Here is a 144,179-nt window from a genome sequence, read left to right on the forward strand (position 1 = left end):
TGCAAGGAGAAACTGGAGACTGGAAGCATGTTGTATATTGCTATGGGCAAAAGACTTGATTTTCCTGGAATTTCTTGGATGCTCAGACCCTGGTTAAGTTCCAGGGACAACAACTAGCACAGGGAACTGTTGTGTGTAGGTCAGATACCACCAGTTTCACTAAAGGTGTTGGTCTGTGCCCCAGCAGAATATTTGCAATTGTATTAGGACAGAAGCTGTTTACCATCCACTGATGAACTTTTATGTGTAAAACGTCCCTTTCAATTTGGGCTGAAGCAGACACTTGCTTTAATAGTTATATGAAAAAACCCTTAACTTTGCTTTGGGATATTTATAACCGAAACACGCAGAATTATTGCAGCATAAAATCTGCTTCACTGGGTCTTGGTGATATAAAAAAGGCAAAAAAAAAAAAAAATAGGAAGAAAAAGAAGGGTAATATAATAAAGAAAAAAAAGACAGATGAGTACACAGAACACACTTCAGATCTACAGCACTATATTGTCCCAGCATTGCCACCAATTCAATTTAAATCCTAAGGAAAAAGCTAATGCTATTGAAGCACTGCAAATTAACAACAGCCCTGGCCTTGTACATCACCCCTTCACAACAACCAGCCCATCAAACACCTTTGTGGCTCCACACAAAGACAGAGTGGAGGAAAAGTGAAATGGTTTCTCATCCTCTGCCCTGCCAGAGGCAAGTGCCAGCTCTCACTGTTGTAAACTGTAAGGCAAGGCAATCTGCAGTGCTATGGAAAGAAAACAAATACCACAGTAGCAGGCAGGCAGGCAGGCAGGCAGAATGAGACAGAGATATTTTTAATTGATGCTAGAGGAACATAAATAAATGAAGCTGGCATTAAGCAGCACAGCCCTTTTTCTCTCTCTGCCAGGTACCCATTTACCCGGGCTCATAACCAAAGGCCAACATGACATCAGAAGCCCTGTGGTGTTTTGCCTTTGGGCAACAGCCGGTAAAACTGGTTTCATCTGGCAGATGAGCATGTGAGCTGAGGTAATTGGTGTGTTCTTTTCTGCCTCAGATTCCTTATCTCATCCTGAATATTCCCATAACCTCCCTTTTTCCAGCCCCTTTTGTTTCTCAACAAAAAAAATATTTACATTGAAATGAACAGTGGGAGCCTCTAGATCGCATAGAGAGACAGAGTGCTGGTAACTTTGCAAACAAAGAGCAGTGCAGTGACAGCTGCAGGAAGGATAAGCTGGAAGGGGGGGCTTTTTTTACCGGGGCTGTTCCTGAACAGGAGGGGTTGGAACTGACAACATTTGATAGAGGAGCCTCACTCAAAACCAGCTGCCCTTCCATTTTTCTTTCACTCCTGAGGTGCGTTTGGATTCTTTTCCTGAGGTGTTTTGCAGCTGCAGAATAAAACCCAACTGAATGTGATCAGAGCACAATGTGGCAATCTTTCTACACACCAAGGCTGAAAACAACCGGGGCTGCCCATTCCTAGGGCTGTATTAGCAGTGCTTTGGCAGCACAGCCATCCCAGGCTATGCAGAGGTTGGGCAGACTTCCTGCAGGCATCCCTCACATCTCTGACTGCTTTGCTCACTTGAAGAGAGCAGGGTCACAGAATAAATCCTGCCAGCAAAACTGTATTTTCTAGCATATCACTGAATGTACATTACTGGTGGTTTTGTTGGATTGTCTGTGTGGATGAATGACTTCACCCAAAGCAGTTGTCATTTAGGGATGGCTGCAGCATGTCTGCAGGATACATGTGCTCAGAACACAACTGTGGGGCAGCACCATAGCCAGGTAATGTTTGACTGGGTAATCTGGGGGATTGGATGGAGATTTCTGGTTTGTTTGGAACATATGAACCTCTACAAGCTTCCCCTGGAAAGAAGTTGGAAGGCAAAAGAAGGTTTTCTCCTTCCTTCCCTTTAAATATACTACTGATATGTATAAATGTAGCTGAAGGACTGGGCACCATGCCTAGCAGGGACATGCTGGGGATAAGGTTCCAGGTAGGATGCTGCCTCCATCTCTGTAACTTAAGGAAATGTGGCCTGCTTTTCAGAAACATTGTTCTTTCTACTTATAGGTCCCTTTGGAGCTAAGAGATGCTGAAAGCATGGAGAAGCTTGGGAAATCTAGCAGTAGACAAACCCAGACACTTGGGTTTAGCCTCTCACATTTTGAATGTTCTCCCTCTTCTCCTATGGAAATCACTGGTGAAACTTCCCACTAAAGTGGAGATGGATCCCAGTCTGTTAATGCTGACATATTAAGGGGGATAAGAAAATGCAGAACATAAGATAGAAAAAAGAGCCTCCAACCTGCTAAACAAGGCTAAAACACAAATCCAGTGGTTATGTTAAACAGTCCAAATGAAAATTATCCAAATGTACAGGATTATAGAAGAAAGAAAACAGACAACTGGAAGGAGATGATGAAAAATGGGCTAAGGGAGGAGGAAGATATAAAAGGTGGGAAATTAATTGGAAAATCCACATGCAGATGAGAGAGAGGCCGAAGAAGATGTAGAAGGAGGATACAAGTGTAGGAAGGTTGGTGTGAAACACAGCTAGTTCTGGGTACAGGCACCGATAAGGGGGCTTTGACATCTGGCTCTGAGCCTCACAAATGACAGGAAGAAACACCTGGAGGAGTGTGGACACCTCCAGAGAGGCTGGAAAATGTCTGAGCTCTTTGTAGTCTCTGTGGAAAAAGACATAGGGGAAAATGGAGCAGGAAAGGAATGGAGGGGGGGTCCCTTGTCTGGCCCACTTTACCGGACATGCCCCAGAGATCAAGCCTGGACAGGTGCTGCAGGAGTTCCTGCTTTTCTCTGAGGGGCTTCAGGGTTTCTAGCAGGACTGAGAAGCCAAGGTCAGGGATGTGGTCCAAGCAGTGAGCAGGGCAAACCCAGGTGGCTCCTCCAGAACATCTCCCTACCCAGACACAAAAACCTCCCACCACATCCCTCTTTGCACCCCCCTGCTGCTCCCAGCCCACAGTCCAGCACTGCAGGGCTACCCAAGACCTGAGCAGGAAGCCAAAGGGCTGCAGCCTGTGCTGCTCTCCACCCCTACATGGCACACAGATATTTGGGAGCCTGAGGATGGAGGAGACTTCTGAGCTTGTCGAGGAGGGTGGCTCTTCCCTCAGATTCAGCCCCACAGTGACAGCACATGATGCTCCCTGTCTGCCAGGTTTTAAACCAGATCCACACAGACAAAACTGGGAGCGCTGTTTGACCTCTCCTACTATCCCTGTCCTCTCTCCTGCACTGAGAATGATTTGGCCAGGGTCTTAGCAGCAGAAGGACATGTCCCCCACTGCTTCTCCCTTTGGTGAAATACTAACCAGCACACCACTTCGGCAAGGAGACAAATGCCTCAGGTTCTGAAAACACATTTTGGACTTTTAAGAAGAGTGAAATGAGGCAGCTGCCCATTGTGGGCAATTTAGCTTAATGTGATATTGAATTCAGCTGTTTAATACACCCAGATGCTCCAGCAGTGAGTGTATAAAAAACCCCAACTTCAATAAATAATGAAGAATTTTTTTCTGTTTGCTTCCTTTTTTAATGAAAATGGCAAACTATTTGCTACTGTACATCTGCATCAGTTATTTAACATGACATCTTGCTGTAGTAATAATCCATCACCATCCAGTATTACATATGGATTCATAAAAGGGTTTATGCTTGTGTTGGCGCTTTTGCTGTCTGCCAAACTAATTATATACATTTTACAATAAATTATACATATTGAGCTGAGAACCTGCTGTGCTAATTGCTCACATTTTTGTAGGGGAAAAATGTGGTCATGGAGTGTTTTTATCATTTTGAGCATATTGAGAACATGGTAGAAGAAGACGCTATGTCTTCAGTTTTCAGAGCTGAAAAATCAATATTTAGCCCTACAATAAGTAAAACAAACAAAAAATCAGGAAGAGAGAACTTGGGGGAAGCTTTCTCTGGTGTATTCTTGCCCCTCTGTGTCTTCACTTGGTGAGGTAGGGAAATACAAACACAATTTCATTACTGTGGGTGTCCCATGAAATGAAGACTGAACTTCTACTGTACCAAAAGGTAAGGGCATCTGAAATGCCTCCAAAATCAGGACCCCACAAAGATGTGAAGGAGCTCTGCATCTGCCTTTCTTGAAGTTCTTTTTTTGCTCTTCAGCAACAGTGACATGTAATTATGAGATACAACTTCACTGTTCACAGAATTTCTGTGAGTAATACTTTAAATAGAGTTTATTGCATTAAGCCCAGCACTTGCACCCAACGGCTTTCAAGTCCCATTAGGACAGAATTCCCATTCTGCTCCCTACTGAAAAAAATGTTAAAGATGTCTCTTGATTGAAAAGAAAGAGAGACAGAATTGAATCTCCAGATAATATAACAATGGCACCAAGTAAAGAGGGCCACATCTCACACTTGAGGGAACTTTCACATCACAGTCAGTCCAGTCTTCTTGGAAATGACAGAAAACATAGAATGGTTGAAGTTGGAAGTGGTCTCTAGAGATCATCTTGTTCACCTGGCACAAGCAGGGCCACCTTGAGCCCATTGCCCAGGACTGTGTCCAGATGCCTTTTGATCTCCAGGGACCCAGAGGATTTGCCTGATGCTGGAACAGGGAGCTGGGCACCCAGAACCCCTGCTGGCAGCAGCACCTCTCCCAGCCCCAGCAGTGAGTACAGGCACTGCCCTGGGCTGCTGCACGGTTACAGCTGTAACACTTTTGGGTGGTTTCCCATCACTGGTGCTGCTCCTGCAGCTCTCACTCATGCAGCAAAGCCCCTTTAGCTGGGCAGGACACCGTCACAAAGGCTCTGTGGTCACTGGTGCCAAGCAGTCACCACATCTGCTGTGTGGACCACCAGCTGAAGCTGGACCAGAGCAGGCTGCTGAGACAAAAATAAAGCCAAACACTGAGGACAAGTAAACGCCCTAATTTTTAAAGACATGCATTGAAAGGGTTGGCTCATCTTGTATTGCAGCTGTTATCAGGCCAATAAGAAAAGCAAGGAATAAAAGCCAAAAACCAAAGACATGGCTAAATCTCTGAAGTTGAAAAAAAAAAGAGTACTTTTTAAATGAAGGCATATCAACTAAAAAAATCCCCAAAGATTAAGAATAATATTTGCTACAAATGTATAGAACATCCTGGTCCTCAAAACACTACGAGCCCATATCATGTCTTTGATGGAAGAGGTTAGAAAAAGACCCATAGCATATACAACAGGGAACAGGAAATCAGCATTTCCTAAACACTTTAAAAGTGTGCACTTTTTTACCCTAGAAAAACAAACTATATGCTGTTCTGATTGATTGATTATCTCAGCATTGCCCTTCAGGCTCAGTGGATATATTAACATTAAGCAGGTAAAGACTTAGGAATAATTTAAAATAGAGTTTACAGCAGCTGCAGATCTGACTGAATTCTGCTGTGAGATAGTGAAAAAGACAGAAATGCTCCATTAAATTAGAGCAAAAGACAGTTGAGTTTAAGTATGTTAGTGAGAAGAGGCTGAGACTCACTTTGGGCGTGAATTCTCTGCCAAGCTGGCACATGAACAACATGGTGCATTTGGTTTGGTCTCACAGAGAAGGTCCTTCCTCAGAGCCTGACATTCCTTCCCTCTCCAAAGAGCAATGGACGATTTTTCCCTTTCACCAAGGAGCAGATCTATCAGGAATGAACTTAGATGCATGAATCATGTTGAACCCACCAAGGTACATGCACTGCATTTGGTTTTCCTTAAACATTGTTTCTTTGTACTTCCTTGCTAGCCTTCAAAGTATGCCAAGTACTCTGCTCATGCAATATCTGGTTTCAGGCAAACCAGCATGGCAGTTTGCCTGAGCTGAGAAAATATGCTTGAACTCGGCATTCACAGGCGGCTTCAACATCCTAAGGAAAATGCTTTGTTATTGTAGCCTGAAAGTATGTCACAAACATGAATAGAATTATACACTTGCTCTCCCTCACCCTCAATCCTCTTTACCTGAGGAAAAAATTATACACTTCCAATTACAGGGCCAGTTAAAATCAATACAAAGGTAGGAGAAAACAGATCATTTTTCTTATGGAAGTAACTGTTTTCATTAATTTTTCATTAGTCCTGCTTTTGTGGTGCTATCCATCACTGAAGAAGCTGGTATGCAGTAGATTACATTTAGGTTATCTTACATGCTTCCAGGATTTAGTAGATATTGCCCGATAAAGCTGTGAGCTTTATGGCTTTGACTTACATCTATCAATAATGCATCAGAAGAGAATTTTTCTGCAGAACAGCTGTCCCTGATCCAAGCAGCTTTCTTCTGGAATAGCTGCACTGGTTACAGCAGAGATGATAGCACAGCTTTTACTCATCTAAAGGCTTCAACTGTGAGAAAGATGAGCGGATGCTTAAGGAGGAAGATAATCCATGAGGGTTTGAGCCCTAGTTTCCCACTGTTGTAATTTTTATTGTGGAGCATTTGAAGCTGGGAGCCAGTCGTGCCTTGCCCCATCTCAACAACCACACCTGGAAAACATTCCTGACATCCTGGCGTGCAGCAGGATTTTGTTGTGACCACTGTATGAACAAACAAAGCTCTTTCACAAACTGCACTGGTTCCTTCTCCCATTTTAATGCCTGAGTTCTGTGTTAAGGAACATAACCATAAACAAATGATAGTCCCTATTGAAGAGCTGAGACAGAGAAAGAAAATGAAGTAGACCATCAGTTGAATTCACTTAAAACATGTAAGGTAAAGGAAATTTTATTTCATTTAATTTTTTTTCTCTCACTTTGGAAGGAATTAGAAAAAGAAATCAAAAGGTGTGTCAAGCATAACATGGTTGTAATGCTAACATTTTAAGCTCATTCAGACATCCCATCTATTCTATGTGCTTGAATAGCTTCAAACTCTCAGCTTAAAAAAATAAATATGTCACAGTTCTCCTTGATTTCCAACTCCTTCTGTACTGCAAGAGGGCTTGTGGAAAAGGACAGCTAAGTGGGACTCCAGATGTGCAGTTTGAGACTCAAGTGAGTGACAGTCAAGCTTCTTCAGCCTCCCCAGCTGCAAGGTGAGTTTATTGCTGCCTTCTTCACTTAGAAGTAGAGAGATGCTTAATTGAAGCTCTGTACAATGCTTTGAAGAGACCAAGAATTGCATTAGGGCCAAAGTTATTACTCTTGAGCTGCCCAGGCACAGCCCCCAGCAGAAGAAAAACAAGCCTCCTGAGCTGGAGAAAGCAAGGGAAAAAAATGCACAGCTGCTTTTGGTTTTAATGTAAGCCACCCAGAACTGAAATATTTATTCAGAAGCTGCAGGGATTAGTGAAATTATGGCTCCAGATCTTCAGAACAAGCATCCGTGCTCTACTTGTTTTGCCTTTTGTTTTTGCAATTTCTTGGCAGTTAATCAAATGAAGTATCACACATCCACTGCTGAGCCTCACTGAGCCCTGTGGTTTGACCTGAAGTCAGAAAGAATGCAGTACATGAATTTAGGGGACTTCACCATATGCAGTTTTTGCTTTAAGTCAGTGTCACCCTGTCTTTTAGACTGCATCCTAATGGTAAGGAGGCAAGGCCAGCCATCCCATGCTTCACATTTTCCTCAGGAAAATTAATAACAGCACTGACAAGCTACATAACAGAAGCCACAAGACCATTTAGGGTTGTAGATGAGATCATTTATCAGTCCAAACTCCAGAGCACAGAGACAAATGTCCCTCTCTCCATCTCTCCTCAGACCAGCAAGGCAGAGCTGTGCTCTGAGGACCACAGGACAAGGATCAATGGGCTGGGCCATGGCACCAGCACTCCGTGCTCCCCAGGAAGCACAAATCCAGCCTGCTCATACTAGCAACAGCCTCTCCAGAGAGAACTCGTGTATATGGAGCTTCAATGAGGCTGAGAGAGAAGAGTCTCATCAACCCATACTTCCACTGACCTGCAGTGGAAAATATTGTATTTTTAGAAGCAACGGAGATGACATACTATTGCTGTGGATGCAATGGCACTGACAGCCCATGGCCACACTGCACCCCTTGGGCTTCTGACTGGGGTGTGAGGCAAGTTCACCATGAGTATGGAGGGCAGAAGATGGGATCTGGCCCATAATCTCCAACATCACCTGAATAGTGTTACACCCCTATTATTTTAGGGGCACAGGACTCCTATTAGGTCCCTAGTCAAAAAATATGAAAAACCCCCAAACAAATGAACAAAAAACCAAAACAAAACCCCAAAAACCAACCAAACAAAAAACCCCAAACAAACAAAAAAACTCCCAAAACAGATTCAAGGAAAAGTGGGCATTTCTCCATGTGTCAGATGACATTTCCATTTCTGGAGCCCTTACTTGTGCAAACAGAAGATGCTTCAGCAGGTGAGCACTAGGGTTTGCCCACAGCATCAATGTTAACATCCTGGTTACCAGATAGCTGAGCTAGCTCAGCTTACAAGAGGATGAACTTGTGTACCATGTGCCTGCATTTTTTTCTTTTTAAGAGGAGTTAGGGCTATGATTTTAGCAAATTCAGCCTCAAATAGAGGACCCCTTTGCTAAGTCAGTTTTGGGGTCTTCAAAAAAACAGATCAATGGGACAGCAGCCAAAGCCAACACTGGGACCTGGTGCAACATATTGATTTTTGGTGGTGGCGATCCCTCCAGACCCTCAAGAAATAATAAACCATTCAAACTGAAATCTGAGAAAAAGCAACTGGTCTACAGACCCTAAGGATATCTTGGTTTTACTTCCACTGTAAATAAACCTCAGGCAGCTTGAATGCCGACATACAAATACCAGTTGTCCAAAGAAATAATTCATAATATAGAATTCTGCAGTGAAGATATGACAGATGGAAATAAATGTTTTTATTTCTCTGAAAAACTGACCATTGGTCAATAAAAATGCTTTTCTCACCCCCCAAAATCCAACCCTTCCCCCCCCCAACTCATGCAATAGAAACATTAAAGAAAAATTCAATTGACAAGTCATTTGGATGTCAGTAAAAACCCTGTAATTAGTATAGAAATCAATTTTTAAAGCTTGCTGCAAAAAATTATGCTTATGAACAAAATGTTTGACTTCAAATTGAATTCAGTGCCTGTTCAGCATAAAGGAAAATAATTGAATGGGTGGCTCAGCTTTCATGTTTTTGGAGTTTACTAAGTTTTCCCCATTGGTTTTCATTATGCAGATTTTAGTGGGCATCATAAAACAATGTGTCAACTTGACTTGCTTGTGCCAGTCAAGCACTGAGATGATCAGCTTCCTTCTCTAGACATATGGCAACAGAGAGGAGAATCCTTCATTGGGCCAGAGTGCCTGGCTAGTACCTACCTGAAGACAGAATAAATTAGCAGCACCTATTTACCTGTGCTGCTTCTGGAAAGAGAGATTAACCCAGTGACAAAGCAGGACTTCACTTTCTCCAGCACAGAGTAAATTGGTTCAGTCTCCAATGGGACACTCAGTTCACCAAAGCATGCCAGGATCCATACTTACATTATGCAGTGTTTGGTACATTCAGGGGAAGAACTAAACCCTGGATCAATGGCTGTTGTAGAAATCCAGCATTCTCATTACCCTAAGAAAAGGTGAGGACCAAATTCCTCTGCCTGTGTCTCGCTGTGGGAAGGGGAGTTGGTGCCATCTGCAATCTCTGCACGTCTGCAGGAGTTCTCCTGGCAGCTGCTTAACCAACTTGCTGAAGTACCACGTTGGCAGCTACCACTCACTGCAGTTCTGCCTCTTGTTATTAAAAACATCAATGGCATAAAATGGAGTCAACACTTTCTAATAAAAAATTAGATCAATTTAGATGTCAAAATTGCTAACCTCCAAAGACAAGCTGACAGTAATCTGGTCCTTCTTGGTTCCCCCCACTCCCCCCACATTCCTGGAGAAATTGCTGATTTGTTTGTTGATCAGTTTTTCTAAAGAACATTTTAAAAACACATGGTTATAAACCTCAATTGCAAACAGGACTAATCTCTTTTGCTCTCTAAAAATCTACAGCCAGCTTATTCCTGCATACATTTTTCATCAGCCATTACTTTGAATATTCATGACCTCTTACTCCATGACCACATTGTAACTGCAGACATTTACATTCAGGGTCTCAGAGTTATTTTTGACTCCATCAACAACAAAAGCAGGATTGGTAAGAGGATGCCCAGCCAGCTGAGGACTTGGAAGGAGCACAGTGATATCTTTAAGGTCATTGACTTGGACAGGTACACGCTGAGCAAGCAAAACCACCGGCAGAGCACAACCTGCTGGCTCTGAGAGCCACATGTTGGAGAGCATCAGAGGCTGCAGGCAGTGTGGGCCCTGCCAGCACTGGGGGGACACCTTTGGGGCTGCTGATGCAGCAGGCTTGCAGGGCTTGCTTGCCAAGGAGCAGGGAAAGGAGCTGCACCCCTCCCAGCTCCAGCCTGCACAGCAGTCTCTGAAGAATCACATCACCTTGCACTGGGACCCATGGACTCTCAAACCCACAGGGACTGGCATCTTTTTGGACAACACAAATTTCATCACTCCCAACAGTTTGAAGATCTGTTAAAAATATTTATTTCCCTGGGTTTTAGCTTTCAACTTCTATTCAGACTAACAACCAAATTGTGGGCAGTAAGAGCAAGCATTTGTTTATTTTGTAAGAGGACTTCTTGCTGCTAATTGAAAACAAGCATTTTCAATGAGGCAGCTGTTTCAGTACTGTGAATAGACAGATCAGCATCACATTGAAGATCTAATAACCCACTAATGAACCTTAATTTTTAGAGGCCCCTCCCTCACCCATTTTCACACTTCAGTAATTCCAAACCATTGATATGTGATGCCAGTTATTTAAAGATGTCCTCAGACACATTTTAATAAAAACCAGAAAAAATGTAACGTTTTTTTTTTTTTTTGGTTAGACTATATTGGAAACCTTGTTACATGTATCTAACAGTTTCCCTTTTTCTTTCTTAAATAAATAGCAAAGTGTCACCAAAATGAATGGAATGCCAGCACCATTGCATTGATAGAAATTTCCACACCAGGATGAACACACATATTCTGTAACAGTGCAAAAAAGGAGACTTTGGAGGAAAGGTGGTGGTTGCTGGTGCATCAACCCGTGAGCAGTCTGTGCAGTGGCATTGGGATGTGGTGCCTCTGCAAAATCCTACAGGCCTGGAGCCCATGCCTGCAGAGGTGGCACAGAGAGACTCTGCAAGAGAGCAGCTGGCAGGGCTTCCAATGCAGAACGTGGAATTACTGCCTGCTACCCAGGGACACAGCCGATGGTAACACAAGGGGCTGGCCATGTCACTCTCTGACAGAACAACGGCTTGAAATGAGGGAAATGAGCAACCTGAAAACCAAACAGGCTGACTAACACTCAGCAGGGCAAGGGCTTGGAGAGTCAAAGCTGCCAACTCCTTAATCAAGAGGGAACGATGCAAGGATTCGCTGTTACACGGAAGGTTACAGAACAAGGTGTCATTTTTTCATGGGTTTCCCTGGGCTGAGCTGGTGTTATTTTGATGTCTGACCAACAGTTTCTCTTCCAGCTGGGACAGTGCTGAAGGAACAGCAGCCATGTGCACCACACCAGAATATTCCTCAACAGCCTCTGCTGCCTTAAACTCACTCCACCCTGTGCAGGCAGCTCTGCCTGCCCACTGCCTTGCCCCTCTACATGCTGGAGTGCAGTGCAATCCCCCTCTCTGCTTCTGTTGGCTTAAACCAGACCCTTGTTATTTTAAACAGGATTTTATTGTATTTAATACATTATAAAATTTGAAAAAATTGTAGGAAAGCAGCAGATTCAAACCAGAGCATCTCTACCAAATATTAATTATTCTGGCCCCCTTTGAAAAACACAAAACAAAACAACAAAAAAACTCATTCAAAAGAAAAGTTAACCTTTCACATCTGTGAGGGCTGACAAAAAGTGTGCGACTTCTGTACAAACTACATTTAAAATTTCAGCTTTCCAATGCAATGGATGGTCGTCTCCTGAACACCTGCCCATCCACCTCTAAAAAAGACAGACATAAACCTCCATATGCAAATAAAGTTGAGTCAAGGTGTGTACACATTAAAAAGTGGATGGCTGTTTGGCAATGAAAATGGGTGAAGAACAGTCCATGAACCCCCCCTGGCAATGGCTTGTACACCGTTAAGTGGGCCCGGGAAGGGCCTGGGACACTTAATGGCCATCACAGCACCAACCTCATCTACCACATTTTGTCATTGCATTTCCTACCCTTTGACATATACATACATATATATATGTACAGACATACATATACATACATATTTTTTTTATGTGTGTGTGTGTGTTTTCTTTTATACCTTGAGGTTATTATTATTATCACTACTATTCCAAGTGTTCCCATATGAATTCAGGTGTGGTCTCTATATTTGATATAAATGTGTCTTTTATTATTCAATTTTAGTTCCAGGACTTGTTTGGAGTCCAAACTGCACATGAAATGTCCCCCTTTTTGTTTTTCCTCTTTGTTTTCCTTTTTTTTTTTTTTTTTTTTGCATAAAGAAACATGTCCATTTTAGTCCAGAGGCTCTTGCTTTATTCGAATGACAGAGGGTGCACGAGATGTCCTTCTGAGTTCTCGTCTCAGTACGTATTCACTGAATTGGGAAGAGTCCACTCCACCTCCACATGAGCCAACAATCTCAAACCCTCTTTGCTGTAACCTCTCAAGTACCTGCAAAAAGAGGAAACAAACACCGATGTATAAGTAAATTAACAGATTATTTGCAGTGCAATGATAATAACTGCTGTTTTCAAATGGATTCAGTCATGGGGGAAAAAAGTGGTTACACAGCTTAACTGTACTGGATTGATTTCTGCTGACTATGGCCACTGAGCAGGGAAAAAAAAAATGAAGAAAAATTTATTTTATTTTTTTAGTACTGTCAATAAATCCAGTCTTCTTCTGCCCACAGAAACAGGACTAGAAAAACACATTCTCTGCTTTACAGAATTTACAACACAAAAGGGCAAATACATGATTGCACAGCAGATGCTGAGCAAACACCACAATGAAATGGTGACAGTGTAGATAACAACGGTCATAATTTCAGAAAACCTACCATGATATTTACTAGAGACTTAAAACCAACTCTTTGTTACTTCTATCATCATCTTCACCTGTTCTAGGCTTCCTTTGCCTCGTCTGTGAAGGTGATTTCCTGGGATTTACCAGGGTCAGCCTGCTAAACCCAAGGAAGGGGCTGATGCTCCTGGACCCCAGAGGATGTGGGACCCTCTATTCAGACATCACAAGGGCTGTGCTGGAATCTGGTGCCTACCATGGCTTCCCCAGCTGTTTCACCAGTTGTGAAATTGGCTTGCATGCATGCTGGGACAACACTGGCAAGCAGAATGGCAGAAGACTGCAAAGGACTAGGGCAGGGGAAGAAGCAAGCTGAGGTTTAAAAATGCTTCAAAGAAGACATGCCACATCTTTACATAAAATGCTTCAGGTTGGCAAATGTCTTTCCAAAGTACTTGAGCATGGCTAACTGCACAGCAGTCATATAAAAAAGGAAGGGATAGGAAAAGAGACCTGGAAACAGTGATCAAAACACATGTGATCTTTAGCTTTTAACAATAGATGCCAAAATCCCCTGCCCCTGCCCAGATGTGTCAGTGCGAGCCACTGGAAAAAAGAACATGAGAACTTGGGTCCTGAGAAAAAATGTGGTGGAAATAACTCTGGAAACTAGCTCAGCCTTGGACAATCCATTTGGTCTGTACCTCATCCTTCAGGTCTATTGGTAGTCCTTTCCTGTCTCCCATTTTTATTAGTACTGGGAGATACTTATATCCTCCCATTAACAATGTGGGATCATTACACAAGTCTGTACATATTTTGCCACTCTAACTCAGGTTTTTCACATCAGTAAATATGCTTTGTAATTCTTATTATTCTTATTTGTGCAACAAAAATGTAAGCCTCAGAATAAGTGACAAAGTGCTGAAGGACACAACTGCCTTGATAACTGTCATATGATATAGCTAAGCAGTCATCCTTGAAACTTCTTTTCAGCTGTAATCTGACATCCAAGGCTGTCCTAAATTTGCATTAATCTCGATGACAAACAATTTTGATGTTTCAGCATGACAGTCAAGGCCAGTAAGAGACAACTGTCCAAGCATAACATGGGTTAGATAGGTCTAGATAGGTCTCCCTGGAGCCTTGTGTTAAGTGCTAGCACAGGTGTAGTGCCTGGCCAGCCTTCAGTGTGCCTCAGTGCTTCATCTGGACGAAAAGAGGCTCAGGGGTGACCTTCTACAACTACCTGAAAAGAGGCTGTAGCAAGGTGGGTGTCAGGCTCTTCTACCAGGAAACCAGCAACAGGTCAAGAGGAAATGGCCTCAAGATGCACCAGGGGGCATTCAGGTTGGGTTGGACATCAGAAAGAATTTCTTCACCATGAGGGTGGTTCCGCATTGGAATGGACTACCCAGGGCAGTGGTGGAGTCACCATCCCTGGAAATATTCAAGAAATGACTGGATGTGGCACTTAGTGCTGTGGTTTAGTTGACGTGGTGGAAATTGATCAAAGGCTGAACTTGTTGATCTTGGAGATCTTTTCCGGCCTTAATGACTGTGATTCTCTACCTGGACAGTGGGACCTGGCAGATGAAAAGATGCCAAGCTCAGCTTGCAAGCCTGTTCTGTAAAAGAATTCACCCATGAGCCTGCAGCACTTAGGAGGTGTGTTTAAGTCAAACAGCATCAATTGTGCCATTGATGATTTCGCATGGGAAGTGCTGGCTATGCAGGATGTGTTAACTAGGGGCAGGCAGGTGTCTGAGGCTGGTTGCTTTTAACCAACAAAGGATAAAAACATAACACTAACTCTGCAGTTGATTATAATTATTCCAGGAATTACCTGCATTTGTCTCCCAGATTTTTTCTTATCCCTTATCCATTTCATAACATCTACTGATTTTAGACATTGCTACATTGCATCATAGAATACTTTGAGTTTAAAGGAACCTTTAAAAATCATCAAGTTCAACCCCTCTGCAATGAGGAGGGACATCTATAACTAAATCAGGCTGCTCAGAGCCCTGACCAGCCTGACCCTTGAATATTTCCATGGATGGGGCATCCACCACCTCTCTGGGCAATCTGTTCCAGTGTTTCACGACCCTCACTGAAAAATTTTCCTCCTTTTATCTAGTAAAAATCTACCCTATTTTAGTTTAAATCATTATCCCTTGTCCTATCAATTGGAACAGGTCTCTACTATGCTATAAAAAATCAGGAAAAAACACTGGAAGTGCAAGTGAAGGGTTTTCCCTATGATCACGGAAAATTCTAACACTACTGTAGTTTGTTTGCAAAGAGATTTGAATTGATACATAAATTAAATGGAGATACATGAATTAAGTGGATTAAATGGTGATACATTAATTAAATGGAGAAAGACAACTCGACACACAGAAGTTAAGTAACTTGCTTAAAGCCTCCAGCTGATTCTGCTCACCAAAACGCTCCAGTGACACGGAACAGGGTCAGCCCCTGGCACCTGGCCAGCAGCTCCCTTTCAAAAACTGCCCGTGTGACGTCCTACCTGAACTGAGTTGAGGTGGCAGTATCCGTTCAGCGGGAAGCGGATGACGTGTGTGGAGTCGTGGTTCCAGCCGGCGTTGACGGAGTTACACATCACATCCCCGATCTCCGGGAACACCTCCTCTATCAATGACTTATCTCCACTCAGCGTAATCCTCTCGCCGAGATCTGGGGCCACTCGCACCACCAGGCACTCGCAGGACTTTGAGAAGCGGCCGCTCTCCCGGTCCTGTTTCCACCGTTCCATCTCTCCTAGCATGGGCTGAAGCTGGAAATACTTTGCTTCTTCATATAACAAGCTGTAGTCCTGAAAGACACACACATTAAGAGAGGCATTGCTAATGTGGTGCTTAAGGTAGGTGGATATTCAGGCCGACACTGCTCTAGGTTTGGAACCCTTTGGACAGAGCTCCTCATGACTGTGTAGGAAGGTGTAATAAAGTAACAGTGCAAGCAAAAAATAACCATCAGCTCTCGGGGGTCTCTGTGGTCACAATGACCCCGAGATATGTTAGTCTCTTTGCCCAGCCTGGCAGCTGAAGAAGGAGTCAGGATTCTTCTGTTCTTGTTCTCAAGGTTGTTTATTATTTCTTATCTATAACACTCTTTCTCCGACCTGCTGAGGTCTGTCTGGCAGGTTGGGTTGAGGCACACTGACTGCCTTCAAAGGTGGTGTTCTCCTTTATACTAAAAACTACATGTCCATTACTTACAATAATTTCCCAATACCTATCACCTATGTTAGACAGTGTGTTTCTACTCTAAACCAATCTAAAAGTGTCAACATCACCCAGAAGATGGAGGCTAAGAAGAAGAAGGAAGAAGGACAAGGCACGCCCAAATCCCTCCATCTTGGCTTCTGAACCCACATTCTAAAAACTCAAAATTCTACATTTTCACCCTGTGATAAATTCACTAACACTCTATTCAAACTCTTGTGGCTTGCACATCTTCATACAAAGTTGGTAATTGTTTTTTCCAAGGGCTAAAATCGAAGGCACAGGTGTTTTTGACTCTGTGCCAAGGATTCCAAGCCCCCTGTCAGGGTTTCAAGTCCTCCAGGGCAGCCAGAGAAATTTCCCAGATTCCAACAATCAGCTACTTGGAACACAATGAGTATAGCAGCACTTGCAAAAGTAAGGCTATGCTTGCTCAACTCCCTTCTGCAAAAAAAAAAAAAAAAAAAAAAATCCCACTTTTCCCCATATTTCATCCCCACAGTGATGTCATATAATAATGATCTCATTGAACAGATGGAACAGAATTCAATCAGGATTCAGAAAATTCATCACTAGGATCCATTGTGTCTTACAGCAATACTAGCAGGCATTATAACAGGTATAAGAATGTAAATGAGGAAGCCTGCAATGTTTGTTAGTGTAAAATGATTCAGATATTTGCATAATGTTTGCACATATTAGTGCATTTTAAAAATTAAGTATTTTTTAATACTTCCCTATTTTGCCACTAGTACTGTTTACTACATCATCTCAAATGCCAGAGCAGAGGGAATACATTTATAGGCATAGCCACTGCAGAAGTAATTTAGAACTGATGATGTGGAGTCTGCCTACTGCCATTTTTTAAATTTAAAAAATGTTTTTAAAAAATCTTATTTTTCTAGGTGTAAGAGCATAAAACCATTTGGAAAATGTTTATACAGAGAAAAGAGATACATAAGAATTAGGGATGAGAGAGAAACAGAATGACAAGAGAAGCCTGGTAACAGTCAGTATGGTCCTGAATTTGAACTAGAAACCAAATATTTGATGAGGACACCTAAATCATGGTAAAAATACTAAATACTGCTTACATTTATTGTGTAACAAAAAAAGTAATGTAACACATATATTTCTAAGAAACAAGAAACACTGTTCATTTTAATCACTGGTTTTTTTTGTACCTTAAAGCATAACTGGGGAGGACACCCCTTTGAACATCACAGTTGGGTGAACTTGCCAGGAATTACATTTTTAATTTCAACACAGCTACAGTATATTTATGTGTTTAAAAAGCTCTACATATGTAATTTCTTAATATTGCATGAAAGGTGGCTTTTCCTTTTTCTGTATTTCTGATTACCTGCAGGAGAAGTGCCGAGAGCAGCACAAAGCCATGCTAAGGCTTCAAAAGAAGGAAGTGATGCTTATCTGTTTTCTCCAAACTCCACATTATTCAGGGAGATCTGCCCTTGTCGCTAGGGGAATAGCAAGGATGTGTCTACAGCAGATAATTCAAAGCTTGCTGAAATACAGCTCTTGAACTCAGCCTCACACCTGTTATGCCCAAATGCCTGAAAAACTGTCTCAGCTAGGAGGGGAAAAGGACTGAATACCAGACAGTCCTGCTGCTCCATCCCTGCCTCATCACCCATCACCTCTCCTGTCCAATCCCAACTGCTGCATTTCCTGCAGTGAACCAGGTGGTCATGAAGTGAAGGTAAGGATGTGTTCTGACTGAAGACCCCACATATATACCCTCATACCTACTAGCAGATAAACTGCATGGATTCTGAGGCTCTGCCTCTGTAAGCTTTGTCTAACATTGAAATACCACTAATTCAATTTGTTACTAAAAACTAAAAAAAAAAAAAAAAGCTAAAAAAAAAAAAAGCAGTCACTTTATTCAAGTTTAAATAATAAACATAGAACAATTCATTCCTGACTAAAACTCCAAAATTAAATTTGCAGTATGCATTCAAGAGTCTGAGGGAGAAAACAGTCTATGACTTAATGCCCAAATATTACCATGCGTGCAGTTTATTTTGTCAATATTGTGATTCACACACCATTTTCTGAATTTCAGTGTGGGAGTGGAAACTGGAGCTGCTGCAATCATTGGGGAAGCATAAAATTGGATGAAAGGACAAATAATCAGTAAAGCTCATGAGCAGTCAGTTGCAGATTGTCGCTTCTGTTTCCAAGAGTATGGTACAACATTTAATTTCCCTGGGTCAAATCTGGCAAGGTTGCTTTATTACCACTATAGCCAGGAGGGGAAAGTTTAATATTGATGCCACTCTAGGAAAGGAAGACACCACTTTAGCAACCCCATTCTTACTTTTGCCATGTACCTGAAATCAAACACCATACCCTGCAAGGCCACCTTCCCTATCCAGGCCTCTCTGACTACACACCAGATACTTGCTTTACCAAGGTGCATGCAAAACACCAAAGTCCCTTGAAATCTCACCTTGAAATCATCAGGAATGAGGAGTTTTGATGTCCTTAAGAAATTCAAGATATATCTGAACATCTGCCCATCTCTGTCGATGAAATAATGCTGCTTGAGACTGTCGAGGACAATGGGCTCCGTGCCATCGAAAAGCCGGCCAATTCTGGAGAGGAAAGAAGAGACAAGGAGCACGGTCAGACCAAGCTCTGCTCAAGAGCTGCTCAAACAGCCCAGCACCCTCCCATGCACACTTCACTGAAGCAGCTCTGTGGCTTTGTTTCATTAGAAAAGGGCTGGTTTCAAACCACTGTGTGAGCCACATATTTCCAGCATAGCCTCATTAAGTTCCAAGCAGCACAGCTGGGGAGGTGGAAGGGAAGAAGCCAGGCCAGCAGCCTCTCCCACTCACCTCACTGCCCCAATCTGTATCTCATAAGATGACAATGCCTCAATTATTTTGGACACCTCTTTTGATAGTCCCCTTCAGCACAGCCCATCCCCTCTAGATGCTCCAACGCCCTGAACTGACTCATTCTGTTTTATAGAGCACTTAGGAAACCTAATTTAGTTTGGATTGCATAGGGAACTTGATTTAGTTTGGATTTAGTTTGGAAACTGCACCTGGGGAATAGTTTGGCTTGGTTCTTTGCTTAGTTTTCACTTGTTTTTAAACTCAGGTCACTTTTTGGATACTATTTACTGCAACCAACATTAGGGCAGGCACAGCTAAGGTGAGGGGCAGCACATAGTGGTAATGTAAAGATGGGGGTGCAGAGTTGATAACATTTCAATGTGAGGTAATGCTTTAATGTAAAAGTTAAGTGCTTGTGGCAGGTATCAAGCAGAACAGTCAAATAATACAGAAAAATGTCTCAGCTTTTAGACAACACCCGCTGACCACCAGAACCACACAGCCACTTAGAGAGCCTCCTCTTGACAACAGGTCTTGCAACATCAACCACTGAGTACACATACATTTCTGCATGTGGGCCTCCCAAACCAGCTTTAGTTAGAGCAATAGGAAGGGCTGAAAAAGCCAAACAAAACCCTCAGAGTGACACCAAATAAATGTTTTGTTACTGCACTGGGGCATTTGCAAAACACTCCTGAGTCACTGGTGGTTTCCCAATGAAATGAGCAGGAGTGACTGGCAGGTCTGATTTTGTGTGCCTGTTCACATGTCTGTAGTACAATGTGGAAGCACTTTTTGTCAACAAACAGTCACAGCACACTGTTTTTGTTTTGTTTTAAAAGCAGTGAATAAACAAGAAACCCCCACTACCAGCAATAAAAAAAAGCCACCAAATACTCAGAGGTGATCAGCCCTCCTGGCTGCACAAAGCACCCCAGGCTGAGATGCCCCATCCAGTGGCCAGCAGAAGGGGATGTCCAGAAGGGATTCAAGAGGCAAAAGACAGAAGTGGCTCCCAAAGAGGGGGAGGCAGCAGGGCTTGCAGCAGGGCCTCAGGGAACTGCAGAGGGGCAGGGCTCCAGGCAACCATACACTGTGTTGCATCAACAGCCAAATATCCTCCCTTTGAAAATGGCACAGGCAGCCCAAATTGAGTTTGGAACAATGTCTGTGCCTGGAGCAGGTATATATATACGTTGTGAACAGAATACAAATCTCATCTATAGCTTCTCACCAGCTGGGAGGAGACCAGAAAACAAATAAAACTCCATTAACCCCAGCTGGCCATTTACAATTCTGTAATAAATGTATGAACCAATTCAAGTTGCATGAAATCTGTAACATATAACAAATTAAATATATTTTGCATCATGAGCAGGTACAGAACACTTTTTTTTCAAAGCCATCCCTTGAACTATTCGAGCTTTCTTCCTCAAAGACTTGTTACTGCCTGCCCTGCTGCTCAAAAGCTGCGACAGCCCATATAACACAGGCTCCTGTTCACGTGGTGTATGAGCCACATTTTATGTCTAATATGGAAGTACTCAGCATTTAGAATTAATTTTCCCCCATACTCAAGCATGTCATCTTCAAATTTATCACGGAATTCACACACAAAACATGTATTTGGCCAAGTCAGTCATTACTGAAATGTATAATTGTAATTGGTTTCTGCAGCATTTTCCTAGTTCTAAATTACTTATATAATTACATATTTTAAACCTCTAGGCTTTTTGTCTCCATTTTATTAATTGTTTAGAGAAGAGCAAGATAGTATCAGAGGACGGAGCCTTCAGACAAAACCATAATGCAGAGGAGAGTGCTCAGCCACTGGGAGTGCTACCTGGGACCTGAATGGCTTTGGGAATGGACTGGAAGTGTTAACAGAAAGCGCTGCCTCGGTGCTCTGCTGCTCTGCAGCAGCAACAGCAGCAGCAGCAGCAAAATCCCAGGAACTGCAAAGTCCCAACTCCCTCCTGACTCCCCTCCCAGGATCACTCTGCAATACACTTTCACATATTAAAACAGCTTTGGAAGGGTAGACCCCCAGCAGAGACTTCTGTAAAGAAAATTTTTTTTTTTCCTTTTCAGATGGAAAAATGTAGATTACAGCATCCTTCATGTGGCCTTCAAGGAAAAAACCTGAGGTACGATGGGATCCAAATCTGGTGACATGGTCCTGGTTCCTAATCTGCATTTGCTACATCCATCAGGAGAGGAGACTGGGCTATGCCAGGATCTAGGGAACAACCAGCATCCTCACCTTCCAGCATCCTCACCAGGAACTCTTGTGCTCCCAGGGCCACAGTGGGAAGCACTCTCTCATGCCTCCCCTGTCACCTCCTCGGTACAATACAACTTGATCACCATCCTTCCTGCCACCCAAAGCTTTGCTGGCACTCCTGCTGGGTCTCACTCTGGGATTATGCATGCTTAAGAGACACCAGTTTGCTAGCACAAGAAAGGACTGCTAAGTCATTGTAATTTCACTTCCCAAGAAAACCTGAAAAATGTTTTTCCCCATCTTCTTCTTGACAATGTTGGCTGATGACTGGCAAAGACACCTTTCTGTTTTAAATGACAAATACATAACAGCTGAATGGAGTTTCGAGACAGGAGAGCACTTTGAAGGAGGCTTGCAAAATAACATGATAATTATATGCAGAATTAGCCAAATATCAAGGGTAAAGGATAAGAAACTGTAGTCCATTTACAAGAAAATGTGCTTCTGAAATATTTAATTAAAACTAACAGGCGGGAATTTTCCATATATCAGGAAAATTAACGTCCCATGGGTTGAAAGTGTGACCTCCAATGGGTAATAATTAATGTCTGTGGCTTTATTCCTTTATTCATCATATTCCACTGTCAGAAATCGAATGCTTCAAGGGTTGAAAATATAACCAGTGGAAAACCCTGCTTCCATGTGAGAATTTGGTTTTACTTAAAGGACACAAACTAGGTATAGCTACAAGCCCTTGTTTACTGGAGAAAAAACAACAGGGAATGGAAAATATAATTGTTTTAATTCCATAAAATACTACAGAGATGGATGTTCCCACACATCAGCACTCCTGTAACAGCATTTCTATACCAAAAAGCTAGCACAGGAAGATGATTGCTTGTAGGATTTCTCAATTTCTTCAGAAAAAAGTCCTACTTGTCAAGCATAAAAATATACTGTCTGCAGCAGAACTGTATACATAGTGTGCTTATAGCCTTGATCTCTCGTTGTATAAATATTTAAATATACTATTATTATTATACACATAAAGAGAAAAGACTTCACTTTAGTATATTCTGCCTCAGCTGGAAATGTGGGAAAGCAGCAATAATTAGGAACAAGATGCCCAGTAGTAATTAAACGAGTCAATTATTGCAAAACTCTCTTAATGCCAAGAAAAAATGACAGAGTTCTACCAAGTGTTTTAGTGGCTTCACTGGACAGAGCTAAAATTCTTCATTTCTGTAATCAAAAGGATCCAATGAACATGGAAAAGCTGCAAGCCTTGATGTTTACAAACATGCAGAATATTACATTACTTTCAAACTAAGGTAAAAATAAACATTTCTCCTCTGAGAAAATACAGGTTTCTTATAATTGAATATATTCAGCATATAATTTCTTCTATTAACATCTTTATCAGAGGACACTACAAACTAACTGAAAATATTTTGCAATACACTACTTTCAACAGTTCTGAGCTGTCAGAGTTCTGTGCGCCCACGTCTTTCACAGAACAAGAAAAAGGGAGGAAAAGTGGTGAGAAGTCCTTTTTTTAACCCATCAGAGGGGGCTGTGCAGCAGGAGGAGCAGCAGTGGTGCCCTGGAACCTGCAACCCCACACTAATGGCAAGGCAAGTAACTGTCTGGATCTCACTGAGGGAGGATATTCAGCAGCTAGCAAAGAGCAAAATACTCATGAAAACACATTTCTTTCCCTCTAATGGTGAATCACATGACAAAGTAAATGTATTTTATTTGAAATCTTACTCATCTGGTTGGAGCCACTGCAGCAAAGAAGTTTGGTCCTTAAAAGTTAAGTGCAAGTTTTATTTTCACATCATTATATTTATGTGGCTAATGGGAATGCTTATTTAACACTCTGGAGTGTGAGGAGAGTGAGCTGTAACGAGCTTTTATTTTTTTTTCCTCTGCAACTTTTTAGTTCGAGCCATCCTTATTAATTTCTTTTCATTTTCTTTTACTGAGTGCTCAAAGGCAATTTGCATAAGAGTCCATTATAAATGAGATCTGTTTAATGGTATGCTCATCTCATGGCTATTTAATTTTACTTCCTCGTATGTCTAAATTATATAATTTTGCACTGTCCCCTAGCAGCTAATACAGTTGAAGTGGTGTCCATGCCAGTGAGAAATGTTATCCTACCCAAGTGGAGAATTATGAGTTCCTATTCTTTTTTTCCAGAGAACCACTTTGACAGTATCAACCTGCTTTTATTTTTTGAATAACTCACATAATTTGGATCCACAGAGACTGAATACATAGCAACCTTTATAATTCTGCATAACAAAAGTTGGCTCATAAACATAACAGAATACATTTGCAATTTTCAGGAACATATATTACGAAAACCACATTTTAACCAAATACCCTGTTGTAATCTCTTGCTCTCAGTGCTATTATAATTTGTTCTTATCTTTTTCTTCTTACATTTAATTTAAGGTTTCATGTCCATGAGTCTCAAGAATTTCTTGGCACATACAGTTCCTACATTATGAGAAGATGGATTAATACAAATAATTATAAAGCAAAGGTAACAGGGGAAAAATGCATTAAAACCTAAAAGCTCATTAAACCTTCTATAGAAAAAGTATTTATATAGGAGCCAAAATTACAGAGAAGAAGAATGTACGGGAAGAAGTATTTAAACACCAGTTCTTACAAGATGTTAAAAAAAAAAGTTACATGGCATTTTAAAGAGCCAGATAAATGCCAAATCCTGAGTAAAAGGATGTCAGACCTTTGTAGAAATATTTGCTAAAGATTAAGGAACTGAATCATTTACATGAAGAAGATTTCAAACATCTTAAGATTGCTACTTCAGCATGACAGTAAAAGAAAAGGTGGGGACAAGCTCAGAGGGCTCATAAGGCATTTAGAAGGAAGTGAGATAGACAAAAAATGGTGAATAATCTTAAAGGCAGAGCAAAGTATGCGAGGAGCAGATGGGAAGGATCTGAAATGATGAGTGACAGGGTATCATCAGGGAACACACTAGAGACAAAAAAACCCAAAAAAACCAAACAACTAAGAAAAAAGAGAGAAACATGGGATTTGCTACAACCTGCCTGATCAGAGGCAGCATCAGGAGCAGAGATGAAAGCCAATCAGACATATTACAAAATGAACTAATAGCTGCTGGATCTAATCCAGATGGACAAACTGACACATTAACTGGAAAAGTATGAATTGCACAACATGGTGTAGTCATGTTGCAGGAATGCTACTGACACGAGAGCAAACTACGTCTGTCTACGCCACAGATGAGCGTGGAGAATGAGAGACAGGTATGGAAATGACAGCGGAACAAACGTGGACACATGGGTCACTGCAAACACAGGGGTGCATTAAAAAATGGATGGCCAAGGATCCACAAGTCAGTAGAAACACCCTAACCTCTGTTTGCCCAAAATGGAAATTTTTCCAAAATAAACTAAAAGCTGAATTTTCCCTCCTAAAGAGGTGACCTAGCCACCTAGGAGTTTCACACCAGAACTAATGATTACACCATGAAATAGAGCTAATACAGCAACTCCCCTGGTGTACAGAACATACTGGTGGGCTGACAGTCACCCTGGTGGGTGTAGGGTGCCCGAATGTCCCACAGAAGTCAGTCCAAAAATGTAGCCTCTGTCACTGGCATCCCTCGGGATGTTCAAACCCTCATTCCCAAACCATGGAATCAGGACCATCATCTGCCCAGACACAAATGGCACTGGTAGAAATGCTGACATTTCAGAACAGAAAGGAGTAAATGGTTGGGATGGGATGTTGAGAGCTGTTGGCTCATGACCAGAGAACAGTATTTGCAGGTAGATGGAAACCATCTCCCACATTGCAAGATGGTAACAAGGGTGAGACCAGGAAAGCACTACCCCAGACCATGGATGGGCCAGGGAGTTTCTGTTTACCATATTCCTTCTCTCTCTGCTCTGGTGAACCAGGGAGATGCAGAACTGATAAGAGGAACAGGCCGAAACCCTAATCTGCATTTTTTCACACAAGGCTGGGCAGGTAAATGTTTTAAAAGCAATTTCAATACCGTGTCAGCCAAATCTCCCGGATCTTTAGGCTGCATTACAGGCTTCAGATGTGGTTGAGAGGGGTCTATCCACTGCTCACCAGTTGTTTTCCCACCCCAAACCAGGATCTTTATACCACAAACCCCATCACTTTTAAGAAAGTGAGGTTCCTCCATCTGACAGACGCTTCCCAAGACATGTACAGACCATTCACTTAAGAGCTGGACTTGATGATCCTTGTGGATCCATTCCAATTCAGAATATCCTGTGACTGAATACATCCCTGATCCTCACAGTTTTGCTTGCCTTCAGATACCAAACACACCTTCAAGTACTTTTGCTACCATACAGATACGTCTCCAGAAAACTTAAGCCTTGCAATCCCCAATTTGGGGGATTGCTTGTCTGTTTCTTCAGCCAAGCCACAGACTGGTGCCACAGCCCCTCTGTTCCTCTAGGACTTTGAGACACTTCTGGGAGCAGCCAGCACCCTGAGTGACCCACCTGCCAGATCTTGGAGACTCAGAGCAGGGCAGGAGGCTGCAGATGCCTGCCATCATCCCTCTCACCACAGGGGGCAATTCACTCAAGGTATTTGTGAGGACATCAGGCAATAAGGAGCTACACACATGGGCTTCCCTGTACACCCACAGACCATAGCCACAGCTTGAGCACCAGGATTTTAACCTTTTAAAATGCCATCTCTACTATTCTTTTTTTTCAGGCTTGTCCATGCACTGGATATAACGAAAAACAGTCTACAAGCCTTTAAGCCCCACATCTCCTACAGTGTTTGGTATCTTGCAAATAAGTCCTCAAACAACTTTCTAGTTTTCCAGAGCATATCAAAACCACTTTTCCTAAAATCACTTAAACCAATGAAATGTTAAATCAATTATTCATGCAAATACTTTTGCCATCTCTGTTTTTTGTAACCAAGTTTTCTTGGCAATGATAACATTTCACAGAAAAATTAACAAATACTCTCTTTGCTTGCCAAGATGATTTTACTAAGCTTGAATCCGATTTCATTGAGGTATGTTATTTGTTTTATCTTGAGGGAAGCTGCCTATTAAGTTAGTAGCAACCGTGTCCTTTTGCTTGCGATATGGTTATTACTGAGCTATCAGGAGTACCTTTAAGTTATTAGGGTGCAATGGCAAATTAAGTACTTTGCGTCATAATTAGCTAATAACTTTTGAATTATATTTTAATCATGTTTAAGATGGTCAGGTTGGCTGTGAGTGAAGATAATGGAGGATAGGAGCAGAACAGGAGTGTTTATCATTCAATACCAAAAGCCAGAAAGTAGGTAAACTGGTGGATGCACAACATCCCAAAGGCCATTATAATCTATATATTCAGAACACTGAGCTTTTCACAGGCAGCAATGTAAAAAAGTAGAACTTGTGTCTTAGGATCACATTTAAGTAAAAAGCAAAAAATATATCAGTTTCAACTCAGCCTCCTTTGAGCCTGTGAACTTTTTGTTTTTTAATAAAATGATGGTTAACAGTACCCATCCTCAAATCACTGTTGATAAACCTGTTCATGCAGACTCCATGAACAGAGGACACCGTTAAAGCAGCTTGGAAAAAACTACCAGAGCCATTTCCCTTTCAAAACTCATGATCAAGAAAAACCAAACAACCAACAAAAAACCTTCTCAGAATAGGGGAAATCCTTTGATGTATTCCTTTGTACATCAAGTTTGCCCCTCAGCTTTCATGAATTTCATTCAAACCACTACTAGTTCTCAGTATTTCCTCTGTATCCTTGAGAAGACTCAGCATCAAAATTCCACATACAAATCACTGGAAATCAGGAAGCACTCCAAGTTTCTCCATGAAATGCCTTAGAAAAGTAATGGCAGAACAAGTTCTGGATCCAAACCCAATAGAGATCCCACTACAGCATGTATATGCTTTGTAGAAACAGTAAGGGGTTGCTAATTCTGCCCCTTTCCAGGATGTTACTTTGAGAACCTGGCATCACTCTCACATGCCTGGAACCTCTTTCTGTATAAATTGCAAACATGGCAATGAAACCATAATGAATTAAGCTTTCCAAGATCTTCACAACTTTGACTACTTAGGCAGAAGTCACATCTATGTTGTTTTGTTAACTGCTGCCTTCTCTAAGAGAAAGGACAGTGCGTTTCCATAGACAAGACAAGAACACACTTGCCTTCCCCTTTGCAAGAGTTGCACAAGCTTCTTCTTCATTGCAGCCCATAAAAGCAGGAGACTGCACAATTAACCTCTGTGTGCTCTGTGGGGGATTCTACAGGAACTGCTTCCTGAGAGAGAGAAAGAGGCCACTACTGCATTAAAGCCCAAGTAAAAGCTTCCCATTAATGAATAAAATTCAGAGAGACAAAGCGCTTCTAAAACTTTTACATGTCTGTGTCTTAACTATGTTTGTGCCTGTGTCCCCAGAAAACACCACCCTCCAGAGCCCAGAATGAAGCAATGAAGTATTCCCAAACATCCTCACTTTTCTGCTTTCAATAAATACCCATGAAAGTCACACACAAACTTTGTAACATCCTTTGTAAGTGTGGTTCACGCAGAGAACAACAATTTGCTGCTGTTAGTTTGGGCAGCAGAAGCCTGTAAAACACATTACCAGGTCCCAGCCCTGCTGCTGAGCTAGGGCTTGGACTGTCAGAAGACAAATTTGCCAGGGAATGTGGAAAAGATGTTCAGTCTGATTTTTAAAATCCCTACACAAACAGACAAAGGAGAAAAAAATGCATGTACAAAGAACACTATTAAGGTAGTCAAAACAAGCTTCACAAGTTAAGGTACGTCAGATATTAGAGATGCTCCTGCAAGTCACATTTGCAAACCTCCCTTTGTGTGAAGGATTTCAGACTTTAGATTTTAATGATCCACTCTTTTCTCACAGCACCCTAACTTGGCACCTAAGCCAGGCAGAAGCCAGGGTTGTACAGCCTAGCAGGCTGTTGCCTATGGGACCCCTGCTTCATCTGCTGGAGCTCTAATGGATGAGGAAGGGACTGCAGGAAGGGAAAATGGGTAAGGTACATGGGGCCTGACCTAGAAAAAGGGACTCTGTCCAAGCATTTCCTCTGTGATGCTACCACTAAGCACACCTGCCCTAATTTTTAAGCTCGTTTGAGTGAAGCAAGAAGGGACCAGACTAAGGAACATTATGAAGAAAGCACACAAGAATGACTTCAGAACAGGACTCAAGTAACATGCAGAAAATACAGCCCAAGGGACACATGCTGAACAGAGGAGGAACAGGAGATGCTGATGACATGTTGAGTAAATAAGCAACACATCTCTCTGCACAGAGGCAGAGAAATGTATTGGAGATAATATTATTACACATATACTATGAAAACTGCAAAAGTTACCCTGGCTGCTCAAATAACATTCTTTTCCTATAAAGCTTACTTTAATTGCAATGAGAGAAGCTGCAAGGCTATCTACCCAATGGCACATTTATTATACTTCAAATATTAGTGCTTTCCCTTACTTAGCCCACCTGCTCAGAGATTCCTCTACCCAGACAGAAAGCAGTGCATTCAGAATAACACCCTAGATTACAAATTCCTCTAGAAGGGCAATCCATACAGCATAAAAGCGTACACAACAGAGGCAAGGAAGAGGGGGGTGTTATGAGCACAGAATTAAATATGGGAAACACAAGACCATACACTGCTCTTTTCTTGATTAACTCACATCCAGTACAATTACATTGCTGTGATTCCTCATGTGGACACACATAAGTGTCTACATAGAGAAACGTGTTTATACCCGTATAACTCATTCCCATACATTTCCATGTTTAATCACTTCCATGCTAGAGGTTGCAGTGATTTATGCACTTCAGTAACTAGAAAAATCACACCATTAACCAAATCAGCTCATACAGAACCTGCGTGCTAATCAGTTAAGAGGACAGGAAAGTCCACCTAAAACATCTTAGACAGTGGCTATGAGCAATAAATAATGCTTATTGCACAGATTAGAAATGCCAAAGCCACACCTGAACATTTTGCTGGTGGTGGGGTGATAAAAAAACACACAGATAACATTATTTCCATTGACAAACTTTACATATACAAAACAGTGGCTTTATTGTTTATTAAATTAGATGCTGCCATGGTGTAATCATCCCTGCAGCCATACCAAACCCAACAGTAGGTCAGATGCAATCCTGTGGAGGAGGTAGAGAGAGGAGAAAGGAAGAGAAGTGAGACACAGCACAGAAGCAATAGAGCCCCATAAACTAGTGGTGCAAGGAATAATTAATCTATGGATGTAAAAACAGATGCCGTAACTGTAGAAAGCAAAATCTGCAAAAATACCACATGACAAAAGTAAATGTTACAATATGGTTCCTTTAATAAACAACATCCAGGGTGTGATTCAGCTGCCTGTTGCCACTAGAGATACTCTAGGGCATCCCAAAGTGCTGGGTGATGGCACAGGGACACTACTGCAGGCTTGTGCCCCGCTGGAGCAGCCACAGAGTCCAAGCAGAAACTGCACAGGCGTCAGCTTCACATGTCAAGGTGAGTGTATCCCACTCACAAAAATGACCAGAAACTAACTGTACCAAATTAAACAAAATCTAACATTCTTCCTAAACACTCTTTTCAATTCTTAAAAAGTCAGGCTCTATTAAATAAAAAAATTACAAATTTATATGATATTAAGTTCAGAGCAAAAGTTTGTAGTGCTCCTAAATTGCACAGGAATTTGCAACATTTTCAGTTTAAGAGTTCTTTTACCCGGCAGGTCAGGTTACTCTCACACAGAGGAGCTGACTGGTCTGAGCTTCCTCCTGAGCTACAGCTTCACTACAGGAATACAGAGGAGTGACATCCAAAGTCACATTTAGGAGCCCTGCTTCCTAAATGCAGGCAGTCAGCCTCAAGTGTTTTAGCAGGGTGTTGAGGGGAGCTGACTGTAGAATCAGGCTACAGCCCAAGGACAGACAGAGACTGCTGTGGAGGGCAGCCCACCCACACGGGGCTCCACGCACACCTTGCGCACCACCGCAGCAGTGATGGTGCACCCCAAAGATTGCAACAGCTCTGTCACGCAGCGGCTGATAAATGCTGAATGCAGGTGGGAAATGATCTGTGGAGAAACACTCAAACAAGCTCAACTCCGTCAGTCTGGAGGATTTACAGCAGTGAGGAGATATGTCCTACACCCGTTGTGATCTTCCTGGTGGAAACCAGCACAACGCAATAGTGAAAATCTTCCTGGGGTGGTTCCAGGCTGCTAATAAACAAGAAAATGCCTATTAAGCTGAGCACTGCTTTGGAACTAATAGAAATATGCTGCTGATGAGGCAGACTACTGCTTGAGTTTGTAGGTTTTCATTATTGCATTCACTTAACTGTGAGGCTTTTCTCTAAAGAGAGGAAAATATAACTACACTTGGAACAATAGAAGCGAAAAAAGCACCATTTTCTAAGGGACTCTCCATACTGCATCTGCCCTTTTCTCCAGATGTTAGTAACACCACACAATCCTCATATAAATGAATTAAGTTGCAGCTTGCACTAATACTGGAAAAAAAAAAAAACTTCTCAAGACGCAACAGGGATATGTACACCAAAAGACAAGGATTTCCTTAACAACAAGAAGAAAAAACAGCTAAGAATTTACTGAGAAAAATAATGAATCGCAAACCTACAGTTTTTTAGGACAATGCAAGTTCTAATACAGGCATTTCTGGGGACAGAAAACTGTTCCAGAAAGTTCTCCTCTCCTCTGTTGAAAATCAAACATATTACAACCACCTTGCATTATTCCTTCCACTTGTGTACTTAGTTAATACCAATGCTTTTTGCTCTATATGTGAATGTAATAAAATTTTAATTTTGCAGAAATACAGGTGTCTTGGTAGAGTTCTGATTTTTTTTTCTTTCCTCTCCCCAAGGCATAGATATAAATTGTTTTCTGCTATCTTTACAGGAGATCTACGGAACCACGTTATCGAAAGTTGCAGAAGACTGAAAATAGTTTAGGGTAATCAAGAGCTGCACTGTTTCATCAAAGCCCCATCTCTCCAAAAGCCACTGGTGTTGCAAACAGTTTGGGGCTATAGTTTGATTTTGATTATTTTCCATTACCTTCCTAAAAACCTCCTCTTTTCGTGTCAGGCAGAAGCCAATTAGCACCATGAAAGGAAGAAGTCTGGAGAAAGATAATGTGTTAAAACGACCAACTTTGACTAGGAAGTCAGACCATCAAATTAAATATTGCTAACCACCCTATGCACAAGAGTCTGTATTTATTTGTTTTAACCTCACCGTCAATGATGGAAGCTGACAGCGCAGTTCTTGGCCCCTCACTTTTGCGCAGCTTTTCTTCCCTCAGTGTACACCACAAGACAACTACCCACAAGTAATGACAGGAGGCGAAATGGAAATGGGTTTCCCAGTTGTCCAGCAGAAGGCAGAACCTACTGGTGGTGCTCATGATGGGTTTTAACAGGAGGGAGAAGGCATCTGAGGTCAGGCTGGGCTCTTGTATCACCACTGATACTGCAGCAGCACAGTCAACAAGAGCAGCAAGACCACAGGGCTCATTTGCTTGCAGCTGCCCCTTGAATCAGATGCTTTCCCCAAGCCCTACTGCACAGCAGCTGTGCCCACTCCATCCCTGAATCCTGCAGCCCACCCAGAGCTCCAGCCACAGTGGGTGCAGGCACACAATCCATCTTTGCTGCCTCTAATTGCCACCAACATCTATCTGTGTGCTTTGATGTCAGAAGACCTCCGGCAGAGACCTGCCCCAGGGATTAATGCTGCAGTAAAGAACGAGTCTGCCACTCACACTGGTAACACAAAGGCAGCAACAGCTTTGCAGGGATCCCTGAGAAGTGTTTACAGAGAACTGAGCCTCACAACAGGATGACAAAAGGAAGGGGTATTTCTCCACTGTGCTTCAAGAGTTGGTGATCTTCAAGGAAAATCCTCTGCTAAACAAATACTGAGGGGCTCAGAAACGGCCAGCATGTGACTGTGGACAGCAGCTCAGGCTGCTTTGCAGGATTGAAGTCAGACACAACATGTTTGCTCCTCATGGTCTGTGAACGCAGGCAAAATTAAATTCCACATCTAACTTTGGGAGCACATCACTGGCTTATTATTTATTAGAAATAAAGACTCAGACATGACAATGAAGGAGCTTCACTTCAACTCTGAAGCAGGGAGAGCTGACAGCAACACTTTCTTGCTGGCTGAAGCATGTGGAGTCACTGTAGAGCAGGGGCATCAACTCCCTCCACACTACCTGCCCTTCCACTGCCAATATTTTGTTACTACGGCAGAATAATATTAGGACATCAGTGAGGAAAATAAACTCTCTGCTATAATGGATGTGCATTTAGTCAGCAACGTGCTACAACAAACTTGACCTTTATCAGGACTAGATGTCACTGACTGCTTTTTTGGGACATCACCCCATTTATTGTGTTCTGTCTACAGCCTTTGCAATTTCCAACCGATAAAACTTTCATCACCTTTCCCAATGGAAGCGCACTGCAAAGAAAAATATTCTGTCATGCAAGGTCAAGGGACAGAGCCCTTCCTGTGGTCCTTCACAGCAACAGAAAGGGGTATTGGAAGAAACACTCCCAGAAGAGCTGCAGATGAGTTGTCCCAAAGTGAAACAGCAGGGCACAGCCCAGCAGAGTTTCTGCAGGCTCAGGTTCAGGTTTGCAGAACAACATGACTCATTTTTCTTCTCTGAATAGGAACTGCACTGCCAACTTTACATTTTTAAACGGTACCAAACTATGTTTTCATCACTCCCAGGGCCATTCATGTTTATCAGGTTTCCAGGTTTTCATTAATAAACAAAAGGAAGAAGAGCTTATGACTCTGATTTAACTACTTTGCATTTTAATAGGAAATAATAAACCGACCCACATGGAAGCTACACACAATTGAAAGTTGCACCCAAACCAGTGCTTTATGCCTTGTAATGATAGCAGACAGCAGCAACTTCCAATAGCATCTTTTTCATCCTTCATTTTGTTGAGCCGACCCAAGAGAGTAGCATGAAACATACCTGATTAGGGCTTTTATTTCTACTTCCCAAGAGGGGAATTAAATGCTCACCTAGAATCAGACCTCTGTGGTCTGGAGAGCAGCATCCATTCAGCTGCACCATTAATCCAAAGTGGAAGTGGGGAAGTGCAATTGTAGCTCTGCTGATGAGTTTATCGAGGTTAGCTACTAAGCAAGGGAAGGCCAGTATGAGAGGCATGGCCCAAGGCCCAGCTTTATGAGACTGCAATATTAGAAACTGGGAAAATGAGAATGTCTGATGAAAAGTGGAGCCTCCAAATACGCTTTAGCTACAGAAAAGCAGCAGTTTTTCTCCTTTCCCTTTCCCACAAGCTCTTCCAAAGGGGAAATAAGCAGGCCGGTATCCTTCCTGCCACTGTTTTGACAACTTCAATCTGCTTAGAATAACATTTGTCACCACTTCCCTACTCATGCATCTCCTTTGCATCTCCAGCCATGGACACTAGGCTTTTCTCTGTGGCAGCACGATGGAGTCAGAGTGGCTCCCCATGGCATTACTGCAGCAGGGCTGGAAGCTGCCATGAGCAGAGCACCACCCTCATCAGGTTTTGAAAGGCCAGAGGGAAGATTATCACTCAGGGGAGCTCATACACAGGAGAAGCCAGTAAAGCAAAATTAAACCTTAATATTCTGCAAATGATAAGGACATTGTTATTGAAAATGTTAGCAAGGCATGAGAAAAACGTACTTAAAAGTCAGTCACTGGCACATCAGGAGTCAAATGTGCTGGGCAGCAAAATATTCAGAAAAAAAATAAGATGAATATAAATATAGCTTACATGTTTGAAAGTAAACATTAACTGCTTTTCACATGCTTTATGGCAACTTCAGTCCTGTGCAGCTGTAGACACAGCACTTGGAGAAAAAGCAAAACATCTCATTATTTCAAACAAACATGAGCAGTTTCATGTGACAAGCTCCAAGTATAAAATGAAAAAATATTCCTAAAACTCCCACATTATACTGCTAGTAAACTAGAATTTCATAGCAAAAGTGAATAAACAATAGCTTCTGAGGCTGGAGAAATTACCATCATGGTGATATCTAATCTCTCCCCAGAAGTCAAGAATTATGACTAAACCCTTCCAACATAGATATAGCCTGAAATTCTATGTCAGAAGTATGTCCAATTGCATTTGGCAATCCTTAGCCAAGAGAGAGGCTGACTATAATTGGATGAATATTTGAAGTGCTTCATTATTCATGTAGGAAGGCTAGGTAAAAAGTGTTTTGTAGTCCCAAGACACTGGAGGGTGTGTGTTATTGGGTAATAACCAATTAGGAATGTTGACAGCACTCTGCCTTTGGGATCACCCTGGCCAGCAAAGCACCTGGGTGTATGTTGTTGTGCAAAGGCACACACCCTCTGCCTACTGCTCAGTTTATTTAAGCTAGGCTTTCACCAAAGGAAATGGAGGACACCTCAAAGGATGTGTTTGACAGCTCAGTTACATTCAGAAATAGTGCTTCTTTGTTGTTCTGTCTTCCAAAAAAACCCACCTTTATTCAGTAGTATTTCTGAATTACTGATGCTACTGGTTATTGAAAACAAATTCCAGTTCTTCTGTTTTACTGCTCATAATCCAGCGAAAGAGCAATATTCTTACTGTTTCCAGTAAGGAAACACTGATGGCAAGAGATCAGCTCCTACCCCTGTAATCTGGTAAAAAAACTCCACTGTGCTGCTATAAATGCTTCAAACTCAGAACAACAGAAATCAATGATTTTCCTTTCATGCTAGCCTAAGAAAAACATATGAATCATTAGTAGAGACATGCAAAGATTTTTAAAACTTCAGCATTTAAAAACTAACAATCCTGACACTTGCTCACGAGAACCAGAAAACCAACACCAATTGAGGTAATGGTAGAGCAGTTCAACCCTATTACTACCTCCCACAACAAGGGTAGAAGGTAGTCATGGTACAAACACTGGTTTTTATTTGCTCCTTTATTATCTTTATCATTGTAATGAAAAAAAAAAAAACCCTGCAAATTTACGTTCTCATTGAAAGCAAAGACATTACTGTACAAGCCGCCCAACAGGACTTTCTTACCACAAAAGAAACACTCAAAACTTTTCCTGAAATATTTGCTTTTCAAACATGCAAAATTCAATATGTTATAAGGAGGAACATATCAGTTTTTCTGCAGCTCTCATTTTCTGGCTTGTATCACATTTAGCCTGTCCTGTGGCACTGAGAGTACTGCAGCATTTTCTCTGAAATCCCCCGAATGCCCCCTCACCCTCTCCCCCATGCATCACCAAGACGATGATGTTTTGATGAAGCATCAAGCACGGGCTCTCGAGATAATGGATTCAATGGGATACACTTAAAAGATCATTTTTCTCTTTTGTATTGACTGCTTGCACTGCTCTGAGACAGGAAGGGCTTTCATTTTTTATGTAAGCTGCAAGACCCCGAGGGTCCTCTAAACTGTTTAAGAGGGATCAATTTTCAGATGGGTAAAGGGGCCCAGCAGACCGTCACGGTTTGGAGCACCTTCTTCCCCTCCTATCACTGACAAGTTTGGGCAAACCTAAAACCAGCTCCCAGCTGAGCCACTCTGGCATGGCAGAGCTTCCCACTGTTTGGGATTTGTGGTTAGCGCTCCAACAGAACCATAATTTATAGTGTGCATGGAACAAAATAGGAAAAAAATTTTCACAGAAGCAAAATAATCACAGGGGCTGAGGGAGATAAACAGCAATAGAGCTGCTAAGCAAAGCAGTGCTTGGCACTGGCACAGGGGCAGGAAACCATTGCCCCATGACACGGGTTTAATGCAGTGACATTGCTGCAATTACACCCAGGCAACCTAACAAAACAAATTTATTGTACGGCACAAAATATTTCCAATTCAACATTGCAACATTTATTTTTTAATTGCAGAACAAAGAACAACTTTTGGGGTGTGGAAGGACATAATCCATCATTTGCTCTGAAGTGACACACTTATGGCAAATGCTGTATATTATAACTTTCTATGCCACAATAAGCAACTACAAGCAATTTCTTAGGCAAGGAATGCAAAGGGTTTGGGTGTGGTTCTGTGAGATACTGCTTATCCCTCCATCTCCCTCTGTGTCAGCAGGGAGCCAAAGGCAAGCCACATGTTGCTGCACTGGGACTTCAATCACTCCTGTTTTGCATGTGTCACACAGCTTGTGACAGCCTTTCACCTGCAACACGCCTCATGTGGAAAGAGTTTTTACCGTTCAAATATGGCCTGAACGAGAACTTAAATACAATTTTTAATTAAAAGGAATGAGATGTTAATAGGTCACTTAAAGAACAATTATGTCTACCGTTTGATTGACAAGCTTCTCACATTTTATCAAGAAAACCCCATTGTGGTCTAGGAGGTAGAATTTATCTTTCTAAATTGCTGAACTGCAGAAGCGTATCCCATTGCATTTAACACTGCTTTGTGCAACTATCTCACCTTCTGAATAAAACCCTTTCACCTTTCTGTCACTCTCCCCCTTTACCTCTTTTAATCCTTTGCAAACAGAAAGTTTTTGATTCACAGAAGCTGAATTGCCAGTGTTGCTCTCCATCACCGAATGCCTGTTCTGCAAAATGCAGCAGTGTGAAGAAATTGCAAAGATAGGTCTTTAGTAATTAGCTTGGGTACCAGCCGTGGCACAGCTGAGTTTGCTGGAAGCAGGAAAAACGAGTCCAGGTGGAGCGTCGCGCTGGATTGCTTTGAGCACCGGAGCTACCCAAGTGTCTGCACACACGCTGCTGCACGGAGGAAGGGCTGGATGGCAAAGTGACTGTGAGCCCACTGCTCTCCTAAAGGCATGTCCCTGCAAAGCAGTCCACAAGTAGCAGCTACAAGCTCAGCTTATAATGCTTTCAAATGGTTACAGAAGCCCGTTGGTTCTCAGAAGCAGAAAGTGCCTTGAAACTGCCTAGAAAAGTGCCCACATTTTCTGCAGAGAGCTGCAACTGTGCTGGAAGAGTCCTACAGACCCAAGCTAATGTACACATTAGGGCTAGAAACAATGTATTTGATTACTGATTTAAAGAATCAGTGAAAGGAATCAATGTGAATGAGTCTCAGAGACATCCCTGAACTGATGTCACTAAGAGCAAAAGCAGTATCTGAGATATCCTTAAAACATGCTGGCTGCTTACCTACTCTAAGACAGCTCACTATTAACAAGAGCCAGAAAACCATACACATGTGGGGGGAAAAGGACAAGCAAGCCAGCAGTGTGCTTTGATCAGGTCAGGTAAAGATCACTTGTGACCTCTGTGAGCTCTGACTCCTTCCAACAGAGATAGAAAAGTGTGTACGAAAAGGAAATGAAGATAATGCAATGAGGGATTTTACTTGACAGAAGTAGGGCCAATGCTCAGAGCAGAACAGGGACAGAAAAAAAGATACTGAAAGGCAAGAGTCAAAGAGACATCAACATCTTGCATGGTGTAGACAAAGGCAAAAAAAAAGAGTTGAGAACAAAAGACAAAAGGAGAATAAAGCTTGCCAGATGACACTTGTCTGGTTATGATATTTGAATAAACTGCAGACTGGTTAAGTTAGAAGAAAAGTTCACATAACAGGAACTGGTGACATTCCCTTGGCCAACACAGCATTTGTGCCTTATTTGCATTTAAATGACTGCAGATAACCATTGAGTCCTGAGCAATTTTCACCATTTCCTATGCTACCTCTGCAGATACATCCCCAAATGGCAAGCATACTTGTATACATGAAACCCAGCCAGAAGGCTGATCATCACCAGAAAGAAGTAAGCCAGAAGTTGGAATCTATATCCTAAAGCTTCAAACACACCCAAGAGGTGGCCGGGTGTTGACGGCAAAACTGGAAGCCAAATGTGTTAGCTTCTGCAATTATGTATGTACTAGATGCCAATTTGCTTAGCAACTGTATTGCAATTTATGAAAGACCAATGAAGTACAAACGGTTTATGTGGGAGCAGAATGAAAACCTTGTGCTAACACACGCCTTGCCATCAGGAACCTCTGTAAGTACAGCAAAAGGCAAAACAAACCACTGAACCTCATGACTATGGTTCAAACCTGGGTCCTAAGAGAAGTGACCAATAAGCAGAATACTTCTGTGCCACCTCAGTTCCTAATTTTTTCTTATTAGGTCAGTGAGACCCAGAGACTCAGAATATTGTTTTATCTTCCCAGGTATTGGTCAGGCAGAGTGAGAAATACTGCTTGGGTGCCTTCAGTCTAGCTTATGAAACCATGCTATTGGGCAGAAAAATACAAAAGTTGTAAGGTTCCCATCCACAAATTTCCATCCGCCAAGGATTCCAAGCAGCCTTTGCAATCAAATGATTTCTCAAAGCACAGGCCCTTAAACTAGTTATTGACAACCTCCCCTCTGCTGGACTTACAGGCGGATCCAACCCCTACAAACCCACATAAGCCAACTGGCAAAGGAATCCCTACGCTGATTATATGGCTATGGATTTTCTTCTTTCCCCTCAAGAAAAAATGATTGTTACTTCTGAGGATTACTAGCCTCAGAAATAAGGAGCTGAAGTCTTTAGCTTTCTAACACTGCTGAACGTAGACACTTATTCCTCTGAACATATTTCCTTATTCACTGTCATAGCCAGGCAGCCAGAACAAGCACGTAATGAACCCCTGTAGCATCAAGTCTGCACATCTACTTTCCCTGGCTCTGCATATATGCAAAGAGCTCTCCAACAAGCCACTATCTTGATTTTACTGTCATTTTACAGATTTGAATGCAAAAGCATCGAACAAGTACAGGACACCGCTTTTTACCCTCCAAATAAATACACATAAGCCCATTTTTACAGACATTTAGAACAGGAAGACAGATATCAATTTGTGCCCTTTCCAGTGATGACTCACCACCAGTTACTGACCACATGATGTGAGAACCTGCTAAGCTGAGGGTGCCATTTCTTTCACCAGTCACCAGTCACAAGCAACAGCAGCAACTTGCTGACCTTGCAAATTAAACATATTACAGGACTACAATTTGAAAAATATTTACTTCTACTGAGGCAACAGTGATGACTGACCTGTGGTGATCATTAATTGAGGCAAAATGAGGTCAATATATACACTAAATTCAATATACATACCTAGAGCTACAATTAATCTTGGTTCAGTCAGGACCAGAAAATACCCCTCCAAGCTCTTTATTGACAGATGTGTGTTGCAAGAGAGCTCTCTTTAAAATATCAGTTGTGCGAATTCTCTGAATTTCTTTAAATAGGCATGAACCATAGTATCATTCGCAGCTCTGTTTCCATTTTCTGTCCAAGTCTGTGTATGTGGTTACACCAACCAATACAACTGCACTGCCTGACTGTGTTCAGTCTGGTCTTCATGAATCAACAGTTAATTTTTTATTAATACATGTTACTGATGATACCAACATCATCAACCTCTATCTCAGTCACTCGATCTATAAATATTTATGCTTAGAGATAGTAATCTTCTACACTTTCAATCATCATCCCAAAGCACTCTACAAATTGCTTTTTTGTTAACCTTCATAGGAAGCAAGTGAAGCTCAAAGTTAAATCAGTTATCTTGGGTCACAGAACAGGTCAGTGAGAGTCAATGTATTTCCCTATCCCAAGCCCTCACTCTTCCTTGCCACAAGACCATGCAGCAATCAAATGATGAAATATAAAAGGTGAATAACGAGATGAGTAAAACAGGATCGATAACAAAGACTGAGCTGACCCTCTGCCAACTTCTTCTGCCTATCTCCCTCCTGCCAGGAATGTTACAAAACATTATAAAGCTGTGACCTGGACCATTCATGCTAATACAGCAGACAAAGCTGGTTACAGCAATACTGAAAATTTTCACAGAGGCTTGCTCTTTCACAGAAGCTTGCCCTTGATGTTGCTGTTCTAGAAAGATACAGATAGATCTGTACCTCTCAGGAAGATAAATCCAAATAAGGACAGTGGAAATAAAGATGCAGTAACACCCACTCTCTCAATTTTTCCTTTAAAAACACAAATAACCAAATGCTCATTAGTTAGAAAATTTTGTATTTCTTCAAGTTTAGCACAACTTAGAGCAGTTTGGGGGGCACTTTCCAAGGTGAGCAGGAAAGTAGTGACAGGGTTCTTTCATGGAGGTGTTACAGAGGGAGGCCTATGCAAAGTGCAGACCACCCTCACCTCAGCAGGTCTCCTACCAAGACAGGAGTCTCCAGCATGGTGCAGCAATTTGCAGGAGTTTGAGCTAAGGCCGTTTTGTCAGTTTGTTTTGGACCTGGGGACTGATAGCAGAAACTGCCAGAGCTGTGATACAGGCAAGCAGTGCTGCCTGATTCACAGTACATCCTTGGAAGTCTACCTACACAACTTGTGGAGGATAAGTCTTTCTTGCAAACTGTCAAAAAAGGCCAAGGACAATCTCCTAAGTAATTCTGTGCTCTTGATGCAAAAGAAACCCTTACCAATAAAAAAAAATAAAAAATGCCAGTGTCCTAACTGGATCCAAGTGTGTGAAATTTAATTTCCCTGAGGGCTGAGAGTGAAGATTGGGTAAGAAAACTGGGACACGAATGGATTGGTTCATATGAAAACCTGAAATTGCCCTGGGCAGAAATATGGAAGGATTGTGAAATACTGTATAAGAAGAATCCATCTTCATATGCAGGGAGTAACTCAAGATGGGAGATGTAGCAACACAAACAGATACTCCAAAAGGCTCTACAAAGTTATATACAAGTTTTAAGTGATTTTTTTCCCATTCTGTGGTGGGAATATAGGAGTGGCAATCCAATGCCATAGTGTTATGCAAATATTTGTACCAGATGACTTGGACAGACCTAATTAAAAGTTCAGATGCTTTGAACATACAAGATATACAACACTGCTGATATTGCTGATATCAGAGATATCAGACAGCTGATGCTTGTATGATCAAAGTTCAACATCTTCCCATTCAGCTCGGATATTCAGTTGAGGTTGTCCCAGCCTGGTGCACAGTAACTTTTGGTAGATGCCGTGCAGACAGCATTAAGGCTGAGAGATGTAGGAATGCCGACTCCAAGCAAAGGGTTCAATCCTGCTGCAAGATGATTGTGTGCTGGAAGGAGAGTAGGCTGCTGGGGTTAAAGTATCAGAGCTAACCAGCCACAGCTTCCTCTCCTCACAATCATAAATCCTAACACCTCAACCTGTTCTCCTCAAGCTTTTTGGTGACCACTGGGAACAAAGGCACTGCATGCATGTGCCTGAACTCTTGGGGGAGAAAGGCTCCTTTGGCAGACCCTCATTTTGGATCTTTCTTTCCTGGAATAAGGTTGTTTTTTTCCCCTGGGCAGTGGAAAAAAAAACTATTTAAAAAAATCTTTATTTTCGAAAAGCAAGCGATTAAAAAAATTTTTTGGACACCCAAGTCTTTAACAGATAGCTGACTGTTGCCAGATACTAACCTGAAGATCTGGTAACTTCAAGTAAACCAAAGGTTGTACAATCTGTGCAGGGCTGAATGCACCAAGGTCTACAGTCTCAGTGGAGAGAGCTACATAGATGGCTGCATACCTGCTCCCTCCTCAGACTTTAAAAAAAATTGCTATTTATTTCAGCAGCGAGACCTCACATTAGGTCTTCTTGGTAGACAGGCTGATTCAAACTTAGGCTTCTTCCCAAAGCCTAAGTCTGGCAAATTGTATTATTGAGCTTCATGAAACCATGTTTGAGGCATGGTCCCACTGGTTTCTTGGGGGAATCTGAAGCCTGTTGATGAGCTTAAGTATTCATAAGGGATTTTCCTTGTGAAAACTATAGGTTCTCCCTTGTCTAGATTATAACTGGGCTCTTTGAAATTATATGCTAGTAGATTTTAAAATTAATTTTGAGGGGTTTTTTAAGCATTATTTTAGCTTCAGAATTTATAATTCTAGGATTACTCAATTCAAACCGTCCATTAGATAAGCTGCTTGTCTGTCAGAGTGCTTCACTGAGTCAGCTTTTGCCCAAAACACAGATCAGGTCTGATTCTTTGGCTTCTTCAAGCACAAGAGCATTTGAGAGAAACCCACAACTGTCTTTCCGAAGCAAAGGGCAGGGATCCAGCAACAGTAGCAAGACACTTTTACAGTCACATCAAGGTTTCTTTGGAGGGATGAATAGGTATCTGTCAGTAGGCATTTTACATGTCAAGGCACAAACCAGGTTGGGGAACCTAACAGAAGAATTATGGAAAATGATCCCTTCAAGCTACAAGTCTTTACCTGATATCATTTAAGGAATTCTTTTTTCAAGTGCTCTTTCCAATTCGTGCTCTACTGTCCAGGGAGAAGAAAACAGCGAGGTACAAGATGAGGGCTGTTGACTCCAAAAGGAGAAGGAAGAGTGCACTTGCTCCAAAGCAGAGACTGCTCCATCAGAATAGGTCTCCCTCACACCAGCAAGTCAGCGTGACTCCAGAGCTGCTGGTTTGAATATCACCCTTTCAATCTCACAAAGAAAGATGACTCTGGTACCTGGCCCACAGATGAAAGGTTCATTTTAGGCTTCTGGCCCTTAGACTACATGTAATACGAGTCAGAAACCTAATGACTTTCGTGTCTCAACCTGTTACAGGCTGGAGCCTGTAACTGATGCCTTGACTCATCCCTGGAGCAGTGCTCTTTCAGGCAAGATAATCAAGACCTTATTTTTCATAGACAATACTTCATATAACAGTAAGTCTCAGGAGGTTTCAACTGGCCCAAAAATATCTATGAGACCTTCCTTGGTTTTGATAGCATTCACACACGTGATATTGGCAGATAAAGAAATATACAAGCAATGTTGACAAAAACCTTGTGAGTAATGAAGTCAGAGTCTAGCTAGATATGAAACTGACCAGGTCAGGCTTCAAGAAACAATTTGTATTAATGTCTAAATATTACTGGATAATTTTTACCTAGCACTCTCTATATATAAATATGTACAGATATATATACACACATATATACATCCCAACCCTCCACTGGAAAAAAACCTCCTGGCAAAATCTCAGACAAAACCCAAACAACTATATCATGATTACTGGCATATTGCTTCATGCCATTGTCTTGACATTCAAACGAGTATAGTAATTGCTCTTTTGAAGCTGCTAATGTTAAAAAAAATCTCTCAAGCTCTGGAAGTGGCTGGGAATTCCAGGTTCTAACAGCTAAGCTGGAAATATTCACTCATCAAGAGGTTCAAAAGACACTGTCAGAACTGAAACACAAACATATGTCAGAATGACTTGAAACAGAATGACTATAACTCAGAGTTTGGGTTTTCTTTAAATTATGTTTGAAGAGCTTTTAAAATGTTTAATTTATTAAACTGGCTTTGATACTACAGGCATAGCTTTCACTTTCAAGTGCTACAATGGCTCAATTGAGCACAGAATACATTAAGCTTAAATTCCACTGCCACCAGACACATTTTTGAATGACATTTTAGTGTTTCTTCACTTGAAGTAATATACTCTCTCTGTGAATTTGACATGAAAACAGAAGCAGCAGCCTCTCATTCTGCATACACAACAGTGTCAGACACCATCACTGCTCCAACTACCAAAAAATTCACAAAGTCATCACAACTACTAGGAGCTGAACACAAGAAGCTTCTAAAAAAAACCCCAAAAGAACAGATTTGGTTTTCTAAGAACAGTTCAAGTTTTCCCAGACATTACTTCAATCTCTCCTGGCAGACCCAGGCTCTGGCATGGCCCCTTTTGCTCCCCTCTGCCGGGTTTCCTTGAGGAGGCTGTCACAAGAAGGGCCATGTGCCTCGCTGTGTGTAGGGCTCTCTCTCTTCCTCCCGCCTGTCAGGAGCACTGCCTGAGCCCACCTAACACTGTGAGCTGGTGATGCAGAGGCAGCAGCATCAATGAAACCCAGGCCTTGAACAGGCCACGTCCCATGAAGTGGGCTTTGTGCCCTTTGAAAAGGCAGGTCAGAGCTGTGGCATCAAGAAACTGAGAATCTTCCCCCTCAGACTGGAGAGAACACAATGGAAGCGCTGCCTGCCCTCTGGAGCAGGACTGGGCAGCAAAGGGCAAGGTAGAGATTTGGACTGTGGACACAATGACTTCCTGCTGTCTCATGACCAACCCTGAGAGTTCCAGCCACACTGCTTGTCTGCCAGCACCACCAGGCAATGCCCACACACACTGCTAAATGCACTCTGGATTTCTTAGAGATGTGCTCTTGTTTTAGCTACTCTACAGGCACCGTTTGTACACACATGCAGCAGTTCTCTGCTTAATAACAGTGAGCTACCAGAGTCACAAATACTTCATTCAAAAGGTACATGAGAGTTAAGAGCCTATTATTTGAAAAGTCCTAAAAGTATTCAGTTAATACTGTCCTGGAGTTTATTTCATTCAACCTTGCCTTTGCCTCAAGTGACACATCTGAAATGGAGTGTTGACAGCACAGGAGAGTGGTTACTGTTCCAAAAGAAACAAAACAAATACTCCAACACCCCCACCTTTGGGATTAAATGCAGTATCGCTACAGTTTTTGAATGTAACAAACCACAGCATGGGTGCCCTGGCACAAACCCAGAATCCTAGGTAGTAGAAAGTAAGTGCTCTTTTCTCCCAGCTTTGTTTCAGTACACACGCATCAGGATTTGCAGAAGTGCCATTTGTCAGGAACACAGTGGAGCAGGGAAACAAAAGTCAGTCTCTAACTGCCTACTAACAAAGAAAGCTAATTTAATTTTGAAACAAAAGGAGCTAAATTCATCATTCTGAGACAGCCCCAGGACGTCCAAGCACGAAAAGGAAGAAAAGGAGTTTGCCAAAGACATGCAGAAGAAGCTTTTTAAAGTTACCTGGAATCGGGATATTTTGTAAGCGTGGCCAGGCTGCTGGTATACATGTGCCCACCCACATCAATGTGAACTGGTGCGTTGGATTTTGTGAGCTGTGCTGGAGTGGGGATGCCTTGATTGTTCAATGGAGATGCAGGGGATCTAGTGATCAGAGGTCTTGACATATTGGGCCGACTGTCCTGTGAAAAGATAGACCTGGGTTAATGATCTCCTTACAAACCTTACAGAAACCCCCAGTCTTAAATCAGTAGGACTGTCTCATAGCCTCAGATTACGACTTTTAACTTAGTAAAGCACAGACAAATATTTGGCAGTTTTTAAAACTAATCCAGTTCAGAGAGTTTGAAATGGCTACATTTTAAATAGTGGGGCAAAACGCACTGATAGAACCCACAAAGAAGAAATCACGTTCTAAAACAAGTTTTTCCTGAACACTATTCGCGACAGTCAATCCATACCAGCAAAAAGGGTCATTCTCATTTTTAAGAGCTGATGAAAGCACTGACAGAAAGAGGTATAGACACAAAGACTGAAAGCAATTATTTTTCTCAACTGAGCCAACCCCAGGTAGACTTTCTGTTCCTTCCCAAGCCCTCCGTCACTGCCGTACCACCAGAACAGGAATACAAACCCTCAACTCCTCCATCCTGCACACTCTTCTCTTGAATTCCCAATTCACATAGCACAGGAACAGAAGCAGAAACACCTGGACTAGTCAACTGCTCATGGACTGCAGACCACTGGACATCGACAGCCTTTGAGAAAGACATTTTCCATTTAAAAGTTATACGTATGGCGACAGCTGCCCCGGCGTGCCGCGCATAGGCTGCAGGTCTGAGCGGCTCCCCGGGCTGAGCGCGGCGCGGAGCCGATGCTCCGCCGATGAAACCAAACCAACTTTGGGAGCGCTGAGCAGCGCGGAGCGGAGCCGATGCTCCGCCGATGAGCCAACTCTGAGCCGCGGCAATGGGAGCGCTGAGCAGCGCGGAGCGGAGCCGATGCTCCGCGGATGAGCCAACTTCGGGAGCGCTGCAGCAGCAGCAGCGCGGAGCGGAGCGGAGCGGAGCGGAGAGGAGCGAGCGGCGGCCGCCTGCGCGCTGCGGGCGGGGCAGGGCAGGGCAGGGCAGGGCAGGGCAGGGCGGTGAGCTGGAGCCAGGAAGGCAGGCGGCAGGCAAAGTTGGGGATTAAAATAGAAATGCGTTCTCGAGAGCGGTTTTGAGACAACGCCGCTTTCGACTGAAGGACAGCTCCGCACGGGGTGGAATCTTATAGGGATGCCCTGAGAACTAAAAGCCCTTGCAAATGACCGAGTTTTACATTTAAAAGGTAAGCAAAGCAGCGAGAAGTCAGATACACTTCATCACAAAACTCCCTTTGTTCTTTCAACACCGTCTTTCAGCTGCACAGAGTAATGGATTCCTTGTAAACATCTCCTCGGAGCCAGGCAGCCAACCTCAGCAAAGCGCACCGCGGCCACCAGAGAGTCACGGGCGCTCGCACCAGCCCAGCCCGCCGCCCCAAAAACCAGCGTTTCTCCATTTTCCATGGCTGCTCAAGGGCTCACATCACAAAGGCAACGTGAGCCAGGTAATCGTCTGGCTGAAATGATTTACAGGCCGACGTTGCACAATAAATCCCAGTAGTGTGTAACAAAAGGCATCTATAGACCACAAGGTACTTAACTAATTTTCTTCATACGCAAAAGCAAGCTTCGGTCTAATACTGATAAAAACTAAGGGAATGAAGAAAAACGTCTAGTTTTGATGTTGGGGGGGAGGGAATGGTTGGGTTTCTTCTCTTTCTTTATAAGCAGAAGTTAATATAAATCTGCAGAAATACCAGGCTTAATCACTACAATTGCTGGAGGAGGTGCCTGCAGCACAAAGAAGACAAGTCCAGACAAAATAAGATACACACGCTATGCAAAACTAATGTCTGCTACAAATGCTATGTGGTACAACCACCACCCAAGATGCTACTGATCTGCAGAGCGGTATTTAGTAAAATAATGAAGAAAAAATTAAAAACAACAACTACAAAGGTGAAAGTAAGAAGTCAAGGACTGATACAAACTACGGGTGGGGGGAGCATGCGTTGGACGATTAGCAAGCAGGAGGAAAGCAGCAGGTCAGAGGAACACATTTCAGTGCTTAAAAGCAGACAGTTTGGCAAAAATGAAGATAACATTATCAACGAAAGTTGAGACTAAAACAAAAACCAAATTCTGTCACTTGTATGAGACAGACAACAGCATGTCCCTTCATAGGATCCTCTCTGGCAGAAAAAACATAGCTCTCTTGCAATTTTGCACAGTGCAGCACCACCACCGAGTCTGTCACAGTTTTTCAATTGGACACATTCTCCTGTATACCCTGCCTGGGGCTGCTCGAGAGAAAATGAACAGATTTGCAGGGTTAATATTGTAGTTAGGCTGGAGCCTCATTCAGCATAGCTGTGATAGCACTGGCTGCACAAAACAGTAGAAGAATGTGTAGTATAAACATCACTGCCAGGATGGGAGATAGGTTGGAGGACCGTGGGCATTTTAAAAGGCAAAAGAACCCACAAAACATAAGAAAAGGGAACCAGTTTCCAAACCCAAGTCATAACCAAGCTGCAGTTTACACAGTTTACCTACTAAAACTCCCAAGAAATAAAAACGCTTTATAGTAAAACCTTTTGCTCTTTTATTTCATCCTCCTCCTTTTCAACATTTCCTCTTCAAGTTACCTGTGTTTATTGTGCCTCATGAAACAAAGTTCCTCTTTTCAGTGGCTGATATTAAGCACAATAATGCTAACCTTGCTCCAGTCTCAGCCCACAAAGCACATTTCCCTGCATAAAAACAGTTCAATACCATTTTGGAGATACTTTGAAATCAAACAATTGTATTTCTACTGCAGTTGCCCCTGAGAAACAAAAGCAAAAACGGGATTCAGAGAAGCAAGTCCATAAAAAATCCTGTTTTTTCAATGCGGTACAACTCAATAGCACTGTCAGAGCACAGAAGATCACCATGCAATGGGTACAGCATTTAACAGATCAGAGTTATATAACTACATTAGTTAAATCACTGTATTGCTCAGCTATGGAAAGGATAACACAGGGGCAGTCTCTGAAGAAATATATGGCTTGAGTTGGATTACTGCAAATGTGGAAGTGAACAAGGTTTGGTAAAAAGTAATTAAAACAAAGCACTGCTGGTAAGCTAAGCTTCCACCACCTAATGTGATTACAAATACAATTCCTTAGCAAGAATTACAGGTGGAGAGAAAGGAGTCAGAGAAACTAAACTCAATGGGCTCCAGCAAGCTATCTGGAGCAGCTGACAATGAAAAGAATCAAAAAGCTCTTCAGAAACCTTTCTTGGTGTCAGGCAGGTGAGACATGAGCCCAGGAACGGGTTCGGAGCTCAGCCACGGCCGTTCCCACACAGGAGATCACAGAGGTTGCTGTCTGCCTTGGGAACTGCATCAGCTTTGTTCATGAGTGGGGCACAAAGCACCTGCACTGGCTGGATGGGCACTGACCCTCCTGAGCTGTCAACAGGCTGACCCCTCATAACTTTCCTTCTCAAACATTTTATTATTTATCCCACAAAAAAATTAAGTAAGAACAGAAAATACAGCTTTATAGCAGTTCCATGGACCAAAATACTTCAAATACCCTGTAAAACATTTATCATTATTATCCAGATGATCCTCCAACAACTTTTCATAAAAATTAGTTCCCACTTTCACTCAGAATGAGTGAATCTATGTAATCAAAAGTGCCAAAATCTGTGTGCTAGGCAGGCTAAAGGCCATTAAGTTGTCTAAAACTTTTCAGTTTTGGTTTAGCACACAAGCGCTGCTCTTAGGACAGTTTGGGGCTCCTCTACTTCTTTGTTGATATTTGAAGGAGCCTTTCCACAACAAGCAGCTCACAGGCACAGGTCTTTAGAGTATATCTGAATCTGCTTCACATTTTCTGCTCTAGGCAAGCCCTCCTGGAGGCTCAACAAAAGGAAAAGCAGCCCTGCTTTAACTGCTCCTCCTGGAATTTACAAAAATCCATATAATTTAGAAGCTTTCCTACCAAAGGGGGCCAAGGATCATGGAGCTTACAAATCCCTTCTCCTCTTCCTGCCTTTTCTTCTATACCATCTTCTCCCTAATTCCTCTCAAAAACATTGTTGAAGAGTAAGTCTTTACACCTGGATTGAAGCAAACCACAGTAGCTGCAGCACCGAGATGTGCACTCGTGCAACTGGACTACCAAACGACAATAACACAGGAACCATGTCAATGTTCTGGCAGCAAGTGGAAGGAAAAGGAGATATCTGAGGAACATGAGTCACTACAATGTGCTAAGTGTACAAAAATCAAAGAGATGGGAGGCTTACTCCTCCCCTCAAAATATTAGCACTGGTGTCCTAAGTGTTATTTACACTCTGTGGTCTTGAGTAAAGTCATCCTGGTTTCCCTCTTAAGACAGAAACATTGACAAAAACCATGCCACCACAAGACAAGCCAAGCTAAGCTCAGGCACAGAAGGACCGACATTCAAGCACAAACTGCCTGCCTGACTCACCAGACTGTGTGGATCATTTTAGTTTGCAGGTCAAACTAAAATGCTGGAATTATTTTAGCCAATGCCTTCCCTGTAAGCCAGCCCAGCCCAACCAGAAGTGTATATGCTACTCAGTAGCATATGTATTGCCTGTCAAAGCCCCAGCAATTACTGCTCAGAAACTCAAATTTACACATTTCTAACTCCCTTGGACGTTTTGAGGGAGGTGAGGGTAAGCCTAACTGCTATAGACATTAGAACAAAAAATCATGCAGTAGTTTATTCTAAAGTATCAAGTCAGTCTGTGTTCATTATCCTTTTTACACAACAGAGAGACATGAGATAGATGCTTCTCCTCACAAAAGCTTGGTGCCCAGGAACAACTGCAAACAGCAGTTAACACATCCACATCAGCCACCTCCAGCAGAAGAGTCTGAACACACATATCCCACTGCATGGGGAATGAATCCAAACAGCAAACAAACTTCAGAAGCTGGTGTCAAATCCCTTCTCCTCCAACACAGAGCAGAAATCACTCAAGTGTCAGGGACATCTGTGTGCCTGCACTCTGAAATAAACAGCAGGCTGATCTCTGGGGTGCCTGTGGGATGGGGGAAAGTGCAGCTCGAGAACCTCATCCAAACCAGGAACATTAGGACCGCTCTTGGATTTGGCTCCTGCACAAGTGTCCCCATTTTGAAGATGCACTTTTTCAAAACAAACATTTCATTAAAGATTAAAAAAATCATCATCATCAGGTCTCACCACAATGCTTAGACAAGTACCCCCGCCCCCTTTTTTGAATTCAGCAAAAAGAGTTGCCACAACAAAGAGGCTGGAGAAAGTATTTATTCAACATAAACAATATCAGTATAGTACAAACAGCACTTTTGGAAGGTGTAGCAAGCAGGCAGAGATACAAAGCTACATGTCCAAGAAACCCAGGAGCTTATCCTGCTGGCAGGGGAAAATCGCACCCTGGGTACCTCTATGGGCTGGTGATGTCCTCACACCAAATTCTCTAGCTGTGGCTCTGGTACTCAGCATCTACAGATGACGCCAGCTGTGCTGGCCCCTCAGACAGAGCCCTCAAGGTGGTCAGAGATGACCGAGTGCACCACACAGAGCATGCAAACTGCATTTTGATCTCAAGGTGTGCATGCCATCATGGCGCTTTCTCTTCACCTTCATTCTGAAGAGCCCAGAAGCACAAAGAAATTGCTCAGATCTTTGTCAAAAAGTCTTTACATGTAAGCACATCCATCCTTTTCTTCTGCTTCTTCACCCTGACACCAATGGTTGGTAGCTCCCTGGGGACATGGTTGGGCTTTACTGCTGCCACTGGGTCTGCAAAACAAAGAAACAGCCCATTGTTTTCCCCAGCAAAAATATGCCGATTGCAGTCATGCTTTGCCTTTCATCAATATAATACAACTGCCCTTTCTCTCACAGCTGCAAGGTTTAGGATTGCTGACTCTGAACATTAGGAATTATGTTTATAAGGCAAAGCTCCAGAACAATTGTGTTTGAGCGTCACACGAGAAACAGGCCCAAAACACAATCAGCTGCAATTCAATGCCACAGTAAGCTAAGACACACCAGGTCCACTGAGACTCAATAGTAGTGCTAGATTTATTATTCTAAATCTCTAAAGCTTCATTTTAAACCCTGAATGTCTGTCAATATACAACAGAAGGTCAAATTATCCTATGCAAGACTGTCAAATACAATGGAGAGCTTGAAAAGCAGGAAGGTTTTCTGGATATGCTGAGCCACTGAATTGCAGAAGATCTACTATGCCAAGCAGCTGCTCACTCCTCACACCACAAGTGCCATGCTTGGGGCACTCAGTATTATTTGCAGAAATACAAGCAGCAATGCATTTTAGAAAGGTGGGTGTCACAAGACCACCTGAGAGAGGGGACAGAATAGCCAGAAGGGTCCTTCATAGCCAGAGTGTGGGGTATAGTTCATTGTGAAACAAAAACCTTGGCTGAAACTCTTTCCTGAAGGTGTCAGGAACAGTACTGGGTTGTCCTCTCTGTATCCTGAAATAGTCCAATTGCTCAAGCCTACAAAGGTGATAAATACACCTCTGGTCACACCAGAGTGGCCACAGCAGTGGTGACTGGAGCACTTACCTGATGGGACAATTTTAACTGGTACATTCTCCTTGTCCCAGAGTCACTGTCCCTGGAGTGAAGCGCTGATCTGGCCCCTCAAGACAGGGGTCCCTTGCAGCACATCCCAAATTCTGGCTGCTTTCAGCCTTCTCCTCCTGGAGATGCTGGCACTGCAGAGCACATACACATGCTAAGTGCTGCAAGCGCTGGAGAGATGAGGTGGCATTTCCTTGGGAAAATGAGCCTTGCTGGGATTTCAGAGCTGACCAGGACCTAGAATAAATGACACAGGTGCAGAGAACCAAATGCAAGGCAAAGGGCTGAAGGAAGTGAGGTATTTGATTGTGCTGGGTGGAGAAAGCTGCCTACCTGGAAACGCAGGACAGTTAAAAACCACCCTTGGACAAGAGCTTGGAGGCACCTTGATAATTCCAGAGCCCAGGAGCCAAGTCTATGGCACACAACCAGCTTGAGCAGAACAGCTCTAATCACACTTTCATCAGAAACTTGTCATTGAGCCCTTAACAAAAATCTTTAGGTGGAGAAAAAAAAATCATGGATAATGGCAGAAGTCAAATGAGGGCCTGTGCCTACACCAGTACAGCAGTTAAGGCGAGTCCAAAAACCTGGCAAAATTTACAGAGGCAGGATGTATCTTCTCAAGTGCTTATGAAGTTCTCTGAAAACCTCCCTAAGCCTCAAAACTGCAGACAAAAGTTTAATACCTCCCTCAAAATATTTTATAAGTTTGCACTCTTTATGGAATATTAACTCAGCCCCTTGCTTGTTTGGGTGAGTAGTGCTGAGGTCAGCCCAAATGTTGTCATTTATTACATCCAGGTTCTTCTGCACTGCCTACCCATTTCTTCCCTGGGTGAAAGCACAACCCTTCTGTAGGAGGTGGCTGATTTGCACACTTGCTGTGCTTGGGTCAAGCAAGTGGCAAACATGGCCAGCACAGAATCTGACTGAAGCCTCTAATAGAAGCAGGATCTTTGGAATACATGCAACCCACTGTATTATTAAAAAAAACAAATGAAACTTGGGGGTCTAGCCCAGATTCACTACCCCCAAACACAAACACTTGGGTTTTCACAATGGAAGAACTTCTACAGCCTTTAGAGGTGCCGATTCAATTCTCACTCAGCAAAAGCGCCCATTTAATTTACAAGCAAAACCGGATTTGAAAGCTGCTCCCAGTTAGTGCACAGCACACCACTGCCCACCTGACACTCTAATCACAGGGTGCTCACCCCAGGATGCAGCAGGCAAAAACATCCCTTAACCAGGCTGGAGGACACAGTGTTTAGACACAGCAGGACATGGGACCAAAGGTAACAGACTTGCTATGACGCTGCTAAGGGTGTCCTATGATAGGGGCAGGCTGGACAGCTGGCATTTCAGGCCACTGGCTCCACCAAGGGCTTGTCTGTTCTGCACCAGCATCTACTCAAATTAGCAATGAAACCAAGTTAGGAATGAAAGTGTAACTCCTGAGCTGTGCCACCTGAGCTGGACATGACCAGTTCAAAATATTTCATGAGGTACACAATGCAGTGTAGTGTACACAATGCAGTGCTCCAGTCACCTTCACTCAAATTTCTTTATTCTCACTTGCAAGAGGGACAAGTATCCCATCAGATACTGCAGAAACAAGCCAGTAAGCATGAAGTGCTCCCTTGTCTGAGCACAGAATGACTGCAGACATTGTGGACACTTAAAAAAAAAAAAAAAAAAAAGGAGGAAACACTGAAACACTATTAAAAGATGAACAGTCCCTGGGAAAGGCTTCCAGGTCTGAAGAGCCTTCAGCAGCCTGGCAGCCCTGCCCACAACACTACAGCTTGATACTAAAGTCTTTGCTTCTGCTGCCCTGAGGACAGTTTCATTTACTTTCCTTTAAACCTGGAAAATAGGTCGCTTTTCTTCTCGTACCTCTATCAAACCTCAGGTAGCAGAGAAAACGTGAATTTACTTGTACTTCATAGGAAAGCAAGCACACACAAAGGGAGCTCCACCTTTTGCAAAGGGCAGAGATGACAGGCTACTTCCCCACCATACAAGGCTTCACTCATTCCAGCGAGAAGCACAGATCCAAATATCTTGGACCACTTCATCCCTGCTGCAAGAGGTTTGGCATACCAGCTACTTTGCAGACAACATACCTGAATGCTTTGGGGCTCCATTCAGAGCCTACAGCTCCTCCCTGCAAGAGGCAGCCACTCAGTCAGCTCTCCCCAGTCCCAGGGAATAGCCCAGCACAGAGCAGTCAACAGCTCCCAGTGCCTCTGAGGGGGAAGCAGCATCTGCCAGCTCATCTCCTGCACCAGGGAAGGCAGGAATGTGACAGCCACCTTTACCACACACACACGGGGTTTGGGCCAGGAGCAGCTATGGGAACAAACAGGGGAACTCTGAACACTGCAATCCATCTTTCAACTGTTCCCAAGTAGACTACTTGTAGGTTGAGATTTATTAATAATGTAATTTTTAGTCAGACTTTTCACTCAAGCGCTGTTGCCTTTTATCCACTTCTAGCAGGCACTCTACACGTATTTTGCAAGAGTCTTCACAAAAGGAAAAGGGAGAAACAGCAACAAACACTCCCTCCTGGGTTTAGAAGGAAAGGACTTCTCTTTGCCAGAACCATGCTGATATATTTGAATGCTAAGTCAAACAAATCCTCACAAATGGTGTCAAGATTTAAGTGGGAAAGAAACCAAATGGTTACATCTTCTTGGACCAAATTTGCAATCTGTCCAATAATCTTCTGGTGAGAAGTAACACTAAAAAACAAGCATTGTTAAAATCTGTTTTGTTTGCAAGGTAAGATCCTATCAGCAGTACATGAATAAAGATTAATGTCTTGAATTGTAGTTGTATCTGAAGATTTCAAAGACCCATAAAAATGTAGACTTCAGTGGGATAACTGGAAGATTGTCATGAATTGCCAGAATTTGAGAAATGGGTTTCTCTTCTTTAGATTTGACTCACAAAACTGAACAAAAAGAAGCAGTACTGCCTTATTTGAAGTCAGTTTACACTCCAGTTTGAATAGCACCTGCCCTTGGGTATGTTCCAGAAGAACATCTACCTTTCCACAAAGGGAGGCTAACACCCATTGTAAAACTTCCAGAGGCACATTAGATGTCTGTTCTCCCCCCAGCGATTTCACCCTTAGAAGTAGAAGGAGCGCTGCCAGTTACAGCCTGTGCTGAGGAAACATGAGTTATAATTTTACCCTGGGAAAATTGCTGAACTGGGAGCTTCTGGTGTGGCATAGGTCTTGCCTTCGCAATCCAATGGTTCTTTTGATTCAGAGAGGCTTTGAAAGGGTGGTGATGAAAAACATAGCCTCTCCCTTTGAATCAGCCAGCCGCCTGCTTTCCTTTGCACTTTTAAATTTGGTTTATTAATTTGCCTAGGAGCAGAAAGAAACAGCACTGACCCATCTAGAGAAGATATCTACTTCAGACCAAACATGAAAACAAAAAAACACCCCCACCTGTGGACTACCTGAAGAATTTTGTATCTAGAATCACCTTTACCACACTTAAGAAAAATACAAGAAACTCTTTACTGGGTCTCCTGGCCATATTAAGAGGAAAAAGGTAAGGGACAAAAGGATCTGATAGAACCACACATTTGAAACGTAATACACAAGAGCTCTAAGCACTCTCCAGATGTTTCTTGAAGCCACCAGTAATAAAATATTCTCAGCTGGAATTGAAATTTGAAGACATTGAGTCCATTTGGTAATTATGGCAGTAGCCAGTAAAACAGACAGCTTCATCTGTAACCTGACTGCAGGAAAAAGGCATGAAAGTGCTTTGAAGCCACACATTTGTAATTATCTAATTTATGATAAAGATGTAAACACAACCACAATTTTGAAAGTCACAGCTCAGTCTCATAGAGAATTAGAAATAGGGTGTGAAATTGTAATATTAAATTATACATTCCTCACTCTGAGATCAATGAAACAAAATGAGCAAAAAACCCTGACCTTCAGGACCCCTGTGTCACTCAGTTTTCTTTCTTTCTTTCTCATCTATTCCCCTTCCAACAAGTCTCTGAAGCTGAACTTAGCAAAGCAATGCCCCAGTCTCACTAAATGATAATTTATCAAAACCCCACTGGAGGGACAGAGACTGCCAAGAGGGAGAACAGTGCAAGGAAAGGGTGAGAGTTGAACTTACTGAGATGACAGGCTTTTTGGAGGTTCTTGTCAAGATGGGCTGCAATAGGGAGCATTTACCCGCCTCTCCCATGCTTTTCCAGGGCTAGCTGGGAATTTTCCCTCTCCTCTTGTAACTCCCATTAAAATTATCAGCCTACAGATTTCATAACAAGCAGGAGAATGAAAAACCCCAAACATTATCGTGAGAGGAATCGTATTATGATTAACGATTTCAAAATGCCTGTGGGTTACTTAATACCTTGGGACAGGCAGCATAACACCACAAGGGTGTCACTGCATGGGGGCAGGAAAGAGCCCCCTGCTAAAAACATGCACAAGGCAGCACACAGCAATGGGGGCTTCTCCCCAGAGCTCTGGGAATGGGCTATGCATGTGGCACATGAAACCTGCACTCAAACCCACTGGTGACCCAGACACTTCTCTACCCCCGCCCTGCTCCAAAATCTGTCCACCTTTGAGTTTAAATCCCTTACAGAAGCAGGTATGTTTCTGGGTGGCTGGTAGGAAGATGCTGAAATCCCAAACTAAGCTAAATACAGCTGTGAGTAAATTCAAAAGGCTCCTTCAATGCAGTATCACATGATGCTTTTTCATTTCACTTTGCCTCTTTTCTGGTGTTTGGAGTTTTCTTTAATGCTGGAAATGTATTCAGGGAGGAACAGAGAAAGTCATATGCCCACCATTCCCTATGAGGGTCAAGTAGCAGCTCTGTTTTGTTAGTGTGAAGGGCAGGATTCAAGGAAAGGAGAACGCACGAGTCTGCTCTGGCAGGCAAAAAGAGTGCTTGGCAACACAACGACCATATGGCACATGAACAAAGCATATTTTAGATCTGGTTCATTTGATTCCATTATATGTAAAAAATACTCTAAGATCCATGGCTAAGAAATACAATTTCGGTTATTGTTTTCAGACCCGTAGGGATTTCCCCAAGTAGTCCTTGTAGCTTATATGATAAAAACATCCATTTGGCAGCTAATTTTAGCATTTTTTACCCACAGGGGTGATTAACCCCAAATCTATATAACCCTGTGCTATATGCTAACAGCAGCCATCATTGCCCCTGCCAACCTCATGAAGCAGCAATCCACTATTTAGTTGTGGCCACACAGTCTCTGCTAAATAGCTCAGCAAACTCTGAATTTTATATTAAAAGGCTTTTACTTGATCCAACACCAAATCAGACCATGCATACAACCTCAGAAGAATGGATGAAATCTACATTATATACAAAATGCACTCCTTTGGATGGCATAGCCTGCTTCTAAGTCTGTGTTAATACTTCTCTGGTCATTACTAAAACACAAAACACCAGTGGCTGGGCAACAAAAGGACATGAAAATGTTTAAAGAAGCAGCAAAACCCATGCTGATCAATCAAAGGTAAATGCCTGTCTCATTTTCTCTAGCTACTAGCTTTTATTGCCTCTAATGTACAAGACATGTCAATAAAAATTGAAAATAAAAACATTGGCATACACCAAGAGTCACCCTATCTATGTCATTGCACAGACAAGAATCACATCCTTAGATGATTCCAAGGGACACCTCAAACTTAAACCAGCAAACAGCGGCTTCATCAAGAAAACAAAAGATAAACATAATAAAGGTACATTATTTTCAAAACACACAGAAGTTAAGTGAGACAACCCTGGACACAGGCTGTCGCCTGCCACAGCTGGAGCAGCCACCAAGGGGCAAGAGGCATTTGGCTGTGAAATAAATGTCTCCTCTGCCAGGCTGCCCTGTAATGGGGCTCTCAGAGAAGCTGGCAGTGGCCAAGAGGCTCAGCTCAGCTCACTCCAATTGCTGTTGAGGCAGTGAGCTTTAGATGACCTTACCCTCACTCAGAATAATACTTGAAGAAATCTTTTGTTGTGTTTGTAGGGAAGCAGGAGAAGACGAACAGTTCATTTAACCAAAACTAGAGGAAAGAAACTCACTGAATATTTTGAGTGGTAATAACCAGTAAGACCATGCTGATCAGGGGCCTCTCTAGGCCCAAACAGAGTTTTGAACCTATCTTCCGCAATACAGAAAAAACAACTTTAAAGAAAGATAAAGACTACAGGATTGGGGACAAAAAAGATTTTAAAAATTCCTTAAAAGAACAGTTTTGAGTATATAAAGTATGAAAGGGGTCAGGTTCAGAAAACCATCAACTATGATGAAATTATTTTTTAAACCATTTGCAAGAAACCCACCACATTCCAATAGGGACCTGAATAATGGAAGAAACATTCACAAGAGGAAAAATTGACAGGTAAAGGGACAACTGTACATGGCAACACATCCAGAGTCTTTAAAAAACCAATCTCAGATAATGTATAGGAGATAACTGTGAAGGATTTTTTCTGGAACTAGGTAAATTTGAGGGAAACATCAAGAAGGCCTGACAGCTTGGGTCTCACTTCATGCTAGCCACTCAGGAGCAGTGGAGGAAACCATCAGCTCTCTCCTGAAAAGGTGTGGAAAAGGAGGAAAGCAGAGGCTGAAGCACTAGCTTTCCTGAAAAGGGCAAGGACAGAGTGCAACAGAGACAGGAGCACATGATGGGAGTAGGAAACCAAAGAATCCCCTTTTGAAACAACAAAGTCCTTCAAGGAAAAAGAAAGAGCAGACAGAAGAAGGAGAAGGCATAAAATTGACAAGAGTGGGGGAAAAAAACAAAACCAAAAGCAAACTCCTCCCAAATGCCAAACATTTCAGTTCACAGGTCTCTCCTCCAGAAAAAATATTAGAGAAGCTTGGCTTCAAGAACAGAAGATTTGTAATGTCAGAAAAAAAGGAGCATTTGAAACAAACAGGAAGGGTTCAGGAGTCTTGTGGTGATCACCCAGCAGAGCATAAGAGAACTTAACTTCAGTAACAATCCCAAAGTTGTAGATTGCCTCAGCTATCCTCCATCCCATTACAAATACAATGAACTAGACACTTGACTTCTGATGAACACCATCTTAGAGTGGAAGAACCAAAAGGGAATAGCTTGAGGAGAGGTTTATCCATGGGGAAGGGGCTAGAGTGGAAGGATGAATGGCTAGATTTTGTTTTTCAGCATTAAAAACAGACCTCATGACTTCCACCCACACTGCCTTGCACAACGAACAGAACTTCAATCCAGAAATCAACAACGGGTGAGGGTATGTGTGTGCCTTATTCCACATATTTGAAAGGCGGCATGGAATGAGGTGTGGCAAGTGAAATTCCTAACTCCAGCCCTGGCCAGGAAAGATGGCTTGATGCCAACCATGCCATGAAGGTCTTGTCATCTAAAATTCAAGTAAGTCCTGAGGTGCCCAACACTTTCTCACACTGAGGTGTGCCACAATAAAAAATTATCAGACTCACAGGGTTTGATAGCCACAGGAGTCTTGCCTGCCACATGCTTGCTTCAACAAAACCTCTCAACCTATCTCAGTGATGAGTCTTACAAAGTGCTCAGCATCAAGGGGCTTCACCGAGAATAACACAGTCCTGCCAACAGCAGCCTCGCTCAACCAGAAGCAAGTCTGGAAGTTTCTATGATGCTGACACTGTGGAATCCAGAAATAAGGATGGAGGTTCACCTCATGAAGGCACAATGAAGCAAGCCAGGAGGTTCATCTAGGACTGAGAAACCCTGAAGAAATGTGAATGCATGGCTGAGCTTGAGCAGTAGCAGTTACATTATAAATGGTTTTAAACACAACAAAGGAATGGAAGATAAGCAGACAAACTCTAATACTCATATGCAAATTAGAATCAATGATGATGATTGATTTTTAGAAAGGTTCTAACAATACAATGCCAAAAATTCTTCCCACTTTCAGCCTGACACCATTTAGTGTATATTTAATTAAAAAAACCCCTGAGTATGGTTTTTCTTCTCCCCCTTTTTCCACACTGACGTTTGTTTGCATTACATCTATTTTGAGCTAAATTAAATAGGAGAAGCAGTTTTGATTCAGTAGTAGCAATAAATGGGGTTAGCCTGGCATTGATCTGTGTAAAGGGGCCAAAGCTAGGACTGCCAGAAGCAAAACATGGTCAGTGAACTCTGCAGCACAAAGAGTGACCCTGCAGCTGAATTCCTAGCCCTGATTACAACAGAAAGAGACTTGCTTTCCTGAACAAAGAGTATTTCAGGCAGCAGATTAGCAACAGAAAGTCTACTTGCAATGGCAGTCAGAGGAAACTGACCAAAATTAAGAACCACAGCCGACTGGAGGATTTTTTAAAGCCTCTGAACAGTCCAAAACAAATGCCTGCCTTACTCTGCGTTTCTTGTATACCATTATCAAGTCCAAGTGCTGAAGAAACAATATTTTTCTTTTGCATTTCAGTTAAATAGCTTTAAGTTAGTAAAGTGTGCAGCAGGGAAGATGAGCCAAAATCTTGTTAAGGATAGCATGCCAAAAAAGTTCCCTTGAAGACTAAGAACATTTATCTTGCAGCCCTACAGAAAGGGCAATCACATTTACTCTAAGAGGAAAGGCTCTTTTTATAAATCACGCTTTAAATTCAGCCAGCAAATTTGTACAGAAGGAGAATTTCACAATCCTTAGGAAACACGGATCAAATTTGCTCGCTCTCTGGGCGTTTGAGCTGTTGTGCAACACAGAGCAGGGAGAGCACAGCAGTAAATCTGCCCTCATGACTACCAAGTTTAATCACAGTGTATCTGCGATGGAGAACAAAGTGCCTCTTATTCCCACTGCACTGTGATCCCACCAGATCTCGAGCCAGGCAGGGTCGGCTCAGGCCAGCTTTTGGCCAGGGGCTGGCAGAGCACTGGAATCAGCCATTCCGAGGTTGAAGCAAGCTCACGTCTCACTCCCAGCGAGGCCAGTTCACACAGGAGAAGCACACAAGGTGCTGGGCACACAGTCATCCCTAGCAGCACCTTCAGCCACTGCTCCCAATGCTTTGGCAGGTCTGCTGGCTATCCACAGGTCCTGCACACAGTGAGAGGCTGGCAAGAAGCACAGCCCTGCCGAGGGATCCAAGGCTGCTGAGCAGCAATGCTTCTTTTATCCTCATTTTTTAACCCAGGACATCTGGGTGGTATGGTGCAGCATAGCCAGAGCTCACCCATGCTGGAAATCCTGAGGCAGGGCTGATGCCCAGCAGTGCAGCCCAACTCCTCATGCTGGCTTCACCAGGAGCAGTGGGGATCTCAGCCCCCAGGGCAGTGAGAGAAACAGAGGAGCACTCATTATCACTGCTTTGTCTTTCAACCTATTTTTTTTCCATATTTTACATGAGCATTTCCTTAAAGGCAAGGATCACAAAACATTGAGCCGTGTCAAATCCTTATGTATAAGCTATTAAAGTTCTTCAGCCCATTTTCCCTGCACAAAGTCCCACTATGCAATTTTTGCTTGCTTCTTTACCAAGGAAAAAGAAGCAAGGTGAAGACCCACAGAGGAAAGGGGGGAGGTTTTAAAGAATATGTTGGCATACTGACAGCCTGCAAAAAAATTAAGTCAGAAATCTGCAAGACAGCACCTTGGCTTTTTTAATGCTGCTTGTTTGGTTCGCCACTTTTATTAGGGGTTGATTACATCCCTCTCCTGAGTTTTGCGGTGGCTGCAATGTCAGAGTGTGGGACGTGGTCGTCATGACTGGGAACTTGCTGACTGATTTACAAGAACATACAAACCAACATAACCAGAAGATTTTTATTATTCACTCATGTTCTGAATGTTCCTTTCACCTTTCATTGAATAAATCTTGAGAAAATGAAGATTTATTTCTAGTTTTAAATTCAGCTTCCCTTTTGGAGAAGGGTGCCTAAGCATAATATATATACCTTTGCATGGAAGAATCACCCCACAATATCCCTCTGAACAGCTCGAGGTCAATATACCCACATTGGTAACAGCATCTTAAAATTAGGTTGTCATTTTAACTGTTTAGTGGGCATTGAGCCATCTCAAATAGATCAGTTCATTATTAAAAGTGGCAATTATTGGAAATTATACTCTTCATAAGGGCAGCTACCTAAGCTTTAAATATGTTATGGTACCTCCCTGACCATTGCCTTTAAATGAGGACAGCTGAGGGCTCAGACATCATCATGCAGCAAATAGCTGTGCAATTTCGGACAACTCTTTTTTAACCACTCCTCTCCCCAGGGCTACCACCCCCATAGCACAGCTGGCAAAACAGACTGCACGCCCCTGCCTCCTCTTCTCCAGTTCACAGAATAAACGTGGCCACTCAAGTTACCAGTGACAGTGACAGCACCCAAAAAACCCAAATCCCTTGACCGAGGTTTGTTGTAGCTGCTGAAGTGCAGGCACACGGTTCCTTTTGCTGACTCCACAAGGGAGCAAAAGCCTTCCACAAAGGAGGAGGGCAGCCGAGGGCAGTAACATCAAGCTAAGATTTGCCAGGGCTTGTCTGTCAGAGGACAAAGTTTTGCATTTTAACCACTTTTGGCACATTCCACATTCGGTATTTTCAGGAGCTTTCTAGGATGTTTATGAAACAACTGCAGGGTAGGCAAGTAAATTGATGGTGGCACAAAGAATGCCTTCCCACATTCTTCTCCCATGCTCTTACCGTTGAAGTAACTGAAGATGTAGTTTATGTTTCTGTAATTACAGTTTGTTAAAAGGAGAACAGGTTGTTAAGTTATGGTAAGGAGCCCATGAGCCTGTCCTCTGCTTTGAATACCACAGCAATGTAGATTTTACTGAATAAAAAGACCAGTCAAAACATTACTCAGAGAGGATCTACACTCTGATGCCATACAGCATAGTCTGCAATAGTCACATTAATAAAACCAATCAATTGGAAATTATTCTTATGAGAGCTATTTTAACATAAGTCAACACTGTCAAGTTTCAGTCATCTCATATTTACTGAAAGGATACTGCTACACATTTGCTCTATGACATTTCTGTACCATACATCATCAGCTGTTTGCTTTTAATCCTGCATTTCCCCCATTAAATACTTACAGCATCTATACAGCCTCGTAAAACTCCAGTACAAAAGAATAAGCCACCACAACTTTTCCCCATACATTACTTACCAACTTAACTATGTAACACAATGTGAAAGGTTTATGCATACCAGCTGGGTCTCATTACAGCTAAGTTTCTGTCTTTTTAAAGCGTACTTTATCTGGAATGCTGAAGTCCCTTAGAATTTCACTTTAAAATACTGAGCTGACATACCCACAACTCTCTACTGGAGGATGCTAACTCAGTAAATAGGTTCACAAATCAAATCTGTTGACACTTATTTCTGGAGTTTAAAATGCATCAGGTTCAATTCAAATATCTGAAGCCCAAATAAATGAACACCTCAGCCCAATTCAGCCTTTCCTCCTAAGCATCACTACAACTAGAGATACTACTCCTTGTACAGTATGAAAACCAGCAAGAAAAGTAAGAAAGGAAGAGTTTCAAGATAGCATTGGTATCACCTTCCTACTGATTGGTACTGAGGTTCACCAGCTTTATATAGCAAGATACACCTAAAAAGCAGGAATCTGAGCTGTGATGCATTCAGTAGGAAGATGATCAAAGAGTTTGCTAAATACCCAGATGAACCAAAGAAAGCTTGTCAAACATTTTGGTATTACCAGTTGAGAGATTCCTGTTCAATCGTGAGGCAAGAATTGCGGTTTAATAAAAGCACAGAACAAAACCAAGCATAAAAAAAAATCATGTGCAGTGATTTTATTTTTGTTGTATATTTGAGTGTAATTACTGTCTTAAGTACTTTAATTGCCTGGCATCTCCTCAAGTGCCTTGCCTGTGGGGAGGGGAGGGGAGGCAGGGCAGTTTACAGTTTGTTATTAATGAATGAAGTACAAACAAGTTTACCTTGTCTGTAATCAACATTCCCATCAAAACAGTTTGAGAGGAAGATGTAAAGGGGTCCATACATCCCAAGGCCCAATGTGACTCTGTTAATATCTGCTTCTTAAAGGTTAACGTGCTTCTGACATGTCACACCTCAGAGGGAGAAGTGGCAAATATCTTTATAACACCCACATGAAAAGCATCACCTATCTGTCTATTTGTGTTCTCTTCTACAGACATCTGTTCCTGGCCACTGATGAGGGGATGGGGAATGGGGACAGTCCCCATATGACCTTCCTTGCATGCACTCTAGTGAAAATAGGATATGCAAGAAAATCTCTAGGGTCCTTTACAATAGTGCTGGAATGACACACATCCAGTCCTTCTTCACTGGAAATAATTTTTGCCTGGAGTGGAAATGGAGTGGAGGGAAGCAAGAATAAATTACGAGAAGCAGCTCACACAGGATAAAATAAAATATAATTGTCTGCTTCATTAAGAAATTATTAGAGACAAGAAGCCATAAGTAAAAGTCAGTGAGTTATATGAAAAAGATGGTGAAGCCAGGAGGATGGAGAAGCAAACTGCTATTTTTCACAATTAGTGAAAGACACAGGGTGTAGAAATTTGGCCATTAGTCCTGTTTTTCCTCTGAAATTGGTACAGGAGTCTGCTGCTTTGAGGTAACATCACATCAACAGCCTAGCAGACTACCCAGGCAAAAAGTGCACCACTGGCAGAGCAAGGTTTCTCTTGTGGCTGTCACCCTGTCCTGCCAGTCAGGAGCTCACCTCTGGGGCAAGAGCAACTCTTCACCACCCAGGCTGCCAACAGCAGGGACAGCCAGCATGAGTTCATGACAACCAACATGCAAGGATACTTGCCCACTAAGACCCAGCAGGCTGAGTCTGCTAATTTTCTCACAAGTCACAAAAAATGTGCTTTAGGAACAGCTAACACGCTTTCATTTTCACAAATGGGGACTTTTCCCCACCCCCTTTTTTTGACTCTTTCACTAGTGCAGCCAGAATAACATCTCTGCCATCTATCCTGTATCCTGCTTACAGCCTTCCATTAGCTGGTACAGCATCTCCAACATTGTCATCTCCTGTGTCTTGAAAACATGACTTACTTTTGTGGTACTGTCCCACTGGCAGCACACTTGTTGCTCCAGGGAAGCTTCATGTTGTGGTGGCCACTTTTCTCCACAGTTAAACACAATTTTCAAGTCACAAAATGGCCAGCATATTTGGCAGTTTCTCCAAAGCACATTCCTTATACAACTGTGCTCAAAGCATCCTCCTATCATTGTTAAAAAAGCAGATATTGCTGATCAGATAAACACTTCCCTTGAGTAAGTTTCTCACAAAATGCACAACCATGTATCTTGATATAGCTGCATATATAAAGCATGAAAGCAGACCCTGTAAATATTGATTTGAGCCTCCTACTCATGCAGATGCAACTTGATAGAAGAGATCATAAAAGCTTAAAATATATTTATGAAAAAAGTGGGGTACAGAATGATAGCAGCTTAACTTCCTCTCAAGAATGAGGTGCTGAAAGCTGGCACCCAGCCATCTACCTACCAACAAGAAATTCCTGACTTCTCAGAGCTGTGACACCATGTGTTTCCTTAGGGGGGGTAAAAAAAAAGTGTTTTGATCAAGCACACCACCGCGGCATTTAAGGTTGTCATGTAACATGAACCGACTACACAAGAGAAATTCAGGTATTAACATACAGAGAACAGACTAGCGTCTGTTGACACAGTCATTTTGGATGCAGACAGCTATTCATGCAAATGATTCAACAACTCTACTATTCCACTAGGAAACTGTGAGTCAGATAAACATGGGAAAAGCAAGACACTCCAATTGTCTCCCCTTGACTTCCCAAGTGCCCTCCCACCAGAGAGTGGAACTGCTCTCCCTGCTTGGCTTCATCCAGGTGGGATGAAGCTGTCTTTGAAAGCAGGAACCCACCAGGGTTCTTCTCAGGAATTTTATGGAGTAGCTTAAGGATTAAGAGAGTTTATGACTAGCTTCTACAGTGCTCTGATCAAAACCATGCTTTCCCAACTTCCTCAGTGAGCTTTAATAAGATGTGAATGAGAAATTGATCCGGACACTTTAGTTTACAAGGAGTATTTCAAGTAGCTTGAGGAAACTACTTTATTGTCCATTAGGCATAAAACCAAACACAATGCTTACAGGCCATTTTACCACCGTGCTGACAGCAGATTTCTTTCAGAATACATAACCAAAAACCAAGGCTTGCTCCAATACAAAACTCTACAGGAAACCACGGTTTAAATTTCACATTTTTGAAGGTTAAGGAAAAAAACCCTTTAGATTTTAGTTCCCCTAAGAGGCAATAATACAACACACTTAATTTAAGTCCCACTTAATTTAAGTCCCACTCACTTTTTTTTTAACTCACTCTAAAGTTGAAGAAAACTCAGATTTCCCTCTCTGCCCCTTAACTGTTCTTTTATACGTTTGTCTAGCTTTTCTACTTTAAAGAAAAATATGCATAGTTCTTATTTGCCATCCCTCTGGGTCCACCTTTTCCTTGATCAGATTTTGTTTCAGTGCACCAACTAAATTTGTTACTTAGCATTAGGAAAGAAGGATGTTTTTCCCCCTAATTTCTTCCTCCAATTTTAGCTCCTCTCCAAACAGAGACATTATCTTTTGATCCTTGAATCCATTAAACCAATTCAGCAGAAGCACACTGGCATGCAGAAGTTAATCTAGTTCCCCAAATGATATGCTGCAACAAGGTAGTTGGTAAGGTATTCTCACCCTGCTCTTCCTCTCCTTCTTATTTTCCATTTCAGCTTATTACCTCCATCTCTTTCTTCTCACAAAGTAATCATGCTCTGCCTTCAAAATCCTGCTAGCTCAGTTATTTAACCTTTCTGGCCTCCTGATAGGTTGGAAAGCTCCTTTCCCCTTCTAAAATCTAATCCCTTCAGATAAAATAAATAACAGCTATTTCAGACCACTATAATTAACACTAAAGACAAAGCTTTTCAGGTGGGGCTTTTTTGGAGCTTTTTTGATATATAAAGATTGGGGTGAGGGGAAAGATATTTAATTTTTCCTTCTAGCATTAGTTCCCTTTTTGGGAGGGGAGCCTGAGAAGAGCTGCAGAACCCTGAGCCACAGGCAGGGCTGCATGGCCACTGCTCCAGAGGCAGTGGAAATAAAATAGGCAGAATGCTCCTGTGGCTGGAGCCTGAACCAGCTCCCTGCAGGAGGGACAGGCCATGGAGGCACTGCCAGCCCTGTGCCAGGCCATGGGGAGCTCTACCAGCCCCCGTGCCAGGCCATGGAGGCACTGCCAGCCCCCGTGCCAGGCCATGGAGGGCACTGCCAGCCCTGTGCCAGGCCATGGAGGCACTGCCAGCCCTGTGCCAGGCCAGGGAGACACTGCCAGCCCCGTGCCAGGCCATGGAGGCACTGCCAGCCCTGTGCCAGGCCATGGAGGCACTGCCAGCCCTGTGCCAGGCCAGGGAGACACTGCCAGCCCCGTGCCAGGCCATGGAGGCACTGCCAGCCCTGTGCCAGGCCATGGAGGCACTGCCAGCCCTGTGCCAGGCCATGGAAGCACTGCCAGCCCTGTGCCAGGCCATGGGGGGCACTGCCAGCCCTGTGCCAGGCCATGGAAGCACTGCCAGCCCTGTGCCAGGCCATGGAGGCACTGCCAGCCCCTGTGCCAGGCCATGGGGAGCACTACCAGCCCCCGTGCCAGGCCATGGAGGCACTGCCAGCCCTGTGCCAGGCCATGGAGGCACTGCCAGCCCCCGTGCCAGGCCATGGGGGGCACTGCCAGCCCTCTGCCAGGCCATGGGGAGCACTGCCAGCCCCGTGCCAGGCCATGGAGGCACTGCCAGCCCTGTGCCAGGCCATGGGGAGCACTGCCAGCCCTGTGCCAGGCCATGGAGGCACTGCCAGCCCCCGTGCCAGGCCATGGGGGGCACTGCCAGCCCCGTGCCAGGCCATGGAGACACTGCCAGCCCTGTGCCAGGCCATGGAGGCACTGCCAGCCCTGTGCCAGGCCATGGGGAGCACTACCAGCCCCCGTGCCAGGCCATGGAGGCACTGCCAGCCCCCGTGCCAGGCCATGGGGGGCACTGCCAGCCCTGTGCCAGGCCATGGGGAGCACTGCCAGCCCTGTGCCAGGCCAGGGGCAGCTGCTGACAGGGTTAGGGGAGCTGGGTAGCTCTGGCAGCTCTGCTGCTGGTGATCTATGCAGAACAATGCCACAACACCAGAGCATCCCACAGCAACTAGGTTGGTAAGATGACAACCCCGTAGCAAAAGAAGTGTCCAGTCAAATCAGTCCTGCACTTTACAGATATAAAAATGCCTTAATAAGTTAGAATAGTCAGCTGAGTTACCAAGCAGGAGGAGGTGGAGGAGTGTGGTTTGCTGTTTTAGCAAAAATTTGGACATGGGCCTTCTGTATTAAAAAAAAAAAATAATCTCATCTATTATATTTTTTTCCTGGAAAGATACAGATTTGACCTGATGCCTTTGTATCTCTCAACAATTAAAACAACATACACAAGCTTCTGAATATTTTACATGGCAATCACAGTTACTACCATATCATTATCCTGTACTGTAAATCTAGCCTACTATTACATTCATGATTCTGATATATCCACTGGCAGTCTGGAAGCAAATATACTGAGGCCAAGAAAAACTGAGTGGTTAAAATTCTACTTTAGCTCAAGAAGGAGAGATCTTTTCTTAATTCATTACCACAATGAATTCAATTCAAACTCTAAAGTCTTGAATTATCCTCCTCTGTACCATGGGGATAATTTTGCCAGTTACACAGTAGTGTAGTGCTACTTCCACACATCAATACAATGCATTAACAACTCAACTAATACTATGTTTACTATTGAGTCACTGCACATTCTATATGCCATGCTCATTTTGACACATTTGTACTTCCTAGCTTGAATAAACCTCATTTTCCTTAGCTTTTTAAAAATTCCTTACTTTTGATACTTTCCAATGCCTAAACCTAAACAGAACAGCTTGTATCTAGAGTACTTTCAGTGGAAACAACCAAAAAACTTGTATTCAAGTGCATTTCAAAAGTAACACACTAAAAGTCTCACGATAAAGGTAACTTACAAAGACTTCTAAGAGATAAAACCAGTAATAAGGTTACTTTGAAAGTGTGTCAAATACCCCAAAAGGAAAGCAAAACTACAAAGTTCTGAAAGGACATAAAAGTCTTATTTTTGCTTTTCAAAAATCAAACTGTAACTGTGTTACACATACTGCTCTGAATTGGCAGCAGCTTCAGAAAGCCGATTTTGCAGCAATTTGAGGCTGACACCGAAACCATGTTAGTCCCATTCTGCCTATTTTATTTTCAAATGGTACTTGAGGAGGAAGAAAAGCAGATTCAAAGACAGGGGAATTTTGCATTGCCATCCCTGCTAAGGAATATGACTTTTTCAAGTGTTTGTGCTGGGAAAAAAAAAAATCATAATCATATTCTTACCAGACCCAGTCAGTTCTACAGAACTTAAGTTTTCCTCACATGATTTCATGGACCACATAGCTTTGTCTTATCTGTTCTTCCTCAAAGAACATTTACTTTTCCCCTCCCAACTAGTCAGTCACTGATCAGTGTGTGTTTTCAGAGAAAGTGTTTTGGTTTTTTTCCCAAGAAACTGTATTTTCAAAGAGATAATCAGCAAGATACATACTTCAGCATTACTAAATAAGGAGACAAGAGAAAATAAACCTAAAAGCTCAACAGATCATTCTGAACTGCTGATTAGTCAAACTGTGCAAGCTTAGAGCATCTTGTTATTTCCCCCATCCCTTAAAAAGCATTTTAAGAACTTGAGCAAGATGTAAACCTGGTCTTGCAACAATCTAGGAGAGCTTGCAGAAACTACTGTATCATGACAAGACGACATTTTCTAAACTCAAGACGGAAACTAGTAGTGATCAACTTGATTAAAGCCTACAAAAAGCATCACCACAAACAGCCAGTATCACTGTCATATCTGAGATAAGGAGGAATAGCACACAAGGTTTTTGTGTGACTAGCCAGTGCTGCTAGTTATAAAATCATTAGAAACACAGGGAAACCCTCAAAAAGGCAATCAGTTGAAGCAGGCTCCCTCTTTATCTGAATTGCAAACAGTTTGTACTACAGCCATAGGATTCTGTTAGGACATCTGTGCTCCCATTTACACTTTCCAACTTGTCAACCCAACTCTCAGCTAGGTCCTCCCCATTTGGCATCAAAACTAGATGGGTTAATTACAGCACTTCTGATGACTCGAATTCTTCTGAATGGGGCGATTTCAATACAAGGGAGGGAATTTATCAGGCATGCCACAGGTGAATCAGCCAGCCCTTGTTAAGAAGGAAGGAAGGAAGCTATTTAAGTCAACTTCATCTTCCTTGCTTCTCCCTCTTCCCCACATTTCAGACAAAAGATCAAGAAGAGTCTCAAGCCATCCCAAATAGAAATGAAATGAGGAGGGCAACACGAGTGGATTTCCCCTTCTCCTTCACACTAAACCCACACAACAATGCTCCCACCCCCACACTGGCCAGACACACCACACACTTCTGCTGCTACTTCTCCAGGGCAGCTTCCAACCAGAGGATGCTCAGTAATTAACCACTGGTGCTACTGAGCCCAAGAGTTCCAATGTTGTCCCTTGGTGTGCACTGCAGACACCTCAGCACCCATGAAACAAGAGCTCTCACCAGCAAGGTGAGCACAAGCTGGTCTGGTCACCCTGCATCACAGTAAGGGCTCAGTATGACCACACTGGACTTGAATGACTCAAAGCCAAGGCATCAGACACAGGATGCTGCCCTTACTGCAGACCGACCTCCCTCGGCCACTTTTGAAGCCTCCTAGAACCTGCAGAGAAAAATCAACAGCAGCAGCAGAAGCAGCTAAAAATATCACTGTGGTGAGTAAAAGCTCAGGATTCAGCTGAAGGGTGTTGAGAAATCACTCTTGAAATTATTCCAGTAATCTCTCATTTTGAATAAACATAAGCGGACACGCACGCACAAAAGGCTTAAAAGAAGGTGGTTTAGGAATTTCTGCATTACATTTCTGACAGGCTGACACAGAAGTGCTAACTGAGTACACACAGGTGCCAATTTGCAGGGGAGCCTGAGAGCTGTGGCTCCTTCATTAGAACTACCAAGCAGAAGAGTCTCAAGTGCAAAGGCTCCTCTTCCTCTCACTCCTGATATCAAAAACCAAACTAAAACAAACAACAGCATCATCAGACCTGGTCCCTGGGCACTCTGAGGAGGAGAGTGAGAAGTGAAGCACTGTGGTAGAGTTAAGCTCAGCTCAGAAATCACCCTAGCACCTCCACAAGACTTTCTGGATAAGGAAATAGAAAAACGAATGCCAAAATTCCTTTGGAAAGGAAAGCCAAAATGCAGCTTTACATCTTGCCTCCTGTAAAGAGTTTTCTGCTCTCTTCCCTTTACACAGACAAATGCTCCAGCCTGTGTTACCTGAACAGTATCAAACAACCTCTCTTCCACCACGAGCTATCCTCACTACCAAAATGCTTCACTCAGTCTTCATCTCTTATGTCCACCTTGGGGAAGGACTGGTTTACTTCAGCTGGTGACACTGTTTGAAGAGCAGTGATTACCTCCTTCCAGAAGTCACACACTAATGCATTATATCCAGCCTACATGACCTATTTTAAGTACCAAGAACATTGCAAACCACATCAGAACACTCAGGCTAGGATTTGAATCGAGTCAGAAGTCCCAAAAAGGTGCTAGCTCAGAACTGTGCTATATGGAGCACACGTGTCCTAAACATACAGTGAAAAAAACAAATATATATATATATATATATATATATATATATATATATATATATATATATACATATACACAAACAAAATCCATACATTGGTAAAGTGAATGAGGCTAGAAAATGTCATTCAATTTCCATTTCATTAAAATGATCTGTCCTAGCTACAGAAGTGTACTGGTGCACATAATAGGTAACCTTATAAATTAACTAAGAATTTATTGGAAATGTTTATAATACATTTGTGCACTGCAATTTTGATTATTTTTGAAACTAGAAGTTGTATTAAGAACACATCAAAGATACTTGTTCTCATCGGGGATTAAGTCCTTAGCAAGTTTGAAGGTTTTCAGATCAACTAAAATTGGCTGAATGCAAAGCATGTAAATTTCTAAAAGCCCAGAAAAGCCATTTTTCCTTGTTGATAATACCCCAAAAACAACCAGAACAGAATTCAATTGTGCATCTTCCAATGTTAGTTTCAGATCAAGGTATTACAAGAAGTTCCAATCCCTTCCTTATTCCCCATTCTAATGCCTAGAAGATTCTGAAAGCATTCCCTGGAAACATGATTATATATTTTTACTGTCTCAACACTAATAAATCTCTTCCACATCAGATAAAATGCAGTTACCAACACTTGTCCCTTGAATCCAAAATATGATAAAAAAATTATCTTGTACATACATATTTGGCTACATGCCCTTAACAATTTCCTTCTGAAAAGAAGGGTGCATTTGTTGCTTCAGAAACAGAGAAGCAAAATAATAAGAAAGGACACGGGGAAAAAGATGAACAGAAGGGTTTCGAAAGTGACTGAAAATCTACAATATCTCTAATTAGGTTCCAGCTTCCAACACAATGGTGGGGGTACCATGGCCTGTTATCAAGTTTATAGCCAAGGGCACAAGACAATACAACCCCACATTCAATTTAATTACAGCCTATGGCTTTTGCAGTAGTGGTATGTTTCAAAGGGTTTAAGCACTCATTTATTTCTACACCATACATGAAATAAGGCAGCTCCCTGTCACACAGACTCACCAATTAGACTGAGCAGTTTCTGATCTCTTGCTCTCTAGAAACAGAGCAGTGGGCAATGGGAAATCTTTTACAGGATAATCACAGAATACTTTTTATGTTAAAAAAAAAAATATCAGCTCTCTGCTGCCTTTAAGCTTGTGCGTTTTATCTTTGATGTGCACAGAGTACCAACATAAGTCATTTCAGATTCTATAGGATGTAAAAGAGTGTCAAAATACAGCAGCACCTTCAGTGATGTTGTTTTTTTTCTCCTGATTGTATCACAAAAGTCATATTTATTTGAGCTACAAGGAACTGGTCACCTCTTGCATTCCTGCCATCGCTGAAGGCCGGACAAAGCAAGTTCTCTGACCAGCTCATGTGATGCAACTAAATAAAATTAGTATAACTTCTAAAAAGGAAAAATATTTTGAAAAATTAAGTGATAGTAGAAATCACCAGCTGAAATAGTTGCACAATTTAATACCTCAAACATATCATGCCAATGCAACCAAGAGGACCTACAAAGAGAGTATTGGACCTTTAGCTCCACAGCCACCATTCTAAATGCATGTATCAAAACTCCATCCTTGGATCTGCTCTGAAATACTCTCCCAAGCCACCTAATATCAACTCCCTAACAGCTCATTCAACATGGACCAACCTCAGTCAAGGAAAGAAAAGCCAGTTCCCTTCATTCCTTTCAGTGCATGTACTGCCCCCAAAGCTGCATATAAGATTACTACACCTAATCTCTATTCTGCTTGTCTTGTACTCATCCTGGGAAACACTCACATGCCTAACAAGCTTCATCTTCATTATAAGGAATGTATCCTGGGATATCCTACTTCCTTAAAAAGAAAAACCCTATCTTTCTTCGACAATCTTTAGAAGCACTCAGTTACAAATAACACTGACTTCCACCCAAAAGAGCCATAGCCAGGATTCCTGCATTTCACTACAGAGATTGATATGAAAGCTTTGGGGACCAAACTTTACACCACTACTACCTTATCCCCCTGCCCTCCAAGGATTTCAGAGCAATTTTGATGAGTATTAGGTATAACAGTCCCTTCCACAAATCTGCTTTCCACATCTGTAACTCAGCAGAAGATCAAAAACCTTCCTCATTAAAAAATCTGTAAGTAACAAAGTAACAAACAGCAGGCTCAACGGTAGATACAATTTCTTAAACCATAGATTAAAGTTTCTTTAATCCTTACCTTCTACGATTTAAACCTCCGTGCTTCTTTTAAAAAAGAAAATTAGAAAATTGTGGATTTTCTTGCAACCTGGGATAATCTAGTAATCAAAGAGAAGAGCACTAACCATGCAGTAGGGCAGCCAGCACAGCACTAACCTCTGAAACCTGATCAATAGCAGCACTGTCACAAGAACTAACAAGGTCTTTAGCGGTCATCAGTCTTAATAGCCACTGTACTTCAAGCCCTTGAGATAGGGATATTGCTGCATCTATTACCCTGCAGAACTAAAGCCTAGCATCCTTACACCACCATCCTCAGCGTCCTTCCCTGAAGCCACCTGATGAGTTCTCCTGCCCTGCACACTGGGGAAGCACCTACCAACCATTCTGGTCAGAGTTCTGGAGATACTTGCACAAAACACAAGTCTATTTTGTGGCCAATTAAGGAATGTGCAGGATGTTCCTAGATCAGATTCTTATCTACTTCCTCCAAAATCCAACACTAAAAGGGGTTAGACTTGTTAGCTACTTTTGATTTGCTCCCGGTTGTGCCTACTGTCTACTCCTATTCCTCACGTTCTATTGTTCTGCCTTCTTTTGCAAAACCTGCAGCCAGAACTAGATTTCTGGTTCAGGTCAAAGGAAGCCCTTCAAAGAGAATATAAGGCAATGAAAAGGCATGTGCCAGATCAAAAGACAGCAAAAAGGGCAACTCTGAATTTAAAGCAGAAGGAAAAAAAAAAAAAAAAAAAAAAAAAAAAAAAAAAAAAAAAAAAAAGGCATTTCAGGATTCCCCAAAACAGCTACGACAAATGAACATGGTTCAGGTTTTAATGACCAAGCTTTTGGTAGATATCTTAATAGCTAATAAATTCTTCACAAACAGGCCAGAGAAACACAACTGAGTTACAGAACAAATGTAACCAAAGCATTTGCAAGTGACAGGCAGCTTTCCTCCCCCCTGGCAGAGGCCAAACTATTTTCCTACACCTATTTTTGGATATTACTACTGTGGTAAGTTCAGCATGTACCAGATCTATAAAACCCAAAAGCTACCACCACATTGTAGCACCAAAAGTTCAAGCTTTAGCTATTGTTCATCTTTCAGCAGCATGGGCGATGAACAACAGCCAAATTACATCTCTCTGTCATCAACTTGAACTGAAGTACTGCTGTCAGTGGCAGGAAAATTGCTACACTTCAGAGCAAATAAGAGCTGAAAAGAAAGTTGTGCCATGATGGCAGTGCTGTATGCTTAAAATACACTATAAATGCTGCTCTTAAGGTTAAAACCTAAAGCAATAGTTGGATCAAGATGAACATTTAATGTACCTTTCCTGAGCTCTGGAGGAGGCTCCTACCAACTCAGTGTTGAAAAGACAATTTGGGGCTAAACGAAAAATGGGAGCTACAACACAAAAGCATAAAATCAACAGTCTTGCTCAGACAGTCAATGCAAATTGAAGACATCCCATTTAGTACTTTCATATTCCACACTTTGCTAAATGCTATTAAAAAAAAATCAAAACTCACAGTATAAAGAATATATGCTAAGAAACCTGCACATTATGCCACCACTTTTCACCAGAGCATTGCACAAATCCATGAGTTCTGCACAATCTGTCCCCTGGAAGACTAGTTACAAAGACAACCAATAAACCACAAACTTATGACCTTCATGTTTTCAAGGAATCAGTAATATTTGTCAACAGTGGAATTTAGTGTCATGGTACTTGATGAGATATATTCAGTAAAAAGGCCTAGAAACTCTTTGTTTATAATTAAGCAATAACGATTGAGGGCCAGGGCATTTCCTGGGGATTAATGACCGGGCTGGGAGAGCCAATGGCTTGAGGCAATGCCTTGGGCCATTAACCTCAGCCAGTCATTAATTTCCCCAGGAAATGCCCTGGACCTCGATTAGTGTAAGTATCATAAAAGGCAGCTAGAGAGAAAAAGTTTAGCATTAACAGTCTCCCAAGGAAATCCATTCCACAGCCAGTATTTTTTCATTTTGTCACATCCCAGAAGTGCATAAGTTAAGACTGACACAAGATTGGTGATGAAAATGGGAAAAAAAAAAAAAAAGAAAAGAGACACTTTTCTTTTCTATTATAGATTTACATTAATGAGGTTTGTAGCAAAGGCAAGATTCAGCTACAAAAGTGAGTGGGCACCTTATTTAACTCGTGAAATTATGAATGGAGGTGAACATTTTCATATAATTACTGATAAAACTCACATTGTCTAGTTCTATTACCCTCGCTGACTGCTCATTTTCTTTCTTGATACACTTAGGAAGACAGCAGATGCCTGTGCACTCTATTTTAGCTATTTCTCCCTGTCTCCCCACAGCCCACTGCTAATGAGAATTACAGCTCCAAACGCTTCCCGCAGGAAGCTCAGCTTTGCAACAAACACTACAGCAGCTGGATTTCTCCTCGCCTAAGCTTTCTGCAAGTGTGAAAGGATTTGTGGGCCAGGGTAGAAATAGAGCTCTCTAGTCTGACAACTGAAAGTACCAGGATGCCTCATTTAACAGGTTAAAGACACACACACACTCCCTGACCACTGGCTGCTCTGCCCAGTTCCCTCTTCCCCTTCCCAGACGCACGTGCAGCGCTCCTCCTCAAAAGCTGAACTGTGCCCGAAGTTCCAAAATTGCTTTCAAGACCGTTAAAAGCAAGGGGAAGAGGAATCTAGGGTTAAATACAGCGAGGAGCATTAGCTTTTACCTGGAATAATGAGCTAGAACAAAAACATTATCTGCACATAATCAAGCCTGTAAGCCATTCAGAGACACCAGATACACACAGCAGGGGATCAAGCTACAGCACTCCACTGAAGTGGTCCAAAAAAGCCTCCTCGAAAGAAAGGAGAGGTCACAGGTACATTAAAGAACATAGATGCTTATGCAGGCATTCGCTGGGAGCCCTGCCCTCCCCCTCCCCACCCCAATTAGCCTTCAGGCTGGTTGATTAGCTGGCAAACTCTTTGAAAGGGTCAGTCTGTCCAGAACTGGTATTTCCACTCGGGAAACAGCTCAGGCATGTCATATACCTGTGCCTGCCCCGCGCCGCGCTCCCTGGCTGACGGCGGCGATCCCTGTTATTACTTGACACAAGAATGTCGGAGGGGTTTCGTAATCATGTAGGGCAGCCAGCAGTAATGTTCTTGCCCGAAACGCGGTATTTTATGGGGCACAACGTAACTGCGTACGCTTTACAGATTCACTTGGAATGGCTTCCAAACTTCAAGGCAATTGCAGAGGTGCAGCGAGGCTTTAATTGAAGTAATTTAGCTCCGGCGCTCCAACACCCGAGAGGAAAGTGCTTTTGGAGGGGATGGGGGGCAGGCACCAGCACGCGCTGGCACACGGCACAGGGGGCTCTGCAAGGCACACATCAAGGCACAGCTCAGCAGCGTTTTCCACAACACCGTTTTACCTTAACCAAACACATCTAATGAATTTGGGCTCATTCCACGGCTAAGCTGCACCTAAACCCGTTTAATTGTGCTCTTACTGTATACTTCGCCACTATGGTAACTAAGGCAAGTAAAGCCAATTTGCCTTAAAAAAAAAAAAAAAAAAAAAAAAAGGATCACTGCCAGGAAACAGAGCTATTTTAAATAAACAAATACAAGATGAATGCAATTGCCATATTAACCCTCTTGTTAACTTCTGTAGTTTAAAATTACACCCTCATTACTAGTGTGTAATTGAGTATTCTCCCGGCTGTTTCTTGCATTTGAGGTTATTCAAATAGTTCATTAGCACATCAAGAACACCACACACACTAATGATACCTGATGCCCCTATCTACTGTTCTGGCCCGACTTTCGACATCTTCCGCAAAAAGAGAAATAAAAGAGGGGGGGAAAGAACTAAAAAGGAGGAAAAGGGGAGCCCATAGGGCTGAGCTCTCGGTGCTGCCACTGAGGGGGAGCATGGCAGCACCCAGGCACCAGTCAAGTCCAACACCCAGGCACACAGTGAGTGGCCACTGGACCAGTGGCAGGGCATGAAGAGACTGAGGGGGGCACGTAAGTTGGATAACTCGCGTCTGGGCTCTCTGGGTGCCTGAAGAGTGAGCGTGACCCAAGAGCCACCCCAGTGCTGGCAGTGTGCCTGAGTGCCCAGCCTTGGGGCAAGAAAGGAGGGGGGCAGTGCAGACTATGTGGGGCAGGGTGAGGGGCTGCCACTTTTTTTCTCTTTTTTTTTTTTTCCTTTTTCTTTTTCCGGTTACCTGTGTGGGGGTAACAATAGCAGGTGAAACTACTGTGGGTGAGGTGGTGCTTCTGTGCCCGTTTGCTTCGGGGAGGAGGTGAGGCAAGGGGTCGTGTTTCACTGAGACCACCACCACGGCGGGCGCAGCGGCATCCAGGGGCTCGGCGGGGCGGCGGCAGAGTCTTTTTGGGGAGGCAGAGGGCCCACAGGCATCGCCGCCGGCCGCAGCCCCCGCCGGGAACACGGCCTCGTAGAGCGCCCGCTTGGCCGGGGCCACTGCGGCCGCTTCTGCTTTCACCGGCGCAGCGTCCCCGTCTTTGGGCAGCACGTAGGGGTTGGCAGCGGGCGGCCGCGGCCGAGGCCCACCATTGAGGGCGGCAGGGGTGTAGCAGCCCCCGCCAGCGGGGTGGTGGAGGAGGTGATGGTGGTGGGGAGGGGGGTGGTGGTGCTGGGGTGGCTGCAGTCCTCCCAGCTTGGTGCCAATGCCAGCGATACTGTTGAGGGTGGCAATGGAGACGGCACCGATGCAGTGGTTGGTGTAGGTCTTGGAGAGCTTGGCCGCCTTGGAGAGCATCTGCATGCGGGTACCCAGGAGGTTCTTCCCGATGGCCTTGTTCTCGTACCAGGTGATGTCCCCCTCGCTGCAGTGGTCCCGCGGGCGCTGGAAGAAGGCCTTGCAGAGGGGGTTGCGCTTGGAGAGGTACTTGACAAAGCTGGCATAGGGGCAGAACTCTGTGCCAGTCTCATACATGCGAGGCAGGTTCTCCTCGTCGCTGCTCTCCGCCCGCTTCTTGCTCCAGGAGGACGAGCGCGACTTGTGGTAGGGCCCCAGCGCCTTGAAGTAGACGAACTTGCGTCCGTCCTCATCCACGGCCAGCCCAAACGAGTCCTCCTCCAGCTCCCGCTGGTTCTCCCGGCCGCGGGTGCAGAAGTACATGCAGGTCTCAAACCAGACCTTGTTGAGGAGCCCGAAGGGGCTCTGGGTGCTGAAGACGCTGCACGTGTAGAGCTTGCGGAGGTCGGCGCGGGTGATGGCCTGCTTCTGCACCACCGGCCCGGCGCCCTGCTCCTCCAGCTTGCGGATGACAGCGGCCAGGGTGAGGTTGGCGGCGCGCAGCTCGGGGTCCTTGGTGAGGTCGAGGGTGCGGCAGTAGGGCGGCTCGTTGAGGTAGCGGTTGAGGGAGCTGCGGATGCTGATGAGGGAGGACTTGGAGTAGAGCTGCCCGCTCTTGGAGCGCGCCTCGGCGTAGAAGGAGCGCAGGACCCGGCAGAGCGCCCCCTTGTCCATGGTCTCGAAGTCGGGGCTCTGCGCCTTCTCGCTCAGGTACTCGCGGAAGATGCGCACGGCGTAGCGGGTGGCCAGCCGCGTGTTCTCGCTCAGCCGCGCCCGCTCCGGCCGCTGCAGCAGCAGGGCCGCCTCCAGCTCCGCGTCCTCCGCCGCCCCCCCGGGGCCGCCGCCGCCGCCGCCCCCCGGGGCAGCCGCCGCGGCGCCCCCCGGGGCAGCCCCGACGCCGCTGCTGCCGCCGCCCGGCGTACGGCCCGGGGCGGGCGGCAGCGGCTCCGTCTCCTCCTCGCCGTCCCACTCCAGACCCATCTCCTCTTCCTCCTCCTCCTCGTCCAGCAGCAGCCCCCCATCGGCTCCGTCCTCCTCCTCCTCGTCCCCCGTTATCTGCACCTCCTGGATCTCATCCTCCTCCTCGCCCTCCTCCTCCTCGCCGGCGCTGCAGTAGCGGTGCGGGCGGGGGGCGACGCCGCGGCCGGACGGCCGGTCCCCCGCATTGTTCCCGCCGCCTCCGCCGCGTCCGCCGCCCCCTCCGCCGCCGCCGCTCCACTCTCCGCCGCCGCCGCCGCTGCCAGGCATTCTCGCCATATTGCCGTCTCCCTGCCAGTCCTCGGGCAGGGCGCATGCGCTATATTGGACCGCAGCGCTGGAGCGCTTTTGTGTTTTAATGACCTTCAGCTACCGGGAGGCAAAGCCGGGCTCTTAAAGGGGCCGCGCTCCCACTGGCGGCGGCGGGGAAGGGGCGGGAGAGGCTGGCATGGATGGGGAGGAGGCTGAGTCGCGCTGAGGGGGTACCGCGGGGAAGGGAGCGCTACTTACCGCGCCCGCCGCTCACCTCGGGTCCGTCCCGTCGAGCAACGCTGACGGGCGCCGGGAGCGGGGGGGACGCGCCGGGCAGGTGCGCCCCGGCCCGGAGGCTCCCTCGCCACCCCCGGCGCCCGTCCCACCTCCCCATCCCCGAAAAAAAAAGCACTCCGCCTGTGGAGCGGCTCTCTCGGTAGGGACGGACCGCCACCGAGCTGCTATCGACGCCTCGCACCTCCTCATTCCACAGTAACTTAAACACAGACCAAAAAGAAAAAAGAAAAAAAAGAAACCCCGCAAAGCGAAGAAAAGAAAAACCAAACAAAAACCCAAACGAAACCCAACCCCCCCCACAGAAAAGGCTCGGGCTGTGCCTGTCCGCAGCACGGCTCAGACCTCGATAGGATGCTGCCGGGGAGCGGGCGGAGGAGCCGGCCCCGTTCCCCGCCTGCCGCGCTGCCGCGACATCGCTGCCGCCGACCTCGCACCTTTAATCGGGCGCCCGGATTTCGGTCCAGGGGCTCGGGAGGAGACGGGCGCTCGGGGCATTGCATCCGTGCGGTTTGCAGTCCGCCCGGGAACAGCCAGTCGGTCGCCGCGGCGCTCGCTTGGCTGGCGGGAGCCCCGGCGAGGCTGGCTGCGGAGAGGGAGCAATGAGGGCTCGGGGGCTGACGGGCGCTCCGGGCCGCCCTCCTGCTCGCCGGGGCTGCAGACCTCAGGGCAGCCGGAGGGGCCTCGGCCCCCCCGTGCCGCCGCTGCCTCCCACCGCGCCCGCCGCGCTCTTCCTCCGCTACCCTCCTCCGCGACGGAGCCAAACCCGAGGGGACTCCCGCCACCGCGCCGGGGTGCGGAGCCGCCGGACCCAGAACCGCCCGACACTTGGCGGGTGTTTTCGCAGAGGGGAGCCCCGGAGCGGCGCGGGCGGGCGGGGGGCGCGGAGCCCCGCTCAGCCCTGCCCCCCCGCCCAGCTGTGCCCCGGGAAGGCGGCTGCTGCACGCTGCCTTCCTCACCCTCCTGCCCGGGAAGGGACCGGGCCGGGCCGGGGAGAGGAGCCTGTCCCACTCGGGACGAGGGGGTCCCCGCTGGTAGCCCCCCAACTCTCCAAACCAAAGGACCCCACAGAACTCCCAGTGCTATTTAGCCGGGCCATTTATTTTATTCGGTACGATGAAATAAATATTCATTGCGACTGCTGGCTACACCTGAAATTATAGCCCTAATTGCAGAGCTGTTGGCCTGAGTTACCACATTTGCTGCTCACTCATCCGTAGGAATCGCTCAGCGCCGGGCCCCGGCCGCGGTGCTTCCCTCGGGAGGGCTCGGTGCCCGCCGGTGCCGGGCGGTGCCGAGCCCCGTGCCCTCTCCCCCGGGGCAGGCACCGACGGCCACGGACGGGGCGGCCCCGACAGCCCCAGCTCCCGCCGTCCGGGAAACGTGGGATGCCAAAGAAGGGATGTGCAAATTGTTGAGCAAATTAGGCCAATTCGAAATAAATAAGCGCTGCGGGAAGAGAGCCTGCCACTCCCGGGAAATAATTGAAGAGAAAGCCGGCACTGTTATATTGATGTAAGCCTGGAGTAATTACACGGAGGTCAAAGTTGTTGCACGCACTACAGAAGTTGTGCTCGCTCTGTAGTTTGAGAGCGGATTATGTTCCCTCTCAGGTCGATGGCACATATATAAAATTCTGCATTTTTTTCCTTATGCACGTAAGAGGATATAAATAAGGATTTTTTTCCCCTTTCCTTGTCATACTCTATCTGTAACCTAATCCTGAAACAAAGTCTCAAAGACCGTCCCATGAGATGGACCAAATGCTGAAACAGATAGCTAAAACAAACAGTACCTTGTTGTGGTTAAAAGCTAAATTCCCCAGACAAGCTTTTAGGAGCTATTACAACCCACCCTAGAAGACAGAGAACTGCAGGGTTTGCAGCATAAACTTTTTTTACAGACATGATTTTTCTTTATTGTTCCGGTAAATGCTAAAAATTATGTGATCGGCATTGACCTTTGATTTTGTTTTACGATGGTGGAAGAAACTTTTTTTTTTTAAGACCTTTTCAGAGCCATAGGAGTGCAAAAGGTAATTGAATATTTTTTTTTTAACTTTAAAAAAGATGAACACGAGGTTGACAGCTTCTGTACTTGGATGTTCATTTAATCACCATTTTCTGATTGCGGGAGGTGAACTGTGTTGACAGACTTGCAGATGAATATGCAGCCCAGTATACGAATAGTAAGTATAAAGGACATAAAGAACTTGCAGTGAGGTTGGAGGGGAAAAATGTATACGGAGCATCCGTATTACACACATCAACTGGAAGCACCTCAGCAGCCAGGGGGAATTTAGAGAGTAGCAAGTGAGGTGTTCAGAGTGCTGTAGGTGCCCGGAACTGGGAAGATACATGCATAAGTTATATACCTGTATAATCTATATGCAAATAGGTAAGTTAATCATATACATATATGTTAACTTACCTATCTATGTTCCTAAAAATAGCATTTAGCCTAGTCAGTTGTATTCCAGAAGTTTAAATCCTATTGTTCGAGCTCTCCAGTTAGATAAGGTAATCGAACTGCATTCCAAAACTGACAGAGTTGCACAAGGTTGTCTAATGTGAGCTGGCACATAACATTAAACTTACATCCACTCCACCCTCCACGTCACTAATCAGAGGTTTATCCTGCTGAGAGCTCCGTGCAGGCACAGACAGCATTCTGCATTCTCCCCTAGGACTCAAGGTTTGAGGCTGATTATCAAATAGGTCCTGTCCGCACTTGGAGAATACATTTTATTACTGCTGTCAGTAAAGAAGATGTGATACCCACGGAACACTAATCATGGACTGGCCTCACCACGGATTGTCCTTACGAGGACTTGGAGATCAGTTCATATACCACGGAATGAGCATGCCAGTTTAAAAACCAAAACAACCTCCTCCATGAGTCAGTTGGTTCATAATAAAGGTAGTACTTGTTACCACATTAGCAAATAGTTTCAGGTCTTTCTTCACTTCTTTTTTAAGCTGCTCTTGCCCCTGGGCTCGCCCCTGGCAAGCAGAGAGCTTGCTAGAGCAGCGTTCTTTGACAATCGGCTATTGTGCTAAAGCTTTCCACAGCCCAATTCTCCTTCAGACTAACAAAACCTTCTTCTCCCGTAGCCTCTGTAAGTGGTTATTTCGTTACAACCACCTAAACTTTCGTGCTTCGGTGAGCCTTGGTAGGTGTTTCATCATGAGGCTTCACGAGGAACTAAGCTGGAATACCCCAAAAGCCTACAAGCAAAGAGAAACCATCGGGTCCGTTTGCTTCTTAGGATCCTGTCTAGGCATCTAGAAAAGTTTATTTAAAAAATACTGCTTGAAACAAGCTTGTGGGTTAACCCTAATGCTGGCCACCAGGCGTTTTTTAAAGAAAATAACTTTTTCTCCACATACACTTTTACTGTTAAATACAATAAACATTTTTAAATGTCGTAATACATTTTCTAAACACAAGATGTTTTCACTGTAGGGGCAGGCTATGTGGAAATTGGTATGAGAAATCCATATTGACACTACAGAACTAGAAGGCAAATAACACTTGGGACTCTTGGAAAATTCACTTAGGGAAAAAGCATGTCCTAGAAATCCTTCTCCCACCCAGAAACATGCAGTTTTGAGATAAGCTTTTTTAGCATTTCAGAACTGTCACTTCAAATGCTAATTCCATTTTTATTTTACTCTTTTATTTTTGTATATGATATTTCTAGTTGTTTCATTACTTCTTCATACTAGGGACAGCTAATGCTAACATGTAGTGTGCTATAACAAGTGTGCTATAACAGATTTTAAATCTCCTTTATTTAATTTTTTTCTTTTTTTTTTTTTTAGCATCTCCCATCTGCGTGGCAATGAAACAGGTTCATATAACTCAACAAAGGAGACATTGATTTAGTAAAGTGAGGATGTATCCATCAGCACTAAGTTGTAGCTGTTCTTAATGAATTTTAAAATACAAAAGCTATTTCACCTCTTGGATTGTCATATTATGAAATGTTAGTAGTAGTTGCACATATCAAAGCACCAGCTACCAGCCAAACCTTGTGAAAGGTGAAGGCAGCATCAAGCCAGCCCCCTTGTGAAGCTCCCCAATGCCAACTGAAAGCCTATTTCCCCAGTATGCTCCTATTTTATTTTTTTCCCCCTGCAGGTATTTGCCGTTACTCACTCACGTTTTTTGTTTTGTTGTTTTTTGGGGTTTTTTTTCCTTTTACAAAAGCAATATTTCTGATACTGAGGCCATTATTTGTTTCCCAATTGCTTTGTTTTCAAAATAAACCAGAGAAACCCCAAGCCATCGTCTTTGCAAGAAAGCACACATTCAGTGCTTGGCAAACTAAAAGGCAAGACTTTGCAAATCACCTTTATTTTCAGTGTCAAGCAGCTGGAGCACTTTTGCTTCCAAAAATATGGAAGAGCTATGTTGTCAGACAGCTTAGAGAGAGGCAGGTAATAAATTGCATTGTGCTGCATAAAGGTTTTAAGGGTCTTTTAAAATGTGCTGGAGGTTAGTTGCCAGGAGATACACTAATGCTTTTATTTAGCTGTATTTCAGTTTGTGTTTGTCTTTGCTTCTCTGGTGTTGAGGCACTTTAAACAAATTGGCTGGTCTGTGTGGCACAGTGGTAGCTGGTTAAAGTTGCTGTAGTGGTTGTCTGATCATTTCTATGAACTACTGACACCAAGCAACCTTATGTGTTAGTGGCACAAAATTTGCTCTCCATGGAGGCACAAAGAGCTCTTTCTACCCAGGCTGATAACTGGTTAGTTTTTATTCCTTCTCAACCGAGTCCATACATCCTACATGAAGGTGATGGAAATTTAGAAGGACATAGCCAGTAACTCAAGAAAGGGAGCTCCAAAGAGAGGGATTCCTGTGAAACCACAAAGCTTACGGGTGTTGTAGGTCTAAGTACAACTTTTTACTTCATACAGTGTTTTAAGTACTATGTAATAGAGCATAACTTTATGCTGTATTGGATATGGAGTTCTAGAAATCCTATTTTCTGATCATAATCTTCCAGTAAAAGTTTATTCTGAGCTATGAGTTCCGGCTGGAATCACACTGGGCTGGATGAGGTCTACAAATGCAGGGAGGGACAACTGGTTACATGATAACAAGATCTGGCTAAGAAAACTCCTTAAACATTGCTTTAAGAAAAAAGGGGGAAAAAGCCTGAATCCAAACAAGAATGTAATAACATGAGACTCTGAAAAAGTGCACTTTCCCACTTGTTTCTGTCCCATATGGATTTTATCTTGGTTCCTTTCACCATCCCCATTGCATGACCCAAAGCTTCTGTGTTGCCATGAGGTGTGCTGAGCACTGATTCCTGCACAGGACCAGAGGCAGAGCTTTACACCCCATGGAACTTATTCATACCAGGCTTTTCTCAGAGCATGGGGTCCCCAAGGGACAGGACAACAGCTGGCCTAGAGCCCAGCATGGAAAAGGGAATCTTCTTTTGACCGTTGACTAGTGGCTTTAAAGCCTCTTTATGGAATGAATTCACTGTCAATATACTTTTGTTTTGATTTAGTGACTGAAATAAACTGATTATTCCCCTTTTCCACCAGTATTATGTCTGTGTCATCATGAATTTGGAAATTCCCTTTCAGGTATTTATGTAGCAAAAACCCCAGTACCAATGGTCTGTCTTCTTGGATTTTCTCTTCTCAATTGAGTTATCTCAGCTGGGTTGACACAAACCCAATTTAAGCAACTTTAGAATTGTGTGAGTTCAAAGGAAGCCCACAGAGGGTGTATACACACTGTTAAACAGTGTCAGAGCCCTGCTCAGGCTGTCACCCAGACCCACCTTTCCACTGCTGTTGAATTTTAAGTTACACTAACTTGTAAAGCAGCATTCGAGTAGAAGGGAATAAATTCATAGGTCATATGAAAGAAGAGTGCTGGGATAAAAAAAGTATTGCAATGTTTACTGCCAGACCCTATCACCTCCTTTATCAGCATGGTTTAATTCATACCAAGAAAAAAAAAGGTAGAAAATGTGGCAGAATATTTAAAAATAAGGGAAGTCCTTTATGCAAAACCACTTGCATTAATTAAATGTTCCCACTGTATCTGTCTTCAAATGAAACTGGGGGTAAAGCCTCAGGATACTGTCAGGACTTTCATGTGAGGTTTAAAGCCAGAGGCCATAAAGGACCTTTCAGGTCTCTTTGCAGTTTGCACCTGCATTTTGCTGCATTTTAAGTTATAGAGAGTAAAGCCTGGAAAAGTAGAAAACCTGAAATGATTCAGAGAAAGGAAAAAGAAAATTGATAAAGTTTAGTGAAAAGACTGGATGTATTGGATATACTTCTCTTTTTCCAGCATCAGGTAATAAAATAGATGAAAAATACCTTCTAGCATCTGGTAAGCATTAGTATTTTGTAAGAATCTGGCATTAAAAACACCCCAACAAACTACTTCTGCAACTGTTGAGAATCCTTAACTGCAGAGCTTTTTTTGTCCAGCCCTGAATTGTACTGGGCTTTGAATAGCCTTGCTTTTTTCTATCTATGAAAGGTTAAGCTGGGCATGAATCAAAGTTTTCTTATTTGAAGATCAAGGCTAAAACTCAATTTCTTTTTACAGAACAAAAGGTATCATCAAATAAATTAAAATAATCTAAAAAATCCTAGAGCCAAGACTTTGCACATTCATGAATTATACAACTACAAGCAGGTAGTTATTTGCTAGTAAAGACTCTGCTTTTAGTAGAAATGAGTATTGTTAAAATAAGCAAGAGAAAAATTACAAGCTCTTCCTTTGCCTTGGACAAAACAAGGTCACATTTGCAATTTGCAGTGCTTGATCTCTCCCTTAGCAATCTTGGCAAAGGTTTATTGAGTTATTCTGAGTAATTTCCTTCAAGTTATGAGTGTGTCACTTGGTCTGTTACGGACCTGCTCCTTCAGTTTACTCTGCTGTTTACCTGTGAATTGTCACACTTGTTCTTGCAGATCAGTGTCAAAAGAGAGAAAAAAAAATAAAGCAGTGTTTAAAATCAAAGCTTCAGCATGGAAGGATATAAAGTGTGAAATCCAGACCCATTGCTTTCATTCTGGCTTTAGTGATCATAGAAACCTGCTGTAGGGCAGGACTAATCTGCCAGAAAATTATTATTGAGCCCTGGTAACTCAGATATATGTGCAGACTTGAAAACGTTGTTCTTTGTGCCAACTCCAGGTCCTACAAGAACCTCACTCGGAATCCTACACCTGGCTCAGAAATACGCTGGAAAGAGGAGGCAGTTTGTTAATTCCCAAGCAGCTGTGAACAATTTAATCTCTTTGCAAACAGCCCAGCATCCTATTCCAATTGAGAGTTTCTTGGGGGATGGAGAGTTGGAAGAGCTGGTGAGAGACAATAGGGTCTTTCTTTCAAGGCCATTCCTATGGACTTGGCCTCAACAGTAGCATCTTGATGGCAGGGTTGCCAAATCTCAGAGCCTCACGATACTTGGTTGGAGTTTCCTTCTCAATATGCTGGAACTGAGAGGTTTGAAATTATTCTTTGGCAGACAACTTTGAAAGCTTGAATTACTTCTCTGGAAATACTTGAAAATCAGGAGGCAAGCCACAGTTTTGCAATTTTAGAAAGAAGAAATCCCTGTGATTTTAAGATATGATTAAGATTTTATTCTGAACGCTGGTGGTTGGAACTCCTGGGATTTCCCAGATAAAATTGCCTTGAGAACTGAGCTGCTAACTTGAATTGGTTTTCTGGACAAGTCTCTAAATTACTAACTTTTTTGCCTTACATAATTTCTTAATCAAAAAATCACCATCCAAATCCTACACACAAGCCAGTTTTGCTACCTCTTTGGCAATATGTGTAGAAGAGTCAGAGAATCACAAAGAACTACTTCAAGAAGTTCATATCCAGATTTCTTTGAGTTCTCAGAACCACGAACTTTTTTTGTTCTGATTATCAGAAGGTCTCTGCACTCAAAAATGGTTGTATAGGTATTTAAGCCAGCTGTACTTTTAAACAGGCTTGCACCTGATATGGTTTCCATGGGAGCTGCTTGGTCCTTAGCCATTTGCAAACATGGCTGCTAATGTAGATAATTAAATTAGAATTAGTGAACACAGTGTTCTTCTGAACAGCTGACCTTCGCTCATTCTGGCACACCGTAGTAGAGTGAAGGGAAATACATTCTTTCTATGCTTTACATTTTCTGTACCACTTTTTTCTTTCCCTTAAGACTAGCTAGGTATGACTTTCTGGATACTTTACCAAAATCTCCTACTATTTCAGCAGTTACCCTTGGATCGTTCCGCACAACTCCAGACGGAGCATTTAATCAACTTAGTTCCTCTGTTTTCACTGGAGTTCCCAAATTTTCAACCTTTTCTTTTGTCCAGCAAGATATATTGGGCTTGAAACACTAAAATGTTTCATAATATTCTCTAAGAACTAGTTTTATTCAATCAGAAAGCAGTGGAGTTTAAGTACTTAGGAATGCCAGTCATATCTAAAGTGTAGAGGCAAAATTCTAGGAGCTTTGTTTGTAAAGCTAAATGGATCAAAGTATCTGGAACAATTTTAATTTTTGGGGGGCAGGCACTGTATTTCAAAGGAAGTTGTAGATTAATTTTGTTAACCCATTGCTTCAAATGAGTTTGTCAGATCCCATATAGAGAGGGACGGGATTTTGGCTACTGAATTCCAGTTTGGCCACTAGTGCCTGGGCTAATTAGGGATGGGTAGGGAGAACCCCACATGCAGCTGAATAAACTAGAAAACTCCTGATGTCCTACTGAGGTCAGCAGCACTGATTAGCATCCACAGACAGGAAATCTGTTTGAACCTGCCTGCTTTGCTTCCTGGGTTTGATCACATCCAAACTCATTGGATGTGAGAAAGCAATTCTGAAGCTATATCATGCCAGAAGCACATGGTGGGATGCTCATGGGCCAGCCTGTCCACCCAGGACTTGTATAATCATTCCCACTTACTGGGGTTGCTGAAATTCTGTTGTATGGAGGACACAAACCCAGAGGCCTTTTTTTGGCTGCTCAGCAGAACGAGTCTGACCCTTGCAGGGGTCCCTGTCTGCCTGGCTCTTAAGCTCTGTGAAGTCCAAGAAGCCTGGTACTACTCTAGGAAGTCATGTTGAGAATTCCAGCTCCCTGCAGTAGTACCAGACACACACAGAAGCTACAAACCGCCTCCACACTGGGGAATTTTGCCAGATCTTCATTTCTTTGTACTTTCTGTCCATGAACTCTGAGCTTTCATGAAGCTTCTCCCTAGTACCATGGACAAATGCCACTACCTCCCTGCTCTGTGCTGCTCAAAAGCCCACCTGAGGTTCAGACTGCTGAATTCTGGTTTTGTTCATGCTCTCTGAAGGACTGCTCCATCTCTTAAGCTTTCTCTGGAGCTGGGTGACAGTTGATAAAACAACAAATATACATAAGCCTAATACTTTTTCAGTATTTTCGGCTAAATTAGTGGAGTAATATCTGAAAGTTTATAGTGTGTTATCTGCTGGTCAACAGAAAAATTCTGATATTAAGAAATAAGAAAAGTTTTCAGCATTTAAAAGGTTCAGAAATGTAAAGCAACATTTTCCAGCATAATTTGAATGTAAGTACTGTGGTATTTGTATTAGGCAAGACTCCTCAATACTACAGACTACACAATACTACAGACTACACAATACATCAGTAATAAAACATTTTTAAATGAAAAGTGGCAAATATTGGTCCTACAATAGTAGTTTCTCAAAGTCCTATGCATAAATGATTACTTTAATAGGCAAGCTATCACTTGCCCATATGAAAATTTATCCTTCATTTTAACCTCAGAGAGAGAATTGTTCCTCTCAATTTCTTCTGCTTTGCAGAAAGGACACGAAACAAACAGGAAATGTTGTGAATGTTCTACAACTTCAGCTGGAATAAAAAAAAAATAAACCAAAGGAACAAACCACTTCAGCTGAAAACCAACTAATATAAATAAGGAAACAATCAGAAAACAGTTAATAAAACTTCTGGCTTTGATGACACAATTGTTTTACACAGTGCTAAAAGAGTGTATCTCTCAAGTGTGTGTAAAATGTTGCCAAATCACAGAATAGTATGCAGAAATGGGCAGGGATTTAATTGTATTGGCATAACCAGTTTGAAGACACTTGGCTGGATAATGAAGACCAAACTTTTATCATGTGGAAATTACCTATTTCTTATAAAGCACCTATTACCTAATCCTGCAAAGTACTTCAAGAAACACTCCAAAAGCAAGAAAAGAGAATCTAAGACCACTGGTTGCACCTGTCTCTTTGCATCCAGCCATGAAGAACATCCTTCTGTTCTGGGCTGACACTGCCTGGGTTGACTCTGTTGAATCTGCCAACAGAATAAGGCTTAGCAAATAGACTGGGGAAAGGAGAATTCTGTCTCAGCTGTTTGCAGTCATCTGAGAGCTTCTGGTGATCCATGCCACTCTGTTTGTGCTCGCTGCAAAATGCATACACCTTGGGGGAAAATATTAGTAATCTGGGCACAAGAGCTAAAAACTTTCCAGTAGAATAATCTGAATCACAGATTTGGCTTGGTTTCCTCATGGAAGAAATAGAAAGTCCCCTTGTTCTGTGAAATCAACCATCATTCAACTAACTATTATATTTTTAAAGGACATTCTCAGTAAACTGCAAGGATGCCAAGACTGCTGCTGTGCCCTAATGATATATGTGAGACCTTAATGTGGATACAGAGCTCAGGGTCATGAAGATTTTCCTAGGAGAGAGCAAGAACTCTAGAAAATCTACCACCACATTAGCAAAATTAGCAATGTTGAGGGGAACTCTTCTTGGACTCACGACAACTAGTCTGACTCATTATAACTTAAAAGTCATAACAGAGAGAAGTAAAATTTCACCACAGACATTCCTCTTGAGTAAAGACCTCCCCCTTGCCAAAAAAACCACCCCAACCAAACCCCACAGAAATCCAGACCAAACAGATGGCTCTTTCATCCATTAGCATCCTGTCTTGCTCCTTTTGAACCACTGCCACTGCTGTATCAGAAGAGATTTGATACTGGGATATCAGGGCTGGGCTGGGTTAACCAAGATGGAACAACAATGAACAACAGGAAAAGGTGGGGAGCTGAAGCTGTACCACAAAAGGACTTTAAATAGTGCTGAAATTACTCCCACTCAGGTTGTGCTTTTCTCTAACAATCGCTGTGTGCCCTCTAAGTTTGTTGGCAGTTAGCCAAACCCTTAGAGCCCTAAGGCCATCCTATTATCAATCAGTCTGCAATTCTCCAAAATCTTGCTGAGAGGAGCATTTAACAGAGGAAGATGTGGTCTGGTTGCCTGCAGTCCTCCCCATCAGCAGACCCAACGGATAGAAAGAGTCACTGTAGCAGCATTCCTGTAGCCCTGATCCATTTATGTTCCTTTGGCACATGCAGGCATATTCATGAGCTCTCTATCCAAAACAGGTGAATTATTCTCAGCAGCAAAACTAAATTTGAATTCTTGTCCTAGTAAAGGGCAGGAGTGGACAAGGTTCAGGGAAAGAACATATTTGACACAGAAAAGGGAGGGACAGATGTAATAGAGGCATAAAAGGATGCTGCAGAACCAGATTTCCTTCATCCCACAGCTGACAAGAGGTGGGATTTGCCTCTTTTCCCTCCCAGCAGTGACTCTGCCTTGGTGAAGGCAGCAGCAGGAGCAAGTTTCATTTTCTAGGGCTCTAGCACAGATGACACAGACTTGGAACCAGAGCTGATTTGTTCCTCTAGGCAATCTGCTGCCCTCAGCAGCTTCTGTGTTGTTAGAGCCTTGGGTCAGCTCTGTTCAAAACCTCCAGCAACCTTCTCTCAAGACAAACTCCTGGAGTCACAGGTGAAGCCTAAGTAAATTTGCTGTGCCTGCAGAAAGGATTTCTCCTGGGACACCTGATAAGGACTCCAAACAGTGGTTCCAAGCAGCACATATCTTGCAGTTACCTTCATTAGATAAGACCACTTTGCCCCAAAGGTGGCTGAAAGTGAAAAAAAATTCTGTTTTAAGGCACACCAAGGGTTCTCTCATTTGTCATATTTACAACTCTCAAAGGGGTACAAAATGTAATAGTTTCTCTTTGTTCACTCCAGTTGAAAGAAACTAGAAATTTAATTTTGATGCCACTGTCAACAGAGCAGTCTTGAGCTGGTAAATCCGGCTGATAATTATCCTTCACCTGGGACTCTTCTTTCTTACTCTTCTAAGATAAACTCCTCAGTTTTTCCCCTCTTCCTTGTGCATCATAGCCAGGTAACTGAAATGCTACACATCAATCCCAGCTTGGCGAGTGCTTCCCCTCCTCATTCATCCTCCGCTCTCTCCAAATCACATCATGCTTTCTCCCATGCCCTTTCCCTCACCACCTGTTCTTCCTTTGGGAATGAGCAGAATCACATACCCATCTGCCTTAACTGTTTCCCACGTTTCTGCTAGGAAAGACTGGAAAGATGAAAGACAGGGAAAAGTGGTGCAGAAAATACACTGAACTGATAGGTGAAGCTACACTGAACATGCCTTCTACAATCTCCTGCTTCTGCTTTATCTCTTCTCCTTTGCAATCCTGTGGAAAACAGGAGGAAATAGAACACTGCATGGCTGTCAGCTTCAAAGCAGGAGAAAAGAAAAACCCCTTCCTCTCTGAGCTGTGATTACATCTCATGATAGATGACTTCCCACACTTCTCTGGGAGAATCCCTGGCTGCTCTCTTGTTCCTATGGGCCCACACAGACAGCTGAACAAACAGCAGTAATATCTGTGGGAAAGACAGGATGATTTTACCCCTCTTTCTCCAAGTTTCTTAATTTTTCTATAACCCTGCCTGCCTCCTCAGGAGGTTCCAGCTCCTCACTTTGGCACATGGTGCCCAACGATTGTAATGTTCTACCAAAGGTGGCACCAAGCACTGCAGTCCTGCCAGGACTGCTGTCCCTAGCCATGTGTGGGGGAATTTCTCTGCTTTCAGCCACGTGTTCTTGCTGATGTTTGGGTTAAACAGTGCCCAGCTCTTGCTAATCTCTGGTATTCATGACGACATGATGTTCCAAAACAAAGCATGAAGAAAGAGATGAAATCTGGATTATTTTTCAAACAGTGTGTTTGGGAGTAGTCACTTAACTTCTGAGTTTGAGTTTTCAGGCTGCAATAATTTTCAAGTCCTGTTCTACCTTTCCCTTCTCTTACTGCCTTATCCGTTTATCCTCCACTTCAAACATAAAGGCTAAGTATCCTTCATCCCAAACATAAAGGATGATTGTTCTTCCCCTTTTAAATCCAGGAATCTCTTTAATCCTGGATGTGAGACAATGGGAAACATACTAGGAGGTGAGAGGAGAGGCTTGGCAACACAAGAGAGAATGCACTAAACCAGTTATTTATTTTTCAATCATTAAACTCCACACCCCAGAGTTACTGGTCTTTATGGCAGACTGGTCAAATAGAAAAAGACACAGAAGGGCAGAGGAGAAAGGTCCTATGTTTCCAAACTGATGCATGGACAAGGTGCCAAATGATTGCATTTCATTCATTTGCCACAAACTGGGTTAGCTTTGAGCTTGAAGGAGAGAGAATAGCAGGTTTTTAAGTACTGCTTCTGGGTCTGGCATCAACATTTCTGTTGCCATAATGAGTCAGACATCAGAGGCAATACACATGAAAGGATGCAGGCCAATGCCTAGGCAAACAGAAATGGGAAAGCAGAATTGAAAAATAAGTGCACACGTCAGGGAAGAAGGACTCCATCCTCACAAAACTTCTGAAATTATATTCTCAATTTCCTTTATTTCATCAAATAAATTCACTTTAAAATAAACCCACTACCACCACCACCACCAACACAAAAGCGCCTCTAGGATTCTGGGCAAAGTTAATCTGCCAGAGGCAGAGTTTGTTCTGTTAATGGCCATTTGCCATGTACCAATGCCACAGTCCCCAAATGCTCTTGCACATTTCCCATCAGGCAAGCACACACACGATTAAGAACATTTGAGCAGTCATCCTTAGAACTGTGAAAAACATTAATCCTTAAATGAAGGGAAATCAGTCTTCTGAGCCACAGAAACCATGGCCTCAGATGCTCCTTCCCTTTGCCTTCAGCGAGGGCTCCTGAAGGGCTGCTGGATGATAAGGGGTAGATAACTAGCTCTGGCAACAGACCATGGGTGGGAAGGGCATTGATAGAAAACATTTCAAGCTCTGATTTGCACCCTTTCTTGGGGGCTTCACTGGGAACTTAGGGCAGTCCAGAGACACATATTTGGCGCATTTCAGCTCTCAAGTAACTTCCTCACTTGCTGTCTTATGCCTCACATTTCCATTGTCTTTTTTTCCTCCTTTCTTTTTCAGACCATCCCTTCTTTTCTGACTCCTAGGTATCATCATTACCTAAAGAGTCAATGTGCATTGCTTGGTGCTCCTCTTTACTATTCCTTCTCTAACACTTTATCAAACATAAGTGTCACAAAGAAAATATTTATTCCAAGAAGTTCTAGTGATCCGCTAATCAACTAGTACAAAATATCAACTACAGAACTCTAGAAGATCTCCCATGTCCCTTCCTGTCCTCTCTTACTAGGCTTCCTTTACTATATCAGGACTTGCCTGTTGACAGTTTTAATAACGTGACCGATTAATGGGGAAGTTTTAATTTTATTTTGCCCAACAATTGTACTGATAGAGACTCATCACTGTTAGCACAGTTGCACTGATGTGAAGATACAAGTGGGCATCACCTCCTTGGTCTTGGGTTAGATGACAGAAACTGCTTTCCATCTTGGGAATCAGAGCTGCAAAATTTTGTCTTGCAAAATTATGCAACATAGAAACTTCTACTAAAGCACAGAGAATTCAATAACCATGTATATAACCCCCTGGTACCTCCATTGCTACAGTGTTAGATGGTGTTGATGCAACACAAGCCAAAATGGTGAGGTCACTGTTCCAAAAGGAGCACAGTAATGAGGTCCAATATCCACAAAGAACTTGCACTCACATGTCATTGTTCTGGAGTCAGTTAATGAATAACATGGATTAGCTCCTTGTGCCTTATGGACATAATATCAAAAATGTAGGGATGCACAGGGACACTGTAGGGATTTTGGATTAGATTCTATTCTTTAGTGTTGGAAAACAAAGGTCTTACAGAATATTAAAAACGTGTTGAATTCCTGACTCTGCTGCCAAGAACCAGCCACCATTTTACATTTAGTGCCTTGGTATTTCAGGCCATGCCTGCCTTGTGTGCTCCCATGCGTGTGCTGAAAATAAAGAGAACGTGATAAGGCAGCAGAAAGATCATTAAGCTTTGATCTGAAAAGGGATCCTGACTCTCTTATGCTGCTGAGAGTTTGTGGGCACCAAAGAGAACATGGTAAGTCTGCTCAGCAAACTAGAGGTGTGACATTAATACAAGTTACCCAACATTAGAGCCTTCCATGCAGCCACAGCTAAAATAAATCTGTTTCGCCACTAATTAGCTTAAAGCCAGCATAGCTATGTTGCTTCTCTTACTGCCACATTTTCTTTTGCACTTAATGATCTAATCACATCCTCCTTTTTCTAGAGGGCCTTTGCCTCATTCAGTGCCCAGGATGGATGCGACTCATTGAATAGGCATCTGCAGTCCGACAGTTTGCCTCAGATTTGCCTGGAGCTGAAGATACATCCTTTGATTATATCCCTGGCTCTGCTGCAAAGTTTCTGTGTAAGGGTACTGGACTAGCAACTTAAACCAAATAAAGTGGGCGCAAAAACCCTCTACTTTTTTTTGCTCTAGGTGTCTGGTTGTAATGACTTGAGATTTGTGAAAGAGCTAAGTGCTCATTACATGTAACTGGGGCAGAATGCTGCAAAATGCTAAATACTCTGAAAAATAGAGACACTCAGAGGTTCAAAAATAAAATTAGTAAGACGGTGTTATCCATGATCTCCCTGGATTCCCTTTCCTGTATCCAAAATACTTCTTCCAGCATAGGGACAGTGTGACAGAAGCAAGTACATATCTGGGAAATTATAGTTTTGAGGTTTCAAATCCCCATTAGGACAAAAGGAAAACCATTCTCAGGTCTGAAGGGTGAACCTCTGTCTCATACAGGTTCCAGGTGTTTAGGCTCTCCTATGTAGTTGTTCAAATCAGCAGACTTTTGGTACTTCTAGATCATTTGTCCACTCAGTTTAACCAAGAAGGGTTTGCCCTTTGTGATTTAATCAAAACTGAAAAATTCCTGCAAAAACCTTCAGTTTTGACAGACCTTTTCTCGTCAGACAACTGTTTTGTACATATTTCCTATCTGAACTGCTGAGAGTATGGCAGGGCTCTGGGATGAGTGTGCCAGTCCCACTGAACAAGTTTTTGTTTGCAAGAGTTGTTGCTCTGGGAGAAGTCAAAGTAGGCTTGCAAAGGCATGTCTGGAGCTCATCTGAACTGTTCTGTATCAACTACAGATGCTCCACAATTCCAGGGAGGCTCTCCTGGCTCAGGACATCACGCCAAGCTACAGACCCAGAGGGTGACCAACCTCCTTGGTAAGCCCAGTAACTCTGGGCCACCCATCCAACCTCAAGGCCCGCAGGCTTGCCCAGAAGGTGACACTGCTTCAGGCTTAAAGTTGCCAATGGATACAACATTACATAAAGCATTTGAATGAAGCTGGCACCTATGTAAATGTCAAAGCTTCATACCTTCTTCACATACATACATCCCTGTCCACACCACATCTGAATCTCTTCAAGGAGAAGACCTTAAGTGTCTCAGAAGAGAGATCACCTGTCCTTCAAGGCTGATGTCCAAGGGCAACCAGGAGCCTCCTAAGCAGCCCTATTTACTAGGCACTTACAAAGCAGGTGTATTCAAAGCTGTTCCAAGGAGAGGAGACACTCATCTCATCCCTCTTGGACTCCAGCCGGGATATTTCTATCTCCTTTCCCAGCAAACCTTCCCACTTTCAGAAGACAACAAAATTTAGGCAAGACTACAAAAGAGATGGAAAGATTTCAGGAGGCTGTGGCAGCAGCTACAGCCTTTGCTGTCTGGGTTCTGTGCACATCACCTCTAAGAGGGATAAGTGCAACCTGGCATTTCAATAATATTACTGTGGGAGCAGTTCTTTTCTGCAGCATGCTACAGTTTCTTGTGCAGCCTCAAATTTGGGATCATTTTGACATCTGGTCTGTGGCACTCATCCATCTGCTGTAACTGAGTAGGTGTTGGGTGGGGTTGACAGGAGAGACTTGTTTAAGTGCTTGTTTTCATTCTGTGGAGGAATGGCAGAGCCAGTTCAGTAATTAATTAAATACTCATCTTAAAAAAAAAAAAAAAAAAAAAAAAAAAAAAAAAAAAGGTGTGTGCTAATATTTTAAAGAAATGGTGAATAAGGCAGCTGGCACTTCTCACTGCTGAAATGTGGGGACATTGTTCCCATTTCTGCTTGGTTCCATTTGTTTTAGGATGCCTTCCTCATTGGGCTGGCACTCTGGTTTCTATTCCTGACTCAGCCAATTGCCTCCTGGCTGAATTTGGATAGGTCACTCCATCTTTTGTGCAGCAGTTTTCCTCTCTGGAAAATGCATTCAAAGTAAAACACCTATTTTTTATAAACTTTGAAATCTGCTGTTAAAAAATGCAACAGGATAGGTGGCCAATATAATTACTAACATTATATTAATTTGTAGGTTTTCTATTCAAATAATAATAATAATTTTTATGATGACTTTGCTGTCATCTGCTCACAGGAAAAGAAAGGTTTGAGCACAGTGAAAACAAACCCACAACTTCTATGGCTGACTCTCTGTGCCTTTTGGGAACTTGTTTCTCTCATTTCACTCAGAACAGAGCACAAAAATACATCTCCTTGTTTAACTGTCTGCTCATAATGCTCCCACCATTCACAAATGCATGGTGCACTGAGCAACCACGTCCTTCCCTGTGAGTGACTAGGGAAGGTTCCACCTGCTCTGTTTTAACTTCTGGACAGACCTTGGTGTTCATTTCTTTGCCTTAGGACAGTGACTCCTGCTGTACTGTTTGTCAGTCTGCTGGGATGCAGTTGTGCTTTCTATTTAGCAAGGAGTTTCACTCTGCTCTCTGATCACTTTATGGATTGAAGAAGTTATTGACAACACTTGAAAATGCCTTCAGTATTACATATAGTTGCAGGTGTACTAGATAACCAAGGCAACAGGGGAACTCCCTGTGGATAGCTAAATATAGCAATTTTTGTCCAGCATGTCTGATCCTGTGAGGTTCTGATCACCTTCACAAAACCCAGGCAGGGATGCTTGGAGCAGCTTGCAAATTGCTGTTTTGTGACTGGCAGACATGAATGCCCCATTCATTAATCCCAGAATACACAAAGATGTGCACCAAGCTGTGGAGGTTACACAGTCTGTGCTTGTGAACAGAAAACTGTGCAATGTGGCTTTTCACTTTCCTCCTTGCCCTTCTCCTGTACACAGAGCAAGAGGTGTTAGCCCAGGAGTCTGTGTAGGAGAGCTTGTGGGAAGGCATTGGATATTGAATGTTTTGTGTTTTCTGGTGGCCTCTAAATCCTGGAATCTCAGCGCTCTCAGAGCTTAGCTCTGCACCTAAGATTATCAATCCTGTTATAAAAAACAAAAGTCAAGTCCTGGGCTTTCATATGTAGTTTCTTCTAAAATACTCTGTTAGAGAAGATCAGAAGCACCCACTGGGGACACTGATTAAGAAGAACAAAATGCCATCTATTTTTTCCTTTTTTGTTTTGTTTTGTTTTAGATAATAAAAAAATTAATCAGTGTTGGTAATATCACCCTGAAGATATCTACCATTTTACCTGTAATGTTACTCTTTGCCAGGTAAAGGTGGAGGAATTAAATAGATTTTATTTGTAGATCAGCTAAGGCAGAGAGGTTTCATATGATTATTTCTTAGCTTGCAGACTAAAGCGTGTACTGCATGTTGGAACTAAATTCTGTTTCTCGGCTGTGATTTGTGTCATAAGTTTCTTCTCTAAATTATTTCCCTCTCTGTAATTTCCTCTGGTGACTCCTGGACCCTGAAGTGCCACTAGCTGCAAAATTACAGATAGAAGCATTTTGAACTTCAGTCATTCACAAGACATTCATAATCCTGACATCCCACAAATACTGTATTTGGTGTGAGATGAAAGGAACTTTTTCACTGCTTTAATCATGTCCTATTCATTTCTATAAATTAGGATTTCTCTTTATTCAAGCATCTCTCCATTTCTTTCTTGCCCACTCCAGGACTGACAAAATTCCAAATGACTCATAACAAACTGAACACTTTTTGCAGCAGAACATGATCACTGCAGGAGTAAGGGAAGGAAAATGCACAAGAGCAGTGAAAGGAACCTTTGGATTACAAAATTTAGTCATTTTTATAGGAAAAAAAAATGTGAAGGCTGCAGTACAGTTCTCCTTAAAACTGGATCACAGCTTTGTTGTAAGGCACAAAGTCCCATTTTTGTACAGCCTTCTCTCCTAAAGACCAACCCTGGGTGAACCTCACTGTGCCAGTCCATGCTGAGCTCAATTATATTTGCTGTCTGTTATAGAATCCTCAGATCATAGAATAGTTTGGGTTGGAAGGGATCATTAAAGGTCATCTACTCCATCCTGCACCATGGAGTTTCCATTTAGTATCAAAATGGAATTCCGCTTATCAGCTGTAGACTTTCTGGCTTTATGTTTCCTTTTGCATTTCTGATCTGTGTGAGATCATTGCCCTGGCTGGTTCAGTATGCAAAGGCAGGGAAATAAACATGGAAATAAACATGGAAATAGGTAGGAGTGATGCAGCAGCCAGTTCTAGCCAAGAATTAAAAAAACCCTGAATCTTCAAGGAAAACACTGGGGTTTTTTTTACAAACTAACACTGCTACACAAAACATTTCCTAATATTGTGGCGGAGCAAAATGAAAGACTGAATTTATTTTCCCAATTGATTATATAATTTACTTTTACGATATGTTCTGTTTCCTCTCTCAACAAACCAGCTCTTTTGGTGCATTCTGGGTCCATTCTGTGTTTAACTCTTGTTCAGCAGGGTGACCAGACCAGCTCACTCGGGTGAGGAGCCTGCCTGTGTTAAGGGAGCCCCTCTCGCTGCCCTCCAGGCTCTGGTGCTGCCTGGAGCCTCTCCAGCTTTGCCTCCAAGGGACGGAGCACCAGTAAGTAAGAGGGTTTAAGAGGTTTTTCATAACCTGAGAGTGTTTTCAGAGAACACAAAATATTTCCTCTCATATTTGGCACTTTCCATGTTGGCAAAGCAATAAAATTAATGCCACTTTCCTCTTCAACTCAGTTTATTTGGTACCCCAAGTTTTTCAGTCATCTCTCCCTGGATGACCAAGGGGCCAGATAATTTTCCCAATGTTGATATGTTTATATGTCCCACCTTATTGTTCTGATAATTCATCAAAGCATTCTACTTGCTTCCTTGCCAACCTTTCATTTTTCATTCCGGCAACAGTTCCTTTGTTTTGTAAAACAGATCTAGGGCAGAATTTCACATCTCACTTCATGATTTAGATTTTCTTAACATCTTCTGAGATAAACAATCAAAGACTTTCTGAAATTTCCTTAAAACTTTTTATTAAATGGTTCTCCATAATCACTGAGAACTTCAAGATTTTTTTAGGGCATGTTTCACTGTTACTGGATCAGCCATGCTTAGCATTAAGAAGATTTTTTTAGTTTGCTAACATATACCTCAATATTTCTTTCTTTTTCATTTGGCTGAGATGATCCTGATTTTAAAGTAAAATACATGCAATGATCCATTGCTTTGGTATAGTAGAATAGCCTATTTGTAAAGGGAACTTGCATGATTTTGTTAACAGCTATCAGTCTTGATTGATGCCATCTGCTCTGGGAGGTTTGTTACTTTAGCATGTCAATCCTACAGTTTCTTTTCTGATACCTCAGTGTTTGACAGGCACCCATCTACAGTAATTAAATGGAATATCTAGAGACTGACTGCATTTTCAATTGGTAAAGACTGATGGGAGGATATAATGTAGTCTCTACAATTGTATCTTGTCATTTTTAACTGCTCCTTTGATCCAGCAAATTCACTAATTCAGTTTTAGATATTTTAATTTCTCGTTTGTTTGTAGAAATGTGTCTCTTTGCATTTGAAATATCCTCTCAGTTCTCCTTCCTTTTCCCTTGCCATTTTACGTTCCTGTCTTTTGGGTTAGCCAGGGCTAGATTTCCTTTTCCTGAAGGTTACCTGTTTGGTTCATCATGCTGTGTTTGTTTTTTCTAGCCTTCCTTCTTCCTTTTTGGTTTCAGGGTATGCATACCTTCTGTGATGCAATTATGGTAAGCTTAAGTAGTTCCATGTTGAGGGTTTGTAATGCCTCCACTTCTGACTCCTTCTCTGCACTTCTGTCCAGCTCTCTCTTCCCTCCAAATGCAAGAAATTTTAAGGATTATATTTTAATTGCAGCGCAGTTTAAGTGTTATATTGTTATTAGGCTTCTATCTGCACCCGAGGAGGCTTTATATGATGTTCTGTATTTCCTGTCTTTGAGCAGGCTGGGGGGGTAATTGTGTAGTAGCTTCTTTATTTAGGACTGGCCCAGACCCAAGTCTCTACACTTCCAGAAACCGCATGAAGTGCAGTTGTGACACAAACAAGCAACAAATACGATTTCAAATAAAGGTCCTGCCAAGGCACTTTGAAGGGAAATGATGAATTCAGATTGGTCAGACCATTCGATGCTGCAGCAGGCTTCAGTGAGTTCAAGGGCACTAGCAGGGTTTTGGGTAAAAGCTGGGTGTGTTATCAGGCTGGTGGTATCCAGAAAGGTAAGAGTTGCTTTGTTTTTTTTTACACCATGATGATCCTGTTTAACCATGTCTGCTAAACAAGCAGCTGGGAAAAAAAGAGTAAGAAAAATCCTGGTTCAAGACCAAGAGACACACATGCTTTGTTTTAGCATCTCTCTGCCATGGTAGGACAAACTGCTTTAATCAGTTTCAAAAACCATGCACAGCTCTGGAACCCAGAGGAAAAATAGAAGCATTTAAAGGAAAATGCCCGGAGCACTGAGAAGGGGAGGAAAGGGAGGAAAGAAGTGACATCTTGCCTTCTGCTCACTCATGACAGGAGGAATATGATCTGTACAGGGAGGAAAAATTAGGGAAGGGTCAGGCAAAGCTCTGACTATGAACAAATGGTTTGCATGTAGAGCCTGGCTATGAGTGACACCAGATCACTGGACTGCAAAGATGCAACCAAATTCACACAGGTCCATCTTAGATTGGGGAACCTGGGAGTGCTCCAAGTCTGGATGAGTTGGATCCAGTTCCATCCCACTTCCCTTCCCTGCAGGGAACACGGCAGCCAGGGGGGAGCTGTGCATCCTTCAAACCTCATTGCCAGTTTGGGCATCTCAGGAGCACAGCAGGGCACAAAAGTCACTGCACACGGTGGAGGCCACTTCAGAGAGAGTGTCACCGACTTCAGAGAGAGTGTCATTGACTTCAGAGAGAGTGTCACTGACTTCAGACAGTGTCATCAACTTCAGCATGGTGGGGTGGGCCCTTTTTGGCTGTGGCTGACTGAAGGCAATGGGAAAAGTCTCCTTCCTGATGCAAGTGCAGGACTGACACCTTTACAGAGAATAAGCAGCAATCTCCAGCTTTATATTAAGTCCTCTGTGGCCATGGCAATACGACAACACTACATTCACTGGAATTCAGCTTTGAAAGGGGTTGCACAAAAGAAAACAACAGCACCACCATACTTTTTAGGAGAAAACTAAAGAAGACATTTTTTTTTTGTAACTGACCCTTGGCAGCCTGTTTAAAAGAGCTTGAAACTATCTGAACTACACAAGAAGGAAAAAAAGAAGAAAGAAAAACATGCCCACAAGGGCTGAAAAATCACTTCAGTAATAGATGGCTTTTAACTTTACATCAGAAAATGTTTGGCAGGCATAATTTTAAAGTGTTAGGAAAATGTGTGTGATGACTGTTTGGGTGAAAGAGCAAATGTAGTCCACAGTGAGATTTATCAAATGTTCATATAAGCAATCAGAATCTGGCAGGGCCAGCCGCCCGTGGAGAGGGGCAAAGAGGATCACAGCTCTAAACTCTGAAAATTTAATGAAGCCCACTGACTTCTCACAGGAAGTTTTTTTGAGCATGTTCATGTGTCATGGGAATGCAAGTGAGCAGAAGGCTATGACAAAATGCCAGCTATAAGGCATAAGGGAAACAAAGCACTGCAAACCCCACCAAAATCCAAACCATCCTTTTTCTTTTTGAAAGCTGCAAATATTCTTGATATCTCAACACCCCTGAGCATCCTTATGTGTTATCCTCAATCACACAAACAAGGCTATCGAACCTGAATGGGGTTATCAGGAGTCTTCCAGGATTGGCCTCTTTTCACAGAGACCACAAGAGCACCAAATTTCCTTGGGCTTGCACAGGAATATGTACAGAGGCTTTAGCTCCAGTGGAAGGAGCAGACAGTGCTGTCTGGGGGCTTCATGAAAGCAGGAGCTGACTATCTGTTTACAAAGGGAAAGAGGGACATCAAGTCAAAAAAAAAAAAAAAAAAAAAAAAAAAAAACGGAGCTATGGGGCTAGGGGGAAAACAAGCAGACAAAAAAAAAAAATCAGTGTAAAGAACAATATAGTTTTCCTTAGTTTTATGCTACAAATGTCCAAGCAGCTTGCTTTTGTCATTCTGCTGGAATAGCATCCTATCAAAGTGTATTTTTCCAGCATCTTTTGTGGCACAAGAAGATTTTAAAAGAAAGGTTTTCTAGTTCAGACACCTCATAGATCTCTCCTCCCACTGCTTGACACATGACCTTTTTGCAGCGAGCGATGACACTTGGGAAGGTGTGTGCTGGAGAGATTCCTTGGAGTGTGGGGCTGTGACAGCCCCATGTACACCCATCCGGAGTGCTCCTGGCTCCTGTGTGCCAGAAACGAGGCACCAAATGCCACACCCAGGCAGCAAGGTGTGCAGACCTGATGTGGGCTTTTGGAGAGTGACAGAGGTGCTAAAAATATGTAACAGCCAGGCCCTGCTGTAAACGTCAGAGGAGGGAGCCAGATGGGTGAGTCTCATGCTCCTTTTGAGAGCCTTGACAGGTTGTGGATAATCAGTTTGTGTAGGCTGGAGGCAAGCCAGCAATACCTTGGTCCAGATCCCACACGTGGGAAGTATGAGTGGGAGTTGGGCGTACCTTGTGTCTCCCAGGAACAGGCTGTGTCCTACATGTAAAATGTCAGAATTCCATCCTGTTTTTCACTTTCGTCAGAACTGCGCTGACTTTCCAAACCCCCAAGGATACATGAAAGTCAAATGTCTGTTTGGCCCAAATTGCCAGCAACTCATACTTTCCATACAAAGCTCACCATAAAATAACAAAAAAGAAATTACTTAATTGAATATGTTTGGAACCTAATATCAGAGGAGTGTAACAAATAGGAAACAGTCAAGCACCATACAATCAAAGAGTTAGGGAGAAGTTACAAATTTCAACAGACATGCAGCTGCCTTGTGGAAAAACAACCAAAACCACTACATTTAACATGGCTATGCATCTAGAATAATTTCCATCTAGACATGGAGAAACACTTAACATATATTGCTTGAGATTTCCCTGTTGTATTTTCTGGAACTAAAAGGGAAACTGTGGAACTCTGCAGCCAAGTGATTAGTCTAAGGTCATAGGGCAGGAGATCTGGAAGAAGAAATTTGGAGTCTCAGTAATGTACTTTAACCACAATACAATCCTTCAGTCTCTTTCACACTGATGACTTTGGAACTAGCTTTAAAAGATCCAGTGAGAAGCAAGATGGGAGTGATAGATAGCTACACTAGATAGCCAAAGGCAACAAAAAAGATTAGAGACATGTGGGGGTATTTCTAAACAAAAAGATTAAAACCAGAACTATTTCATTTAGAAAGGAAAACAGTAAAAGATGATGGAATTGAGGTATATAAAATAATGAATGGTGTGAAGGAGAAATCAGATGCCCTTCATAAAACAAGAGGGCACCTAATGGAATTAAAAAAGGCATTAGCTTATAAATGAATAAGGATATCACTCCACAGCTTATCTCTCAGCAACCTGTGGAACTCTCAGTTGCAGGACATTGATGCAAGTACTTGAGGAAGACTAAAGAAAAAAGGAAAGACTGTATGCAGCCAGTAATAAGCACAGATTTTTGAGTTAAAGAAAATGCTTCTTCAAAGCCACAGTTCTCCCTGAAAGGATCACCTCTCTCCCTGAGAAAGAGCTAACAGTTTTATTCCTGACCGGAGTTCTTCCCAAATAGGGACACTCCTGCATATTGGTTCCTCAAGACGTCTTTTACTTGAAAAAGCATTACCAGCCTCAGAAATTCAGTTTTCTGCTAATAGCAAAAATCACATCCTCATTTTACCTTCAGGAATCCCAAACTATTTTTGTACCACAGAGGCCACTGCAAGGAAAAGCTGGAGGATATGGCAGGTTGCACTTTCTCATTTTGTCTCTCAGCTCACATCTGCAGCCATCTTGAACTCCACTGCTTCTTTCCCCCTCCTCCAGAGCCAAGCTGCAGATCCATGTAAGATTTCACCTGCATTTTGTCAGTGACCATCTCTTGAATGCCTAGAATAAACCCATTGGCCCCACAGGCTGGAGTCCTGCTTGCCCCAGCTCTCCCTTTTGACTCTGTTTGAATTCCTCCCTTGGACTTTCACCTTTCTTCAAGGCTCTCCCCAACTTCCTTGCATCTGTGAGCTCCCTTTGATAACCAGGGTGTAAATTGTCCTCTGCCCATTTAGTCAGCCCTTTTCTCATTTTCTCCTGTAAGGGTCTCCAAGCCTTCACCTCCAGCCATCAGCTGGGACAGCTGCCCTGCTGTCCATCACTCTGGGCAAAGCGATCACATCCCTCATACAGATGTTAACAAGCCAGCCCTCCCAGATGTCTCAACCCCAGCTGTCCCTTGATAACCACGGGAGGGGGTAAAACATAACTATAAATCTATAAAACTTTTCTTAACGTATATACATTATAATTGCCTATTAATTGTGAGAGTCAATCATTACTCATCTATCACACTTCACCTACAGCCACCAGCTGGGACAGCTGCCCTGCTGTCCATCGCTCTGGGCCCTCTCCCATACAGATGTTGAGCCTGTCAAATCCCTTTCCTGCCGTCCCACTTAGAGCAGAACAGGCTGCTGCGGATAAATGGAATCACACCTGCCTGTTAGTGGCAAGCCAGGAATGTCTGTTTACCTTGTGTGAGTGGTCCTTAGCGCATGGATTATCTCCCGTTAGTGTTTAGAAAGGATTGGGTGTAATGGGTACATAATGGGCTACAGAAATGATAACGATCTGTGAATTATTCAGCACCGGTCCCTTGTGCTGAACGGCCCATCAACCTTTGTTAGGGCAACTTCACCTCTTGGGGAGTCTTGCCTTGTTTAGAAAGCATTCTGGGGAGACTCGCATCGTATTTTAGCTAGAGACCCATATTTCATTCCATTCCATTCCCTAGGTCCTGGCGCTCCTCCCTCCTTCCCTTGGCAGCTCTGGGATCATGCTGATGGACCTGTATTCCCCTTGTGAGCACCCCTTCCACCTAATGCCGCTGCCAGCTCAGTTCAGGGAGGGAAACAAAGCTGTTTTAAGGCAAAGTGCTCTTAGGAAGCAAACTTGCAGCTGCTTCGGCTTGGCTTCCACCAGTTACTCGGAGTTATTGTACTCATCAGCTGCCGCTCCTGCCCTCTCCTCTCCCTGCTCTCCTGGCAACACCGATGACAAGCAGATATTATTAATTGTGGAATTAATTGTGCTCTGCTGCAGGAGGAGAGATGGTCCTGCCCCACCAGGATTTACAGACCGGGCATGAAAGCAAATCAGCACGCTGAAAGTTGACTGGGTGACTGGATGATGGAGAGGATGTTTTTAAGTTAAGTTTGTAAGGAAGTAAGAAAAAGAAAAATGGGCTTTTTGCTCATGTTTCTTTGCTGAATCTCCCACCTTCTTCTTACAGAACGTGTTGAAAATAAAGTGAATGCCACTAAAGAAATCATAGGAAAACTGTAAGCATTATAGGCTTAATTTGGAAAAAATTAAGAACTATAGAAAGAGAAATAGTTTTCTAGATGGAATGAAAATAAACTAAGGACCCTATGTGAAGCGCAAATCAGAAATTCCTTCCATTGACAAAACTTATGCAAAATTTTCACCGATTATAAAAACAGATACTGATTTTTTTTTCTATGAAAAATTCTGTGTTTTAAATAGGTTTCTGCCAGTTGGCATTTTTCAAATTTCTACCTAAGGAATATTCAAAATAAATAGTGGTTTTCGGGTATGGAAATTGATTGTTGATACATATATCTATACATACACACACACACACATATATATAAATGTGTATATTTTTTAAAAAAGCAAGCTATTTGGTCCATTGACAGAAACCTTGATGAAAAACTTAGTCAATCATAGCCTATTGCTCACAACTAAGGTCACAGAGGTACCTTTTTGGCAATATTCTCCAAGTAGCCCAGGTTTTAAAGGCATGCACAAAACAGAGTATTACCAAATGTAAGGTCTCACTTTAAATGCTGCATCTTCTAGATAATGCATATGAAAGTGTTCTGGGAAACTATTGCCTAAACAGGCCCAGTTTATATCCACAATTTTTGTCATTTAGCTTGAATAGCTACTTCTCTCCTCTCTGGGATTCACTACCTGTGTGACTTGGGAGGGAATTTTCACATCACTTTGCAGACTGCGCATTGCTAAAAAGGACATTCAAGCCTTTTCTAATCTCCTTTCAAAAGACAGACTGTCCATTCCCCAGTCAGCCTTCTCTAGCTGTGGTTCCAGCTCAAGCTCACCCTCCTCAAAGATGAATGCTTGGAGATGCACACTGTGCTACAGATTAGGTTTCAGCCGTGACTTATGCAGAAATACTAACATTTCCTCCTGTCTGCTGGAGATATTTTGCCTGAGCCAACCTCCCATCATTTCTGCCTGATCCCATCATGATGAGGCTTCAGAGATCACCTGTGAGAACTAAAAGCTGACAGGTGAGGTGTGACAAAGCCCAGTACAGCAGTTCTGTTCCCACAGCAGCAGCCTGTTAGATAGAGGCAACCACAATCACAGTCAGAAGTGGGATCCACATGCCTGTGGCTCTGTCCTGCAAATCACCCTGAACTATGCCAGGGAAAATAAGGGAAAACCCATAGATGCCTATCCTGAGCCTGAGGTTTGAGGCAGAACTGAGTCATAAACGCTGGCTGAGGGGGAACAACCACAGATGTAAAGGTCTTGTCTGAGAATGAGAAGCAGAAAGAGCCATATTAACCTGTGTGAGACAGAACTCCTTTTCCTATCATCTTCAAGCAACCCTGCTGTTGAGAGGTGTTTTTTTAAAGTTTGGGGGTATTTTTAAAGGCTTTTCCTTACCCATAAGTGCACTGGGCAAGGAAGCCTAGTTGAGTAAAAGCCACTAAATAACTTGTCAGGGTGAGTTGTCCTTTGTCCCAGCAAGCACTCCTAAAGTTTGCATCCCTCACCCGCAGACTTCGGCTGCCTACAAACCACCTGCAAAGTCTGCACAAAGCTGCCAACCACATCAAACCCTGACTTCCAGCGCCCGTGGGGGAAGGCAGCCAGCTGAGGAGCTGTCAGGAAGAGGTTATCAGGTGAGCCATTCGCTTCATAAACACGGGATTACAACTGAACTTTCTACAGCATCAGCTTTGGCTCATTAGGATATGGGATGTTGCTCATTTGATTACTGGATTAACAGCATGATTGAAATGCACATTAGAGAAACCAAGATTATTAAAGCTACAGCATACATCATCAATATGGAATGTGCTAATGGCTTTCACTTCTAGATTTTTTTGAAGGTGTTATCAGCTAGGAAGATAGTAGCTACTCCCTTCTCCTCCCTAGACATTCTCTAAACATACATAATCAACCTAATCTCTGCCAGTAGAGAAAGAAGAGAAGAAATCTCTGCCTGCACGAGTAGTAAAGGTGGGCAAAATAAAAATGAAGATGTACAGTTTATATTGGTCTCCTTCTAAAATCAAACTTATTTCTTTAAAAAAAAAAAAAAAACGTATTCTATGGAAAGCGGGACAATAGAAATCTGTATTTTAACACAGAAAAACAAATTAATGCTTTGTGAAACAACACAGAAGTCAATGGCACTATACCAGAGATGAATTTTACCCAGGCTGTAAAAAGAAAACATAAATGCAACACAGACCAACAGAAAAGATTCCATTCAGAGTAAGAATTATGTTTCTGTCAGAAAAAAACCAACAACTAACTAAATTTATTTCCTGGAAGGAGATCCAACTTGGCTCCGCTGCAACAGCGTAAAAGGATCCAAAATAAGTAACAGCAGGCATCTCTGCTAAAATTTGCTTCTGATCAACATTATTTTTCCTCTGGTGCAAGAGAAGAGTAGAACATGTTCTGCAAGTGAGGCACAGTAGTTTACTGCACAGAACATGAGAAAGGAGGCGAAAGCTCAGGCAGTTAAACCTCTGCTCAGCCAGGGAACCTGTACAAGGTCTTAAACAAACCATATGCACTCTGTAGAGCTAATTCCCAACTAAATGCTCTCTACTTCAGACATATAAGCTCAAATTGGAGCAGGGGGAGGGGGTGGAATAGTCTTAATTACACCCAAATTCTGTGCCTGCTTCCCCACACATGGGGATGTCAGGTCAGACCCTCAATGCAGCGATGTCAGCAACACTTGAGGGAATGTCAGCTCCCTGAAGTACCAGCATCTTCCTAAATTCATCTGATGACATGAAAGCAGGAACTTCATATTGTGCTTCAGTGGAGGCAGTTTGTATATACCAGGACACATAAATAGATGAAGAGTAAAGTACTACAACCACAATCTGTACATCTGTGTCTGCTTTATGGTATCCTGAAAATATTTCTAAAGTAGTTGGAATAGAGAAAGCAGAAATTATCATTCCTTCCCAGCTAGGCTCATGTGAAATGCTATCTGACTGTGACTGGCAGATTTGGTATTTCGTTAATTGTGGGAGATCCCACTTTGAATAATGTACAAACATTTGTTATGATCAGTGAATATTTCCCTTCACATCGCATTTTCTCCATACATAAACTTACCATAATCCAATAAAGAGCAAGTCTTCTACATGCAGCCTTTCTACTCTGCAGGGGAAAGCCTGGTTGCTTTTTGCAAACAACGTTCATGCAATTTTTCATTTCTGCCCGAGTGAGATCTGCAATGAATGGAAGTATTCCTCATGCAAAATCTTAGGGTGTTCTTAGGGTGTTCCAACAAAAAACTGAAGGCTTCATTCAGAGACATTTAGCATGAAATGCTTCTCAGAATCCTGAGTAAAAAAACTGCACTAGACATGAGGAAATCCTTCATTTAAAAAAGCCCACAATATCAAAACCCAACCAGGGAACTACACTGAGGTGACAAATGAAACTGTAATGAGGAAAAAAAAGAGAAGAATAATCAAAAGCCAACTGAATCCTAAAATTTCACAGTAATGTGTCTTCCAAAAGTGGATGTACACCAAATACTCTCCCTAAAATCTTGCATCTAATTCACTCATGGTCAAAATGGAACTTACATTAAGTCAGTGTTTCTAAGGGACAGAGGAACACATAAGGTCCAAACTTGACTTAAATCCAGAAGAATTCCACTGAAATCAATGGTTACAGCAGTACAAATCAGCAAGAGATCTAAATCTGTCCTAGCTGATTCCAGATCTATCTTTTATTTGCTATATGGCTTCAGGCAAGTCAGTGACCTTCTTTTTATTTCTCAGTTTCTCCATCCGTAAAATGGTGATAATATTGTTGTAATACATGAAGATTGGGGGGACTAATTATTTCTCTAACATGGTCTGGATATGGAAATTTCTCGGGATCAATGATTTTTAGTCACCTCCATCATCTTTATTGACTCTTTATAATCTTAATACTTGGCTTTTTGCTTGCTTGCATGTTTCTCTTTTAAAAACCACAAGCCATTGCCTGGCATCCTTATTTCAAGTTTTACACTGTTTACTTCTATGGCAGGGTTCACATGAGAAAACCGAGTACAAAATTTGGAATTGGCCCCAACAACAAACGGGAAGGCTATTTCAAACAAAACTCATAAAACACTGCATGAAATTAATACCGTTTACCTTCGTTTTTCCAAGAGTGCGGTTTATTAACCGATGCCCAAACAACCAGGGCACAAACAAGAAAGTCGCAAATCTTTCTTCACCCTTGTTTGAACAAAGCACGCTGCGCTGGCATTTGAAGGGACAGCCGGTTTTGTTCAAACAGTTAAAGCGGGGAAAAATAAATAATGAAGAACAACCCAACCTGAAAACACTCTCACGTCTGACAGCTCTGAGAGGGACCTCTAGCGTGTGCTAGAACATTTTGTGTTTTGCTTCGGGCGCAATTAATACACCAAAATCACCGCAGTCATTTTGAATAGGCAAAGGGAACTTTCGCCAAGCGCCTCCGACCCGCGGGGCCTGCATCCTTCCGCGGGCCGAGCATCCTTCCGCGGGCGCTGCCCAAACTATTAAACCGATACTTTTTTTTTCTTTTTTCCTTTTTTTTTTTTTTTTTTTTTCCCTAGTTTTTTTTTTTTTTTTTTTTCCTTTCTTTTTGCCCGCCGCCCTCAGCGTGCGCAAGGAGCCAACTTCCCCCGGTCACCCCGGAGTTTCCCCATCCCCACGCCCGCAGCTCCCTACCCCCTTCCGTCCACGGCCCCCGGGAGCTCGGGGGCAGCTGAAGCTGGAAAGTTGCGGTCCAGGCCCAGCTTTTCCTGCAGGCTCTTGACCGGGAACAACAATTACGGGAGCCACCGGCCGCACCGCGCCCCCCCCGCGGGCACCGGGCGGCCCCTTCCCTTCCCTTCCCTTCCCTTCCCTTCCCTTCCCTTCCCTTCCCTTCCCTTCCCTTCCCGGGAGCAGCCGCGCTCCTCGGCAGCCCCCGCCGCCCAGAGAGCGAAGCGTTTCGCCCATCTTTAATTCCCCCGAACAGTCCGAGCACGCTCGGTGCCCGCGGGGCGCGCTCCCATAAACTTGTACCGCGCTGATTGGAAACAGGCGGCGGGCGGCTTGCTTTCTTCTTCCTTTTTCTTTTTCTTTTTTAATTTTTTTTTTTTTTAATTTTTGGGTTTTTTTTTCTTTTTTAGCCGGCGGACCCGGCTCCCTCATCCGGGCCGGCGTCGGGCACAGGGGACGGGGCAGCGCTGTCTGTCCCGGGGGGCACCCGCGGTCCCGGCGCGGAGGAAGAACGCGGGGCCGCCCTTCCCTCCGCCGCCCCGGCAACAAAGGGCGCCGCGGGGCGCTCCGGAGGGGGCGCGGGCACGGGGGAAGGTGCCTCCCGCTCTCACACACACACACACACCACACACACACACACACACACACAATGGCGGCCCCCTCCCGCAGCCCGGCGAGAACAATGCCGGGCGCGCAGCGCAGCCCCAGCGCGGAAACACTCACGTTTAAATTGAACACATCCCCCCACCTTCCCTCCCTCCCTCCCCCCCGCCCCGCGCACACCGCCGCCGCCCGAGTCCCCCCATGGCAGCAGCGGCGGCGGCGGGGAAAGGAGGCGCCCCCCGCGCGGCCGCCTCCCTCCTTCCCTCCTTCCCTCCTTCCCGCTCCCTCCGTGCCGCCGCCCGCCTCCCCGCGGCGCTGCGCGGGTTGCGCGGGTTGCGCGGGGGAGCGCGGCGGGCGAGGCGGCCGCGCCGCGTCCCCGCGCGGGGTGCGAGCGCCCGGCACATGCGTGGAAGCGAGAGGCGCCCGAGTCCCTCCGCACCCTCCGCTGCAAACAACAACAATCCCGAGCAGCCCTTACCTGGAACATCGGAGCCGCCAAAGTGTCCCTCTTTTTTTTTTTTTTTTTTTTCCTCTCCCCCCTTCCTTTTTTTTTTTTTTTTTTTTTTTTTTTTTTTCTTTCCTTCCCCCCTTCCTTCTCCCCTTTCCCCCCACAACTCACACTTCCGATATTTCTCTCTCCCGGCAGCGGTCTGCTCTCCTCGCTACACCAGAGAGAAATGCAATAGCTTGGCTAAGGTAGACAGAGCAAAATACAGAGAATAGTTGCTCCAGGGCTTTGAAACCCCTCAAGGCAAGGATCAGGATACAATTAGCTCATGTCTCTACCTCCAGTCTGAATCAATCTCCGAAATAAAAGTTAAATTAAATTAACTGATCACACGGGCATAAAATTGATCTCCTTCGAAACGTGCATATAGAAAGATATATATATATATCGCGTGTATATTTTTTCGGATTTTTTTGGTGGAAAAAACAGTCTCATTCCAGCCTACAACTTGCTTTTTACTCTCCTCTTGCACAGAAAAGCTGATTTTAATCGTTGTGATTAGTTTTGATGTAACGTTTCCGCGGGCGATTTCTGCAAATGGATGGAGTGTTTCTTTGCCAGAAGAGGGAAAAGCAGCAGATGATGATAATTATAAGGATTGTTGGTTGTTTCTTTCTTCCTTTCTGTCTCTCTCTTTCTTTTTATTTGTATTTAGCTCTGTCTCTTCACTTTCTCGAGTTGACCTGACATTGCCATTGCACTAAGGTCGCACAACTTGTTGATTAGGATCACCTCCCGTTTTGATCGAGGGATATGGGATAATTTGGCAGTGGAGCAACACATTTTCTGTTCCCTTGGCTATATAACTTCCCAAATGACGTGTATAAAAATAAGCACATGGAGTCTGCTTTGCCCCAGTCGAGTCTGAATCAATGCCTGGGGGTGATACACAAACTCATTTCAAATGTTCAACCATGCAGAATTGCAAAAAGATTGAAGGAGTTGCACTGCATTTTTAAAATTTTTCTGTATGTGTCTATCTATATTTATTTTTTTTTAAGCAGCAAAATTAAAATAAAACAAATCCATGTAAGCAAATCCTGGAATTTACCACTTAGGTTCATGTGACATCTTTCCGAACGCTACTAACTTTCCTTCTCCAATTACCCAATTACAATGGAGCCTTGCCTTTTTAATTTTCTTTACCCTGCAGTTTGCAGCTGCCCTCTCCTGAAGACAACGAGACCGTAAATAGACAAATAATTTACAAATCTTATTCTTAGTCACTTTTCCCTTATTCCACCTTTATTTACCTCCCACGCCACTGTGTGTTGCTTTGTTTGAAGCCTCTGCGCAGAGAAGCTGTGTTAATTTGTTGTTGTTGCTGTTAGAGTGGACTGTTTTGTCATAAACCCACGGGTCACCTCCCATTAGTGTCACATCCTCGCTGTATACTTTTGTGAAACGGTATGTTTCTAAGCACTTCACAGTCCATTAATTCAGGGACTTTACTGACATTTCTGAGGAGAAAGACCAGGCGACGAGGCCAAAGCTGCCCAGTAAAGCCCCCGAATAGAGCCAGACTTGTGCAGAGAACATCTGCAATTAGCTGTTTATGATACGTTTTTAGTATTTTAGAGAAAGTAATGCAAAATATAACAATCGTCTTTTCTCCTACGGCAGCTGCCGCAGCCTGAGGAATGACTAATTCCCTTGCTTAAAAAGGCATCCAACCCAGTGCATTCTTTTTGGTTTTCCTTTTTTCTTTAAGCGATAAGCCTAATAACATGGTAGGACTTCCCATGTAGGAATCTCGCACCATTTGCGAATGCTTTGTCATTCTGTTGTAACCAGAACAAATAGGTTAATTAACCAGGAATGGCTGACAGAAATTAAAAGGAAGAGCTGGAGTAATCGCACGCTTACGTGCCCCAAGAAACGTGGCTTCATCTTCAAATTCTATTTTTAATATTCTTCCAAAAAGTAGCAGCGCACGAGAGGGAAAACTCCCCTCAGCCATATGCCCCTTCCCCAGCTGGGTTTGTATGAAACAGGATCATTGCAACCCTTACTAATGTTATGCAGCTTGGGCACAGTGATTTTAAAGTACTTAAAGCTGGTTCAACAATTTAAAGGTTCTCATGGTTTGTCACTTCACGGTAAAGAAAAATTTCAGTTTTTCATCCGGATGAAATAAAACCTTACATAAAGTCAAGTACACCTGTGTCATGACCCAACTTTATTTCTGTATTACAATGTGTCAACACACACACACAAAAAATTATGGCCTGTGTATGTGACTTTTAAATGCTTCACTGCACTTCTCTTTCTAATAAATAAATAAAGCCATGCCAGCAGCCTGGCACTCATTAGCGACCTGCATAGTACAGAGAAAAATAATCAGCAAAGGAACTAACTTTAATTTCAAGCTAGCAAATGGGTATTATGGTGAAAGGGGAAGAAAAATAGCAATATCGCATCCTTTAAAAATATGAAAAATATCCTTGTACAGTTATTTTACCTGCAGCAAGGAGTTTATCAAATGATGTCAGCACTAGATAAGAAAAGGTATATTTTCTCATGAAGTAAAAAATCATATTATTTTTTACCTTAAGGAGGCTCATTTGGTAAAACTTTCGTCTCCAAGACAGAAAATCATGGGCTGAAGTGGGATAGGGTAAATGCCCACAGGGGCAGCTGCAAGCCCTTTTGGGTAGATATTGCTGCCTCAGTTTGTCCACTACCATCTCAAGATGGGACTGCAGCATGGTTCTTCCCTCTATGCAGGGATGCAAAATATAAAGGCACATGAGTAAAATGGAGATTTACTCAAAGAAGTCGCTATTAACTGCTCCACTGAAGTACTATCTGCATCTCTCTTCACATGCAAATTAAACGTTTCCATAGTAAGTCCCCAGAAGAAGAGAGAGACCCTGGCTCTGGTTATTTTTTCTTCTCACAGTCTGCAGTATCCTCAGCCTTCACTGTCTAATCTCAGGCCTGAGTTTACTACTGATGAGGCCAAACTCTGATGTAGGGATGTATTTTGACATTGGTAATGTTCACTAAATATAAATATAACGCATACAGGCTGCCACATATATCTAAATAAGATAGCAGTGTTTACCTTTATTAACTCCTGGGAGGTAATTTGCATACAAAGGAGAACACATTAAACCAAATTCTGTTCCATTTTACTTGGAGTTATCTTTTTTTAAACAGGTTTATAAAAACTACAACATGTTTGTGCATTATGAATATTTTACTGATGCTGAATAGCAACCTTAATGAGCTCAAACTGAGCTCAGTGTTGGACTTCTGAATTTTTCCTCAAATCATCACCTGTTCACAATTAGCCTCTGGAAAACTACAGTAGTTTTTCCATATCATTGTCAATGTTAACAGTTTGGAAAATTGCAGCTTTTGAACAGGCAGGTTTCCCAACGGCTGCAGATCATATGTGTCCACTTGCTAAAGGGCATTATTTCTGATTTAGCTATAATCCTGTCTGGAAACAAGTACTTTGGCTCTTCTCAGGAAGGCCCTCTTGTCAGCTTGACCTTCTCTTAAGAGTTCCATCCTGCAGTTCATGGACTTCATGTGTGCTGAAGTCTTGTTTCAAAAATACTGAGAAGAGCAACTTAGTGTGGAAATATAAGCTAGCAACCATTGCCTGCACTAGATATTTTGTCAGTGGGTCTTTTTTCCTTTGAGAAAAATAAAAAGGATTTTGCATTGCATTTGAATGAGGGAGATTTATAAACACACTTTTCCAGATTGGTTTTCCCCAAGGAATGTTAAAAATAATGTATCTTTTTCTTTATTACCAGCAATATTTTGATGTAGTATTTGAAGAAATAGATTTTGTTATTTAGCCGTGAAATGGATTGAACAGTGTGAACCCTACCAAACAGTGAAGTAGCCTAAGCAACAACATCCCTGCTGTATTTGTGAGAATTCCAGGGTGTTGGATCTTCTATAGGAAGGGAACTGATCTTGAGCAGCAGCAAGTGCTTCTACCATATTTCTACAATAGTCTACCATATTCCTACAATAGCACGGCTTGCACTAATGTCCTTTTGCTGCTGGTTAAACAAGACCAAGTTGAACAAAACTATTTCTACATCCCACTACACTTCCTGGTTATGTGGTTGTCCCTGTGTTATGCAATGCAAATCCATACAGAAACAGGAATGGTGGATTTCCTTGTGGATCCCTTAGCTCTGGCCTCATGTCATGACCAGATATGGCAGTTCTGCCTGCCAGTCACTGTAAGAGGGGATGATGGCTCTCTCTGCATCCCAGCACCAAAATCTCTTGTACTGCAAGCTTCTTCAGTGGTCTGCTTCAGAGAGTAACATCAGACTTGTTGAGTCATTGTTTTAAGGTGAAATAGCAGCACTAGAATGGGACATGAGGCTCATTTTTTGTAATTTTATCATTGGTATGAAAACTCCCAAAGTGAACTCCCTTGTCCAGAAACATAAATTTTTACAGGAGTGTACAAAACTTGCTCCCTTGTCAAGCTATGGATAATCTTACAGCCTGGATGGGTTATCAAGGGATCACAGAGTAGTTTCACAGAAAGCCTCTCTTAGGTATTGGGGGCTGTTTTGTGAGTGTCTTTTGGAAGCCTTTAGCACTTCAAAATCCCTCTGCCAGCAATGGAGGCTAGAGGTGCTAAAACCTCTAGCAAATCACAACACTTGTGGATAGGTTAAAAAGGTTACAGTGTTGCCTTTGAGCATGTAGGTTTGAAAATGTGCCCTCTACCCTGGTGTCATTGCCTCCCATGTGCATAGGCATTTATAATTAACTTTGGGAAATTCTCTGCATTTCTCTCATGTTCTCTGTGTTTCTCTTCCCTCCCCAGTTATTCTTTCCCCTGAGAAGCAGCTCCTCTGCTTGCTTGGTAATTGCTGAGGCTTTCTGGGGGGCACAAGAGGATAGTGCCACGCTTTGTTTCCTACCTTCAGACATTTCTCTACAGAAAACCTGTCTCTGCTGCAAAGCAGGTGAGAAAGGACCCATTCTAAGCAATTTGTGAGGGCAGAGGCAAGTCAGAGTTCACCTCTGCTCCTGCTGTCTTTTACTCTGACTGGATTTCCCCAATGCACATTAGAAACCTCTACCCCTCACTGCAAGCCAGATGTTTTTTTTTTCAGATTAGTCAATTTGTCAATTAGTCTTTTGCAAAAGGATTAATACCCTCTTACAGTTACTGTAAGCTTTTCTGGGCTGGATCATGTGAAATACAGCAGGGTTAGATATGGAAGGAGCCTCAGATAGTCTCACTGTTCAGAGAGACTGTGCAGAATTCAGGGCATAACTGATAATGTATCTCACGAGATTGTACAAATTGCTCTAAGATCGTTCCAATTTAACTGCTCAACTCATTCTAATTAAAGACCACACTGAGGAAAAGTGGGTAAAATGTGCTTTTGTGGGTATGTGTGTGTAGGTTGGGGGAGAAGGGAAATCGTAAGGAGACAAGCATTTGATTAACTTGTTTTGCTTTTTCATATTTCAATAGCCTATAACAGAAAACATGGTTTCTACAGGTAGTATAATATGCTTCGTTCTCAGTTCATTTAGTCCAGAAACACTCAGTTTTACTTCGTGGTCCTATTGCTTGGGCCAGAACTGCTCATGAGAAGCCCTACAATACAATGGAAGTACCTTCAGGGCACCATAGAAATTTATGTTAGTGTATCTCTTTGTGCATCCTTTGGGTGTCAGAATCTCTCTGCATTCCTACCTATAAAAATGATTCCCTGAGCACACCTATATACACAGACACAATGAGCAGAGGTATTTGGTATTGTTAAATAATAAAACACACCAACAACCTTCCCTCGTGGGTTTTTAACATTAAAACTACCATTCTCAGAAGTGTTACTCAAGTGTACCTTGAGATTTCAGAAAGAAAATTGACATTGATGTTACAGCATTCACTTTCAACAGAGATGTGTTTCTAAACACTCTCCTCCAGAAAATGTGTGATTCAGCATAATATGGAAATGCATGAAGATTATTATTTGAAGTATGAATTTTATGAATTTCTACCCAAGATACCATCCTACTGAACTGAGGAAATATTTCAGAGTGATACACAATACAGCTGCAAGAGAAACTCAGGCTGTGAAATCTGGATTTGTGTCTATGTTTTAAATAGCCCAAAGTCTGGGAGTGGGTATTATGATCTGGGGTTTTCAAGGATCTGGTTAAAGAAAGGGTCAGATCACAGAATGTGACTGGGGCTGTTGCTTCATCCACCCTTCAGGAATAGTGTATTGCAAGTCTTTAGAATTCCAAATACTGCTTGTAAGGACTGACCTGCAGATTTTGGAACCAGATTAGTTTTCAAGAATCATTGTAGAGTAAGTGTGTCTTGTCAAAAGGATGTTTGAAGGAGATACTCACTACCCTTCTGCTAAAGAAGTAGCAAGTGTCTGAAACAATCCCTTTCCAAAGCAAAAGCATTTATCATTTGTATTGTATTTATGTGTGGCAGAAATTATGTTATGCCTTCAACATTATACATGAGCTTTGAGAAACTGGTGTTGCTAGCATCTCCTGTTCTTTCTTTGTAGAAACAGGAATCTGTAGAAAGTAGTGGAGCTTTTCTGTTTCGAATAATTTGGAGAAATCCGCTTTTAAATTAATAATAGTTTTCTCCCAGCCACTTCCTGAAAAGCAACCCTTTTTCACGTACTGATTTTATATCACTGTAATTTTTTTGGGTTTGCAGGGAATTACAGGATCTGGGCTACTCTGGCCATATTTGATGGATGAATTTATGCAAAGGAGGGAAGTTGCTTAAATGTTAAGTACTGTGTGTCTCCTCCTTGGCTCCATATATAGTGTATATATCCCAGCTGCAGTTATAAAGGTAATTTTCATGTTTTATTAATGTCTGAGTAGCTATTTTTATATAAGAAAAATGTAAATGTATATAGTAGGCGGTGATAGACAACAGTATTTTTTTGGGTGATGATAGCAGTCAGGGATATGAGCCTTGTGGCCTCATCACAATCCATATTTGTTAATTTCTTGGTCAAAACCAGCGGCTTTACCAGAAGCTCATCGATATTTTAATCCATGCCCTGCTGGTCCTATCACAGCTGCTGGAGGGGCATGAAGAGACCTACAAGTTAAAGAGGATTTTAGTTGACTGCCTGTGAAAATAAACACAGTCACATCTCCTAAGGCAGAGGCTGAAAATGTCTGCCAGGGAAAAATGTCCATCTGGCAAAACTCTCCCTCTGATGCCACAGTCAATGAAAATTGCTGTGCTAGTTCATGCAAAGGCAATACTGCCATACTTACCTCCGGGCAACCTTGCTCCATCCAGACCAGCAGAAGACAGATGTTGAGAGAAGTCCCTCCTGCTAGACTGCTCTGGGTTTTTTTGTGGTATTTCTTCTAGTCTTCAGCGTTTTGGTGAGCAACAGAACCATGGAGAGTACACAGGAAAGGGAGAGAAATGATATGATGATCACCAAGTATAAATCCAGAGACAATTCAAAGAAGGTGGCACAAAAGAGGCATCTCAAAAGTAAGAGCACATCAGCAGGAAAGCCTTGCTGCCAAGGTGACACCTATGCTAGAAACACTTCCCTGACAGATAGAAAGGCAAACAGTGCTGGCAAGGAGTCAGTGGCTTGATGTATTTGGCATAGCTGCTGGTGCAAGGAAAGGAGAAGGGCTTGGCCCAGGCAGCTGATTACCTTCTCCTCTCCCCGCAATTACACTACCTGTGTGCACTGAGAGCTACTCCAAAGTGAACACAACCTACTGCAGATGCACCCACAGTGCCAAAGGTGGCTCATCCCTCTGTGTTCTGAACTTCTCTTCTGCAGGAGAAAATGCTGCTAATGCAGCAGCTACCTTCACTCTTGTGACATCAGCCAGCAGAGAAAAGCAGTTCCCAAAATGATCAGGAAGGATTACAAATGCTGAGAAAATATTCCTTTGGCTTTGCCTGGTGATTTGCTGCCACTTATCAATGGCTTGGCTGTGGTATTGTCTCTTTTGATTTCTCTCTTAGCTTTTGCTTTCAATTTGCCTTTTAAACTCAGTGGTCAGTTAAACCCACACTGCCTAGGAGTGATCCTCGGTTATTTCTCTATGCTATCATACAGACAGACATGGAAATGTACTGGGTGTGACTGTGCACCAAATTCAAGCCAAACTTAAATCTAAGTAAAAGCTATGAGGTCACAGAGAAAACCCTGCCAATGTTTATTCCCTTATAGTCATCCAAGATAAATTTCATTTGATCCAAATTCAGGATACACCAAAGCTTTTCAGTTCCTCTAAGGCTTCTCACAGTTCTCTTCAATGGCACGGGACAATGAGTATCAGCAAGTGTCACTCACTCACTGTTTATTTTTCTCTGCCAGCTCACTAGTGCAAACACTCCTTGAGGGAGGTTTTGGTGTCCCCTCTGGGAGCAATTCATTGTCCTTCTGTCTCAACAGCAGCCACACCCAAAACCTGAAGGACCTGGGCAGGTCCTGGGGTCCTTTAATAGCTGTGGAAAGAGAGTCGGTGTATGCAGACTTTTCAGGAACAAGTTGAACTAAACTAGGTGGAGTCTGTGTCAAAACTGGTTTCATTTTTCTTCTGGTTTTCATTTTCTGTAGCATGCCTTGGAGTTTATTGGTCATGACTCCCCAGGAAGCTAAGTGTCCCTGCTTCCCTGGGAGAATCCAGTGAATACTCTTTCAGCTGCTTTGCAAACATTGACAAACTAATCCATGCAATACCCCTCGAGATAGGAAAACGAGGCAGAGAGATTATATGACTTGCCCAAAGCCACAGAAGGAATAAGTGTCAGGGGTATTATGAACAGGGCATATAGATCAAAGGAAATACAATGAGCACTCAGGAGTTCCTGTCTCCCAGTTTGCTTTTTACAACAGAGAACAACACTACTTTTCTACTGTGTAGCTTTTACAGGATTTTTTTAGTAAAGGATCTTGTCAAAAGCTTGAAGGAAATCCAAATAAATCATTTTAACTATAATATATTGGTGTGGATGACTTCTGTTTGTGAAAGGAATTTACGTGCTTGCCGGATTTCAAGGAGAAATTATGTAAGATCACAAAGGCACAATCTATTTCTCCAGTAAAGTTAATACAACAACTTTCCTCTATGGTCTAAGCTATACAGCTGCAGGATTTGTTTTTATGTATGTGTTATGTATGTGTTTTCAGTCTTTTTAATTAATTTAGCTGCAAAACTTTACTAAGTTGTGAACTTCCTTGTAATGAATGCTTGGCTTTCAACAACAGCACTTCAGGGAACAAGGAACCTGCAAATGGATGTGTACCACATACCACCCCTCTGGATTTTTTGGACAGTTACTTGGTACTTCAGGGCCTTGTATTTCCCAAGAAAAAATAATTTTCATGGCAACTGCACTCCTTGTCAAACTGAAGTCAATAGCAAAGTTCCTATAGAACTAAATACCCCAGGTTTGTATTTCTCATTTCTATCTTGATCTCAAATTAATTTTACTGTGGGGATCATATTATAGATCCAAAGTGTAAGCTTGTGGAAACAAGAATACTGCAAATTCATATTACCTTTAGTACTGGCAACAAATATGTTGTGTTACTTTTTTTTTCAAGTTTTAAAATTTTCTTGGCTTATGAGAACTCCTTTAGAGGAATAGTAATACTGGGTACTCCTCTGTGTATATCTGTATGTGTGTATAAGCACATACATATCTATCTGTGAGCAGCAGAGTCAAAGCTATGCACAAACCTCTCTATTTACTAATTTTAAAATTATGAGCTATACAATCAATCCTTTATTCAGAATGGCTTTCTCCAACTGAGTTTTGAAAAAATATTTTTAAAGAAAGATGGGACAATCAGAAAGACTGCTTGGCAGACTGCAGAGAGAATTGCTGGAAGATGTGTAAACACACATCTTGTCTTAAATGTCTGAGTTGGATCACAGAGTGCCTGGAGGCTCTCTTCAGGTCTGGGTGCTCATCACCAGCTCAGCCCCTGGGTGCTCCTGGGTGACTGCAGATGGCAGCCACCCTTGCCCACAGTGGGATCACCAGTGATGGGAGGTGACATGTTCCCTGGTCACTATTTGGAGATGATCTCATCTTTTCAAAGGGTGTTTTCTACATATGACTTGCTGGATTCTGCAGAGTAGTGACAATTGATTGCTTTTTACTGATTCTTTTTAGCATGGAAATGCCAATAGGATCCTCCTTAGAGAGACTCCTCACAATACCTGAATGTTGTGCTCAGTGTTGGGCTCCTCACTACAAGACATTGAGGTGCTGGAGTGTGTCCAGAGAGGGGCAATGGAGCTGGTGGAGAGTTTAGAGCACCCCTCTGGTGAGGAGCAGCCGAGGGAACTGGGGTGTCCGGAGAAAAGGTGATTCAAAAAGGGAGACCTTATCTCAAGTTGCACCAAGGGAGGATTAGATTGGATATTAGGAAAAATTTCTTCACCAAAAGGGTTGCCAAACACTGGAACAGGTTGTCCAGGGAAGCAGTTGAGTCACCATCCCTGGAGGTATTTAAGAGGTGTGTAGATGTGGCACTTAGGGTTTAGTGGTGGACTTGCATAATTTGTTGGACTCAATGATCTTAAAGGTCTTTTCCAACCAAAATTATTCTATTCCATGATTCTACAATAGCAACAAGACTTAAAGACTTTTATTTTGCCCTTCAGCCCTGCTTATTCTTTTGCACTCTGCACAAGTGCAATGATACTTAGCACATGTTTAAATGCTATGATGAGCTGGGGCCTAAACCCTCCATACTGCGCTGATCATTACACTGATTAAGGATTAAGGTCGCGATTAAAATTTGCTGTTTGGAAAAAGGAGTTGTTTTTGACAATATTGTTAGGATGGACATTAATTTGAGCATACTTATTATTGTATGACTTGACAGAAATGCATGTTTTATTCCTCCAGCACAAAGTGAAAATAAACAGCAGCAAAAGGGAACCGCCCTGCTTGTGGGGATGCTGGTGCTTCCAGAATGTCTGGGTCATAGCATCGCAGAAAAATGCTGCTCCCAGCCAATCATACAAACTAAGCTGGAAGTAGGGAAAATAGTTGCTGTCCTTGCCATGCTGAATTCTGCAGGTAATTCTGTACCAGGCTGCCTTTGCCTGTATGGAAAGCATTCCTTCTAGTGTCACTTGCCACATCATTTGAGCATAATGTTTGTAGCACACCTGGATTCATACATCTCTTAGCTATGATGTTTAAATAAACACAGCCCTACATGTTTGGATTTTTTTTTTTGTTGTTGTTGGTTTGGCTTTTTGGGAGTTTGTTTTAATTTTTTTTTTCAATTTCTTAATGCCTGGTTATACCCTGTGCATTCATAGGGTAAACGCCTAAGCCCCACAGTTGTATTTAGTTTTGGTTTGCTGAGCTTCATTTCAGATTTGAGAGGACTCTGAAGGGTAGGTGATGTTGTGCCACCCCAGGCACATTTTGGCAGGTGCTGGCACAATTTCCAGGGCTCCTGGGGACTGCAGTTCCCCTGCAGGCATGGGCGGGCCTTCGCATTTTTTCTGCCTCACTGGGCTGAGAGCTTAGCAGGCTCACCTTGCTCCCTAATCATGCATTTCTTTGCTTTTCTGCTGTGCTTCCTAGCTGGAGAGTGCTGTTTTTTCACTCTTTAACTGAGTATCCTGAGTGGCAGTCATTGCCTCCTTAGGTTCACCTTCTTAACTCCTGCTTAGAAATGACAGGAGCTCAAAGTATCTGAAAGGTGAACAAACAGATCTGAACTGTGTGGATACAGAGTAAGACAGGTAGGTGTAAGAAGGAAAATTTTGCTCTTCTTGCATGCATTTGATCAATTTGCCATTTGATTTATTATTCTGACGCCAAAGCCTTTAAGGGAGAAAAGAGGTCTCATCTGATTACACCCAGCTGACTCCAGCAGTGATTTGTTTACCAAGCTGAACTACCTTTAAATTTGGGTAACACCTCCCTTGTGAATGAGATTAATACGCCCAGTGTGAAGGTGTAAGTGTTGCTTCATCCCTGCTGTCACAACTGCATTGATGACATCTTCCAGGAATCAACAAAATCATCTTGGACTTACCACGAAGATTCACATGGCAGGGAGCTAATGCAGGAAAGGAACAGCAGCCCTGGTTGAACTCCAGGACAGTGTGTGTCCACAAACACTTTGCTTTCATGGAAATGTATAAATAGTGGTTCGATAGTTTTATATTTTAGGATGAAAAAAAAAAGAAAAAAAATCCAGCTACCTAGTAAGTGCTTCAGGGTAATGGCAAATGCAGGATACAGCCCTGAAGGATGGAACAGTCTCATGCCTGGCTCGTGTCAATGACAGCACAAGGTTATCAGCACCATCAGCTCTATCACTAAGCACCATCAAGCCAATAAAAGCAGGGATTCTTTTCCTGGTCTAAGAAAACAGCTAGGTGTATTTCTGCCGGATGCCTGACACATTTGATGGCCTGTTTGTCCCACTGCTGCTGATATTAAGATACAAATATTAGTTCTTAATTGAGAGTAATTGTGTGAAAAGATAATGAGAAAATTACCATCTCATAATTGTCTCACTGACCAGGGACTACAGCACCAGAAATGCAGAATTGTGGCTTGCTTCAGAACAGAGGGGCAAGAGAAACCAGATTGAAGGTAAAATCTTGTAAACACAATAAAAAATGCAGTTAATAAAGGCACTGGTTTTAGTTGAGCTGAGATCTTTGTTCTAAAGCGAAGTAGTTCACAAGAAATTAAATCAAAAGGGTTATGAAATGATGGAGTTTCCTTAAGCTGCTCCTGCTCTTTTGGGCCAAAACCTCAGAAGGCGTCAGCACCCTCTGTAAATGAATCTTTCATCATGGAGCCTGCTTTTACTTTTACTTTTGGCATCCCAATAAATAAAATCAATTTAACGTTATTTACACAGACACCCTGTAAATGAAATAGTCTGATTCATTTAATCTGAAGATCTGGACCATTATTATTTATGTTAAAAAACTCGGTGTAGAAAGAATCTTCACAATTCTTGTCATTTCCCCAAATGAACCTAAATAATGAAGTGTGTGTCGTGAAAAGAAGTACAGAAGAAGGGAAGAACAAGTATCTTGATAATTAGTCTTGTCCCCTTCTCTCCAGCCAGACTATCCTTAACATCCCTTTTTTAGAAGATGCAATATTAAAATCTTCCAAAGCAGTCTGCTCTAATTATCCAGTGGAATTTACTGTACAGAAACTGTGTAGTTTTATAGTGGAATCTACAGTGTGATCATAAACCAGCCTTGCCGTGTCCTAAATTTTGCGACACAAAGATTGCTTGAAGGAATAACCCCTTTTGTTTGGCACATTGGAGCCCAGATTGCTATGACTGTGGCTCATGTTTTGTTCATGTGTATACATATGTATATATTTTCACTTTCCGCTTCTTTTCATTTCTCTTGGAGCGCTGAGGCTTGTGTATGCACTAGTTTAAAATTTCTGCAGTAGGGGAGCCTAGGAGTTTGCTTTTTATTTTTTTTCCCCCGTTTGTTCCCTGAACTCTTCTTGCAGTTTAACAAGTCAAATACAAAACACAGGGGGAATAAACATCCACATGATGGTACCATGCATGATATGGCATCATTGATTGGATATACTGCATTGGAACATAACACAAAAGAGCCTGTAACGAAAAAAATCAGTTGCCTGAAGCTTTGAGCTTTCAAATTAGGCTAAAGAGGTTCCCCTGATAACCAGCAGTGTTGAAGCTTTCAGTTATTATTTGGCTGCCCTGGTATCAGTAACAGTTTTCAGTTAGAAGAACCCGGAGACCTAACGCACTGGTAAGGTAACCCACCTGCCCTCTCAATACTTTGGGATCAAAAAGCCTATCTAAAAATCTCCAGTTTACCAAGCATGACTGGGAGCAAATGCAACTCTCCCTTCTTCAACACTATCTCTGTCTGTGCAGCCTATTTTGCATCAAAAGATCCATTTGAAAGTAGAGATCCCTTAGAGCTAAATATTCTAAACTGACAGAAGAATTTCTAGTGGCACACCAGCCTAGAGCCATATTTTTATGAGGACATCACTTTCTATTTCTAAGCTTCAGTATGCACTCATGCTTCCTCATTGCCAGGAGCCATGCCACATCAAGTTGCCTCCTCCCAGCTTTTATGTTTTTTATTCTTTTTTTTTAATGGAGTCCAGTTTTCTGCCGAATTTATGGCTATCTCCTTGACAAATTGTCAGACACCTATGTCACTGGGATGGAGGTGTCCTGGTGCAGCGCAAGCCAGAAAGGACATTGTAGATGTCATTAACAAATTTATATGGAACAACCATTTGTAAGTCTGATTAGTCTTGAAGGTTGGGAGAGATTTAAAAACACCCCAAAACCCAGACATGGTATGAAGTATTCAGTCCTTAAGTAAAAGCTAGGAACTCGCAACAGACAGGAGCTTTAAGTCCATGGGGCTGACCCCAAATTGCTTGGCACCTCACAGTGCTGCAGAGGAGGAAAGCTGTGCTGGACCCTTGGCACCAGCAATGCTTTGCAGAGCTGCCCTTGGGTTGCAGTCACCTTAGGGCAAGGCTCTGGACTCCTTGGAGGTCTTATTCAGCCCTGAGCCGGCTGCTCGCACTTAAATAAGCTGCCATGGCTTCAGTGTCTGGCTAGAGCCTGGCCAGTCACACTGCTGGGCTTTCATAAACAATAATGGGCCTTCCTCAATTTCATGTCATGGGAAAACACTGCTTTTACAGTAATGAAGCTAATTTTTTTTCCCAAATAAAAGGCATCAGGGTTTAGCTGCTCCCACGCAGTGTCAGGGAGTTTAACATTCGCTAAAATATTCTCAAGGACTAGCACAGGATTTCAGCCTTAAAAATTCCACATCCATCAAAGAAGGTAGGAATTTTTATGTTAAAAGAAGAAAGATGTGCTGTTATAAGTCAGCAACTTAAAATGCCTTTATCTATACAGCCTGCAAGACATCTGCAGAACATTCAGCAATTAAATATGCCCCCAGCTGAACAATAATGTTGCTGCTTGGTCTGCATATAAATTAAGAATGAGTTAAGGGTGTGTGTTCAAGATGGGCTCTGTTGTTGTCAATATCCCTTGCCATAAGCTGCCCTTGAAATCACCCTGGAGTCTGCTAAGGGCACTTGTAAAGGTCCCAGTCACACATCTCTTCCCCTTTCACCCCAATAAAAGAGAGTACAGATCCTTGAAAGAGGGATAAGTAGTAATCATTCATCATCTTAGATAGCTTAGATTTTCTCTCAGCGTCCCACAATATGCCTGCTTGGGAGGGACTGAGGAAGAAGAAAAAAAGGCGTAATTTATCCAGGAGTAAATTTATCCAGGTCCCTGATTCATGTGAGTACCAAGCAAGGCTGGGAGTGTCTGGTGAAGCTCCGCTCCCACCACAGTACCAGGGGTTTCCCAGAGGTGCCACTATACCTGGAGGTTGGTTTTTAGGCTGCTGAACTCTCTGCAGCTTTCCCTGCTTGGCAGCTTTGACTGGAGCGCCAACAGTCTGTGTTTACTCCCTGTAGCAAATGTCCTGTCCAGCTGTGGTTTGGAGCTCCCAGGTGTGTGTGTATCTCTGTGTGTGTGTGCTGGAGGGGCTGGAAAAAAACAGCTGGAGAGGCCCTGCTTTTCTTCCACTGCATAATTTCTGAGGGTGACTAGAGGGTGTTGGCACGCCTGTCTACCCATCAAGACTTTACAAATATATATTTTCTCTGGTGCTTTCTGTGTAAGGATCCCAAAGTATTTTCAAGATGTTCAGGTGCCTCTTGAAGCTGTTGTGTTGTTCTGGTGAGGCAGACACCCTGGGAAGGAGCTATGGGTGCCCATAGCTCACACGTGGAGCAGCAGCAGCTGCAGTTGCTCAAGGGGCAGCAGCCCTTGCTCAGGTCACTGGCCCATCTCCTCTGCCACAAGTCACCCCTTGCAGGAGCAGAGGGAGTGAGACAGACGCCTGTCCGTGTGTCTGTGGCTCTTGTGGGTGCTGGAGCAATGCTGCACATCCATCCTGGACCCCCAGGAATGCACAGGGAGATGGATCACAGAGGGCACTGGCACATGATGTGACCCTGTGACCCTGCTCAGAGGAGGGGCAGGAGCACTCACATCTGCAGCAGCAGGGATGGGTTTGCCAGAGCTCATCGTTCAGGACCCAAGGCATTATTTCTGCTATGACCTAACACCATCCTTATGACTGTAGCACCTTTCTGTTTACATTGAACTGCCTTGAAATTACAACAAAAGATAAAAAAAACCCCAAACATTTAGCTTTTGCCTATTGGGCCTTATTGTCCCACAGAGCAACAGAAGCCACATCTGTACCTGAGAAAGAGAAGCACTGTCTTGCTCATTGCTCTTGGTAGCAGCTTTGTGTGGATAGTCTGGAGAGCACAAGAAAACACGCAGCTACATGGCACAGCACATGGGCCCAGGCACAGTGGGTTTGCAGTAAAAAATCCAGTGGGAGGTTTTTCTTCTGGGCAGAGCTTTCCCTGTCACCTCTCAGCAGGAGAGAGCTGCTTATTCTGTACCTGGATTCTAATTTTAACAATACTTTTCTGTATAAGCACTACAGAATATCTGTTTTCTTTCAGCAAACTTGTAACAGCAAACAGGTTATACCTCTCTTTCCTTGTCTGATTTTTTTTCTTCTCCTTCTTTTTCATTCATTTTTTGGAGCTATTTGAAAAGAAGGCCTGAATTTTGCCTGGTACAAATATCACTTGACTTGTTAGAGGTGATATAATGGGGTAAAGAGACTGAAAGTGTGCAGGGAAACCAGCATGTCTCGATAACAATATAATCTTCTTGGAGAAAGGCACAGAAATATCCAGAAGCAGTAAATATGGTAAGGTATGCATAGGGCAACTCCAGACCATTAGCTAGGGACCCATCATGGAACATTGCCATCTTTAAAGGCATTTTTGTTTCTACAATTTTTATGGCAGTTTTATGGCAATTCTGTAACTACTGTACTTCACTGCTTCACAGTGATTCCTTTTTGTCTCTTGAGACTTTTCTGAGATGTTAAGATGTAATATATGGAGAGAAGAGCAATCGACGCATAGCAAGCTACACATAAAAGAGTCATACAATCAATTGTTCTGATGTCATAAAAGTCACAGTCCACTGATCTGATGTCACTGTGATGGATTGGGAGTTTTAATGCTTCATTTATGGTCTTTAAAAGAAATGTGGGAAGGGGCGGTTATGTCAAAACACATGCCATTCTTAATGTGGCATTAACAGAGCTAAATGGGATGCAGTGATATTTATTTATTTGACCGCAGAAGTGTGAGCCAAGATCAGTGTTAACAGCATAAATGTGACTACTTCTGGGTGCTCTCAGAAACCAGTGGGCAAGAGCCAGGAGCAATGAATATTTACTCCAGCTGAGGATCTCCTCCAATGTTTTAATTAATAATAAGGGAAGTAAGGGCTCAGACTTGACTTTGCCCCAGGTCAGGGGCACATGGCTGTGGTACCCAAAGAGCAGCCTGGGGGGCTGAGGCTGGTGGTGTTGTGGTCTGCTGCTGCTTCCCATGTGCCTTGGCAAAGGAAATACCCCCAGCTTGCCCTTCCCTTGCTTACAGTAACCAGTGGGTGGGGAGAGGAAGAGGACTGGGGGCTGGAACAAAGGTCTGTGAGTATTGGCATGGACAGAACTGAAGGGACACTGAGCTGTCACACAGAGGTGGCTCTGCTCCCTTCACTGTCGCCCACAGCTAGGGAAAGTTGCTTGAAGGGGAATGTGGCATTGCCCTATTTAGGTGAGACAGTGCAAGATGGGTCATGTGGGGCCATAAGATCCAAGACATCCATAGGTGACATACTCCTAGGATTTAGGGTTGCAAAACTGTCCTGTGTCAGTGTTTGCACTCCTGAGGAAATAGGTCGCTCAGCGGGGCATGGACTGGTACCATTTTTGTGGTCATTGTGTGGTGAGGAGAGGGAGAACATTACTTTTACAGTGGAGGAGCTTGAGGCTGGCATTTCTCATCCTGGCAGTCAGCCACAGCCCTCTACTAAAACACATCAGGTGGCTGTTTCTGCTCTAACTTTTATTGGGCTGGTCTTGAAAGTGCCACTGACAGGTTTCAGGGTCTGTGTGTGCTGGGGACATGGACAGGTCATGAGCCCCAGAAACTGCCCTGGACTCACAGGACTTGGTTTAATTTTGACTCCTGTTAAGAAGCTTTTATTTGCAACTGAGAGGACTGCAAAAATGAAAGTCACTCCTTAGCAAAAAGCACAGCTGTGAAATCACCATATACATGGGTGTTGTGCATGAGAACACTAGTACCTCAGTTTGTGATGGGCATGTGAGCTTTTACACCTGGCCAGGTGTATATCTGGAAAGAAATAAGTCAATCCTGTGCAGCATTCTTTCTCGTCCTGGCTGCAGTTAAAAGCCGATTTTGTGCCATTGCCAGACAGAGAAGTTATCACCCTTGTGCCAGTGCTGTTCTTAGCTCCTCTCTCCCTCCCCTCTCCCCTTTCTCCAGTCCCTCCTCTTTCACTCCTTTGCCCATGAAGTCCTTTCGGCCTAGGAGTGTCCTTTCTGGCTCAGCACAGCTGGAAACAATGACTTTAGAAGCATTTCAAGCAGGGTCTCCAGGGCATAGCAGCCCAGCACTGCGGAGGATTTGTGGGTGTGCAGGCAGATAACACTGGGCTTCTCTCTGCAGTGAGACAGCGCCCACTTAGTGCCCAGTGATGGCCAGAAAGGGAACACAAGAAATTACTTGCAAAGAAGGATCCTCTGACTTCACTTGGAAACCCATTGTGGCTTCTCTGGACAAAAGTGAAACACTTTATCTTTGTGTTCTTGTGCTTCTGAGGCTTGGGAGCAGGACTTTCACTGCCACCAGGAACCTCTAAGAGAACCACTGCTCTGTGCTGGTCTGCATCTTCCCCCTTATCCAGCTTATTTTCTGCTCCTCAAACACAAAGTTGGAAAAGCAGCCAAGGGATCCATTGCAGGGATCTGTATGAGTGTGTGTTTTTTTCACCATAATTTTTGAAGTATCATACAGTCCCCTTCCTTCATGTTGAAAGCAGAGTAAGAGAACTCCAATTTCATGCCCTCAGGCCTGAATGAAAGAATAAAAACAACACAACATTTGCATCTGTTTAGCAAGCTCTGTTCTAGAAGTCTCCATGCAGGAAAAAAAAAATGGGGGGAAAAGCCCCATCATTTCAGGTGACATGGAGCTGTCAGAGAGTACTGAGGAAAGGAAAGGCACAGAAGAAAATGATTGTCATAAATGACCTAAGAATTCATGGCCTTATGATTGCAAACACAAAGTCTAAAAAGGTTACATTCTCTTGCTTCTCTGCCTACCCCCGATATCAATGAACATCAGCTAAAGGTGGCTGAAGAACCAATTTCATGCATCTACTGTAGAAGGAAATGAACTGAGCCAAGGGCAAAAATAAAATTATACAAATGTTATTATAGACTAGCCTGCTTCTGTCCTAGTTTAATTCAAATTTCAGTGCTGCAGGCTTTGCTGCTGGCAGTAGCCTTCCTGAATAAATCAACATTTGCTTACATCTAAATTATTAGAGAAACATGTGACTTTGTTTATTGTATAAATTATACGCAAGGTTAAAGCATTAACTGTTCAACGGGCTTTGTGCAGCCACAGAATCACCCCCATCCCCCCAAACCTTTCTCCCCCAACGCCGTTTTGAGGCCAAGGCATCCAGGCTGGGCTCGGTGGGAGCTGCCCGGCAGGGGTGCAGCTAAAGGCATCATTTTAGGGCCTTTCCTTTCATTGTGCTGCCCCGGGGGGAATCACTCACTGCCATGCAGAGCACGCAGAGGATGTAAAGCACCCTTGTGCTGACTGGGAAGCTCTTCAGACCTACTTTGCAGCAGTGTTTGTGGGGGTGGGAGGCAATGGGGAGAGACATGTTCAGTACCAAGGTGTCTCGGGCCTCTCGCTGGTCAGAGTGACCCAGAGAAGAGTTAGAAAGTCTCTTTTCCCAGCCCAGTGCTTGAAGAAGGAGTCAGGGCTCTTCAGTTCTCAGTCTCAAGGTTGTTTATTGTTCCTTATCTATAATATTTTCTCCTGTCCTACTGAGGGCTATTCAGCAAGACAGTCCCGGCACCCTGCCTGGCCCCAGGGCCGTGTTATGTCTTTATACTAAAAGTTACATATACAATGTTTACAATTACTTTCCAATACCTATCACCTATGTTAGACAGTGAGCTTCTACTCTAAACCAATCTAACAGTGCCAACATCACAGCAGAACATGGAGGCCAAGAAGAAGAAGGAGAAAGTCTGGACACACCCAGATCCCTCCATCTTGCCCCATGGACCCCCATACCAGAAACCCCAAAATCTACTTTTTCACCCTGTGATAAATTCACTATTATTCTTCTTAACTGTCGTGGCCTGCAGATCTTCATCTAAGGTCGGTAACTTGCTCCATGGGTCATTATCAAAACCACAGGCATCCTGGGCTCTGTGCCAGGGTGTCTGAGCCCCCTGGCAGGGGTCTTGGATGCTCAGGACAGCCATAGGGATTCCTGGGTTCCGACACCTAGGCATGTGCCCAGGCAGAAGGAAGGAATCTGCTGCTGCCAGCGCTTGGGATGGGTGGTGGGATCCCATCTGCCACAGCCTGGCTGCACAGCAGGTTCCTGGCAGGAACCACAGCAACCCAGGGTCTGGGATCACAGCAGCTCTGGGGCCCCAGTGGGTTTGTGTGCCACAATCCCCAGACTCCCTGTGGGTTTTCCAAGCTTCGTGGTGACAGCTGCTGAAGTTCATCTGGGAAGGTGCTCATTAAGAAAACCAGGCAGCTCTCCTTCCTTCACCACACATGTCCAGCCCTGAAGGAGCCAGGGGCTGCTGGGGCAGCCAGAGCCCCATTCCCTGGCTGCCAGCTCTGTGTCTGTGCGGTGACAACTGGTGTGGTCCCTCCAAGCAGGACTCCCTCTCCATAGCTGCTCTCCTTACTGCTCTCCACGCAACAGAAGCACTTTGCTTCCCCTGGGAAGAGTCCTGTTGCACAGGAGAGCTCTCTGCAGCAGTCCTAAGCGCTGCAGCAGTGTAACTTCCAACTGCAGTATCTGGGATTATTGCTGCAAAGTATGGAAGGATCCTCTTTTTAAAACAAAGCAAGGAAAAAACCCAAAGGAGCTCTTCTCCCCCAAGGCCAGGAATGTCTCACAGGCCAGTTGGCGTGGAGCTTTTTGTCACAAGTATGTCACCACACAGCAGCTGAGTAAATCTTTTCCACAAAGGTATCAGATGCCACTAGCTCTAGGATATGGAGTCTAGGATATGGAATCCAAATATATATCTCCTGGGTTCCTGCCCTGAAATACTATCAGGAGGTCTCTGTGACCATACTGAACTGAATATTTTGTTTACATTTCATTTACACTTACAAATTAATATATACTTTCAATGCTGTTAAAGGGCCATTGAACAGAACTGTAGTTTTATATTCAGCAACAGGATGTAATTTCCCTATCAATAAAAATTGTTTGTTTTTCTCTGCACTCGATTATTATGGAAATTTCACAGTTTCTCAGCTACAGTAGTGTCTAGTGAAATGAGCAGGCCATTTATGTAGAACTTTTTTCAAGTGTCCTTACTCTTTTCTATTTATGCTAATGTTATTTCATGCTAATAGCAGACTATATTTTGCTTTGATACTATTAAAACCTGGCTGGCTTGAGTAAAAGGAACATTTTTTATAGTGTTTTCTGGAAATGATCTAACACAGTAAAATCATCTCCATTACAAGTGTGGTTTTAGAGGAGACTGTTTCCCTACCCTTCAATCCAAAAAGTGAAAAATCCTTTAGACATAAATTAATTTCACTGGTTCCTTTTCCTATTTTTGTTCTTTGTAAATGATAACTTACTGTGTAATTTAGCTATGCTGCAAGGAGTTCTTCTTCCTAGAGGGATTCGGGAAGCATATATTGTTTATCTCAGCCTGTGAACATGAGGTTTACAAATCCCATTACCAAATAATGGGATTGGAATTCTTATTTCAATTTTTATGCGTCTTGTAAAAATGTGACCTCCTTCTCCATCCTGAGTAGCTGAGATCTTCTTTCTCTATTACACAGGGCTCTGCACCTGGTTTCCTTCCTGGGTATTGCCAAAAAGTAGGTGAGATCTTTAAACATGAGACATTCACTTTCAGCTTGGAATGGAAGCTAAAGAGAACTCCAGCTCCTGTGCCTGAAATTTATGTCAGACCTGTGAGAGGAGACTCACTGAATGAGAAGATCCAGGGCAGAAAATTTAGTCAATATTTAAGCATTTCTAATGACAGAGTTACTCTGTCTTCTATAGTGGTTCCGTTTGCGCCTCCCTTCAGAGCCTCCTACCCCAGTGGCACTGAAAAAGTGCTGAGGAAAACAATTTCAGGTTCCCCATACACACCCCACCAGGGGAAGGTTCCCACGAATCCCATGGCAGTTTTGGGGGAGATGTCAAAATGCAAGCCAACTCTTCCTTGGCCTTGTGCTGCTGCCCCTGAGCTCGAGCTCTTAAGCCAGCGATAAAAATCTGGCGCAGCAACGTCTTCCCTCGGTTGGAAAATTTGCCTCATCTGACTGACAAGCCCGGGCACCGAGGTCAGCTGGGAGGCCTGGCTGAACAGAAGGCTGTAATGAAGACATTTTCTCTCTCCTGGCTGACCTCCTACAGCCGACAGATTTGAATAGCCTCTTCTCCAGCTGACAGAATGAAATGCAGGCTAGCAGAGATCAAAAGCACTTACCATTTATCTATCTAGTTATTCATGAAGTCCCCCATCACCATGGTATCTGAAAGCCTCCAGTGAACTGGGGAGAGTTCCCTGGGGCTAAGAGCCTCCAGTGCTTCCTCACAGCAATCAAAATTGCTTCCTGAGGCTTGGTTTGTTTTTTCCTCTCTTTCTCCTGCTCATAATTTTTATCCATTACTGCAGATCATCATGGGGATTAAAAGGAAGATTGAATCAACTGGGCAAAGGCTTTGACTGAATTTGCATACACTCTCATCCAGCTCCAGTGCTCTAGCTTCTGATCAAAAGATTTATTGTAACAGTAAAAAAGTGGCTGAAGAGAGGAATTAAAAGTTCCCAGCCACAAAGTCCTATCTGAGAGGAAATTAACAGAGACAAGACTACCATTTTAAGATGAAAACTAAATGTATTTTATACACTGAAAAGACAAGTAAATACATGGCTGAAATATTTTTACAAAAAGGTACAGAATTTTCTGGTGGGAATTTTCTCCTTGCAATTTGCACAGTGCTTTGACAGTTCATCATGCAAAGCAAATAGCTTAATGCTGTTAAAGAGAAAAAAAGGACAAATATGAAAACAAAAAAGAGCATTTATTCGAAAACATTTCTATAATTTTTGCACTAATCTCATAATTTCTCAAGATCTAATTCATGGTTAGTGAAATTTACCTCTGACCGTTGCTAAAATTCCATGGCAGATTTTTCCAAGCAAAGACTCCGGCTCTACAAAAAAGCAAATATATCTTTGGTATCTGATATCAAAAGCCAAACTACAAGCAGGTTTGACTATTGACTTTCATCCGTACCCATTAGTCTTCCAATCTAAACTAAAGACTAACCCCAGGACTGCAAAATGGTTGTCAGATAGGACAAACTGATAAACCCTGCCTTGACATTGGTGTTACCCATTTCTTTTAGGACTGAAAGCAAGTTTTTTAATTGATCTTTGCTCTGCTTCCTACTTGCCAGCCTCTTTTTACATCACTCTTGCACTTTACCATTGCTGCTACGAGACCAAATCCTTCCTTTTTTGAGAGGTGCTGGGATGCTTCAGTGACAAATATCCTGGAGTTTCTATTAACAAACGATGTAAAAATTTAGTCATGGGATGCCGGTGTTTTCTTCTACTGATTCATATTAAACAATCAGTGATTTATTAAGAGCTTGTTAATTAGTAATGTGGCAAACTTGATGATTAAAAAGAAACCCAAAGCAACAGAGAGGAGAACCTCTACTGGATTATCTTATGAAAAATGCAATCAGGCTGTAAAAGCAAGCTAAAAATAAAACTAATGCCTTCCTCATTGACCTCAGGCAGCTGCAATTGGATAAAACACTCTTCAGTTTCTTCCCAGCAGTTTTGTGCAGTGTTGCTCTATGATAGGACTGGCAAGTGTATTCTGCTTGGAGGAAGATTCATCTTGGCTGAGTGTGTGGGAATTTTGAGCTCAAGTGAAGCCTTAGAAGAATCATATTTCAGGTGCCTACAAGTTTATAAACACAGGTTCCTAGAGAAGTGGTTGCTGCCAGAGAGGTACCTACTTACCCCTTTATTTAAATATCTGAATATCATGAGCTATGGTACAGGTCATTAATGTGACATGGCAAAAAACCTGGTTTAAAATAAATCTGTCCTTTATTGCTAGGCATCCCTTTATTTTGTAATCTGGCTCTGTTGGAAACTGCAGTAGCAGAGCTCCATTTTGGTGAACCTGCTTGGGTTTTTTTTACAGGATTTGCTTTGTCATTATAAATATATTAAACTATTTAAAGTTTACACCAGACTTTACCAGAACAACTGCTGTAAATACATAGTACTATAAAACTGTACTACAGTATATACTATGTTATAGTTATCTACCATATTACCACACTGTAGTTATAAAATTATACTACATCTGTCAAGGAAATAAATCTAATGTCTGAGGAAATATCCTTTGCTGGTTTATATGATTGTCTTTAGTCACAGAGCTATTAGTTTACAAAATTAACTATTACATAGTGGGGCTTCCACTTGCTATCACTAATTAAACAAATTCAATGTGTAAAAGTTATTGGAATGTATTCTGAGCAATAAGCTCTCCTGCCCACAAGGGATATATAAATTGGGCACAGGGCAGTGCAAAAGGTATTAAGCTCCAGTGTCCTGTGTGTATAAACAGTCTTGATTTTTTGGTTAGGAGCATATCAATGTTCTATCACACGAGAAACCTGGGCTGTGGTGTTAACCTTACCTAGCTGAGAGTTTAGGAGCATCGCAGAGGTGATACTTTCAGCCTTGGAGGGATAATGTATCATACTTGAGCACCTTGTTCACAGCAGTGCTGCAGCCCTGAAATGGGCCATCATCACTTCTCAGAGCTGATGGCTTTCTGCTGCGAGGTAGCAGTGTCACCTAATACTGTGAGGCAAGGGGATGAGGGTGTGGAAGGACAGAATTTAATGAGGAACAATACTTTGCAGCAGCTTTAAACGCCTCAGGCTTGGTGTCCTAGCAAGCTCTGGATAAGTGAGAAAAGGCACAAATAGCTTGGACTTCCACATTAAAAAAAAAGGTTTATTTGGCTTACAATTATTCAGGGATCATTTAGGGAGCTTTTCTTTTTCAGGGAGTATCTGCAGTGATGATGGTTTTAATGCTATGCAATTACACACAGCCAGACCTAAAGCAGGTATTTGCTTCAGCTGGCACACAAACCTAACCCTGCCCAGGACAGATGAGACCAAGTGACAGTGCCATGAGACCAAGTGCCATGAAGTTTCCTGTTCTCTGCTGCCCTCTGTCCAAGGGAATTCAACCTCCTCTCTCATTCCCGGATGGAGGGAGCCCAAAGGATAAGGGCTTTTGGGTTGTCCCTCCCCACTTGCTGAGTCCTTCATACAGCTGTTGAAAGGACCAGCTCCTTTCTAGGCAGTGAACCCTAAACATATGTTAATTGTGTCTTATAAAAGATTAAATACCTCAGCACCTGAAACAGGCAAAACTGAAGATACACCCATTTTCCCACAGTTTCATGTCAAGTTGCATCTGTGTTTTGGCCTCTGTTGTGTGATGCTCTATCTTTTGTCAAGCACTCTGTAGTGTCTTTTGACAGAACCTTTTGTAGTGACCAGACACTCAAGAGTTAGCCAATAGCAAATGGCATGACCCTGCCCAAAAAAATTCTAGGTAATTTTTGTGCCTTTAAGATGTGAACTTTGAATCAGCCCATAAGTCCATGTTAAGAAATGGGTTCAGCATTGACAGAGAAGTGTGGTACCTGATGTGCCAGTACTGCAAGCTCAGGCAGTACTGCTGAGTACTGTTACTGCTGAGTACAGTACTGCTGAGTACTGTTACTCAGCTTGAATAACACAAACATGGCTTTCAGGCAAGTGACTTCCAGCAGGGAACCATGTCTGACCCACTGGTGACTCTGTCATTTCAGTGGGGGATTCAGATGATCAGTCTTAGCTGGCAAAAATGACAAAATCTGAATCCCAAACATTATGAGGGCAAATGGTTGCATGGCTTTTAAGACTCTCTGCATCAAGATCTTGGTGTCCCTTTTCCAGAGCCATAAAACTAAAACCAAAAAACCAACAGAAGTGAATGCCAAATCTAGACATATCCATTCTTCTTGTGGCTACAGAGTTTCTGAGATGTCCACAGGAAGGACAGAGTACATGTGCAAGAATAGCCTTGTAATGCTGCTGGTGCTACAGAGTGAAGCTCTAGGGGTGTGTTCTTCATGTACTCAACAGCCCTGGATGATGGGGTTCCTGTCCTAATTGTTGGAAGTTATTACTCCTGCCAGAAGATATGATTCAGTGAGAGTTTCTGAGCAAGGAAGCTGAGTGAGGTTATATAGATGAGGAAGGCAATTTTTCTAACTGTCTGGCTTGAAGCAGATAAGGAAGGGGCTTGTGTGCCCCATTCTTGGCAGAGCTGAGGTGACAATGCTTTCTGGTAGGGAAATGGTAACCCCCAATTAGGAGGGATAGTCTTTGACAGGCACAGCTGTTTGTAGAATCCATGACCTAGTATCAAGACTTCAAGTGCCACTTGAAAACTAGCTAGACAATGGCAAAAAATATTTACAGATGGGGAAAATCTGGCACTAGAGGCATTAGAGGGCTTGGCACACACTACTCTGGCAGCCACAGGGTTGCAGGACTCCTGGCTCACATCTTCCTCCTCCAATTTCTCCCCATTTCTGCCTTCCAGCGTCCCCCAGTGGCAGGGTCAGATGGAGGGGTGGTCCAAGGGATGCCCTCCCTGTGATGTCATCCAGTCTGGTCTGTCCAGGAGCAGAGCTCCACACCCCTGATACCAAAGACAGCACACACACACAGCCTGCAGTTCTGGCTGCCTGCAAAAGCAAGTGCTGGCCTTCAGCCCTGGCAGCTGGAATGCCGAAGTGCAGAGCGAAAGGAACAAAAGCACTGCTTCCTTTCTCTCCCCTTAATCTATGCACTCAGTCAGTTAAGATGGCTCAGGATGCTGTTTTTTCTGTGGGTAGTCTGTCATCCTCAAGCTGCTGTAACCTTGATTAAATCCAAGTACTTTAATTAGAAGAGAGCTGTGTCTCTGCATGGTCGTCCCCCACTCTGCAAACAGCGGTAGGGAAGTACAATTACACATAGTGACAGATGGAGAGCACTAACGTAGGTGTTAAACCCGAGTGCAGCTCTCAGCCCAACAGGGCTGGCTCAGAAACTCTGCTTGGCTCAGCCCTGTGGCTCTTCAGGGAGAGTGAGCTGGGGACTCAGAAGTTGACAGAGTGCATGTGTCTTTCATAGTAGGACTTAAAAATTGAAGGCACAACACCTTTCATCTGCTAAGCTTTTCCATTCCCTTCTGGCCATTCTTGCCAGAGGTGAGTCCTGGTTTTCTCAGATTTTGGAAAATCAAGTAAAAGAGATTTTGGTAAGAGCCTGCTGTGGGTAGGTAAACGAAACAAAATGGAGGATGGTTTTATCATTGAATTTTTCATCTGATTGAAGAGTTGATCTGCTCTCCTCTTTTATAGTATCTTCATTCTGAGTGGATCCTTTACCCTTAGCAAATCTGAGATCCATGAACTTGAAAACAACAGAAAGAGGGTGGGAGAGAAAAAATAAGATAAAAGAGATTTTTTTTAAATCTCTTGATCAGCATCTTTCGAAGAGAGACATGTGCAGGAGTTTCCGCTGCATTGGCCACAGTTAATGAGGCTGCAAGGGACTTTTTCTCAACAGGTGACAAGTCACTTCTGAGTGCTCAGAGTAACATCCCATAGTATTTCCAGACTTAGCTACCTCTTTTGGAAGCTGGGCTTGGCAACACTTTAGGATGGCAGCTATGGCACATAGTCCAGTGACTTCCTTCTCATCGATTGAAGGGCTAATGTAGTAAATCTCCCCATAGCTAAACAAGCTGGGTTTTTCTCTAGGATCTTTTGCATCCCCACAAGGAGGATGGGGAGAAGGGTGAGAACTTTCAGACTCAGAATGGTACAAAGAGTCTTGCTGATGTGAGTACAGCTGTGAAAAACAGAGGGTTTGTTGTTTAGCATGCCTACATTTCATGCACGGCCAGGGAAATGCTGATGAAGTAGTCACACCTGGGGGAAAGGGAGGAAAGAGCATTGTTTATTCAGTGGGGAAATTGTAGAGACATGGACAAACATTGCTCCTGCTCCTCAAAAGTGCACCACTGCTCAAAAGGCAACATCTGAGGTCATTTGTTAATAGGATTTATGCTACTGAGAAAGCTGTCTAGAGAATACAATAGAAATTAGTTACAGAGCACCTTTGCTTCCTGATGCTTTTGCAATCCAAACAACAAAGTCAAGATTGCTATCTATATTTCTTTGAACACATAAACTTCCATCTCAAATTTGGCCAAGGGTAAGTAAATGCCGTCCAACTGCACTTTTTTCTCTCAGTCTGCTTAAAATCAGCACTAAGAATTCTTCCTTGACTTTAATAAGGGTAGAAGGGAAGGGGTAGAGGAAGAAGGAAGCAACTTTCTTGTTACTTCAGTCAAACAATTGGCTACTGCACAGGGCTGTGAGTAATAGGAGGTAGGAAAAGCTGTGGTGATACAGTTTCTGGGATGCAACTCTATCTCATCTCAGGAATTGCCTAAATTGGCTGGAATGCTGCAGCTCCCACATGGGAGCTGGAATCAGGACATTCCTCCTTGCTGTCCCTGCCCCTTTCACTCCCTACAGAAAAATGCTTCCTATAGACCTTTGCTGCAGTTAAAGGTCTGCCAAGCACATCTCTGCTTCATATCTTTTCCCCATTGGCTTAAGTGCATAAACTCTGGATTTCTCCTTGACTGTGCCAGTGTGTGCTGGAGGGGAGGGGGAGGCACAGAGCACAGAGCCAGCCCTGCTGACTGAGCCCTGGGGATATGTCTGCTCAGCCTCCAGCAGGCAGATATGGGCTTGCTTCAACCAAAAGCTGCACACAAGGGTTACCTTGCTGTCTGTCTTGTCTGCCTCCAGCTATGTGGCCTCATCTGAAGAACACAAGGCTTGAACCCAAGCCTTGAACCCTTGATCAACCCAAGATTTGATACCTCCAGCAGATAAATCTGCTCTTGGTGGTACAGCTGTGTAAGGAGACCTCCTCACTGACACTGTCTGAGTGAGCAGAAATTCTGGGAGGGAATTTAGAGCTGATTTTTTCCACCTAGGTGAGAGGAATTGGCATGTTAGCAGACGGAACGACTTCTGGTCCTGCTGTAGATGTGTTAGTTTTGCCAAAGGACAGAAAAGGTTCCTGGACCACAGGCAGCCTGAAGGCTACAATCCATGAGAAGATGAAGGAGAAGCACAACTTCAAATAAAAATTGCAGGTCATGTCTCTCCAAAACAAAACTGTACTACAGACAACACAAAAGAGGAGGCTACAAACATAGAAATTCAGTGAGTTTTGAACAACAGGGGAGGGAAAACTAGAGGACATTAAAGATGATATTCTTAAACATTTTTTTCAGGGCTCTGGAATTGCAACATCACTGTTGGCAAAATTTGCAGACAACTGTAAGTGATAAACAAAAGTGGGGACAATTACATAGTGATTAAATACCTTGGAAGAATAGGACCATTTAAAAAAAATCCATGCTAAAAGTACGAGTTGAAGGAGGTGGTCTGTGTGGTATGGCAGAGGAGGGAGAGTGCTCAGAAAAGGAGCTGAAAATGAACATTTTGTGGTACTCAGTAGGTCTACAAAGAGCAGGAACAGTCTTTTGTGAAAGCCTTGTGAGGCCAGTACTGGCGTGCTACCTGCAGACCTTGCACTCCCACGGTAAAGGGAAGGTGGGAAGAACAGAAAAGAACAGTGAAGAGAGTCACAGTGATGGTTGTGCTGTGGTGTATGAGTGAGAGACAGAAAAAAATTACTGGCTACTGAAGGGCTCTAAATTAGAGCTGATGGCTGGAAGTTGAAACCACAATAATTTACACAGGAAGTAAAGTGCATTTCTCAATACAGAGGGTGAATAAATGTGAAGTAAAGGGGCTGGGGAATTGATGGGGTTTTGTTTCTCAGTATCTTTAAATCAACATAAATCAGGGAATAAATTTCTTGAACATATATTCTTTTTCTTTAAGTTTGATGTATCTTTGATCCTAGATGAGCCACCACAGCTTGTGAGCATAAGGGAATGTGCTGGTTTGTGCTTACTTGGAAAGGCAGTGTATTTTGGGTTTAGGGTCTGTTTTGCCCCTAGTAGATTCACACAGACATTTTGATTTGGCAATGGGAAAAAGGATATAGGACAGTTAAAGGATATAGGATATTACGTGATCAAAATCTAAGTGTCACAAGAATAGCAGTAATTTAAATATTCTGATCTCAGTGTAATGGCAATGGCAGATTTTTCATTCCAAAGGTAATGCTGCTGAAATTTTAATGCTTGTACATATCTTTCTATTTAGTTCTTAGCTTGTACATATATATTTATTTAGTATATATATCTTCTTTAACTTGTACATATATATCTATCCAGTTCTACTAAATGTGGGGTACTGAAATCTTTCTGTTTGAGGGAAGGATCACTT

General features: G+C 43.1%; 1 protein-coding gene across 4 annotated transcripts; it reads right to left on the bottom strand.

Annotated features, from left to right (window-relative positions):
* Positions 1–10,543: 10,543 nt before the first annotated feature.
* KCTD1 (potassium channel tetramerization domain containing 1) lies at positions 10,544–113,641 on the bottom strand. 4 transcript variants are annotated; one of them, XM_063167785.1, is made up of 5 exons: positions 113,519–113,641; positions 45,360–45,538; positions 18,790–18,934; positions 15,599–15,904; positions 10,544–12,714 (listed from the first exon to the last, which is right to left on the bottom strand). In XM_063167785.1, the coding sequence occupies exons 2-5, from the start codon at positions 45,521–45,523 to the stop codon at positions 12,556–12,558; spliced, it is 774 nt and encodes a 257-aa protein (XP_063023855.1). In that variant the 5' UTR covers positions 45,524–45,538; positions 113,519–113,641; the 3' UTR covers positions 10,544–12,555. The 4 variants fall into 4 exon arrangements, with proteins under 4 accessions (XP_063023855.1, XP_063023837.1, XP_063023861.1 ...); XM_063167767.1 differs by lacking the exon at positions 113,519–113,641 and adding an exon at positions 80,916–81,032; XM_063167791.1 differs by lacking the exon at positions 113,519–113,641 and adding an exon at positions 80,443–80,466.
* Positions 113,642–144,179: the final 30,538 nt, after the last annotated feature.

The sequence above is a fragment of the Melospiza melodia genome, chromosome 1 (assembly GCF_035770615.1).
Source record: "Melospiza melodia melodia isolate bMelMel2 chromosome 1, bMelMel2.pri, whole genome shotgun sequence".
NCBI lineage: Eukaryota > Metazoa > Chordata > Aves > Passeriformes > Passerellidae > Melospiza > Melospiza melodia.

Bases quoted from the DNA above. Each gene is read 5' to 3' on its own strand.
- KCTD1 (XM_063167767.1), bottom strand. From the start codon at position 80,981: ATGCAATGCCCCGAGCGCCCGTCTCCTCCCGAGCCCCTGGACCGAAAT. The intron at 18,935-45,359 runs GTAACTTTAAAA...TTTCCTCTCCAG, and splicing joins ACAAAATATCCCGATTCCAG to AATTGGCCGGCTTTTCGATG. The intron at 15,905-18,789 runs GTGAGATTTCAA...TGTGTCTTTCAG, and splicing joins TCATTCCTGATGATTTCAAG to GACTACAGCTTGTTATATGA.